The sequence below is a fragment of the Falco rusticolus genome, chromosome 3, assembly GCF_015220075.1.
Source record: "Falco rusticolus isolate bFalRus1 chromosome 3, bFalRus1.pri, whole genome shotgun sequence".
In the NCBI taxonomy this organism is placed as follows: Eukaryota; Metazoa; Chordata; class Aves; order Falconiformes; family Falconidae; genus Falco; species Falco rusticolus.
This window is the reverse complement of record NC_051189.1, coordinates 115175246-115316093: the sequence shown is the minus strand read 5'-3', so window position 1 is coordinate 115316093 and position 140848 is coordinate 115175246. Positions and strand designations below refer to the sequence as shown.

At 48.7% G+C, this 140848-nt stretch overlaps 5 protein-coding genes and 1 long non-coding RNA gene across 7 annotated transcripts; 4 read left to right on the top strand and 2 right to left on the bottom strand.

Moving 5' to 3' along the window:
* The first annotated feature begins 55897 nt into the window (after positions 1–55897).
* SYF2 (SYF2 pre-mRNA splicing factor) lies at positions 55898–58710 on the top strand. Its single transcript, XM_037380290.1, has 7 exons — positions 55898–56212; positions 56313–56432; positions 56854–56979; positions 57208–57325; positions 57446–57536; positions 58127–58225; positions 58322–58710. The coding sequence occupies exons 1-7, from the start codon at positions 55913–55915 to the stop codon at positions 58485–58487; spliced, it is 1020 nt and encodes a 339-aa protein (XP_037236187.1). The 5' UTR covers positions 55898–55912; the 3' UTR covers positions 58488–58710.
* Positions 58711–59422: 712 nt separating this feature from the next.
* Positions 59423–64333, bottom strand: RSRP1 (arginine and serine rich protein 1). Its single transcript, XM_037380289.1, has 6 exons — positions 64129–64333; positions 63975–64030; positions 62180–62809; positions 61702–61856; positions 60404–60487; positions 59423–59953 (listed from the first exon to the last, which is right to left on the bottom strand). Exons 1-6 carry the CDS (start codon positions 64215–64217, stop codon positions 59771–59773), a joined length of 1197 nt encoding a protein of 398 aa, XP_037236186.1. The 5' UTR covers positions 64218–64333; the 3' UTR covers positions 59423–59770.
* A 202-nt stretch (positions 64334–64535) lies between these two features.
* Positions 64536–68057, top strand: TMEM50A (transmembrane protein 50A). Of its 2 annotated transcripts, none has more exons than XM_037380015.1 (7): positions 64536–64625; positions 65008–65120; positions 65525–65637; positions 66034–66101; positions 66308–66400; positions 67242–67302; positions 67575–68057. In XM_037380015.1, exons 2-7 carry the CDS (start codon positions 65028–65030, stop codon positions 67618–67620), a joined length of 474 nt encoding a protein of 157 aa, XP_037235912.1. In that variant the 5' UTR covers positions 64536–64625; positions 65008–65027; the 3' UTR covers positions 67621–68057. The 2 variants fall into 2 exon arrangements, with proteins under 2 accessions (XP_037235912.1, XP_037235911.1); XM_037380014.1 differs by having other exon boundaries at positions 64541–64625; positions 65016–65120.
* Positions 68058–69602: 1545 nt separating this feature from the next.
* LOC119144515 (RH-like protein) lies at positions 69603–78611 on the bottom strand. The gene is made up of 10 exons (XM_037380013.1): positions 78378–78611; positions 76933–77107; positions 76564–76715; positions 75755–75895; positions 73316–73476; positions 72866–73003; positions 72519–72649; positions 71833–71912; positions 70644–70717; positions 69603–70007 (listed from the first exon to the last, which is right to left on the bottom strand). Exons 1-10 carry the CDS (start codon positions 78505–78507, stop codon positions 69981–69983), a joined length of 1209 nt encoding a protein of 402 aa, XP_037235910.1. The 5' UTR covers positions 78508–78611; the 3' UTR covers positions 69603–69980.
* Positions 78612–82515: 3904 nt separating this feature from the next.
* On the top strand, positions 82516–111631 carry MACO1 (macoilin 1). Its single transcript, XM_037379274.1, has 11 exons — positions 82516–82828; positions 91819–91962; positions 92670–92796; positions 94869–94992; positions 97206–97384; positions 97843–98341; positions 106169–106327; positions 106523–106705; positions 107534–107654; positions 109134–109308; positions 110443–111631. The coding sequence occupies exons 1-11, from the start codon at positions 82751–82753 to the stop codon at positions 110643–110645; spliced, it is 1992 nt and encodes a 663-aa protein (XP_037235171.1). The 5' UTR covers positions 82516–82750; the 3' UTR covers positions 110646–111631.
* Positions 111632–115436: 3805 nt separating this feature from the next.
* On the top strand, positions 115437–138236 carry LOC119144237. Its single transcript, XR_005103016.1, has 8 exons — positions 115437–116504; positions 117347–117473; positions 117614–120744; positions 124359–124517; positions 125972–126133; positions 127958–128122; positions 136597–136757; positions 136861–138236. It is a non-coding gene; the product is annotated as an uncharacterized LOC119144237 (long non-coding RNA).
* The last annotated feature ends 2612 nt before the right edge of the window (positions 138237–140848 follow it).

Here is a 140848-nt window from a genome sequence, read left to right as displayed (position 1 = left end):
CAAAGCAACAAAAGGAAGACACAGAAATGGGTGGAAATGGAGAGAAATTTTCCCAGACAAGGCACAGAGCAGCAGCAGGTCTGGACAGTGGAGGAGGGTTTGTGTTTGCAACCAAAAAGGCTGAAACATCCGTGGTTTTAGTCAGTGCTGGGGATGCTGCCCCGTGCTGCAGCAAATGTCCATCACTGGCGTATAACCGGGGACCACACCAGATCTGTGGCTGGTCTTCACTCATTTCTCCTTCCCACCCTGCACCACCACCGTTGGCACCCACCAGCCGGGTGCACTCAAAGACCCTCACAACACAGGCACATCCCCCCCAAAAAGCAGCTCTTCCTCCACCTCCCGCTCCCTGCAGCTTCCCCTGCAGCCGCGCATCACGAATCCGTCTCCAGCAGGACACTCAGCCGCAGTTTTGGAGCGGTGTCAGCAGAAGCCGACCGGTGGCATGGGCTCTCGCCTTGCCCATGGTCACCGGGGGGGGTGTCCACAGAGCCCCCACAGCTGCTCACCGTGGATCACTCCTTTTGCCAGGGCAAGGGTGACGGGTTTTTTTGGCCAAGAATTGAAGCTAAAGGCTGCCAGGATCTCCGGGATGAAAGGGCTGGGAGTGCGGGTTCAGCCCCAGCCGTTGCACCGGCTCGGTCCCTGGCACGTCAGGGATAAAGCACCAGAGCTGAGGAAAAGGAGGGAGCGATGGGAAGCCCTGGGGGAGAGCTCAGCCCTCAGCACCCTGCGCCACTCGCCCAGCCGGTGGCCATCACCCCTGCATCAGCAGTTTCTTCACACCCTGGCCATACCCACGAGAAAACCCAGGTGCAAACGCACCGTGCAGCAGGAGGGAGGGGACACGTGCACCCGTGGGGCTGAGCCCCAAGCCCCCCGCCCCCCCCCCAGCGCTGCTGGAGCCCTCCTGGCAGGTTGCTCACTGTTCTCCCCTCCACCGCTCAGCCTTGCTCAGGGAGTATTTACGGTGCAGCCCGTGGTTCGGGCTCATCCCTTTGGATGCGAAATCACATTCTTGCTCCTAATGCCAACCATGTGCGGATCGGAGCCGGCAAACATACAGCTCATTGTTTGTTTCGCAAACCGTACGCGGCCAAAACAGTGGACCACAAACACTGACGACATATCGGAGGAGATCAAGTCTAAGAAATCATCATGAATTAAAGTGCTCAGCAAAGGGGAATGCCACTGTCTCTCTGCCCCTATTAGATCATAACAAGGTGATGAGAGACAATGGATTTATACTCGTTCACACAGACACACACACACACAAATATTTAAAAAAAAAAAAAAAAAAAAAAAAAAAAAGACATGCCACCAGTCAGCAGGGTTTCCTTGGAAAAGGCAAAGCCACTGACAGTCAATCAGGAGCCGATGAGCTCCGAGTGCACAAGCCTTCCCCGGGAGGGGAGGATGAATGGAGGAAAACCAGATTTTGTGGCCATGTGGTGCTGTGCACCAGGGCCCCGGCACGTGGGCAAGTGCGTGGGCTGGGGCGGCACTGGGGCTCCCCATGGCCTCCACCCCCAGGGAGCTGGGGGGGCGGGCAGAGGGTTTGCACAAGGGTAGGGGGGTGAAGGGACAGGGGCTGCTGGGTGGAAGTAGGGTCTGGTTGCGTGGCTATAGGGGAGCTCCTGGGTATGCAGTGCTCAGGGGTGTACAATGCTCAGGGGTATGCAAACATCTGCAGGCATTGCAACGCTCATAGGCGTGCAAACATCTGCAGGCATTGCAACGCTCATAGGCGTGCAAACATCTGCAGGCATTGCAATGCTCATGGGCATGCAAACATCTGCAGGCATTGCAACGCTCATAGGTGTGCAAACATCTGAAGGCATTGCAACGCTCATGGGCATGCAAACACCTGCAGGCATTGCAGTGCTCACAGGTGTGCAAACATCCATTGGGAGTGCAATGCTGATGGGTGGGTAAAGCAACCATGGGGACTGCAGTGCTCATAAGCACGCAAACACCTGCAGGTATTGCAGTGCTCACAGGTGTGCAAACATCTGTGGGTATCACAATGCTCATGGGCATGCAGGCATCCTTAGGGAGCGCAATGCTCATCCCTCCTCTCCCCAGCATGCAGACTCTGCCTTGCTTTTCCCTGCAGACACAGGTAACGTATCTGGCCATGGGCAGGCATGGTCCGTACGCTTGTCTCTCCCACCTCAGCACCCAATCACAGCAGACCCCTGGTGTGATGCACTGTCACCATGCCGGTGGGGGGCTTAGCTATCCATATGTTAAAACAAAACCACAAAAATCCCCAAAATAAATTACATAAGACAAAACACTTCAGGGAAACACGATGGCAAAGCTCGGTGATGCCGTTACACGTGCATAGTGTTACCCAGTGGTGGCTCACCCAGCCTCAGCTTGCCGTGGTTAGGAAGAAACACAGAAATCCATTAAAAGGAAGTTTGCTGAGCAGGAGTCCTGTGGTGGCCAGTTATGGGAAGGGTGGAAAAAGAAAGCTCTGCTTGGGGTGAGCCGAAGCCATCACCTGCACCCCACAGGTAGGAGAAGTCACTGGTGACTTGGGGATGCAGCGAGGAGAGGCAGGGTGCCAGCTTCCCTGCACCCCAGGATGTGCCAGCCCCAGAGCACAGCCCCCGGCGCAGGAACCGTGCAACTCTGACGAATGTGGCAAGCGGGGAGAGGCGCGGGTGCAGCGACCTTCCAGAGAAGAAGTGGTAGCCACTCACCACACCAGGGCAGTCAGCATCACCCGCTTTCAGCGGCCAAAGGCCACTGGCACCACAGGGTTTCATCCTGATCTTTCTCGAGCATCTGCTGGGGCAGGTCCAGGGCCAGGACAAGCCAGTTTGTCCATCCAAACTGCCATGTTTCGGGGATGTGGTGGGTTCCCCATGGGATGATGGCTCAGGGGGATTTCAGATCCCCCAGCAAGGCTGCCCGGCGCAGACCCCACTGCCTTTCCTGGGGGCAAAACAGCTCCGCAGGGACCCTCCAAGCCCTGACGCCTTCCCCTTTAGGCAGAATGCTTGTTCATTAGGCTAATGAGGCCATGGGGGACCCCCAGGCTCCCCACACCCTCATGGACTGCCTGCTCCCTTTAGCAAACCAGAGAAGAAGGTGCAAAGACAGGAGGAAATTTGCCACCATCACCTGGCGGTGAGGACTGGAGAGCCCAGGAGAAGCCACAAATGGGGGCTAAACCCCAGGCTCAGTCCCAGCAAATCTAGCACAGCACCGAGCACTGTGTCACGGCCAGACAGGGCTGAAAGCCTGCCTACACCCCTGCGACTGCAAAAGAAACAGTAAAATTCCCTCCTTGGGTGCCAGGGCCGAGCCTCAGTGCCCTTTGCCTCCCGTGCAAGGACATGAAGCCACCTGGGGAAGGCAGGGGAGGGGGGGTGAAGGCAGCTGCCCATGAGGACACCAACAGGATGGAGAAAGGCAAACCCAGTGATACAGCAGCATTTCATTTTCACCGGGGAGCATGGATGGACAGTGAGTTTATGAACAGTTCCTGCATGTTTTCAGATTTATGGAAACCAAGGAAAAAATGTTGAACACCAGCAACCTGAGCTTGGAAGAGGCAAAGAAGCCCAGCATGGACACCCCGCACAGAGGAGCCAGCTGGTGCCACCAGCCCACCTTTGCAGGGCTCCCCCTGAGGCAAAATAACTCCCAACCCTCAGCCAAAAAAATCTGAGAGCATCTGAGCTGCCAACATCTTGCTCCTCCCTCGGTGGACCCACGGAGCATCACACCTCACAGAGCATCACACCCCACATCTGTCCCCATGGAGCATCACACCCCAAGTCTGTCCCCACGGAGCATCACAACTCTTGGCTGTCTCCATAGAGCATCACACCCCATAGCCATCCTCATAGAGCATCACCCCCCGTGGCCGTCCCTGTGGATTTCCACTGAAGACACAGCGGTGGCTGTTGAGAAACCAGCCCCGTGGCTGACGCCTTCCCGTCCTGATAGCCATCGGTAATGAAGAACTGACTCACGGATGTGACATTTGTGGTTTGATGATTTAGAGGCAACCAGCTGCCACCAGGATGGTGGCTCCAGAGGTCCCAGGAGAGCATGGCCAGACCCAGGAGCCAAGCCACAAGGTGCTCGAATGGAGCAGAAAAAGATGCAGTTATTTTTTTTCCTTGCAAAAAGGGGATAGAAAGTGTTCGGCAGCCCCACAGAGGAGCGTGGCCATGGCTCGGACCAGTCCCATGTGCTGTGCTGGGCACTGGGGACGTGGGGTTGGGCCATGGGGAGCAGCAGTGGAGAGTCTCCCTTAGCTCAGCCCAGTTTATCCTACAACTTCTGGCTAGGCTCTGGGAGAAGCCAGGAGACACAAAGACAGCCCCCAGGCTGCGCCAGCGCTGGGCACCAAAACTGGGGTTTATACCCCCAAACCCATTGACTGGAAGCAAATTTATTTCAGCCCCCACCAGACATTTTACTCTGATATGAATCCGACGGGCGAGCAGGGATTGGTGCCATTCTCCCACGTGGGGTTCCTTTGCCTGCCCCATTGGAAAGCTGAAAAATCCCTTTTCCATTTAAAAAAAACCAAAAAAACCCAAAAAAACCCCAAACATCTCCAGATTAACTAGTGAATACCTTCGGGATTTTTTGTTTCATTCCTTAAATATTTGTGCAAACAAACACCCATTTTCATGGATGTGCCCAGAAAAGCAAACAAAAACTATAAATGCCGTTGAAGCCCCCAAAGCCATGAGGAATTTAAATGAACGTTCGTGAATATTTTGCAGCGCTCACCCAAATCTAGCCGGGCAGGAGAAGACACACTGAGCTCCTTAAAGAAAAACAAGGATTTCTTGTCCTAACACTAAACAAATGTTTCACCATTTGGCCATATTCCATCCTTGGTGCAATCATTTAATTCTCCCCCATTTAATAAAAAATTATGTCTGAAACAAAGATGTTTATTGCTTTTATGAGTTCCTATTTGTATGGAAATTGCATACAAGACGTGATATTTCTGTTGCTCGTTCTCTTTTTATTTTTAAATGAGCAAGCCCAGTTAAAGCCCAACATTTCTTCATCTGGCTTGTGGAGGGAGAAGTATAGATTAAAAAGAACTGTGCAAATGTTTTTTATAGACTTCTCCCATTTCTTTGCCATGGGACTGCCTTTAATTAGCTGCACGGAGTACAAAGGACACATTTATCATGCCACCCTCTCTGAGCGGAGGGCATTAAGATGAACGTGGCTATTCTGCCCCTTTGCCCTGGATGTATCCGTGATGGGGCTGGGGTAAGCCAGTCTGGATTTACCCCCCATCCCATCTCCATCCCATCCCCATCCCTTTCTGCTGCCTCTCCCACACCCTCTGCTCAGAAGACAACTCAAAGCCACGGTGGTGTCGTGATGCAGGGTGACAGAACTGACCTGCCTCAAAAGGACACGTAACCTTCTGTGTTCTCAAACCCAGGCCAAACCCTGGTCTGCAGCGGTGTGTTTCGGGATGACCCACTGCATTTTGCCCCTTGGGTTGAGGCTTTGGGTTCCCTTCCCTGATTCGCTCACGTTCACAGCCACATGCCGAGCCATCGCGCAGGACCGGGCTCCTCACGGCCGCGATCAGCTCAAGCTTTTGCTCCTGAACTGCACCAGGAAGGGGAAAGGCAGGGGTCTGCAGAGCTCTGCCCGACGCCTTAGCCAGCACCCAGCTCCTTCCCAAAAAGATCTCAGCACACGCCTGGGATCCATGGTCCCAGCAGCTCCAGCCTGCCCAGCTCACCCCCAGCAGCCTGGCTGCAGAGGAATTCCGACGAGCAGACGGCAGTCGTGAAACGAAGGTGGGTTCAATTCTGGGGACACAAGACCCTGCTGGGAGCTGGGAGCGAGCGCAGGAGAAATTTGGGGAGACACGACCCCTTCTGAGGGGCAGTTTGCCCATCCCAAGGCAGCCGGGTGGGATGGGAGCGGCGTGTCCCGGGGTGTGCAGAGAGGCCGGGAAGAGCAGGTTGAACAAATTCATCACCCAACGGAGTTATATATTTAGCCAAGCACTATATAAAGTCACTGCATTTTCATATTTAGAGTATTAAATATAAGTAAACATATACAATGGTAAACTTTCAAGCAGCCCTTATCTCCCCCAGCTCTTCTCCCCTTGCAGACCAGTTTCTCTTCAGAAATAATTTACATTTCTGCAGATTTTTTGCTCCCTCCACGAGGCATCTCCAGCTGCACCCACCCAGCACCCAGCTAATGACGAGGACAAACACATCAATTAATCCCAGCATCACCATTGCACGGGAAAAAGGAAAAAAAAATCCCTGGGAGCAAATGTGCCACCAGAGCTGGCAAACACCGTTGCAGGGCTGGCAGCAGCGAGGAGCGAGGTGCCAGAAAAACTGTATCCCAGCCTGCTGCTGCTTTGCAAAAATAAATAAATAAATAAATAAAATAAACACAAACCCCAATGACGTTTCCTGCTGCCAAGGAACAAAAAAGCTTGGTCTGTACTCACCACGCAGGAAAGCAGAGGAGTAGGTGGTGAAGGAGTCAAAGATGCTGTTGGATGCCATCCCCCTCATCCCGTATCCCGGCTCCCGGCAGGAGGAGGAAGAGGAGGGATGGGAGAAGTGGCAGCGAGGGGGAGGAAGAGGAAAACCCCGCCGGTGGCACAGGTAGCCTCGGGCTGGCTGGTGGTTCTGTGGTTGGCATGGCAGAGCCGCCGGCTCGGCATCCGCTGGGTGGGAGAGCGGCGTCACCTGATCCATGGCGTCAACGGGCCGGTGACGGCGCTGCGGCTTTGGGGTGCTGGGGTTGGTGTGGGTATGGGTTTCCCCTCTGTATTTTTGTTTGTTTAACTTGTAATTTTATGGTTTGTAGTTGGTGGTTCATGGAAGGCTCGCTCGGACTTGCGGCTTAGTGACAGACAGGAGCAGGGGAGATATTTCTCTTTAATTAATTATATTGTTGCCTTAGAAGAAAACGAAGGCGAGAGCCCATAGATCCCTAATTGGGTGAAGGAAGTCATAACCCATTTACATGCCGTGGTTTTCTCCTTTTAACTGCCTTTTCTCCCACATTCACCACTTGTCTGTATCCCAATTCTGGGCTGTACGCAGCTTTCCAACCCCCAGCCGGCTACAGGACTGCGTGCCGAGACTGCTTCCATGTGTGTAGATGGGTGGTTCTTCTTCACGAGGATTTTATGTGAATTAGTATTAAGCAAAAATATGAAGCACATGGGGCTGAATAAACAGTGCTGGCTGTGGAGGGGGGACTGGGAAGGCGGAGAGGGCTGGCAAGTAGGAGGAAGGCAATGGGTACGGCTGACCTCCTGCTTTGCTAAATTGATAGCAGATTAAAAAAAATAATAAATTTAAGCAATAAAGCCAATCCAGAGATACAGGCACAGCAAATTTCCAGGAGCACCTAAAGATGCAGTTTCTGCTGGGCTAGGGAAATGCCGGCACCCAACGGGTACTCGCGCCTGGAATGGGAGCCACCATCAGACCCTGCCTCGCCTGGGGCTGATGGGTTTTCTCATAGAAAATTGCTATTATCACCCTGGGAAACGAATTTTCCCTAAATGGGAAAAAATGTAGAAATGAAACATGAGATGATATTTGTCCTTTTTTCTTTTTTCCTCCTTGTAAGAAAAAGCAAGAGGAGCTCTCTGATGGAGTAAAGCAAATACAAACTAAGCCTAAGCGACCAAAACCCACCGGTGAATGGGACCCCAGGCAGCAGACACCAGCCATCGGGGCACACGGGCACCATTCCAAGGCGTTCAGCGAGGTGGGCATTCATCGTGCCTTGCTGTCATCCTCCGTTGAGTTTTTCATCCCATGGATGTTATCGGCGGAGATGCTACAGATTCCTGCAGCATTATTAGAGACTGGAAAAAAAAGAGCTGCTTGTGTTTTACTGCAGCTGCAAATGGCTTGTTTGCTGCTTTTAAGCAAAGAGGAGGGGGGGGAAAAGTGGCTTCAGAGCAGCGAAAGGGGCAGAGGTTGTGAAAATGCTGGCACAAAAGGAAAGGGAAAAGCAGCCCAGCCTAGAAAACACCCACTGCTGCCCGGAGCGGGGTCTGTGGCACCCACCAGCATCGCCTCGGCTCGCTTGCCAGACACCCACCGCAACCACAGCCCCAACACAGGACGTGAGGCCACAGGCACTGAGGTGGCTTCTACCAGAAGAGTGGCATCACTCCCCTCCGGCTCCCCAGCAGTGGGGGGATGTGGTCCCCTGGCCCCGCCATGGTCCTGAGGGGAGCGGGGTGGCTCAGCATGGCAGCATCCCACATGCCACCCCTGCCCACTTCAGCCTTACAAACCTCTCGGGCAATATTCAGGTTTTTCAGGCTATTTTTAGAGTTCGTGATGCCTTCTCTGCAGAAACAGGGGGAAAATCTCAGCCCTCACCTGGCTTAGGTCCTGCTGGGGTTGGTAAGGAGAAAAGTCAGGATGAAGAAGAGAAGGAAGAGAAGGGGAAGGTGCTTTTAAGGCGTCTTCCCACTCCCTACATTGTTAGTGCCAGGTGGGAGCTCTGGTTCAGCTGCCCTGATTTACACACTGACCACATCCTTCAGCAGCACTAATCAGAGGAGGCTTGGGGTGGGGCTTTTCTTCTCCATCACCCTCCCACCACCCCTTTTCCCTAAATCAGGGCTGTACCACCCCACAGACGTGGTCCTGAGCCCCTTTGGCACAGCCATGGCTTCTCATCCTGGTCATCATCCTCGTGTGATCCACACAAATCAACCTTTACCACAAAATTTTTTCCTCCTGCCCCTTTAAATCCTGGTTTTTTTCCTCAGGTGGAGCTTTACATTGAAATGTTCCCAATTGCTCCTGCAGCCAGATGTAAGGGGCCTTATGGGGCTACAACCTGCTGGGCATTCCATACGTTATCTGGGCACCTATGGGGTGCTGGCACTGCTTGTCAGGGAGCTTTAATGACCAGCACGGATGTCGTACTTAATTACAGACATTTATCTGCATCTAGGTAAGAGTCACAGGCATCCCCAATGATAGTGTTTGCTGATGCTCGTGGAGATGCAAAATTCTTCCCCAAAGCACCAAGAGTGATTTGAGGACCAAATCCACGTTAAATTCTTGCCCTTTTGCACCCATTTCCAAACCTGGGTCCTTTTCAGCAGCGGTGTCACCGCAGGGGCTGCAAAACGGAGCCAGGATGTGGCGAGACACCTACCCTGCAGAAAGCACAGGGGAATAGAAACTGCTCGAGGGAGCTCCTGGGATTAAAGACGCTGTTCTATTTGTGCTTGCAAACCATGGCTGGGGAGTGGGTACATTTGAAAAATAACTGATTAACAGCTCTCGTGCAATTAATCTGCTTGTGAGATGATCCCCCTTGCTCAGAGCCTGGTGCACAGTTCTCCCCCCGCAGCTGCAGTGTGGGGTCTGCTTTTGGGTGGGTTTGTTCCCTGCGTGTCCAGGGAGAGCTCCGTGACAGCTAGAGGCATGTTGCAGGGGATGAATATTTCCTGCCAATAATTATATTGTTAGGAAAAAAAATTAAAATATTAAAGACCCTAGGGTGACCCCAAATCTTCCGCCTTGCTCTCACCACCCTGAAGCTCTGGGTTCATTTTGTGGGTGTTGCTGCGAGTGAGGGGTAAACCTAAAAATCCCCCGAGCCTTAATGTTACCCTGCAAGCAGAGCCCCAGCCTGGAGCTGCAGCTGCACGCTCCCAACCAAAGCACAGGTACGGCAACCAGCGCCTGCACCCCACTGCCTGCACCCCACCGCCTGCACCCCGTGCGAGCCGCAGACCCACCCAGGCAATTCTGGTTTTAGCAAACCCACCAGTTTTACCCCCAGCAAAGAGCTGCTTCTAAGAAAGATGTACCAGTGCCTGCAGCTCGTGGGTGGCTGTACGTGCAGCCGGCGCAACGCTGCCATGGCAGGGGGGCTTCACACTTCAGCCGCTTCCTCCATGGCTCAGCCGAAACTACAGCTTGGTGCAACCTCCTGTCTCACCCCACGCCGACAGCTCTCACCGCTGGGAATGGGGTGGCCAAATTCAGCTCCTGAAGGTGCAGGCAGCAGGGCCGGCAGTGCCATGCACACACACACGTGCACCCACCCCGTGCAGCCCAAGCGTCAGCACCCAGACACGGAGAAATGCAAAAATAAGGGGCTTCAGCACCCACAGGGCTGCTCTGCAGGGAGAGCGGCTGCAGCGCTCAGTGCTTCCCAGACAGCTTGGCTATGTGCAAGGCAGGGAGGCGAGATGGGGACTCCCATCACTTGAGAGATGGGAATCAGAGGCATGGGGCGGTGGGGACTAAACCGTCCATTCATCTGGGGAGATGACTGAGCGCAGATAAGCCATGCCCTTCGTGGCACACAGCCTGTCAGGGCTGCACCACACGGGATAGTTTCAGCACGCAGCATGTTAGCCAGCCCAGCCGTCAGCATCTCACCCAGCCACCCCAAAACAGCGGGGCTGCTTGTGACCCTCATGACCACCCTGGGCTGATGGCAGTGCCCAGCCGAGCCTGGCTGGGGCAGGACTCACTTGCCTGAGCTGTTAGGCCACCACGGCACATCCTTGCTCCACCATTAACCCCAGCACCCAGTCCCACGCTGCCTCTGCCCGAAGCCATGGGAAAGGAGGCATGTGATCAGCTCCATAAAAACTGTTGTGACCCAGGAACAACTCAGGGTTGTGTCCGAACTTCACCCTGACCCTTCCTCGCTGGCGCCAGGATGCTCTGGGAATGCCCACGGTCAGTGCACAGCACCCGGCTGTGCGGAGCCACGCGGGCACACATGCGTGGCGAGCGGCACAATGCCAGCGTTGTAACCCCAACGCCGGTGGAGCCATGCCTCCCGACCCCGGAGCAGGGACCGGCCACGGGATCTTTCCTATCACGGCTGCCTTGTTTTCCCTGTGCATCCCAGGGATGCCAGCCTGGGAGCTGTGTGTGCCTCTGTGGTGGTCCAGGGCGCTGGTGCTGAGCTGCTGGCGGTGCTGGAGCTGGAGGTGGGGGAGCAGGTGAAGCTGATGCGGTGGAGCTGGTGGTCTGGTGGAGCTGGTGGTCTGGTGGAGCTGGTGGTCTGATGGAGCTGGTGGTCTGGCGGAGCTGGTGGTCTGGTGGAGCTGCCGACTAGTGCCCGCAGGAGCAGGGGAGGCAGTCTGCAGCGGGTCTGGGTGGTTGCTCACAGAGGTGACCACAGCCCTGGGTCAAGGCAAAAAAACCCCAGAGAAATGAAAAAACAAATTTAGGAGGGGACCAAGTGTCCGAGGCAACTCAGTGGTGCCCTTGGGCACAAACCCCAGCGCCAGCCTGGACACCAGAGCCTGGAGGGGCTTTGGGGACAGAGGTGTTGGCAGGGCAAGAGGGTCAGGACAGGCTGACTGTGCTCCTCCCCGCTCCCCCAGGCCCCCCAGACTGCCGGGGAGGGGGGGCAATGCCAGCAGCCCCGTGGGACGATGAGCAGCACCTTGAATCAGTTTGCAACACCCATCGGCGCCCCAGCCGAGCCGTGGGTGACCCTCTGCCCCCACAGCGCAGGGACCTGCCGGGTCCAGGGGCGCTTGGTGGGGCAAGGGACATGCAGCCCTTGGAGACCTCAGCCAAGCAGAGACATTTCTGCACGAAGGAACCCAAAGGGAAAACCCTGCAAGGGTTGCACCACGCCGGCTCACACAGCAGTCACACGCTGGTCACACCAGCACCTTGGTCTGACCCTGGTGACAGCCCTGTCCTCATGCAGGCACTCACAGCCAGCCCCGCAGGGGGAGAGAAGGTCCGAAAATCCCCCAGACCTCAATTTTTCCCTGGAAGACAAGGAAATCCACTTTCTTTTTTGGGGTTTAAATACATCTGCCCGTTCTGAAACACCTCGGGGACCGTACGGTGATCGCCTGCCCATTTTAACCCACCGCTCTTGCAAACAGCAAGGCAAAACCAAACAATTTGTGGCAAAGAATGTGGATTTTTGTGTCTGGTCTGTGGTCTTGGAGCATACGTTCTCCAAGAGTTTCCTGCAGAAGCCGATGAAGCCAGGATGGTCGCTGGTGGGTTCTCACTTGACACGTCTCCCACCAGGGATGACCCCGTCAGGAGTCACTCCAGATCTGCCAGCACAGAGGAGCCCAGGAGCAGCCTGAGGGTCGTTCCCATCGTGCTCGGTGCTGCGGTCCCACCACGACCCCACCGCACTCAGCGCTGTGGTCCCACCACAACCCCACCGTGCTTGGCGCTGCGGTCCCACCATGACCCCACCATGCTCAGTGCTGCAATCCCACCATGACCCCACTGCGCTCAGTGCTGCAGTCCCACCATGACCCCACCACACTCAGCGCTGTGGTCCCACCATGACCCCACCACACTCAGCGCTGCGGTCCCACCACGACCCCACCGTGCTCAGTGCTGCGGTCCCACCACGACTTGCACCAAGAGCAGGGTGGTCCTTGGAGCCCGTGGAGGGAGGCCCCAGGTGTTTCTCTTTAAGAACGTATTTTGCAAGATCGGGCATCAATAAGGAAAACCCACCAATTCACAGAGGCTGGGAGGAACTGCCGTCACCCTGCAGCTTCCCCACCTCCCCTCCCAGGAGACAGGGTTGGATTTACTTCGTTAAACAGAAGCGATAATTCACATTTCAAGGGGCACCTGAAGCAACTGGGTTGTGAGCAGGTGGGGGAGGCTGGGGCTCGTTCTGGGGCAGCGATGAGGATGGGGGTTCCCAGGAGGGTCAGGAACCCACTTTGCCCCCCATGAAGGACCCTCTGCCCTTCGTGGGATGCGCTAGGTTTGCATTTCGCGGCCGGCTGCTGCATCTCTCCCTGCTGGCGAGCAGGCAGCGCGAGGGCACGCGTGGGCTGCAGCTCGTTATCAGGGAGCTTTTGAAGTGGTTAGAAAAATGAGTATTATCTCCACAGCCTGTGGGCAGAAGTGGATTTGGAGATGGTTTCCACCTTGAAAAAAAAATAAAGAAAAAGAAAGACAAGACAAGAAAAGACAAGAAAAGACAAGACAAGAAAAGAAAAGAAAAGAAAAGAAAAGAAAAGAAAAGAAAAGAAAAGAAAAGAAAAGAAAAGAAAAGAAAAGAAAAGAAGAAAAGAAAATAAATAAAGAAAAAATAATAGAAAAGAAAAAAATAAACCCAAATCAAGATGCAGGGACTTTGCCACCCACAGGGGAGCTTGACAGAGCTGCTGGGCTGACACGGCCTCGGTGGGTACCGAGCATCCGTCCATAGGTGATAGAAACTGCCCTGCACGTCCCGCACTGCCTGGAGAGAGGAGGATCGTGTAAAATACTGAAATAATTAGTCTGGACTTCAGGGAAAAGGTGGAAATTGCAATCCCTGAACACTCAGTAAATCAAGGAGACAGAGGAAGGGGGACCCCTAAACATGCACATATAGATACACACACACACACACGTGTATATATATACATATATATGTTTGTCCCAGTGCCCCCCATGCTCCTGCTGTAAGGATCAGATCTATCAGGCTTGTTCTTTCCAGTTTTAAGGTCCACGACTAAATCATAAGGCAAAGATGTGCTGGGAAAATTTTTGATGGATGGTCGCAAAATAGTAGAAAATACTGGGATATTGATGTAGGCATGGAATCGTGGAAAAGGGGACCTTGGGGAGTCACCCAGCTCCTTCTGATAGTGTGTATTTATATATATATGTATATATATGTACACACACACGTGCATATGCATGTGCACATATCCATCTATCTATGTATAGGGTTGTTTTTTTTTTAATTTCCACAGATTATATAAGTAAGCCAATTGGAATTATTACCTGGCTTTTATAGAGTGTTTCATAACGAAGGGTATCTCCATAAATAAGATTCCCATCTTTCTTCATTACAAACTTTTAGCTGAAAATGGCTCATTTTTTTTTTTTTTAAAAAAAAAGCACAAGTTGTAGTTTGGCTGAGATTTGGGTTTTTTTACAAAAACCTCACCACCACCACCACCACCACCACCACTCCCTTTTTTTTTCGCTTTTAAGTAGAAAGTTTCACCTCTGTAAACTGAAAACTGAAGTTATTTTTCGTTGGTCTGAGAAAGCCAATTAGCTATCCCTCAAGTCATTAAGGAAACCAAGCCCCCCCGCAGGAGGACACCCACCCCCCCCCGGGGGTGCTGCCTCCTGCATTTGCAAGCCCAGCCCAAGGCAGAGGGGCTGCAGAGCCCCCAGATCACCAAGCTGGGGAGGGGGGGGGGACGGGATAGATACAAATCTGGCTTTATGGGTAAACCTAACAGAGAAACCTGCCCACGACCAAGGTGCTTTGGAGGGGGGGCACAGGTCTGCTCCCCCTAACTGCCCAGGGAAATCCACCGGCGCTTGCAGGAGTCCCCCGGGGTTTGGGCAAAACATTGCTCCTGCTTTTTGTGGTGGGAACAACCTGGAGCGGAGACATCCCAGTGTGCAGAAGAGGCGCAGCTGGGAGGAACCCCAGGTTTTCCTGTTCCGTGGGGTGATGCCTCCCCGGGCAGGGTGTGCAGAAGGGCTGGAACAACCCGACTCTGCTCCTGACAACAGGAATCACGGTCAGGCTGGATCCCCATCCCAAATCCAGGCACGCCACAAGTACTGGTACAGCACCGCGGGGAATGCAGCCCCCTGAGATACCCAGTGCGGTGGACTTGGTGTCACCTCAGTTTTACTATCTCCAGGTTTCTGGGTACTCCAGTAAAACCAGTACAGGAGGCAAGCACGCTGGTAGAAGTGCCCGGGCTAAGCCACGAGGATCCTTTGGGATCCTACATTGCACATCACGCTTTTGGCTCACCAAAGGGGCTGTCCACCAGACAGTGCTGTTATTTTGCCTTCCAAAATACGGCTCAGCCCAGTGATGCCAAGGGAGGAGAGCGCGGTGGGGCAGGGAGGTCCTCAGCTGCCCTTCGCCGTTGGAGTGCAGGGGTCTCTGCTTTTAAGCTTAAATTGGGGAGTTTGGGAGGTTTTCTCCTGGCCTGCTTCAAAAGCAAACCAGGGTGAGCTGTTATCAGGGTGGTGGGCAGGGATTCAAGAAACTGGGGTCTGACACCCAGCCGTGACCTCGGGCATCTGCTCACAGAAATAAGATCCTCTTCCAACCCAGCCTGCAGAAAGCAACAGTGGACGGGGACCGGGATGGGGTCAAAGCCCTGAGTCTCAGGGAGGGTTGACCATGACCAGCTCCGAAATCCCAGTATGAGCCTCCACCACAGCAACTGGCTGTGCCGGGGGTAGGAAAAGACCCCGACCCCTCCTGGGTGGGGGTAAAAGCTACTGCAATGCCAATAACACATGTAATTTATTACCAGCTGGTCACCGATTCTCTCCTGCCATCCATATTGCAAGTACTGTGTTTTATTTTAGAGACAAAAATCTTTATTAGGATTACTACTGAGTTACTTACTTTCCTCCAGAGAGAAGAGATTCAAACCAGAAGAGCTAATGGCTTAAAGACCAGGGATGAATTTAAATGGCTTCGTTGTGCTCTGTTCCCATTCACGCGACACCCCTTTTGCTAAACAAAATAACATTGCCTCTGTTTCTTACTTTTTTTTTCCTTTTCTTGTCCTTTTGCTTCCCCCCCCACCCCGAGGCAGCTGTTTCTCTTGATTACATCTGTAGCAAATCTGCACTTAATCTCCCACTGACAGTGCAGATGGAAAAATTGAGGGGCTGATCCCAGCGCCCGGGATGTGGCAGGGAGGGAGGGAAGGGCCGTAACAGGAGCAGGAGGCTCCAGCCGGGATGGGTTCCCAGGAGCGATCCCCACTCCGGACCCCGTCTCCCCCCACTCCATCCTGCCCTGACTCCCAGTCTGCAGAGCAGTGGGATCCAGCTCCCCCTGCCTCAGGGAGCCCCGGGGCCCCAGCTGGATGCTCGGAGAGATGCAGCTCGAGGTATTTACTCACTGCTTTCATTTTATTTTCCTTTATTCCACCTTTGGAATGGTTTTCCACTGGGCCATGCCAAACACAGGTGGGCAAGAGGTCCCCCTGCACCTCTTCGCCACGGTGGGAGGTGACGTCCTGGAGGTGATGGAGAGCCACCACTGCCCAGAGGAGGCACCCTGGGGTGACCCACGCTGCACCCCAGCCCGCAGCCCTCTGGGGCACCCCCACATCCCACCGCTCCGTGGTGATCGCTGCATCACCTCGGGCAGGGTTGGGTGGGAATGTGGTGCCTGGGGCTGGTGACCCAGCGGTGGTGGTGGGGGTCCTGGGTGCTCTTTGCTGGGTGGCTTCTGCAGAGACCTGTTTGCTTGGCACCGGGAAAGCATCGGTCAAAGCTGCCTTTCCCTTGCGCCAGTGCAAAGTGGCCGTAACGGTGCTGGAGGTGACAGGGACCTGCTGGCACGGGCAAAGGTGACTCCAACCCAAAAAGCATCTTTTGACCACAGAAAATAAAAATCAAGGACTGAGTCTGTCTGCTTAGAGGACGCCAAAGCGTGCACGGCCAGGGTAAGGAGCTACAGCGGGGGCAGCCCCCGGGGGGTGCAGAGATGGCGGATTTCACTGGCTCCTGCCAGCCCCCAGGGATCTGCCCGGAGCACGGAGCATCCCTGCCAGGGAGCAGCCAGGACGCAGTGACACCAGGAGCGGAGACCTGTTTGCAGCGGGACTCTGGCACTTCATCACTGTCTGCCCAGTTCTGCAAAATTTCTCCCTCTGTAAATACATGTAAAGTAGTTTGTGGCCCAAGTTGTGATTTTTATTATTGTTATTGTTGGCATCTCGCTGTAGCCAGCGCACGGAAGGTTTAACACTTCAGCTGCAGCATCCCAAGATGTGGGCACAGGTAACACCCCAAGACCCCCCAGTCCTTCCCCCACGATATGGGGGATTTTGCATCCACACCACGGCACGTGGGGCAAAGGGCCTTGGAAGGGGCCGGGGTACCCAGGGAGGGCTGGGAGTCCCCACGAAGGGCTGAGGCCCCTGGGAAGGGCTGGGGGTCCCTGTGGAGGACTGAGAGTCCCCATGAAGGGCTCTGGGGTCCCCAAAAAGATCTGAGGTCCCTGGGAAGGGCTGGGGGTCCCTGTGGAGGACTGAGGGTCCCCACAAAGATCTGAGGTCCCTAGGAAGACCTGGGGGTTCCCATGAAGGGCTGAGGGTCCCCATGAAGGGCTGGGGGTCCCCACAGAGATTTGAGGTCCCTGGGAAGGGCTGGGGGTCCCCATGAAGGGCTGAGGGTCCCTGGGAAGCACTGGGGGTCCCCAGCACCCACTGGGGGAACATCCGAATTTTACCTTTCATGCCCAAAGAGCTTCAGAAGAAGAAACGGTGATGTCGGGGGGGCTGTTCACTGGCAGGAGGGGGCACAGCCACCCCCACCTCCCATCACTTGATTTCCCCACCGGCAGCTGCTTTCACAGAAACCCTCCAGCCCCCGGGTGCCCCCTCCACCTCCCCCAGCACCACGGGCTTCTCAGAAGGGCCCATCGCCCCCCTTTGCTCACCGCTCTTGCTTACTGGAAAGAGGTGCGGAGAGGGCCCCTGGCACGCTCTTTCCTTTCTCACCACTTTTTTTTTTTTTTTTTTTTATGGCTTGCTTTTTTTTTTTCTTTTTTTTTTTTTCTTAACTTTTCGAGCAAGAGCTCAGCGGTGTCATGAGCGAGCCCCTGGCGGAAGCAGCACCGCAGGGTGCTTGTCACGAAGGCAGTGGCAGGTGATGGGGATGCAGGCAGCACTGCAGGCAGGATTTGGCCGGGGATGGCTGCTGAGCACCGGGGCTCGGCCACCAACTTGGGCTGGAAACCTCTGGGCAGCACCGCCTGGTCCCCAGGGGGCTTCAGGGCACCCCGAGGGTTTGGGGATGAGGCAGTGGTGGGTTTGCACCAGGAAAAATTCCCCCATGGGGTGTTTTGGGGGTGATGGGGAGAAAGGGGAAGGCATGTGGGAGAGGAAGAGGATGGGGGAAGCGATGCTCGAGCACCGTCGTGGTCCAGCCACGGCTTGCGGCAGATATTTCAAGAGCAGACCGTGGGAAACTTCTTCAGACGTGTGGTTTCTCTAAATGGAGGGACTTGTGTCTTCAGTGCCGCTGGGTGAGTCACAGTCAGAGCAAGAGAGAAGCAGGGGGGGAAGAAGCAAAAAAAAAAAAAAAGAAAAAGAAAAAGAAAAAAAGACCAACCCCAGCCCCCAGCAGTGGCAATTAGTGCCGCTGCCTTGGAGGACTGGCAGCACCATTATCTCCCAAGCAGCAGATCAAGGTCAGATCTTTTAAGAAAAGGAAGCTCCAAAAAGGTTTTTTTTTCCCCCCTCTTCAAACAGGAAAACTGTCCCTGCCTCAAAAAAACAAAAAAAAGAAACCCCAAACTCCTTATCTGAAAATGTATCACAAGGGGGGGGGGGGTGCGGGCAGGAGGGATGCTAAGGGCACCTCTGGCCTGGAGGGAACCCCTGGGGGGACCCTGGATGTTTCTGGCACCCTGGGCAGCTGCAGAGGTCGAGCATCCCCATCACCAACCACCCCCTCCACCCCCATCCCCATCCCCAGGGAGGTTCCCTGGAGGTCCTGGCCACCAGTGTGGGGCTGCATCAACTCCCTGAGCCGGGAGGCTCCCAGGTGTCCCTGGAGAAGCCCCAGACCCTCCGGGAGCCGAGCAGGGGCAGGGGGGATGTGCACCCAGATTCATAAGGGCCTTTTGCTCTTTCCTTCAGAAGTTGTACACTTCCCCGCAGAGGGTTTCAACTGCCGGCTTATAATAAGGGAAACCGAGGCATGACCCAACTCACGTTCCCAGTTCATCACAGATTAGCAGCAGCTTTAGAAACCCGGGGTGACTCTAAGCCGGGGTGATCCGGGCATTTTTCTGGGTGAAAAATACACATTTCTGGCTCCCTTGATGCCATCCCATGTGTAATGTGAGATGTCTGGAGCTCTGGAGCCTGGGAGCAGGATCAAGCAGGTGGCTTTGACCAGCGAGGAGCCACGGCAGGAGCTGGGAGGTGGCTTTTCCTGGGGACAATGTCAGCACAGAGACACACACAGCATCCCCGGGGCTTCAGCAGATGCTGCTGACACACAGAGGCGGGGGGCACAGGCAATGCTGGGGGGGCTCCCACCTCCCCCCAGGCATCGCCAAGTCCCCTCCTGAAACCACAGGGCGCTGAGATTGAAGTTTTGAATTCTTGTAATTTGAATCATTTTGGAACGGCCTCTGCAGGTGACTCAACCTGGGGGGGAAAAACCTAAAATCAATCACAAAGTCACATTCATCCACGTTTGGGAGGTGCCAAGGGAAGAAGGTCAGGGCACAGGCGGTGGCAGCAACGGGTGACGGTCACCCCAGCGTTGCGCCAGGGCAGCAAACCGGCGCTGGCTTTTCCCCAGCCGCTCTAGGTACAAGAATCCACCCAAAAAACGTTCTTTTTTTCCCAGTTCCTGAGCAATTTTAGGAACTGCAGAAAATATTGAGGGTCCAAAACCAACAAAGCAGATCAGAAAGGGAGAAAAAAAAAAGACAGCAAGGTTTGCATTTGGGTTGGGGAGGAAATGCTGCATTTCAGGCACCAATTTTTCTAAGGTTTTAATTTAGAAAGTAACAAGTTTTAGTGTTAAAGCTACTTCTCCAGACTGTCCCACCAGGCTAAAGGGAAATCCAGCCCCTCGCTGCAAGCCCATGGGGCTCGACCTGCGCATCCCACTTGGCACCGGCAGCCGAGCCACCCCAAGGTGCCACAGGGCGCTGGGGGGACGACACTGGGGACAGTGGCACGGCAAAGAGCAGGCGTTGTGTGGGGACAGGGACGGTGGCTCCAGCTCTGCGCTGCTTGGACAGATTCAAAACCCAGTGGCCGCAGACGCTGCTGAACTTTGCAGGAACCCTGCGGTGACACAAAGTCATGGGCCAAGAGTCACCGTAGCCGTGACCCAGATAACTGATGTGAAACCAGCCTGGTGCAGGGGCCGTGCAGCCATGCAGCCCCCCGCAGCCATGCAGCCCCCCCACAGCCATGCAGCCCCCCACCAGCCATGCAGCCCCCCGCAACCATGCAGCCCCCCCACAGCCATGCAGCCCCCCACCAGCCATGCAGCCCCCCAGCTGTGCAGCCCCTCTGCAGCTGTGCAGCCCCCCTGCAGCCATGCAGCCCCCCCGGCTGCAGGCACACTCCCTGCAATAGAAAAGGGTTGTGGGAACCCCAGCCCTCACCCAGGGTGTCCCTCTGGGGTGACACAGGTGCCACAGAACCAGTGAGGAGATGGCTTTGCACCATTTCTGCCCCAAAACCACCAGGGGTTTTGCTCTGGGGACCACAGAGAGGAGGTGAAGGGGATGGGGGAGCACCCCAGAACGGCGGCATGCAGGACCCCAAGGCTGAGCATCACCCCCCGCCCCAAGTGACCTGTCACCCGCTGTCCCCACGGACGGGAGGGAAGCAGAGGAGGGTGTCTCCCACCCCCCTCCAGCAGACAGAGCTGCTACATGAAATCATGAAATGGCCTTTTTTTCTCAGCCGTGCAGCAGACACAACACGCAGCAGCTTCCGGCAGCGGGGGGGCCATGGCGCAGCAGCTCATGCACCCCGGCTGCCCGCCGCACTCCCCAAGCAGAAGTCTGCTCCACGCTGGGGAAGTGGCCGGTGGCCAGTGGCCCAGGGTGGTTTGCAGCCCCCCAACGTGTCGGGGCAGCCGCGTGGGAGAGGATGCTGCTGGGGTGGTGGTGGTGGGGGGGTGGTGGGAGGGAAGGAGACGTGGCTTCCAGTGACCCCCGCTGCCACCTGCAGCTCTCTGGGGCTTGAAGAAAAAGCCAGCGTTGCAACCCCCACGGGGGATTTTTCTTTCTAGCGAGGATTTGTGCTGAATTACCGGCTTTCAGCACTTTGCTTCTCTCTTCCCCAGCGCGTGGTGGGGGCCAGTGGTTGCGGTGTGTGTGGGGGGATGCCAGCCCACTGCCCTTGCTGGCCAGGTGGATGCGGTGTCGTAGCCCCATGGCACTTGGGGTGGCCCTTCCCAACCACTGCAGGTCCAGAGCTTTGGGCTGGCTGAGAAGTAGGGAGGGAGGAACAAAACCCCGTGCAGCATTGGCTTTGCAGGAAAAAGCAAAAGGAAAAAAAAATATCACAAAATAACCCCCACCACCACTAAAACCAACAAAACAACAATAAAAAGAAGCCCAAACAAAGTGAAATAACAGTTTCTGACGGTTTCCAAACCCAAGAAACACAGCAAGCCTGGGCGTTCTGCTCCTCCTGTGCTACCCAGGAGCATCCTGGCGCTGCATCCCCATCACCAGAGATGGCAGGAGCCAGGGTCCTCGGGGTGGGCGCTGGGGCTGGCTCCGCTGTGGCAGTGAGGACAAACCCACAGCTTTTTTAGCCCAAAGCACAACCGATCCCAGTCAGCTCCAGTCCCCGTGTCCTCTCTTCAGACAGATCCCCAGTCAGGTGACACGGATCGTGGGTGAGGAGTTTTTCCGCCTCGGCACAAGCATCCAGCCCAGCCCGCCCCTGCACCACAGCTGCAGCCACAGCAGCACGCCAACACCGTAGCAGTAATTCACTGAGAACCTCATCAACGTTTGCAACCATGGCCAGTGCATTTCCTTGGTTACCAGCCCCAAACTTTTCATTAGAAATTACTTATTAAACAGGGATCTAACCTTTCTCCCGGCTGGCAGGGGATAATGAGTGTTTTATTAAGTCGTCAAGAGCAAGCGGCAGCTAATGCAAGTTGCATCCGCTGCATCCGCAGGCCTCTGTACTTCATTAGCCATAGATTATTATGCCATTTATAATTAAACGTTCAATGCTTTAAATTACGGTGTAGCAAACAGTGGCGGTAGCCACCGATCAGGTGGAAGGGTTGGGGAAGGCTCCTGTAAATGGCGTGTGCCGCGCTGCCGAAAACACCTTCCCGTGGCTTTGGCTGCTGGGCAATGTGACTGATTCTCCAGTTTTTCCAGCTCTTCCTCAGCAGCCAGGGAGTCTCTGGAGATGCAAGGCCCACGGGCTTCTCCAAAGACCATGGCCGTGAACTCAGCGGCCAAATCCCTGCCGGCTGCTGCGGCAGCGGGCGGTGGGACGACACGGAGCGAAGCCCCAGCCTTCCTCGCCCGCTGCACCAAGGGCTTCGCCCCCAAACCCATGGAGCAGCCGCTCTCCGGCAGCACCATTCCCACCACGCAGCCGTTCCACAGCAGCAACCCCCTCCAGAGCAGCCTGATGGTTTCGCTTGATTTTAGCCCCAAAGAAATGTCTCACGGCTGACATAACTGGAAGCACGTTTCCCAGGGCAAGAGCAGCCTTCTCTGCCCCACCACAAAAAGACAAACTGCCTGGACAAGCTGATGGCTCATCCCACTCCAGATTTTGTCAAGCCCTCGGTGCTGTTATTTTGACCTAGAAGTAGCTCGGTGCTCGTGCCCAGGGAACTGCCAAGGGTGAGGACAGCCCAAGGCCAAACCCAACCTTTCCCTTGATGTGGGTCCTCACTGTCCTGGCAGCTGGCTTCAGATTTGGGGCTGAAAGTTGCATCTGGACCAGCATTTGCGGACGGACACCAGACCCTTCCCAAGCAGTGGGCAGAGCAGCAGCGGCCACAGGGACAGTCCCGGCACGTTTGAGAGCAGCAGCAGCTTAAGAAGAAACAATGAGGAAGGGGAACTGGGGTAGGCAACAGGCTGAGTTTTTCTCTTGCCTGGGAGTAATCCCAGAAATTTCAGCTGGGTGGATTAAGTGCAAATTGATGCTCAACTTGTTACCCAGCTCCAGTGTTTCAGTCTTGTGAAGAAAGACGGTATGTGAGAACAGAGGAGGGATTTCATGATTTTAAGGCAGGGAAGGGAACGAACGCTTCCCTGGTGGAAGCTGAGCTGCAACACGTCAGCACTTACCACGGCACAGAAACGAACCCAAACCAAACCCAGACTCATCCTGGTGCATCCCAGACCGGGGCAAAACCTCTCGGAGCAGCCGCTCACCCCGAAGGAAGAAACCTCTAATGAAAAGCCCAATTAACAGAAGACTTTATCCCTACGCCAGTAATTTAAACCTGACGAGCAAGGAAAGAAAAACCACACTCCCATTATTTCAGCCTCGCTAAGTTTGGTCAGTTGTGTTGTGCTTTTTCATTAGGCGCTCTCTTGCAATAAGTAATTTTCCTTAATGCCTCGAATCACTCTTGATACCGCTGTGGTGTGCCTGTGGCCAGCGTGAAGTATGAGGAGGTCACAGCTGATGTGTCTTCGTTGGGATGGGGTTTCATTAAATGTGAGTGACCACAGAATTTAACGGTGGAGCCCGGCAACACTGCCCACTAATTGCTTTAGTGTGCTTCTGGTACCACCACAATTTCCCCTCCTCGGTATTGGGATTTGTCTACTTAATCCAATGCCCTTCGCCAGGATTATAGGGAGATGTGGCCTAATTATGTAAATATGGCTTTTCCTGAGTCTCCCATATTTCTTTGGTGTTGGGAAGAGGGAGACAGCCCTGCGCAGGGAACGTCTTGGTGCCAGAGGAGCATCAGTGCCTGGAGGACCTCCAGTACTTTGAAGTAACCTGCCGGTGATGCCGCTCGAAAGCGTAACCCATCGCCAAGTGTCACTGAGCCCATTTCACAGATGGGGAAACTGAGGCACTTGGCAGGGAATCACCCGAGGTCACCGCACAGCCCGAGGGGTGTCTGGGAAAAGGCAAAAGCCAAGGAAGCACACCAAAAATTGGGGCATCTCCTGGGTGCTGGCAGCACTTGCAGAAAAGCAAACGCCTTGCAGGTGAGCGGAGCTGAACACCCCGCAGCATCCCCCCGAAGCAGCAGGGACACCAAGCAAAGCCCCATCGCAGCCAGGAAAGGGGCGACCGAATTGGGGAGCGAACACACCCCCCTGTCCCGCATCTCCAGCGGCTTCAGCCCCGCTAGCGGCTGCTTGGAGTCGTCTCTATTGAGCGGCGTTACGGCTTGTTTTGCTTTAACTAAGTAAAATCCATCTGCTCTATTGTGCTATTTCTATTCCTAAACCTTGCATTACATTGAAAGTCTTTTAAACCGTCTGCACAAGAGACTCTATGCGGTTTCTAGGGCATTTTCTGTTTAACTTGCATTAAAGTGTACCAAAGAGTTACAAGTGCATTAGCTGTCCTGCTCCCAAATTGCTGTTATAACCTTTGCCCCCAGCCAATCAATCTTGCTGACACCCATTAAAATGAGCTCATGGTGCCGTTTTTATGGCCGGATTAAGTGGTATATCTGTAGCTCAGGCGGTTCGGTAAGGGCGTCACACTGCTAATGATTTCTTTATTGATCTTTAATGATTTCCTACATTAGTACAAGCAACATTAGCCTCAACAACATGCTCCAGGACAGATTGACTAAATAATTCACTGCAGCAAACTGTGATCACATAACTGCAGCTTCCTCCTTTGTGTTAAGGAACAGGGGGTGGAAAGCACATAATTATATTCTCTGAGATAAGACAGAAAGCCGTTGCCTCCTCCCAGATTTATCCCAGCCACCCCCTGTGGTGCTGACCCACAAGGAGAAGAAACTTTCCCATCAGGGGCCAGTGATTTGCCCCAAATCACTTACCAGGAGAAGAAACATCAGGGTGGTCGAGGCTTCCTTGAGCTTCTGCCCGAGGAAACGCTGCACCTGGGGGGCTCTGGTGGGTCTCGGCATCAGGGCTTAAGGAGCTGCCACTTCTCTGGCCGTACCCTTCCCCACAGGACACCCCACGGTGGGTGTTTAATGGGCAACTAGTGTTGAATCTTAAATATTAAGATCCCAAACCCCAGGGCTTGGTTTGCATCCCATGCGGGTACTCAGCAGCTGGGAGAACATCACGCCGTGGCTGCCTGCCAGGGCAGGACCTGCCAGACCCTGTGGAGGCAGAGCTGTCCCTGCCTGCTCCGCTTCACCTCCGAGCATGCCTGGAACAGCAAATGGGACAAGAGATCCTCAGTTTTAAAATCTCTGGGATGAGTCTGATGTCCATCATTACCTGGAGGATGGATGGGTGGATGAATGGATGGATGGATGGATGGATGGAGGTCTACCTGTGCCACCAGCACACACAGGGTGGATGGGATGGTTTGAAGGAAACCTCTCATGGAGCCCAGCCATGGAGGAAAGCCTGGGGCCATGGCCAGCACGGGCATCACCTCAGGCAGAGCACTCTGCCCTGCGGCCAGGAGCAAGAGCAGTGCCAGGGCCGTGGCAGAGCCCTGGCACTGGAGGATGTGTGGAGCTGCCACGGGGCTGGGAGCTGCGCAGCACCAGCCACACTCCTCTCCATCCACCTCCCAGCTGCTAAACCCCAGGGAAGCCCTTCAAAAGCTGATTTTGCAGCATCACTTCATTATTTCCTTGGTTCATCCTAGCCGGGAGCTCCTCCCTTTAACGGCACACAGAGGACAGAGGCCAGGACGGGGACGGCTGCTCCCTGCCAGCCACCGGCCACGAAACCAGCCTGCGTGGCTCAGGATGCATCGGAGGTCTCAGGTGCCGCAAGAAACTTGTCTGCAGCCTACAGCCTCTTCCAGCTGGGAGGGAACGGGGAAGCGCCGGTCCCGCTGCCGCACTGTTTAATTGGGGAAAGCACTCAGTGGCGTGGGTCAAATTCTCCACGGGTGCTGGCATGGAGCCAGATGAGGCTGGGCATGCCACAGTCTTCATTAGCGTAACTGGTTGCAAACCACAGCTCTTGACCTGCAAATAGAAATGATTTCTTCATTAATGGAGATGTCAACAGTGGGGAGAACCTGTGGTTTCTAATGACACAGCCATTCTCATCAAGTGTACAAACAAACTGTGAAGAAAAGAGAAAACCAGAGCCTTCTCCCCTCTCCCCCAACTCCGCATGGGAATTTTTTCCTTGAAATGCGAGGTGATGCTGCCGAGGTCCCGCAGCGCAGGAGCTCTCTCCTACAGAGAGGCTGAGCTGAGCATCACCATGACCGACTGGAGTCAGCTGGAAAACCCCTCCCTGTTATCACCAGCATGTCAGCAACAGGGAAGACTTCTGGGTGGCACCTGCAGATGTCACAGCTTGGCAGTCCCGTAGAACAAGAGCAGAGGGGCACGAGGACATGGCATGGTCAATTTGGGCTGCTTTGGGGGACCTTGGGCTGTGACTAATGAAGTGTCTTAATGATGCTCCTAGCCCCACTGCCCCAGAGAGGTGCTGGGGGAACCACCTGTGTGTGCTGCAGGGACCTGGGGCTCTCATGAGGCTTTTCTAAGTGCCCGAAAATCTCACAGCTGGCAGCAAGTGCTGGGGTACCGGTGCTGGAGCAGCCACCACAGCCTGTGTCCTCCCCAGCCGGCACTTGCCTGGCACTGAGCCCACAGGAGCTGATGGCTTCGCTGGGTGATCTCAGCGCCTAGGAAAAACGTCCCAGAAAAAAGATTTTTTTTTCAAGCCTTGGTACAGATGGGCCGTCTAAACAAATGAGGCTGCTCATACGAGTCCAAATTAGAAGCCAGAAAAAGACAGACTGTGGCTCTAAACAAATAAACAAACTAAAGCAAGAGCTCGTTTGCATCCCTCAGCCCTCAAACAAACCGCAGAGGATATTCTCGGCTGAAACGCAGAGAACAGCATCCAACACCTGGACCGAACCCTGCCATCAGGGTGCCCCACGCTCCCACACCCACCACCCCAAAAATCTTGCTGAGGGCCATTTCCACCTCTCCTGCCTGGATGCCGTGGCATGGAGGACGTGCTCGTTGCTCTAATTATTATTTTCAGGAGTGAAGCCACATCAGCAGTGCTTGGTTTCCGTCGTGCCAAGCAGAGCCTCTGCGACCTGGTGCTGCAGGCGGTGGAGCAGGATTTTGCTGTGGACCCAGAGCAGAGCATCACCTGAGCATCTTAACAGCAGTTCAGAAATAAGAGCCGGATTCTGGCTTTGTGGTCATGGGCAAAGAGTGGAAAAAGGAAGGGAAAAGCCTCAGCTGTGCTAAGGAGAACAGCCTCTGCTTGTTTCATTTATTCTGTTTTTTCTGGGTGATTTTTTTTTCTTTTAAGGCCAGCCTGGGTGGCTGGGCGTGCAGAGTGGCAATGCTGCGGCCTCAGGAAGAGAAAGTGGGTTTTCTAAGGAGCAGAAATAGAGCAAAAGGCAAGAAAACAAAGTGACCCCAGTGAAACAGAGTACTCGGGCATGGGACGGGCTCAACCCGAATCCAATGCTACCAGCCCTCAACCCCAAAGAGATTCACATGGAGAGCTCAGAACAAAGACATGACCCTGATTTCACGGGGTGCAGCTCCAGACATCCCTGGTCCCTCCGGGAGCCTTTTCCTGATGGTATCCTGCCCCCCCCCCCCCCCCCAATCAGAAAATGGGCTCTCGGGAGCTGGCTCTGCTCCTTCCCAGCCCAAAACACATGTGGAGCTGAGCCCTGCCCGTGGCTTCTGGCAGTGGATGTCCCCGCAGACACGATTCACGCCTTGGACCTGCCGTAAAATGGGCTGCCGGCACGCACCACCCGGTGAGCTCATCAGCAGGAAGATGTAAAGGATCTCGTTAAAGGATCCAGCCGGCAGCCAAGGCCTCCGCTGGGAGGAATCAGCATCCCCCCCGCCTTGAAGTCAAAGCAAGCGATGTCCAGTGTGACTCACTGAAGCTCTGGATTTACATGCATGCTTAGGGGGGGCCAGGAGCGCTGCGGTTGGGAATGCCACCTCCTTGAGGAATTCCAGATCAGGCTTTGGAGTTGTTGGGGGTTTTTTTGTGGGGGGAGACACACAGAGTACAGAAATAATGACAATTGTATTTAATCGCATGATCTACACACAAGCAAACCAAGCGCCGGGTAGGTGGGCAGCCTCGCTGCGCCGGGGGGAGGTGATGGGTGGAGATGGAGTACAGCAAAAAATCAAATATTTTTGTTCTCGCCCATAGCCATTGCATTTATTCGGAATAAAATATACTCTGGAAGAAGAGCATCCCCTTGGCAGAGCAGTCATAAACCATCACTAGGGGACAACCTGCTGCCAAGGGACTGTCCCGTGGGCTGAGCAGAAACCCAATGCTGTGTGTTTTCAGCCCTGTAGATCCCAGGAGAACCTCACTGGTGTGCGGGCAGGACGGGCAGGGTGGGCAGGCAGGGATCTGTGCCCTGGGGGAGCAAGGATGGCTCTGGTGGCTGTGGGAGCCCCAACCACGCTTCCCATGTGGCTTCAGAGCCCTGAGCCACTGCCGGCCACAGCCAGCGTCTCCCATGGCGAAGCCACCAATGGCCCCATCTCCCAGCCCCTAAAGCCTATTGACTGGGGGCCCTGTGAGGTGCCACCGTGGTTGGGGACATCAATCGCCATTGCAGCAGAGCAGCAGTCAATGCCATGCAGGGCAGTACGGGGAGCACAGCACAGCCCAGCACCAGCACCGCAGTCTGGGCACCAGCACCACAGCCCAGCACCACAGCCCAGGCACCAGCACCGCAGCCCAGTACCAGCACCACAGCCCAGGCACCAGCACCGCAGCCCAGCACCAGCACCACAGCCCGGCACCAGCACCACAGCCCGGCACCAGCACTGCAGCCTGGGCACCAGCACTGCAGCCCGGCACCAGCACTGCAGCCCAGTACCAGCACCACAGTCCAGGCACCAGCACCGCAGCCCAGTACCAGCACCACAGCCCGGCACCAGCACCGCAGCCTGGCACCAGCACTGCAGCCTGGGCACCAGCACCACAGCCCGGCACCAGCACCGCAGCCTGGGCACCAGCACTGCAGCCTGGGCACCAGCACTGCAGCCCAGTACCAGCACCACAGCCCGGCACCAGCACCGCAGCCCGGCACCAGCACTGCAGCCTGGGCACCAGCACCACAGCCCGGCACCAGCACTGCAGCCTGGGCACCAGCACCACAGCCCAGGCACCAGCACCGCAGCCCAGTACCAGCACCACAGCCCGGCACCAGCACCGCAGCCCGGCACCAGCACTGCAGCCTGGGCACCAGCACCACAGCCCGGCACCAGCACTGCAGCCTGGGCACCAGCACTGCAGCCCAGTACCAGCACCGCAGCCCGGCATCAGCACCACAGCCTGGCACCAGCACCACAGCCCGGCACCAGCACCACAGCCTGGCACCAGCACCACAGCCTGGCACCAGCACCGCAGCCCGGCACCAGCACCGCAGCCTGGGCACCAGCACCGTGGGGTAAAGCTGCGTGCCATCACGAGTCCTGCCAGGGGACCATGGCGGCGGGTGCTACACCGTCCCTGTCCCCAAAGGTGTGAAGAGGCCAGGCCCAGCTCACCCACAAATCCAGACCCGAGTCCTTGAGGAGCTCCTGGCCCCAGGCAGGAGCATCCTCGGTGTATCCATCACCAGGTGTTTCATTACTGGCGTAAGCCCCAGCAGCGCTCGCCATGTGTCTGCGGCAGCAGGACTGGGGGTCCCACCCCATGGGGCACCCCGTCCCCGCACACCCACCAGCGGAGCGTGGGGCTTTGTCTCCCTCTAGTGCACATCGCTCCGGAGCAGCTCAGCAATGGGACACGATGGCCAGTGCACCCCTGGATGTGACCAGTGCCCCAGGGCCAAGGCTTGCCCACCGGCTGGCCACTGCACCCATGCTGGTTGCATCCCGCGGCACCAGCCGGCAACGCCACTTCCCCAGAGCGGCGCTTGCAGCAGCGTAACAGCAGCATTCATGGGCCACCCGGTGTGTCCCGCTGGTCCTGACGCAGGGCAATGCGTCCCAGCAGTGGCTGCCATCCTCTCAGGGCACAGCTTGGACACAGGACCCCAAGAAATCGCCCGCCTGAAGCAGCAGCTGGGGTTTGTTGCCTAGAGCAACGCAACCGGGAGAGTTTTATCATGTCCCCACGCACCTTCTGCATTGACTTTCCCAGTTTGTTCAGTTAAACAAATAATCTGGCGGGGTACAGGGTGACTTACTATCCCTGCATTGCAATATCTAATCCACTGATATATCTATTATTCATTTATTTTTCTATTATTCATTTATTCACTGGGAATTTAGAGGCAATCAAAAAGGCACTCTTGGTCATTTTGCTATAAAAGCATTTTTGATCCTCCTCTCTGCCAACGCAAACTTGTCTCTCTCACTTAAAATACATTAATGACCCATTACAGGGATGGGATCTGATGCCCTGCTTATATATAGGAACGTCTTCGGAGATTTTGAAATTGATATAAATAAACAGGGGCTTGTTGTTAATGCGTTCATTAAGCAAGGGGTGGGCTGGGATGAGGAACACAATATTTTCCACTCCGAGCTCCCCGGGGGCTCTGCGATAGTAGATGTTAATGTCTAAACCCAAGCGACAAGCCAGGCTTTGCTGCCCTGACCAGATCAGTGCTGGGGAACACCACGATCCCTTCAAACCCCCAGGAATCACTCACCAGGTGCTGGGGTCCATATCCAGCATGCCTGGAGGATGAAGTGATCACCCAAGTGAGCAGAAAGGTCCAATCCTGCTGCTGTCCTGTCCATCTGGGACCGGCAGCCATGGTGGTGCTGCAGCTCAACTTTCAAGTGCATAATTACAATGACACAGGTAACTAGCAAGGGTTTCTCGCCAGAGAGTCCAAACTTTACTTACAAAAAAAAAAAAAAAAAAAAAAAAAAAAAGCCAAAATTCACAAGGTAACATTAACAACCACTGATGATCTAGCCAGTGTAGCTCTGCCCCAAGTGCTGAGCGCTGCTCCATGCTGGAACCCTGCCTGGTTGTACTGGGACCAGTACCTTATGGTGGGTTGTCTGCCAGGGCAGATGTGCCGGCTGGCACCGTCCCCGCCACAGGTAAGCAGGGGATCTCGCCATGGGGGAGCCTGTCTTCAGCACCTGGGGAAGCTGCAGCCACGTGGGAAGGTAGAGAAGCACCTTATGAAGAACCAGCCTCAATATTATTCTAATTACAGAGCGAAATTGTGTGCAACAGCATGAAGTACGAGTGCCAGCCTGTTTGTACCAGCTGAGAATCATCTTTATTCACCGGCACGGAGAGCAGGCAGAGCCCATCCTCTTCTGAAAGCCATGCACGGCCATGGCCACCGCTTTCTGCCCCCCCTTCAAGGATCACACATCCCTCCCGGGTCCACATCGTGCCCTTTTCCCAGGAGCTGGAGGCCCTTTTGGATAATTAGGGGTCGGATGTGAAATGGCATCACCTGCTGCTGCACGGATGCCCATCTGCAGAGGGCAGGGCTGGGTGCACATTGTCACCAGGTTTGGAGTCGTAGGGACTTGTAGGGGAAACATCAGCCAGGAAAAGCCAACGGCAATGGGAGAGTGAAGAGGAAGAACCAAACTAAACAAGGACTGTCTCTGCTTCTGTGCCACTGCTCCTATTGCCTGTCCCCAGCGGTGCAGGGTTCCTTCCCCAGGGCTGGGAGAAGTCACCAGGATCACCGAGCTGGACCAAAGGCTGCCCTCAGCCCTGGGAAACTATGGGAAAGCGCGTCAGTGCCCACCTGGCACCAACCCAGCCTTGCCACCACACTGCTCCTGGGAAGGGCTAGCCACAGCCATGGCCACTGAGCTGTCCCAAACCCCATGCCCCGTTTGCTGGAGCAGGGAAAGCACCGGCACGGGGACTGGGTCCCAGCAACCCTCACAGCCATGCGATGGCCCCTCACTTCTGTTTTCCTGTTCCCAGTAGTGGTCACCCCATGGGGTGGCTTCTCCCCACTTCCACCTTCACTCCTGGCCTGAGATGATGCCGGTCCCTGGCTCCACAGGTGCCATGACCTGATGGCTTCCCTGCTCCCAGCAGCTCCTTCCACACAGGCGAAGGGTGAGCGCCGATGGCAGGGCACCCTCTGCAAAGGGCTTGTCTCCTCCCTTTGCAGAGCTCCCTCCTCGGAGCTGGCCCTGAGCATCACCCAAGGCAGCTCAGCAGGGCAAGGGCACAACGGGGCCACTGCAAACCCAAAACCTGTCCTTGACTACCAGTGCGACTTCCCTCGGCTCCGCGGCTGAGCACACGGCGTAGAGGGTCACCATCACCCACTGCACAGCCATCCCTTGGGGCCGCGCTGTGAGATGAAGCCAGACGAGGTGGTTTGCCAGCATCCTACTTCTTCTTTAGTGTCTCAGCTCTTCTCCCACTTCCATAAGCAGCATCCTCTCTGCTCACAAGGAGAAGAGGCTCGGTGAGTGCCTCGACCCACCATCTGGTCCATCTTCTGGGAGAGCAGCAGGTCACATCTGAACATCCCTGTGTCTGGGAGGAGCCCCCCTCCCAGGAGGAAAAATAGAAGCAGGGAACAGGTTGAAAATGAGAGCTTGACCCAAGCCCCTGACATCAGCTGGAGGTTTTCCATCTCTTCCAAAGGGTGCCGGATCAGGTGTCCCCACGCCGTTGCCATCACCCGGTCACAAGCTCTGGCAGTACCAAGCCAGGGTGGAGCTGAGAGCAGCTGAGCACCATGCCGGGGGACAGCCCAGGTTGCGCACCCTCCTGTGAGCCCGCGGGATTTTGAGATTAAAAGAAGCAATAAAACCCCAAAGAGAGAAAAAGCGGCCGGGTGAGAGCCAGGACAGGCGGCTCCCTCTCATCCCAGCTATTAAACGGATGCAGAGCCCTTGCAAAGGGCAAGTCCTCCGTGGCACAAAGGGCCCAGTATGGATCAGGGACAGGGACAGCTTGATCCTGCAGGCTTCCCAGGGACACCGAGCTTTCCCCAGGTACTGCATGCTGACCCCAGCAAGCCCAAACCTGTTCTGCCCACAGCGCCGTGCCACGCTGCAGGCGATGCTGCTGCAGAGCACCCCAGGGGGCTACCCGCGGTGTAGCTGGCGGCACAACATCCCCACCAGCATTTCGATGGCAGCTCCCAGCAACTGCAAACCCCAAAACACCTGACGTCTTGTCTTTACTCTTTTCCATATAATCATTTATCACCCTCCTCTGAAGCCGATGAAGGGCACAAAGGCTACAGCAGCAAATCCCTGCTGCAGGCACAAAGCCTCTGGGCCACAGGCAGGGCCAGGCAGAAGATGTTAATTACAACATTAGTGAAACACATTTAAAACAAAATCACCACCAACAAAAAAACAGACCATCACCAAAACCCCTCAACCAAAAATGAAAACAAGCCCAAACCCCCACCAAACAAGTGGCACTGGCATTATGGAAAAAATAAAGTTATTACTGGCTGCAAACGTTCAGGCTCCTAAGCAAGGTCTTTCATAGGTAATTTCTGTTCTAATTAAAATCTCTGGGGTTAATGGATCTGAGTTTCAGGGGATAAAGAGCCGCATTGTTAACAGTCTGTGCTCCTGGCTGCGTCCATCCAGGCTGGGGCTGGACCGACCAGGAAATCTCTCCTTTCATCTGCCATTAGCATCAACCCAGCTGTTATACCCAGGAAATTAAAACTATTCACTGCAGTAAAGTTTTAACGTCCGTGGTTTTATTTGACATCCCATGACTTATGGGCTGGACTGGATCCCCCTGCTCTGATCTCTTGGATTTACGAGTCTGAAAAAAGCACCAAGCGATGGCCCCCGGCACTGAGCCACCAGGCAGGGAGTGACACGCGGCCCTGAGGTGCTCCATGGCTCCTGGCTCTGCAAACGTGGGGCCGGAGGCCGCTCGGTTTGCAGCTCAGCTGCTCGGTGCTGTCTCTGTCCTCAGGAAACCTCCCCGCTGCTGGCCACGCACCGGCTGGGGCGATGCTCGGCTGCAATCGTCTTTCACATCCATCAGCCCTTCTGTGCAGGGCAGCTGACTCAGAGCAGAGCATCGTGGGGACACATGGGAGAGGGGACAGGGATGCCTGGGGAGAAAGGATGGGGATGCCCTGGGGACAAGGGACAGGTTGGGGACAGCCCACTGCCAGAGAGAGGAAACCCCATGATGGAGCTCATCCCTGTCTCCAACTGTCCCGTGTGTTTTGCAGCCTCCTGGTCACAGGTACCTCCCTGCAAATTTCCCTGCTGCTCCATCCATCAGCAATTTGCACGTTTGGGAATAGAGGAAACAGGCAGGACCCTGCACCAGCCTCCACCGACCAGCGTTTTCACTGCCAGCAAATCAATACTGCATCCGAAACCTGGGGGAGGATTACACTCAGTACCCGCTCTCCTCCCACAGGGACAAGGAGCTTCAAGCTGCCGGCGGGGAACATGCGGTTCGGGAGAGCCGGAGCAGCTGCTCGGTGCTGCTGGCCACGCCGTGAGAGCCGCTGCAACGGGAGGCTGGAGCTACTGCAGCAGCATCCTGGATTTCAGCAGGCAAAGAAATGCTTAACGGATGGATTTTGCATCCATCCTTGTGGCTCCTAGAATACCTTCATAAGCCACAATGTGCCCTTAATCCCACAACAAAATCAAGTCAAAGAGCAATTAATATTCTGATACCTGTGGCTAGCTGAAGTGATATAGAGCTGAAGATTTCTTTTTCCATTTCACTCCAACTGTGGTTTTGTTTTTTTCCAGCCATTCTCTGGTCAGTGGTTTTAGGGGCACCAAGGTTCACTTTTGTGGGTAACCTCCACTGTTAGCTGTTGATTTAATTAACTCAGGCTCCTCTGCCTTCTTGACCATACCAACCCCAGCAGGCTGGATTTCAAATACAAGTCCTGAGTATTTCTCAAGGCTTAAAAAAAAAAGCCCTGAGAAATTAAAAAAGGCGACTGAACGACTGGGCTCTGCAGTTCCAGGGTAGTAATGTTGGTTGCTTAGTCCTAAACCCAATTAGCAACAAGCATTTGTGACTTGTTTAGCTTAAACTTGAACCAAGAGTTAATGAAAATGTTCAGCAGCTAAAAGTCAAGGCACAACCACGGGGATGCTCGCGGCATCTCCTGAAGGCAGCACTGAAGGGCAGCTCTGGCTGCTGTGCAGAGACCTCTGATTACACTCAAAAAAAATAAATAAAATGAGGAAGATAAGAGTTTCTGGGCAGGTCAGGCAAAGAGACAACCCCAGAGCCTGGGGAGGGACCCGTATTGCCCCAGCACAACCCCACATCTGCAGGTCCAAGCCCAGGTGAGGTCTGCAGGAGGAGAAGCTTCTGAGACCTCTGGGTTTGGAGCAACGGGATTTTTTTTTTTTTTTTATGTAGTTATTATAAAATTACTACAACAGTATTTATCAAAGTCACCAATCTGGATGCCAGTGAGAAACCTGGTCCCCAGCCTCCGGGGAGGGGTCAGCACCAAGAAACCACCAGCAAGACCCAGGGATGTCCTGCATCCCTTGCTGAGCCTCCCCGACCTTCGCCAGCAGCTGAAACCCCGGCTGAGCGATTGGCCCAGGCAGGTGCTGCCTTGTTTTTAGCAACCTTGTTGAAATTTAAATTGATTTGTTATTTATCCAACTGACAACAAAGAGAGAAAAAAAAAGTCCTAACTCTGTGCGCGGGGGAGATTGGATTCCTGTATCACTGTCAGCTGCATTAACTTACTTCCTGGACCTAAATTCAATTAGGGCAGCATTCCCTAGCATTAATAAATCAATACCAATGCCATTTTGATATATTTTGAATGTCTTTCATTATATATTTCAGGGCAGGGATTAGTGCTGAATTCGAAGTTAATGGGACGTGACAAGGCAAATCGAGTTGGGGAGGTAAAGCCTTCGAGCCGTTAGCTGTAATTGCTTTCTGTTGCAAAAGATTGTGACGGTGAAACAAAGAGCTGCTCAACTTTTCTTGCCGGGGAGTGATCCCAGCCCGGGACTGTCTCTCCCTGCAAGGGGGAAGAGGAGTTAAACACCAGCAGAAAGTCCCTGGTGGGGTTTGTGCTGAGCATTAGGGCTCATTTAATAACATGTATCATATAATAATGTGTATTGCATTAGGGGTACGGCATCGCATCCCTCCCGCAGCAGCTTTTGGGATGGATTTGCACCTCGTGCCTCTGCCTGGAGCTCCGGCTGCAGCACCCCCGGCTACAGCACCCTAGGCTGGGTTTTAATTGAGAGGGTTGTGGGCAAATCGAACTGGTTTCAAAGGCTCAGTTAAGAAGGGTGAGACAATGGTGCCGCAGTAAAGAACGTGTCCCCCAGCCCCTCTGAAGCAGTCCTTCGAAAATCAACATGAAAATCCAGCGCCCGGGCATGAGCCCAGCCCTTGGGTCTGTGCGTGCACCCCAGCCCGCTCACCCCAGCATTTTTCATGGCAACAGGGCACTGAAAATGCACGTAGTGGCTACCACAGAGACTCGTTGTAAAGCAAAGCGGAGATTGTAGAGGCGATGGAAAAGCCTTTACCTGGGGCAGGGAGAGCTGACGGGCAGCAGGAAGAGCACAAGCAACAGGTAAGCACAGCGGCGCTGCTGGCGCGGCTAAAGACATAGCAGAGCATCCTTAAGCTTAAAGATAAAAGGCAAAAATCCAGCTCCTCAGCTGGGATTAACCTCACCGACTCCCGCAGACAACCTGGCCCTGGTTTTGGCAGCTCCGGGCAATAATCCCTCCGTAGCTGCTGCAGCGATGGTAAATACCCACATCTCCTTCTTGCTGCACATGAACCCACTGCCTCTCAAATTGATCAGGACAGTCCTGATTGCAGATTAAGTGACTGCCTATCAGTGACTTGAATCCTGTCCATCAATCACTCAGTTCAGTCCCTTGCAAAACATTAGTGAAGTAATTTCTCAGAGCGACTCTTTCAGACAATAAACCAGGCACCTTGCAAAATGGAGTTTGCGACTGTTAAAGGTCTTAAAAGCATTTGCCAATTATGAATGGCCTGAAGGGAGCCATTCTTGCTGTATCTGGGGATGAATAAAGATGGAAAATAATAGTATATCAATGGTATTGCAACTTTGCTGTATTAATCTTTTAAGAATTAAAGTTGCTTGGCCCTTCAAAACAGGAATGGCTCGGGATACCTCTGGATTTTGGTGCATCGAAAGTGGGAAAATGCGTAGTCTGAGATGACTTCTGACCTGTCCCCACTGAGATTGTTGCGGTTGTGTCCCTGAAAAGATGCTGCAGCTTGTACAGGGGACAGAGACATGCAGGGAAGGGCCCTGGCTCCTCCACCAAAAACTTCCCTAACTCAGACTTCAAAGCATCAGAAAAGCCCAGCGTTTCCTTTGCCAAGCAAGCAAGCCCCCAAGTTGCATTACCCTGTCCATAAAATCAAAATATGCTATTAAGAGAAATTAAGAGTCAGGATTGCCCTTTGAAACCAGGTGTTTCCACTTTCAGGGGCACCATAAGCTGCAAGAATAGGGGATTTATATAGATTTTCCATAGCTGACTTGGAAAATAAAATAAAAATGGAAGGAGCCCACTAAAGTGCAGTCCTGAGAAGGCAGGTACAGTCGCATCCTTTTGCAATTCATTAGACCCTTCATCCTCCGGAGGCAGGTGCTGATCTCCCCTGCGGGTCGGCCGAGGAAAGGAGGTATAAAAAAATGCCGTGTTGTTGATCAAAACCATTTAGCCCCAACAAAAACCAAGGAGCTCTTTTGCTAAGTGGGCTCCAAAGCCTCATAAAAAGGCACTGAAAGTGTAATGACCTTATAAACCTCAACCCCAAGTGCAGTTTGGCTTGGACTGTGTCATCCGAGGTGGTACCCGAAATGGCTTTACCCCTCAAAATCAGCAAATGCCACCCTCCAGGTGATGCAAAAACCCAGATCAGGCTTGACCTCAGCAGGGGATCCAGGTCCAGAGGCAGGATCCAGCCAGGGTGGTTTCCCAAATGCCTCTGACAGGGCTGGGCTGCCCCGAGGTGCTTTCGGCTGGTGGGGGCTGGCTTGGTGGAAAGCCGAATGGAGACGTTTTGGCCACATCTGCGGCTTGCCAAATTAAACAGGGCAGTTTCTGCCCACTTCTGAGCAACTGTAACGTGGGTTTATAACTCCTGCAGGGCGTGGAAAGTCAGCTATCGCAGGCTTTTATTTAACTTGGCCATGGAAACTAAAAATACCAAAATAGATGTTCAGTTAACAGAAGGATCAGTGAGGATTTTTCCACGTTGGTCACAGGCAGCACACCCTCCTGGACGGGCTCCACTTGTCAATTTGACGGTAGTAACTAAATCTAGACAACACGGATCCAAAACAAGATGCAGACGTTTCTAGCATGGCCCCCCCGGCTCCCCAGCAAGGAAAGCTGAGCAGGTGGCGGGTGACGTGCCACCCTCGCCCACCCTGCAAGGATTTATTCTCCCACTCCAGCCTTCAACTCTTTTTTTCAGGCTCCAAACCTTTCGCAGCCACGTACCAAGCAGCCCGCAGCACTCGCAGCCAGCGCTGCCTCTCTCCGTACAGCCCCGTCCTGGCTCTACCTGCCTCCCCCATCTTCGTGCCAGGTGAGACCCCAAAAGCCACCACCAGCTGGGCTGGTTTCCCCCGACTTCCTCATCCCACCCCAGTGTTTAACCCACTCCAGGGAGAAGAAGAAGAAGCATCAAGAATGGCTTTGCCCAGATGCATTGCACAACCTTTCAAAAAGCAGAAGCCTCACTTGCAAAGAAAACTGCTTTGAGCAGCCCAGACAAGCCCCAAACCTCTCTGCCCACAATCTTGAGCAATAATTTATCCCAGCCACGATGGGGATCTTCTCTCCCTACGCTGCAGCCAGCCGAGCACAGCCCGGCCCCGGGGATGGCTCCCGGTTTGCTGGTGCATCCCACTGCTACCGTCTTGTTAAGGAAGCCTTCATCCTGCAAACAGGGCGTGATGCTGCCGGCTTGCTCCTGACCCAGGGGAAGGGAGGAAGGGATACAAAATGGGGGTTGGAAATCTGGAAGAGCCCCACATCTGCCTTAGAGATGTTTGATTTTTCCTATTTTTCATCAATTAAACATGTAAAGTGAACAGCAAAGAGAGCCGGGGCTGCCAACACCCAGCACAAGTGCAAAAGCCCACGTAGGAATGTGAAAATTAGACAAGGTGTTTGATGACCTAAGGGGGGAGGGAAATAAAAATTATATACGTATATATATAAAAAAATACATATTTCAAACATTCCAGAAATAACACGGGCAGTTCCTGAATTACCACCGCGTTAATGGAGACTGCTCTGCTGGCAAGCCACCGAAATCTGCCGTAATCCCACAAAAATCAATGCAGCGAGAACGCTGCCAGCCTGCCATCACGGCCGCATCTCCTGGGACTCCCGAGCAGCGTTCCTTCGAGGATGCCGGTGCCGAGGGGGCTCTGCGTGCTCACCTCTCAGCCCACCCCTCCGGCCGCCACCACCAGCAGATGCTTAAAATCAAGCTAAGAGCGTTAACTGCATCAAGAACCATGGGATCCAGGACGGAATCCAGCAGGAAGAATCTGGCAACCTGCAATCCAACCGCTAACTCTCCCTTTTCTCCCAAAGAAAGCTCTTATTTCCCTCCCTGGAGAAATTTTGGAGCCTCCCTTTCAGCAGGGTTCGAGCCCGGCAGGACGACGGCAGGACTCATTTCACGGACAAGCCCATCTCCCTCTACTTCTTGCCTTTACTTCAGACATGACCTTTTGATTTCTCGGGTAGAGTGTAAATTACATGTCGCCAGCATAAAATATTAAATCCAATTTATATTTAATTATTGATGTTATTATGTATTCCATAGTAATGGCAGCAGGGAAAAAAAAAAAAATCCACCCCACCATTAAATAGCTTGGTTGCATTAGCAGCTTCTTGAGGTTAGATATCTTCCTCCGTTCCTTCTTAACAGTAAGATTGATGGGTATGGGGGATTTTGTAAATAGTCTTCCAGAAATATTTTATCTGATTATTGTACCTATAAAAGGGAGCGGGGAGGGGGAGAAAGGGCCTTTTTAAACCGCTACTAATTATTTGTTCAGCTAAAGGGCAAACAGCTCGGTGAGCTGCGTGCGTCTAATGCTCTCCAGCAACCCCGCTGGAGGTCGGCAGCTCCAATAGCCCCTGTAGGCAGAGACGAGGCCATGGAAACCAGCCTGGGTTTAAGAAAAAAAAGCCGGTGGAGAACCACAGTGGTTTTTTCCAGCTGAGATTTAACCAGTATGTTAAACTTGAGTTTGACGTTTTGACTAAAATATTAATCAATTCTGTTTTGACTTGATTAAGCCAATTTTCTCCCCATATATATATTTCATGCCAAAGCCACCCAAGGTGTGCATGGCTTCGTTGGGTTGGGTTTGCTGCTGTGGTCCTCACATGGGATGAAAGGGATTTATGGACATCCAGCACGGTCCAGGCTCCCAGCAGGGAAAAGCTCATCCCACCACCCCAAAGCGCCCCAAGGCTGAACCACCCCAATCACCTTCACCCCCCGCCACAGCAGCTTCACGTTCCCCATTACACAATAATAATTCAATTTATTTCTGCAGCGCCCGCGCCCCCCACCAGCGTCCTCAGCTCCCTGCTCAGCACAATAAAAACAACATTATCCCCCTCACTTTAAAATTCAAATCAATAGACCAAATGGAGAGAATCCGACTCAAGAAAACTAAAGAGAAGTAATTCATCTGGGGACTGACGGCAGGCCACTAAGTGCTCGAGTGTCACCGCGCTGGGTGACAACCTTTGGGACCGGCCAAGCTTGAAGGCAAGGGGGAAAGTTTCTCTAGCCCAAGTAAATCACGGAGCTGCTCCCTTAAAAGAGCCTCATTCAAACAGATAAGGGGGTTCCTTGATATTCAGCCCCTCCTCAGCTGGAGGTTTGGCAGAGCCAGGGATGCTGCTCCGCACAGCCCTGCACGCCGGCTACGGGTGCTGCTCTGACAGGAGCTGCTGGGCTGAACCTGGCATTTGGTGGCATCCCAGCACTCTGAGGTTCTCTCCATCTCCTGAGCTACTGTCTTAAAAGTCATCAGGCATGTTATGTCAGCATCGCAAACTAAAATGCTCCCAGTTTTTGATGGAAAAGGCTTTTTTTTTTTTTTGCTTAGAAACACTCCTCATCAGCCTCATAAAGCAGCACAGAAACCTTCTCCACCCAGCCCAAAAGAAAACTTTTTTTCTTTCGGTTGGCTGAAGAGCTTTGCAGGTGCTTCCAGGGAGCCAAACATGAGGTTAGCTGCTGGCCACCCCCTCCAGCATTGTGCAGAGACCCCCGAAAGCTGCTGGAGCAGAGACCACAGAGAGGGACCCGATCCTTCCCCTGGTCCCAGCACCCAGCCCGGGCCAGGGCAGCCCAGACGTCACCTCTTGCCGCCATCCAGCCCTCGCTTTTCTCAGGGCTTCCACACACAGGGACCCCGAGTGTACCACCAGGTATTTCAGCATCACGAAAGCTCCAAGGAACAGCAACAGCTTTTCAAGACTCACGTGTGCCAAAGCAGCTCCCACGGTTTGCAGCACAGGAGCAGGTGAAAGCCCCTCCACCAGCTCCCTGGAGAGATGCTGGTGTGCAGCACAGCCAGGATCCTCAGCAGCCATCACCTCCCCTCCTTCCCTCCCACCGGCTGCAGCTGATTAATCCTTAATTGCCTCCACCCCGTCCCGCTGCAGCTGCCTTACAGGGCAGCTCAGGTGCCAGGCGTTGGACCCTGCCTCTTGTCACCCCCTAGACTGTGCCAGCTCCAAACTGCAGGTTGGTTTAGGCTTCATTTCTGAACGCACAGGACCCCAGGGGGGGTGTAAGAAGGGGCCAGACTGCAGGACACTGCTGGCTTTACACCCTTCCTACCCTGCCGTGATGCATGAGAAAGGAAAATTTACCCCAAAGGAATCAAAGGCTTGAAGCTGCCTCGTGCAAGCCCAGGGATGTGGTGGCTCCTGGAGCACTGGAGCATCCACCCATGCCAGGTGGCTCTGCAGGGGCTGCAGGGTCCCAGTGCTGTGGTGGGGCTAGAACCAAGGGAGAAAACAAGAATGTTGCCTCTTTACATTTATTTAAATGCTCATAACTGGGCTTTTCCCAGGTTTTCATCAGCATGGAGCAGCTGGGAATTTCAGGGTTGTGTGTCCCAGCATCCAGATGCTCCCACCAGCGGCCCCTTCCCTTCAGCGGCTCCTTGTTTCGAACACAGGTTATCCCCCTCTCCCGGGGAGCCCAGCCGAGCCCCCCACCGGGGGATGCAGCTCTGCCTGCCCCGGGCCGAGCCGCCAGCGATGTGCCCGTCTGCGGGAAGGCGACCGATCAAGCATCGTCCTCCTGCCCTGCACCATCGGCAGGGCCTGCCCAGCTCCTTGCACAGCGCATCCTGGATCCAACCCCTTCGTGCTGCTCATCACAAGCATCCACTCGTTGTGCTTTTACTTTCCCCACCCACCCCCCCTTTTTTTTTTTTTTTTTTTGCTATTTTTTCTCCCCTTCGGGGCCCAGCAGCAGCAAATCCTCCACTACCCCATGACCCAGCCCCACTTTGGTACCTCCAGTGCCGAAACCCTCCTGTCCTGCTCGGCCAAGCGGTTGGTTATGTTATTAATTAAAACAAGCTGTCACACCCAGATTTATTTTCTTGGCCATATCTTTAGCAGTAAATGCCACTCAGAGAGCTCAGAAGATCATGTCAGATGGAATCAGCTTCTGAACAGGCTTGGTTTGTTCCTTGTCCCCCTCGATTCTGATCCATCCCTCTTTTCCATTCCCAGGAAGGAAGCAAGCGCTGTGCTCTGCCCGCACCGCTCCTGCTCCCACCACCACCCCTGCACCCTCAGCACCACGATGCCCCCCAGGCACCAGCCTGGGCACCATGTGCCTTTAATTACCACCACCCTGCTAACAAGCACGGGCTTTTTATCCTATTCAGTTACTCCCTGTGATGCCTAAACCAGTTCCAGTAGAGTTCTCTGCCCGGACCTCTGATCTGGCAGCATCGATTTCCTAATCGTGCTTGTCCATGTCCTAATTTCTATATTTACTTTAATGGACATTTATACATATAAATAACAGCACAGCCCATGATGTTTCTCAGAAATACTCGGAGACCCCCACAGCAAATGCCGCACACTGGCAACAGGGACCAGCACAGCCCCACGTTGGGGACCCGCAGGGATTTCTACACCTGAAAATATACAGCCTGGATTATTTTTTTCATTTCATTTTTTTCCTGAAGGCCCAAATCCAAGCTGCGTCCATACGTGTCACAGGCACACACAGACCAACCTCTGCTCACTTGTTGCCCAGGGACGGCCAGCCGCCTGCGGGGATGCAGGGGGGTGCCCACTGCCGATGGCACGGCGGAGCAGCAGGCACAAGCGCGGTAACAAATGCTGGCTGAACCGACTGACGCTTCCTGCCAAGAGGCCGTTTGTAAACAGCAAGTGAAATAACTGCCCCGGGGGGCTGAGCCCTCCCTGGCATCCCTGTCGTCCCCCTCCCCACCCCCGCATGGGCTCTCCCCACCCCAGGAACACAGGGGTCCAGGAGAGGTGGATGTGGACGCATGGCTCCTTCCAGGAGCATCCATCAACGAAGGGATCAAGCTCGGGGGGAGCAGCCAGGGAACTGCCACAGCTCCGAGGGGAGCAGAAGACAACCAGCCCTGCTTGGGCTCTGAAGGGAGGGAGCTGGCGAAGGAAACAGATGTAACGAGCAGAGCTAAACGCTCAGAAGGGACTCGTAGATCATGCTGGGGCTTGGCTCGGCCCTGCTGCAAGGGGCGAGTGCAGTCTGCATCCCGCTCGCTCCGTACAAACCCATCTGGGCTCCGGAGGCTTCCCGGGATGAAGATGTTTCCCCCTCTCCCGCCTCCTCAGCTAATTTTACTCTGTCTGGCCGGAGCTTGCAGCCCCTGGTTCTCGTTACGCCCCCCGCCGCGCACCAGCGCAGGCACGCAGCATTTTTGCAAAGTTACAGGGTAGCAGAAATATCCTTGTTTTGTTTTTCCTTTGGCCACTCTGTCGTGCTTCCAAAGTTGGGAAAAAATTACGAAGTAGCAAGAGGGGAAAAAAAAAACCCAACCAACCCCAAACACAACCAATACAGATTAGACAAATGCATAAATAACCTCTGTTCTTTGGGGGTTGATCGTGCTCCAGAGCGGAAGAAGGGGGAGGACAGAAAGAGGGAAGAAATTAAAAATCTAAAAAATTGGAGTTTGTTTGTTAAAAAACCCTCCCAAATCCACACATGCAGTGACGCCAGCCCCAGCCAGCCCGTCGCGCTCCATCCCTGTGGAGACGACCTGTTGGCTGTGGCTCCCCATCACCAGCCCCAACTGGGGGTCCCTGCCCTGCAGCGGGGGCCTGCTTGGGGCGAAAACCCCCACATTTCCTTCTCCTTGCCATTCCTGGCAGATCCACCCCGGCACTCGCTTGGATGGGGCACGAGAGCACATCCCCAGCTCATGCCACTGCGCTGAGCCCTGGAGCGGGCAGCACAAGGGAGGGAGGTGGGGATGAGCTGAATGTGACTAAGGGCATCTGGGAGAGACGGGAAACATCCGTACGAGGGAGAGCAGCGAGGTCAAGGAAAAGGGAAGGCGCTGGCATGAGTCCGGCCCCGAAAGAAGGGCAAATGGCACTGGTCAGAATGGCTAAATACGTGCTTGGAGCAGTATTTAGCCCAATATACGGTGCAAGGGCGGGCGTGGCAGCAGCACCGAGTAGGACCAGGAGCTGGTACTGGCCCTGGGTAAGAGTGTGGGCTCTGTGGAGCTGCTGGGGCCACGGCAGCGCACATCTCTATGCAAACCATGTCCAAAAACCCTCGCCCCCAAGGCCCAAGCGGGACCCCGAAACCGAGCTGTAGCAGAGGTAACCAGGGGCAATGCTCCAGCCCTTGAGATCTTCACCGCAGCCTTTTCCCTAAAGGAGAAACGTATGGAACAGAGGGTCTAGAGCACAAACCACCACGTTTTCCCCCAAAACCTAAGCGCTGAAGCTGTCACACCCCTGGCTGCCGGGCGGACGGGTGCAAGGTGGGCGCCGGGAGGAAATCGTCCCAGCGGCGGGTGAGGAAGCTGCGGGGCTGGGGCTGGATCCGGCACACAGTCCTGGTTAACACATGTCGCAAAACTGAAAGCCAAATGCAGAAGGAAACAGAAGGTGACAGTAAAGATACCGTGACTAACGGGATCTTCCAGGGCCGGTTAGAGGAACTGGCTTTGCCTTGAGGTGGTCGGGGATGTGCTCGAGAGCTCTGCACGGCGCCGCGGATACCAGCGAAATGCCACCCAGGTGGTTACGAGAATGACAGATAAAGGCGGCCGAGCAGGAACAGATTTGCAGAAGTGACACCCGCTGGGGCTCAGCACCAGTTTTCAGCCAGGCCTGGTGGTTTCTCTGTTTACTCGCCCAGCAAACAGCTACACTCCAGCTCCCACACAGCCAGAGAACCCTTCCCAAATCCAGCCCTGGACTAGCACACACCGAGAGCGTCCTAACCCTGACCAAGGTTTCGAGGCAGAGCACGGGTGCATGGGATCAGCACGCCTCTGAGGTCTCCTGTTGCCAAAAAAACCCAGCAAACACCTTTCGGTTCTGCAGTTAGATGCCTTTTTCCTACACTTGAACACTCAAATGCTTTTGCATCAGCACGTTTTTTGCTTTGGTGCTTTTATCACCTTGCACAAAGGAGGAGGCAACCGCTCAAGGTGCCTCCCAAACAAGGGGGAAAGCGTTCGCACCCCCCAGCAGGGACCAGCATCACCAACCCTCCCAGCCCCTATGGGCATCCCTGGGTGAAGGATGCTCTGGGCGGCTCTTGTGGGAGCATCTCCCCCGGGGTGACTGCAGAGGACTGAGACGGGCCACGGCTCGGGGGGACTCACAGCCGGAGGGGAGCGGACCTGGCATCTCCCCACAGGACCCAGCGTACCCACGCACGAGCATCCACTCCTGGGTTTGATCCTCCACAAGAGCTGAGCAAACCCAGCTTGCTCACAGCCCCTCTCTGCTCCTTTCACCAAAGTTTCACCATATTAAGCAGCTGAACTGCATCATCCAAGGAGTGTCAAATTGGTTTTAAATGGTTCTAATTATAACCAGGAAGTTTTAAAGTGTGTGGGTGGAAAGGAATGCAGCAGATTAATTTAATAGCAGTTACCACGGCACAATAGTCCTTCAATTAAGAGTTCTTTCTGGCTGGGTTTTGGGTTTTTTTCTTTTCCCTGTTAATAATAAATGTCACAAATGAGAATAGACATATTACTTCATCAGATGCTTTGGCATATCTTGTCGCCGAAAGCCTTTTGTGCAGAAATAGTAGCTGAAAGGGTAATTTTATAGGGCTTAGCACTCACTTAACACTTTAGGGGCCAAAATCAGGCCACAGAAGAAACCCAATAAGCTGCACCTGTTTACATCCCAGCAGAATCCGACTCCACAACCACAAAAAAAACCAAAACAAAACTAAACAAAAATCCTTGTGTAGTAGCAGGGCTTCACTCTGGTGTGTCAGACACAAGCCTGGCTGGGGAGGATCCTGCTGCCAGTGGCTGGAAAGAGCAGGGGGCTGGGGAGCGTAGGGAGCTCTGCACCCCCAAAATGCTCCCACTCAGCTCCTTTTGGTTTTCCAGCCCTGTGAACCCAAATCCTGCGCCAGCTGTGGGGCGGCTTGGCAGGGCACGGAGGGAGCAGGACCCCGCTCCGGCTCCCCACGGTCAGGGAAGGGGCCGGCTTCTTCCCCTCTCCGGCTTTGAACAGCGTGAGGGTTCCTGAAATCCGGGTGTCGAGATGGGAAACGACACATTTCCTAGCACTGCTCTGCAAAGAGAGTGGCCGTGTGCAGGACTCGGGGGTTGCAGGGCTTGGGGTGTCCCATGGGAACCAGCCTGCACCCCAGCTCCCTCCCAGTGCTGGGTAGCCAGCACGGCGTGCGACGATGCCCGTGAGCGATGCACCCCTGTGTACCGCATCACCCACCACTCCCTGCTCTGCCACCAGCAGTTGCGCATCTCACATCTCCCTGGAAAAGAGACACTGTGGCCCTGTTGCTCCTCTTTGAACCCCTCCCGTTAAAGCCAGCAAACCCCAACCCTTCCAACTGCTTCACACCTAAAATGCAGACTGCCCTTCCAGCATCTCTCCCCGAAGCCACGCAGTGTGCCAGAGCAAGCTCCCGCGCCCCCGGCCATCCTCCCCTGCTTTTGCAATCTGCTTTTTCCTCCCAGTCTTGGCTGTGGTTTCTCTTTGCAACTGGAAGTTTTCCCCAGATCTGGCTCCCAGTGCTGTGGAAGGGAACACACCGGCCCTGGCCCTGCCTGTAATAGCCTTTACCATTCTTTTTTGCTTCTTTGAAAGGTTTATTCTGGTGGGTAATGAGGGGAGAGACCACTGGGATGGGGGAAAACCACGGAGCAACCCAAGCAGGCAGTTAATGATGAAGGAGGATGCAGCGGCTGTGGCCAGGAGACAGAAATACTGGGATGAGCGACCAGAAGCATCTTTAAAAAGAAAACCTGTGGCCGGCAGGAGGGGAAGGGAGGCTGGGGGGTCAGAAGACACCCCGACAACTCTAGGCTGCCTGGGGTATGGGGCAGAGGGTGGGAGGGAGGGAGGCACAGCCCCTCTGCTGCTATGGATGCCCCACAGACCCCCAGCACCTCTGGGTTTGCACCCAGAGGCAGTGTACTGGGAGAACTGGGAGCCCTGCAGGGAGCTGGCCCCTTTTCCCCCCAGCACTGCTGAGGAACCACAGCTTGTGGGTGAGGTGCCTGCTGCTTACCAGCACCGGCTGTCCTTTAATATTTAATGATGGCTAAAGTGTGCTTCCCACGCAGGGGGGCTCGCCGCGGGGTTACAAGAACACGATGATCAGACTGGGAGAGCCCAACCTCTGCAGCGGCAAAAATGCAGGGGTGAGGGGACAGCAGAGCAGGGGTGAGAGGCATCCAAAATGTTTGATGGGGAACACACAGGACAGGGACACGTCCCCAGGAGCCACAGCAGCATCACCCTCACCCAGCACTGCCCCAGCCCCGCTCAGCGCTGGCCCTCCTGTGCTCGCCACTTGGTCATGGTGCCCGGCAAGCGCACAGAGGCTTCCCTGCCCACCACCAACTACTGGAAAACAGCAAAGATTGACTAATATTCCCCAAAATCCAGCTTTGTCTTTGTGATTTGTGTTTGCATTTGGCCGATGCAGTATTGAACAGATGCCTGGAGGGACTTTGGTACTTAAAAACAACACACAGGAGGTAAACAGGGAGATTTATTATTTTACTTTTGTGGTTTTCAGATAGTTTATGACACCGGGCTAATAACTCACAAACCAAAATCTTCATTGATCGGGGGAAATGTTACGTTATCCTCCCTCTGCGCCCGGAGAGGCTGCTCCCCTGCAGTCACCCCCTGCCCCGCTGCCCACTGGGGATGGGTCCATCCTGGCACATCCCTGGGGTTCAGCCGGTGGGATGGCCATGCCCGATCCCCGTGTCCCACAGCAGGGAGGGAAACAGCAGGATCCCGCAAAGTCCAGGGCAGCCTCTTGGGACCCCCGTGGTGTTGTGGACTCAATATTGCTCATGCTGGGACCGACAGCAGGAGTGTCCCCCACCATGCTGCCCAGCTCACAGCATCCCTCCCTCCAGCCTCCTTCTCCCTCCTAATTGCAACAGCGGGACCACAGGTCCCATCCTTCCCCTTTATTGACAGCTAATTAATTGCCACTTGTCACATTCCACCCCCAGGGAAGCGTCCACCCCCAGCGATCGATCCCTACTACTGCTGGGTTTTGGGAGCCTCGAAGGCATCCCCATCCCGCAGGGGCCGGTGGAGAACCAGCCCCGCACCTCCTGACATGGTGAGCACAGCGTGCGGCCCTGGGCGGTGGCACCGGGGTGGCTGTGCCGGCGGGTGATGCTCGAGGGTGGCACATCAGCCGGGTCACTTCCCAGCCAGATCCCAGCGAGGGGAGAAACACAGAGGCAAGTGCCCCGGGCCACTCTCCCGCTGTCTCGCACCAGTATATTTCTGTGATATATACTGTAAATCTGCTTCATTTGAAATTCACGGTTAATGACTGAGGTGCTCTCATCCAGGAAACTCCGCGAGGTTCCGGCTTTTAAGGGAAAAGATGCAACCAGGCAGGAGTTGACAAGCGCTGCGGAGAGCTGCCCCGCTCTCCAGGCACTTAAGAAGTCTCCAAAAGAAACATCAACCTCCCTGGGAAGGCTGTGATTTATCAGTCCTTAGGGCTGCAACTCCCAAACCATCCCACACTACATCCCGCAGCCCATTGTCCCCAATTCAAGCTATGATCCCGGACTGGTGGGTTGTAACGTGGACAGGGACAGCTTGGGCGAAACTTGCCCACAGCCCCTCATTCGGCTGGCACCGGGGACACCCAGCGGGACCCTCCATGTGGTCCCGGGAGGAAAACGGGGTGGATTTTCCATTTCGCCCACACGCTCGCTGCTAGCATTAGAGGCAAACCATTGCCATCATTTGAACTATATGATCAGGAGCCTAATTCAATACAATCAGGCTCATTGTTTGAGGGTTGAGCATTTAGCTTGAAACCCTAAGCCAGCCCTGCAGTAATTTGGCTGGGGAGGAATTGATTTTGACCATCAGCACTTTCTCATTTTCAATAGAGTACGAACGTAACCAGGTTAATTTCTGTTAAGCACATTACCCAGGTACTTTTTGCTCTCCAGCCCAATGATTATGTGTCTGATCTGAAAGATTATAATTGCAACCCAACAGGACACAAACAGTAGTCTATGATTGAAAGGAACCGGACTGTAAGAAAACCAGCTTCTATTCTTACCTAAAAACCAAACAATCTTCATGTTCCCCCTCTCTCCAAATTTCTCCATGGTCAATGACTACAGGCAATAAAGCAGTATGTTAGACCTGTTCCATAAAGTAAATATGCTGTGATGAATCTTATCTTCCAAAGCACATCACCCATCTCGCTAGATTAATGCAGTTATTGCAAGTTTGATGTGGTCCTGTCCAAGTTTTAGGTCCACTTTTCCTTTTCTTTACTCAAACCAGCACTTCTGTTTGCTCCGGGCTGCCCAGCATGGTCAATCCCAGCACCCTGCCGGTCCCAGCCCTGAGGGTCCCAACCACAGCGGCATCCCCGGCGCTGCCTCTTTCCCTGTCCCCTGTTTCCACCCCGGTGACAAAGGAGATGTGGCCATGTGTCTGAGATTCCCAGATGTCAGCACGCTACTGGGATGGCCACCCGGCAAACCAACCTGTACATGCCACCCATGCTCACCCCTGTAGTTTCCCCCAAAATCAGAGGTGGGGAAGCGTCCCCACGCCGCTGCCTGGCTGATGGTGTCCATCCCCCCGCCACCACCACCCATCCCAAGGGCTGGGACCGGGATGAGCGCAGGCTTGCCTTGTCTCCAGCCCTGCCTGTACATTATTTCTCCTGATCATCATAACTTTCTTCCGCTTCTAAAGCACCTTTCATCACGAAACAGGATGGAGCGCGGCAGCTGTTGAACAGCATGGAGCTGCGCTGCACAGGCAGGGACGGGCAGGAAGTGGAAGCGGCTCCTGCAGCTGCTGGGACCGCGCAGGAGAGCTGTACTCACGCCACCGCATGCTGGGGCCTTATCACATCCCCCAGCACGCTCACGGCTCCCTTCTGACACGCAAGAGGCCCATGTGGCAGGTTGCACGTGATGGCACCGATGTGACACGTGGCGGCTGGGGAGGGGTGAGTTCCCTTGGGGGACCGAGGGGAGAAGAGCTGTCCTCGGGCACAGCCCAGCATCGCGCCTGCCCGCTCCAGCAGCACCTACACCCGGCGCAGGGACCCGCGGCGCTGCAGGTCCAAGTTGTGGCATTGCACACCCAAGCCGTGGCATTGCACGTCCAAACAACGGCATTGCACACCAAACCACAGCACTGCACCCACAGCATTGCACACCCAAACCACAGCACTGCACACCCAAACCACAGCACTGCACACCCAAACAATGGCACTGCACACCCAAACCACAGCACTGCACACCAAACCACAGCATTGCACACCCAAACCACAGCATTGCACACCCAAACAATGGCACTGCACACCCAAACCACAGCACTGCACACCCAAACCACAGCATTGCACACCCAAACAATGGCACTGCACACCCAGACCACAGCACTGCACACCCAAACCACAGCATTGCACACCCAAACCACAGCATTGCACACCCAAACAATGGCATTGTACACCCAAACCACAGCACTGCACACCCAAACCACAGCACTGCACACCCAAACCACAGCATTGCACACCCAAACAATGGCACTGCACACCCAAACCACAGCACTGCACACCCAAACCACAGCATTGCACACCCAAACAATGGCATTGCACACCAAACCACAGCATTGCACACCCAAACCACAGCATTGCACACCCAAACAATGGCATTGTACACCCAAACCACAGCACTGCACACCCAAACCACAGCACTGCACACCCAAGCCATGGCATTGCACACCCAAACCATGGCTCTGCAGACCCAAACCATGGCACTGCACACTCAAACCATGGCATTGCACATCCAACGATGGCACTGCACACCCAAACCATGGCACTGCACACCCAAGCCACAGCATTGCACACCCAAATGATGGCACTGCACATTCGAACTGCAGCACTGCACATCCAGACCATGGCCTTGAACACCCAAACCACAGCACTGCACACCCAAACCACAGCACTGCACACCCAAACCACAGCATTGCACACCCAAACAATGGCACTGCACACCCAAACCACAGCACTGCACACCAAACCACAGCATTGCACACCCAAACCACAGCATTGCACACCCAAACAATGGCACTGCACACCCAAACCACAGCACTGCACACCAAACCACAGCATTGCACACCCAAACCACAGCATTGCACACCCAAACAATGGCATTGTACACCCAAACCACAGCACTGCACACCCAAACCACAGCACTGCACACCCAAACAATGGCACTGCACACCCAAACCACAGCACTGCACACCCAAACCACAGCATTGCACACCCAAACAATGGCATTGCACACCAAACCACAGCATTGCACACCCAAACCACAGCATTGCACACCCAAACAATGGCATTGTACACCCAAACCACAGCACTGCACACCCAAGCCACAGCATTGCACACCCAAGGCATGATACTGCCCGTTCAAATCACAGCACTGCACGCCCACACCATGGCATTGCACATCCAATGATGGCATTGCACATCCAAACCATGGCACTGCACATTCAAACTGAAGCATTGCACATCCAAACAACGGCTTTGCACACCCAAACCACAGCACTGCACATTCAAACCATAGCATTGCACACACAAGCCATGGCATTGCACATCCAAACCATGGTATTGCACACCCAAACCATGGCTCTACAGACCCAAACCACAGCATTGCACACCCAAACCATGGCACTGCATGTTCATACCACAGCATCACACACTCAAGCCATGGTATTGCACACCCAAACCACGGTACTACACACCCAAACCACAGCATGCACATCCAAACCACGGCATTGCACACGCAAGGCATGGCACTACGTGTTCAAAGCACCGCGCTGCACACCCAAGCCACGGCATTGCACACCCAAACCACAGCACTGCACACCCACACTTTGGTGTCGCAGGTCCAGCCCCAGCACTGCACGCCCAGCTCAGGCTGCTGCTGCCCCCAAGCCAGGCGCTTCAGTGGATCAGCCCCAGCGGGTGGAAGATGGAGGCCACAGAGCAGAGGCAGCGAGGGTGGATGTTTAGAGAAGACACACTGATGGATGCCCCAGCTCAGGGCAAAGGACCAGCCATCCCAGTGTCCCGGCTGTTGTGTTTAAGCGCTACCCATGCAGAACAAGCTGGGCACGCTGCAGCACCTCGCTTCAGCTCCAGCTGGGGTTGTCCTCCCTACTGACCCTCCCTCATGGGTGGGAAATATCCCCAGGGCTGAGGCTCGCTACCTGTGGGGGCTTGGCTCACGTCCTGGGGAGCATGCTGTGGCCTCTGTCACGCTGGAGCCACAATTATTTTTCTGAGAAATGACACAAACCCCTCCCTTCCTTGCTGCCCCGACTGTCTGAGCAGCCCAAGGAGCTTCACACTGCAGGGACACCCAGCTGCCATCACAGGGGCACTCAGCCGTGCGTCCTGCAGACCCCTGGATAAAATCATCACCTTTGCTGCGGTGGATGGGAGATAACCGGAGCTGTTCCCCCACCACTCCTCGACCAGGATCTTCCCCTTTGAAAAGGACAAATATAACTGAGATGAGTCAGTTCCTCCAAGCTCCCAACCCCTGTACAATATGTAACTGGAATTTTTCATTTCGGCACTGCAGGGGAGGCATAACTGGAGAAGACAATGGAGTCAGCTACGACCCAAAAAAGCAGTGCCAATTCTGTGTGCATGAGAAATAAAAACATTTTTTAATCTAAAAATAAATTAACTGTAAGTGACAGCAAGAGCAGATCTGCATGTACTCACTGTCAGCCCGCGCAGGACCAGTCCCTGCTCCTTGGCACAAAGTGGGTTTGGGAGATTTCCGTGCTCTTTCAGGCCAGGTTGGGATTCACAGTTGTACCACTGAGCTGGGGAGACCCTCAGCACCTGCACCAGGAACGGGCTTCCTGAGCTGGCATCGGACCCAGAAGCAAATCCACAGAAGCCAGGGAAACCTCTCGGGTTTATTTTCTAACTGCATTACGGCAGTGAGGAGGGAAAAGAGGCTCCACCAAGCTCAGGGCTTGGCTGGGCCAAGGCTCTGCACAAACCCATAAAAACCATCCAGCTTCCCGTGATTAAACAAAAGGGTAGTGAGTATGCAAGCGGCTGATGGCCCCACTCTGCAGCTGAGCTGTGGCCACCACCATGTCCTGGAGCAGAGCAGATATGTGGGGCAACCTCTGCCCAGAGCCCACCCTCCTTCCCTCCACTTGCCCCTCTGCTTGCTCCTAACTCGTCTGTGGAGGAGACCAGGAGTGACTGAGCGCTCAAGCACTCAAGTGTCACAGGAGATTGTCTGGAGGCTCCAGAAAATAAAAAGCTGGTCGAAGGACCGCAGGCAGGAGCTGCAGAGGGGCGCAGCTGATGCAGCGTTTCAGGCATCTGAGAGCCAGGCTGGCATCCCTGTCTGCTCCCGGAACTTCTCTGATCCCAAGTGTGGTGACCAGCTCCCACATGAGGGACATGGAGACAGCCCCTGAAGCAAAGCACTATCTTAGGGCACACGAGCAGGGCTGCATCCTGCTACTCTTCTTTACAAGCACCAAGACTTTAGGATTGCTGCTGCAGTGGCAGCAAGATGTTTCTCAGCTTTCCTTTGCTCCTGTCACGCACTGATCACCTTTGCTAACAAACATTTCCATGGGGCCACCTACGCAGACGGTGGGACACCCCTTACTGCAAAGGGCTCAGAGCCAGTGAGGACAGGACCTAAGGGACAACCTCGTGGCAGAGGGGCCAGTAGCTCCACATGGAGCAGAGATATTGATAAAGCAGCAGCCCAGGCACGAAACTCAGATTTTGACAGCGCACTGCACAACACCACCAACCACTGCGTTTTTCAGAACCCCCCCTCTCCCAGCACCCATGGTCCCTGTCCCCAGTGTGGTGGCAGCCCACTCCATGTGCATGGAAATCCGACAACTCCCAGCCAAGCAGCGAGTTTGTGGAGGAGGCAGGTGAGGGGAGATACCCAAAACCCAAACCATGTCAGGACAATCCTCTCCTTTTTCTTAAGATACTGTCAACAGAGCTATGTAAAAGCCTTCTGCCTCCCATTCTTTGCCCCAGTCTGCTCTGTTTGACAGCACTGGCTTCACTAGGTTGGGTTTCTGGATTTTTTTCCCTCTGACTTGACTCCTTGCTGGGTAACACTGTATTTGATATTTTTAATCACTCAGCATGCATCAGAGTTTGGCAGCAGAAGAAAGTGGAGTTAAAAGAGAACAGAGATAGTTCCCGTTTGCCAGGGCTGCCTGCCATTGCCACAACCCCTCATCGCTTGTGCTGCGTTTCCCTCTGCTGGAAAGTCACGAGCCGCAGCTGACAAGATCGATTTAATAAACTTATTGTCGGCTGGCAGTTAGTAACCTTACAGGGTTTGGATCATTCCTTCAGAGGAAAACAAAATTTCTGAACCCTTCTACCGTTACTGTATAAAGACATTAGAAATGCATACGCATGGATGCATTTGTACGTGCGTGTCAGTGTTGTTGATAAACCCTTACAATAAATCTACATTTGGCTTTGTAAGTCTGGAAGATCCAGGCCACGGCAGCAATATGGTGGAAATTTTTACTTTCTTTGCTCAGTGGTTGAAGCAAAACTTTCCCTTTTCTGTAAGAACTGCAGCTTTCTCCCTGAGCAAACCTGTTGCAGGTACCCCGAGTGGCGCTGGCAGGGCCGAGCGGGCAGGCAGCGCAGGCAGGGATGCCGTGGCTGGATTCCCACCCTACTCCAGGCCCGGGCGGCGCAGGCAGGGATGCCGTGGCTGGATTCCCACCCTACTCCAGGCCCGGGCGGCGCAGGCAGGGATGCCGTGGCTGGATTCCCACCCTACTCCAGGCCCGGGCGGCGCAGGCAGGGATGCCGTGGCTGGATTCCCACCCTACTCCAGGCCCGGGCGGCGCAGGCAGGGATGCCGTGGCTGGATTCCCACCCTACTCCAGGCCCGGGCGGCGCAGGCAGGGATGCTGTGGCTGGATTCCCACCCTACTCCAGGCCCTACCCTGGATCCCGCTGGTGCTTCCAGGTGAGCCCCGGCACAGCAGAGCTCAGCTGGTTCAGCTGCTTTCTTGCTTTGCCTGTAGAGTGCGCATCACCCCATCGATTCCTCAGAAGGAGAAAAAAAGGTTGATTAACAGTGTTTATTAAAGCATGGAGGCACTTCCAGCCCGCAGGAGGCTGCCGGCCCGGCCATTGGCATCCGGAATACCGGGGTAATGTAAAGACTGCTTTCCAAAGGGCTCCAAGATGCAGCGACAAGGCTTTAAATCTGCCTCCATAGGTTAAAAACCAGGAGAGTCAGTGTTTTTCATCTTCTAATCCTTGGCAGAGAGGAATGCGGCCCGCAAAGCCCGGTGCGGAAGGCCGGGCCCGGCCGCCTCAGCGCGGCCCTTAGTGACGGCGCGCCGGGTTCCCTTCCGGCCCAGACCCGTTGACGAGGGCGGCCATCGCCCCGGCGGGAGCGCAGCCCCGGGCCTCTGCGGCTCCCAGGGGGCACAAAGCCCGGCGAAGCGCTGAGCGGCCCGGCTCGATGGGAGGCGAGCCCTTCGGCACGCTGCCGGCCCTGCGGGAGGCCCGCGGCCCGTGGCAGCCCCAGGCGCTGTGCGTGCCCCAGGCGCTGTGCGTGCCCCAGGCGCTGTGCGTGCCCCAGGCGGTGCGGGGAAGGCGGCGGCAAGGGGCAGCGGCTCCTCCCGCCCGCAAGGTGGCGCCCAAGCGCGGCGGCCGCTCCCCGGCAGGAGGCGAGTGCGGCCCCAAGCGGAAGCGTCTCTCGCCCGTGATGGCGGCGGCGGCGGCGCTGGGCGGGTTGGAGGCCCCCGCGCCCGAGGGCGAGGTGAGACGGCGGCGAGGGAGGGGGAGGGAGGGAGGGGGGGGAGGGGGGGGGCGGCCTGACTCCTGTCCGGGGACCGGTGGCTGAGTGTGGGTTGTTTCAGGGCTCCTCGGGCTCGGAGGACGAGGCGAGGCCCACAACAGCGGCGGCGGCGGCGGCAGCGGCGGCAGAGCAGAAGCGGGAGGAGCGGCTGCGCAAGTTCCGCGAGCTCCACATGATGCGGGTGCGGGAGCGGGGCCGGGATCAGGACCGGGAGTGGAGCCGGTTCCTGCCTGCGGTGCCGCAGGTCCCGGGGAGGCAGAGCCGAAGGGGCGGCTGGGGTGGCCCGGCCCGGGCGGCGCTCCCGGGGGGAGGTTGTGGCGCCGGTTTGCTGCTCCCGGCGCATAAGCGCACCCTGCCCGGCCCCGGCCCCGTCCGGCATGAACGGGCCCTGGTTGCTTCACCCCTTCGCCAAATGCAGCGTTTTGCCTGGCCTGGCCCCCTCTGGGACCGGCCCCCCGGGGCTCCCCTGTCCGTGCGGGGGTTGCCAGGGGGTCCCGTGTCCGTACCGGGGGTGCCAGGGGGTCCCTGTCCGTGCGGGGGTTGCCAGGGGGGTTCCCTGTCCGTGCCGGGGGTGCCAGGGATAACGAACCGTTCATTCCCAGAACGAGGCCCGCAAGCGGAATCACCAGGAAGTGGTGGAAGAAGATAAAAGACTGAAATTGCCAGCAAACTGGGAAGCCAAAAGAGCCCGGCTGGAGTGGGAGCTGAAGGTGGAGGAGAAGAAGAAGGTAACCAGACTGTTACAGCTCCCTGCACTGACACCGAGCCCCCCTCACAGTGGCTGGACAGGCTTGGGAGCTTATATGGGTGTTATCCCCCCAAAAAATCCATTTCTTAGACTTGTGATTATCTAAATGACTGTCCTATGCTGGAGGTTGACTGGACCGATCTAGGTAGGTTAAGTTTGATGCTTGGCCGTTATCGTTAAAACTGAACCGTTTTTTGTGCTGGGTTAGGAATGTGCAGCGAGAGGAGAAGACTATGAGCGAGTGAAACTGCTCGAGATCAGCGCTGAGGATGCCGAGAGGTGGGAAAGGAAGAAGAAAAGGAAGAATCCAGATCTAGGATTTTCAGGTAATGGCTTACCTATGGAATGGTCTGTGTTCATAGTGACAACCTTTGTTAGTCTTTAGCTGCAAACCGAACTATGAAATAAAAACCTTCACCTTGACACCAATTTATTTTCTTCCCAAGATTACGCAGCTGCTCAGCTGCGCCAGTACCAGAGGTTAACCCGGCAGATCAAACCTGACCTGGAGCAGTACGAGAAGCTCAAAGAGCAGTAGTAAGTAATTTATTTCAGTCATCCGGTGCAGTCTGTGGTATTTCTAAGTTAATTAGCAAACACTGAAGACTTAACTAATCGTTTCAGCACGTGTATATTCTCACATATACTGTAACATTAAGTCTTTAAGATAATCATAAAACGCATGGCCTGGTACATCTACTCAGCAACCCCTGCTTCAGCAGTTGTGAGCAGTAGTGGTGTCATCAGTGGGAAGAAATACTTTGTCAATTAGATTATACTTAAATGCATGAGTAGATTACTCGTTTCTCTGAGCGGGTTTGGGGGGGTTTTAAGCAGCCTGGCATGATTTAAGAACAGACTGACTCGGATGAGAACTCACAAAGTTTGCATTCAGATGGATTTAGCATTTCAGTGGGTTTCTGGATCTTTTGTAGACACGTGCTAGTGTCAAAATAACAAAAAGAGGTTGAGTTTAGTATCAGCATGTTCTCACCTGAACCTTGGATTCCCACAGTTCAGTATGAGTTAAGTGCCTTGAAGGGTTACGTTAAAAATCAGACAGAAGCAGTGAGCTCTCAAAGTGATCAATACAGCTGTGTACAGTGCCGCCCCTCTCTCTTGTCCAGTGGTGAAGCACTTTATCCCACATCTGACAGTCTCCTCCACGGAACTCATGTGCCGTCTAAGGAAGGCATCGATAGAATGGTGGCAGATCTTGAAAAACAGTAAGTAAATTCCAAGATGTGTGACACAGCAGCTTTGTGTAATCAAATCCACAGGATTCACCCCCAGCTCTTCAAACACTGCCCTTTGTCTTACAGAATCGAAAAGCGTGAAAAATACAGTCGACGACGTCCCTACAATGACGATGCAGACATCGACTACATTAACGAGAGGAACGCCAAGTTCAACAAGAAGGCAGAGAGGTTCTATGGGAAGTACACGGCCGAGATTAAACAGAACTTGGAGAGAGGAACAGCCGTGTGAACCCATGCCTCAGGCAGAGCACATACAACTTAACATTGCTTGGGGGATGCAGTATCAAAAAACCCACTTTGTAGTCCTTATTAAGCCATTTTTAAAACTAGTAAGTATATTTAATGTAACACAAGTAGTTTGCATAACAACTTCAGCTGTATACAGCTTTTACTTGCTCTAACCACCTTTTCATCTGCAATTTCATGTTCTCAATAAAGTTCTCTGTTTAGAATAAACCTTGTCTTCATTCTGCAGTAGCTCAAAGTCCCCAGGAACACTTTTTTTAGTGAGAAGCAGCACGTGGCCTTTGTGAAGCAGCAGCTGGCTGTGCCCGAGGTGGGAGGTCAGCACGGAGCAGTGTGTGCACAGCACAGCCACCCCGTTACCGGCAGCAGAACGGCCCATCCTTCCTTACCAAGAGGGCAAGGGACTCTCAAGCAACCAACTTGCTGCAGAACTCCTTTAATTCTTACATGCATTTGCCAGCCTCATCTTAGCAATTTCATAATTTTAAGTTTCCAGACTGGAGCAGTGAAATTCCATTTTAATAGCTATTTCTAGGAAAAAAATCCTTTAAGCGATTGCTCCAAACGCATGCAGCAGCCCCTTTACATGCCTGCATGTTTTTCTCCATAGACCAGAGGTCACAGGCAAGGCACAGAGCCCAGTACGCTGGGCCACTAAATTCGGGTGCTCTGAAGCTACCAGCATCGTAACTTGTGTGCTGATGTCACATGAAGCCTCTGCCCATGTCACAACTGGCTTCCTGCCTTACACAGCCAGCCTGGGCAGGAACCGTTCCAGTGTAAGGGCCCACTTTCAGAAAGACATAAAAATTACCTTCTGTTGCACTTGGTGGTAACCACGTGGTAAGTGAAAGCTACGCCTGGACACAAGCACACTGGGGACAGTCCGTACTGAGCACAGATCCAACACTCGACACGTTGAGAAGCCAGTGCAAAAACTAAACTTTATTCACTTAGAGTAAACAGTTACACAATGTAAATCAAGAGTTCAAAATAACAGCTACCGAAACTATTGTTTAGAAAAAGTTACCCACCTGTAAGTTCTAGTCCTTTAAAGCAATACAAAATATTTACAAATATACACAAGATTCCCACCTGTGGCTTCTGGATCATTGTGCTCTATATCTGAAAGAGAAACCTAAGATTCCAGAATTAAGATCTCAAAATAAATACTCGGTATGAACAAGTTTTTAACCTGATAAGAAAATTTTGTATCACTACTGAAGTGTGCATAATGCTGCAGTCAAAGACAGTGAGAAAGACAGGCTAGCGTGCCCGGAACAGTGCACTTTTAGGTGAGAAGTTTAGAAATGTTTTCTTCTCTTCCTTCTTGACAGGAACCCACTGCCCATAGGGACTTCCCTTTCTGTCATCTTCTCTGCCTGGAGAAATGGCTGGTTCTTTAACATGGCTCACTGGTTTCTGTAGTACTGGCTTTGCCATTGTATTCTGGAAAAAGAAATTTCCTTTAAAAATCCCAGAACAAGGAGGAGTGTACTAAAATCTGTCAACTTCAAGAGGTTTATCTGTACTGGTAAAACATGTTTTCTTTCCAGTTCATGGGAGACTTGATGCCTACTGAGTATCAACTAATAGACACAAGATTTGGGGAAGTTGCTTTTTCCTTAGTCTGCGTTACTAAAACGTGTAACTTAAGTTCTGGTGTAAACTAGTTCTGCATGAGTCTGTAGCACAGTGCAGATGTTCAACATTATTAGGTGCTGAAAGGTCAACATTTTAAACACACTACAGCAGTGTGTTTACAGTGCTCTATCTAACCCCTCCAGGAAAGTCATTACAAAATCATTTAAGATCTTTATTTTGGCAACCAATGCTGGGAAAAGGCTAACACAGGAAGGATGAAGCACTGAACTTCCATCTTGGGAAAATCACACTTACATTAGGACTGAAAGAAATGCTTCTCGGTATGGTTGCTCTCTCCATTCCACTCTTGGTCATGTCTTCTGCTAGTCTTCGGGGTTGCTAGAGAAGAGCATGCACAGCTTAAGTGGGAGGATAGATCATTCCATGCAAGTTAAGGCAGTTACTAGAGAGTATGATCTTTCTAGTAGAGTTGTTTCAGAAATTTACATCAAAAGTAGCTGGTAAGCTACTAAATACGCAATCCGATCGATGTTGAACTCAATTCAAAAAGCATTCAGTATTTTTACTAATGGCATCGACCAATTCACATGTGACCTGACACCCATGCCCCAGTTACAGTTTTAAAAAGGATTTAAATGATTCAAAGCATGGAGTGCCATACAGCACAGTCGTGGCAGAGCAAGCTGCATTAAGTTCTGCATATCCATCCTGCAGAGCCTGGGATAACAACAACAAACTTATCTGCAAGTGATGCAGGCCTCTTCTTCTGTACTCTCTCAACATCTGGAATATATTGCATATATTATGAAAGGGATGCCTGTACCATTTGTCTAAAACCCTTAGTTAAATTTACTTCCATTTGAAATAGCAGTATGCAACTGGTACAAGTTATTGCAGTTTTGTACTAACCATGAATCAGATTAACGCACTGTAACAACACAGCCAAACTAAAATTCAGGTTTAAGCTGCTCAGGTTTCTCCCTCCCTTAAAATTCACAGCAGCTACAGCCCACAAGTCCCTTAATTACCAACAGATTTTCTTCATCATGTCTGGAACCATAGTCATGATTTCTATAAGACAGAAATAAAGTATGTAAAATGCATTGTGTGCTTGGGTATGTAATTTCTGGGAAACAGTTTGTTGCACATGAAAAGCTTTTAACAGTTAAAAAGGGAAAAAAAAAATTTAACCTTTAAGAAAAACTCCACACTAAGTCTGGTAAGAAGACTCCTTGTTTTAGGTCAGAAACACATGAACTAGTGTAATTAATGGCCAATATCCTATTAGAAGAACAACTCAAAAAAACAAACTACATTCACCTCTCCTTTCCAACCTGTCAGGACTGGAAAGCCTGCACGTACTCAGTGGATTAACCACTTCTTAAAAAGAGTTGATAGTATTTTCAGCTTATTGCAAAGTCTACAGTGGTTTCTAGAGCAGATTCAGCGTTCTGGTAAATCTGCAGGTTTTGTTCAAGGGTTTGCATTCATAACCACAAACCCAACAGTTAAAAGCTATAACACATCCATGCAGATGACAAGTTTTAAGAAGTGTTTACCTTTTCATTGAGAATACTCCTGTTCATACTTACCTCAGCTGACTCTCCAGGGTCTTCATGATCTTGTTTTTCATTTTTTATCTCTTTGGTAGGAGAAACAATCCTCAAGCTTGCTGGCAAGACTATGTTATCAGTTCCCAGAGCTTTTGCAGCATTAGCTTTCGCAATTTCCAGGAGTTCCCTCTTGTCTGCAGAGGGGAGGAAAAAAAAAAGCATCTTCTGTTTAAATCAGTATGTGCCTACTCATACAAGCCTAAAAACTGCAGGTTTACTATCACTACACCTACATAAGCATCAGCTGTGATGAAATTTCCTAACAACTTGGGAGATTCAGCTTCAGTTGAAACACAAAGAATATGCTCTGAACTATTTTTTTTAGACAGATAACCACACAGATATTTTGTTCCACATCACCATTACCAGTTATGCTTTATAAAGCAAGTAAACAGATGAGAATCTGACAGGTTAAATTGTATGTTCTGAGGTTCTCACACAAGAGTCAAGAAAGTACCTTTTTCACTCAAATGGAGAGGTGACCTACTCCGAGATCTTGTTCTTGACCTGCTTCTCCAGCTCCTGTAAGCTTCAAGATATATTGTTCGCCCAAACCCGTAGTATCTTCGGCCTCTTGATCGTGATCTGCTTCTCGAATAGGACCTTCTGTAATACGATCTTCCACGGGACCACGACCTACTGCGTGATCTATATCTTGGAGGAGAGCGGCGGTACCACCTGTAGTGCCTGGCATGGTGCCTTCCTCGGTACCTCATAGAGCCGCGTGATCTCGACCAGCTTCTGGAATATGAACGTGAGTATCTTCTGTACCTTCGGGAACCACTTCTTCTAGCCCATGACCTTGATCTGGATCTGGACCGGCTCCAGCTCCTTGAGGAAGCTGAAGAGGAACTACTTGAACTGGACCGTGAACTGCAAGAGGATCTGCTAGATGACCTTGTCGATGACCTGTCACAGCTCCTCTTGGATCTCAGAGACGACTCTCTTTTCTTTGGTGAGCTGAGGGTTAAGTCATCCATGCAGCCTGTCATGTCATCAGTTTTCCTAACCACCGTTTTCTGCACGCCAGTACTTTCAGAAGCTGGTTCCGTTTTTATTGTTGTTCTGCAACACCCGGTCTCTGTTCCTGTTGTGGGTGGGGAGGAGGAAGTTCATCATTTATATGCATCAAGTCATTTATACAGCAACAACATACATTGTGACACGCAGGCAAAAAGGTCAAGGATAATTAAACACACCAACAATTGTCATCCAGTTTATCAGCATTTTTTGCGCGTGACAGTTAAGTTTCCTCATTTCCTCTCCTGTAGCCAGTCTTCTATAGGAGATTTAAAAAACGCTTCACTTTAAACCATGGGTAGTTCTGTGCAGAGTTTTGAAGAGAGGTTTGTTTGTGATACCCTTCATTTGCTAGGTGAGCACACACCTTTTGTAAAAGGCGTATAAGACAGTATCTTTCCTCCTCCGGACAGAATTTTCAAGGAATTTTATCTTCCATCTATTCTAAATGCAGCCTGTTGCATCTACAATGCAATGTAACCATTTGCCTTCCAGACCAGTATAAATTTGACAGTTTTCATCTGCAGTTGTACGTAAGTTTTTTCCCCCCAACAGGGAGGAAAAAGAAAAAAATAGTACCTTCGAGGTACAAAGCAGCCACTTCCAAATCTCGAGTGTATCACATTACAAAACTATCTGCACAACGCTGCACACCTCCCAGCAGCGCATAGAGCAAGCTGCTATTAAAAACATTCTACGTAGCCACTGAAAAACACAGCTAATGGATTCACTGGACATGACCTGTACAGAATCTAAGACTTGTTAAGGTTATATATTAATAAATAAAATGGCTGTCCCCCTAGCGGCAGCCATTTTATAATTACAAAGGTTACTGTAATCTAGGGCGTAATTATCTGATCATCAGGACTTAAACCCTGCGCTACGTCACCACTTTACAGTTTAAGGAAGCTTGCTCTGTCACAAAATGTGTATTTAGCGTTCACTGTAAACCTAAGTTACCAAATCATTCTTAATGCCTTACTGAAATCTGTAACTAGGTCCCACAGACGTTTGCAACAAGCATTCCCCTTACTGAAGGGAAAGTTTCACCGCTTCACCTCCACAAGGGCCAAGGTCACGCAGAGGGCACAGGTAAAACAAGACAATGTGGCCTCCAACACCCCCAACAGGTTTCCAAGCCCGGGAATACCTGGCACCCCAGCGCACCCTCACACCCCCGGCCGACCCACCGGGCCGGCACCGGCCGTCAGAGGCGGTTTGCGGGCACTTACCGCTGGGAGCCGCCGGGCACCCCCGGTGCTGGTTGCCGTGAGGCGTCTGCGCGCTTCTGTAATAAAAAAAAAAACCAGCGTGAATAATGTGTCCCCTCAGCGCGGCCAGCGGAACCTGCCCCCCTCCCAGCACCCCGAATAACCGCCAGCTCACCGGCCGCAGCCCGCCGGGCTCCCCCCGCACGGGTCCTGCTCCAGCGGCGACGCCTGAGGAGACAGCCCCGCTTCGTGAGTCACCCCCATAGCGAGCGGCCAGACCCCTCCGCAACCGCGATACAGCCACAACAAGACGCAGCCCTGACAGAACCACCGCCCGCTCCCGCCACCCAGCAGCGACTGAGAGCGGCCGAGAAACTTCCAGAAACGTAACCACCCCCCCGCCCCCCACCCCCCGGTTACGCAACGGGCTCAGGGCGCACGCGCAGCGCCTCAGCCCCCGCCCCGCCCGCCCCCCTCCCCAGCGCTGCGGCGCATGCGCACCACGAGCCGCACGGAGCGGGGGGGAGGGGGTGCGCACCCGGCGCGCCTGCGCGGGCGGCCGCGCGGTCTCGTGACTGCGCCGGGGGGCGGCGCATGCGCGGTGCGCGGCTGGCGGCGGGGCGGGGGGGCCGGTGCGCGCGCCGGGAGCCGCCGGTTGTTCGCCGCCCTGAGGTAAGCGCGGAGGCGGTGTGGGGAGCCGGCCCCGGGCGCGGCGGGACGCTTGGCCGCCGCCTTCTCCTCTTTCGGAGTGGTCGCGGCCCCGCTGGATACCCCCGGCCTGGGGTGCGGGAGGGCGGTGGGGCCCCGTCCGAGGGCTGGGCGGCGGTGCCTCCGCCTCCGCTCTGAGGCTGCCGCTTCTCCAGCGATTTGGTGGTGGGTGCTGCTGGCCACGCTGTCAGCTGCTCCCTTCCCTAGGGAAGGGGCCTTGGCTGTGGGATTTTCAGGTGGCGTTGAGCAGTTCTGACCTGCTTTGCGAACTGCGCGTTGTTGCGTGCCAGCTCTTGATGTGTGATGAGTTTCCCCTTCGAAATAAACGTCTCTTTTTCTTCTGTAGTTCTTCAGAGCCCAGAAAAAATGTCAGGTTTTCTTGAGAGCTTGAGGTGCTCGGAGTGTGTTGACTGGGGAGAGAAAAGAAACACGATCGCTTCTGTTGCTGCAGGAGTGCTGGTGCGTACGGCTTCTCTTACATTGCTTTTGGGCTTTTTTAGATGTTGTCAGCTGTCGATGAGCTAAAAATTATTAGCTGTTTGAAGGTAAAAGGAAGAACAGGGATACGTTATCCTTGTGTGTAGCAGCAGGGTTAAGGATGAAATGTGTTCTGGGTGTTTGCATCTGTGTATTCCTTAAGTTTTGTAGCTCCAACCCATGTAATAACTGTTGGAGCAGGTAAATCTCTGGCTTTGCATTTAACCTCATTCCTAAGTTGATAGCAAAGTTAGGTATGCTATCAGTTGACACTGGGCTGGAGACTGTAAGAATGATTTTATAAATATTTTTTTCTAGAGCAGTCTTATACGTTGTTAAAAGCCCGTATTTTAAGCTATTGTGCTCTTTTTTTTCCTTTCTAATAGTTTTTTACAGGTTGGTGGATAATCATAGATGCAGCTGTGAAGTACCCTAAAGTGGAAGACTTCAACCATTCATACCATGCTTGTGGGGTTATAGCCACTATTGCATTCCTAATGTAAGTGTAATTTCTTGATCAGAGCTGCATACCCCTAGAACTTATTTTGCGCAATTAATAAAAGAACGTATAGTCTTTAAGTGGAGAGGTAACCAAGAATAACAAATCAAGCTACTATCAGAGTATCTCTAATATTTGTCTTACACTTACTGATACAGTAAGGAACCTTTTTAAAAAATCAAGCGTGTTGTAGAAGTCCAAGTCTTATTAGCCTCTGGAGAAATGCTTTTTTAAGTTTTAGTCTTGTCCCTTTTTAAAAAAAAAATACCAAAAAATACAACATCATCCTTTTTAGGTAGGTTTTTGAGAAGTCTCATATTCTTCCTGTTGTTTTATAAACATTTACTTCTGGCTTTACCTGTGTTTACCCAGTTTTATCCTGGTTTGCTTGTACAGGATCAACGCGGTGTCTAATGGACAGGTACGGGGTGACAGTTATAGTGAAGGCTGTCTGGGACAAACAGGTACGGTGCTCTACGCTGTTGTGTAGCAATAGATCTGTGAAGCCATTCAGTCTTGGAAGAGGGGTAGGAGCTGTACCAGCGCACGCGTTGCGTGTCTGCATGTAGCTCTGTGTGTCATGGAAGGTGCTCTGAAACAAAAGCATGCTGAAAGTCACAAGCATCCGTACTGGGGCAGAGGCACAGAACATCCATGTGTCTTTTTTAAGGTGCTCGGATCTGGCTGTTCATTGGGTTTATGATGGCTTTTGGATCTCTGATTGCTTCCATGTGGATCCTTTTTGGAGGCTATGTTGTTAAAGGTAAGATACAGTGTAGAATGTGACCTGATTCATTTTTGGAAGTTCTAAGTATTTTAAATTACTAGTGAATTTTAGAACTTATTTTTAGATCATTTCTAGGCAGGCCCAGTTTTAACATTTTCATTGCATGTGCACCACTATTCTATACTATCTGCTATTACGTGGACTGATTTTACCTACTACTAAGTCACAACTAGCCTTGCTACAAACACCGGTCTTGGTCAACTGGGAACCGTACTGATATAATTAAACTGCTGCAGTTACATGGGAATAACTCCCTGGGTGAACACTAATTCCCAGAACAAAAATTACTGATTTTGTGCAAATTACTCCCAAAGCCTGTACGCCAAATTAGCAAAAAGGAAAAAAATAAATTTAAATTAATACTTCAACACGTACCATGGTAACAGTTTTGAGAAAGACATGAAAAATGCAGTGTATTATCTTTGTTTTTCAAAAGGAAGTTAGGTCGCTTAAGTAAATGTAAAAATATTACTTGTACCTGGAGCTGAAGTGAATTTCAGACTAGTCAGGCCACACCGGTAGTTTTGTTTAATTTACATTCTCATCAGCTTTGGCCTTACTCAATTCACAGGGAATTTTCAAGGAAACCTGGGTGTGTTAGTTGCATTGCAGTGCTAATGCGCAAATATCCGTACGTAAATTAAACCGCCCACAGCAGGGGGGCTGGAACTGGATGATCTTTAAGGGCCCTTCTGACCCAGACTATACTGTGATCTTTGATAACATGGTGCGGTTTAGTGCTTCTGAAATGTTGGAGATGGGCTATGCTTGAAAATTACTTCAAAAAAATTTATGGCGATTTTTTTTCTTTTGTTAGAAAAACCAATAGTATACCCAGGAATAGCTGTGTTTTTCCAGAATGCGTTCATCTTTTTTGGGTAAGGCTATCTTCCTTTGTTCATTTCTTATCTGAAACTTGCTGTAATCTGCTTTGGTTTTTTTTCTTAATGCCTGTTTTATAATTAGACATGTGTGAATAAACTGCTAGTAAAGGCAGTAGATCTCGGGGATCTGTCTGCATAGGTTTTGTTGCAGGACCAGGAACTGGCTACAGACACTACAGCTCGCTCCCTGAAATCATGTATTGAAACTACTGGGCATTTGATTTGCTCCATGATGTACTCATGTCCCTTTATTCTGTTTTAAACAGAGGACTGGTCTTCAAATTTGGTCGCACGGAAGATTTGTGGCAATGAACACGCCTGTGGAAGTGCGTTGGCCATCCTGGTTTTTTTAACTGCACGCTCCCAGAATTTTGTAAAACCATTTTGTAAACGGTGACCTTCAATTATGTCTAAAGCTAAACCAAGGAAACCTAAATCACAGCACTAGAAATTCTGGTTCTTCTATGTTCAGGTTTTTTTTTTTAAACTCTTGTATGTTGATTTAAATGTTGTAATGTTTTTGACAAATGTAAAATTGCTACAGCAATGGAAGTCACTTTTATGATACCATGTTTGCTACAGGTAAATAGTATAGTGGAAAATGGATGTATTTAACCAGCTGTTTCTATGACATTATTTACAAACCTTACAAGACTTACTAAAAATGCTCTAAAACAACTTTTTAACATATATTTATTAAATACTTCCTGTATCTGGACAATATAACCATTTCTTCAATTTAAAATTTACTGGTGTGTGGCTTTTCTTGCATAATATGGAACTATGCTGCTTTGAGATTTATTTTTTTTTTGCTCCTCTCCCTGAATATTTAATTTATCCTATGGCGATAATGAAGGAGTCTCTGGTGAGTAACAACGTACTGTTGCTGTGGATAGTGCAGAGGCACGAGTACAAATGACATAGTGGCTCTAGATGGAAGTAGCTCGTCCACAAAGCTTGCTGTCAACTATTGTCTAACTCCTGTTAAAAAAAAAAAAAAAAAAAAAGGAAGAGTGCTTTTCAGATCAGACTTCTCTCTTTGCCGAAGAGTACTCCTCAGACCAGGCACGGTCACTTCCAGGGAGAATTTTGATCCTGTATTTGCCCCTTCCTCTGCATTCACCTGGGCTAGTTGCTCAAGAAATCAGTGATGAGAGAGATGGGGCGGGGGGAAGGGAGGGAGTAAAATACGATTCCTTAAAAGCAGTCCTGCTAGAAAGCAGCCATTTCTGTTGCAGAAGTTGTGTTTGGGTGGTTGCTGGGAAGTTAAGGAGCACAAACTGAGCCTGGATTACACCGCTACACAGGTCGCAGCGTGTTAATGGTGAGGTAAGGTAACTGCGGAGGTGTGTGTCCAGGCTGAGCGTCACCGCCAGCCCGTGGGAGCCGTGGGCAGCTGATAGATCAGGCAGATCACCGGCTGGTTTGTGTCTGGGAATCAGAACAACTGTCCGTTCCCCTGCAAGTCATTTTTGGTTACATGAAACGTGTCTCACACTTCTTGAACTGTTCTAACTTTGCTGAATCCCTAACGAATGAACGGCGGTCAGCATGCCTTGCTGCAGTGAGTGGCAGGGAACTCACGCCTTGTCTTCAACACCGTGTTTTTCCTCATTATTTTTAAGCCAAGTGTGCTGAATAAATAAAAACAATCAAATTTTGACTTTTTTATTAGGTAAGCATTTTGGAAAGAGATTTTTTATGTCAACTATTTTCAAACAAAGAAACACAGAGGACCACAATCCGTTTAGAAACAAGGGTTCGCTTGCCGATTGGGCCCTAGCTCATGCACCAAAGGCACTGCTCATCTCTGAGTAAAACATTTCCATGTACAACACTTAGAAACTGGGTCTTAGCACCGGCATGGAGCAGCACCGAGGTCCCTCCTTCACCTCTGGCCGACCGCACCGTAGGGGCAGCCAGAGCCTTTTGGGCAGCTGACCCACGGCAGCGCAACCCAGCACTGCACGGACAGGCTGCTCTGAGGTCTGCTGCCAAATCTTAAATACGAGTAAATGTTGATTTCAGGGGCGCTGTCGGCAAGAAAAACAATTTTAACTTCTTGCCATTTGAACTTCCAAATTGCCAGCCTGAGCCAAGTAATTACAGATTTTTCTTTACGCAGTCAGATAACTCTTAAGTTCAGCCTGGCAAGATGCAGAATTCTGGCCCTGATCCAGCTCACTCATCAAATTCTTGCTTAACAAGGCCCTCAACAGAATTAATTCAGCTTAAAAACAACTACTTGAATGCTTCACAAGATAAGAAGTATGTACTCCTTGAAAAATTAATACTTTACATATTTTGGCTTTTAAACTTGGAAGCTAAAAATAGTTAAAAGTTCCCAAGCATTTCGATCAATAAGCCATTACAGCAGTGATGCAGCCAGCTTTTTTTTACATATCCTACAAAAATATACTTAAGGTAAGATAAACAAAGCAGAAAAACTAAATCCATGGTAAAGGTGTATCTGTAAATTTACACCCTGTATTTTTCAAGAAGAACTGGAATAGTTTATTATTCATTTTTTGTGTGTCCATTGGAATGGCTTTTTTGAGCCTGAGAATTGATGCTTAAGTGCTCTCTCTCTACCCATCACAGCTATTCATTTCCTCTAGTGACAAACAGGAAAATCTTAATCTGGGTCAAATCTGTCACCTGGGTTCCTCTGTTCAAAATCCGACAGCCAAATGGGGAAACTGTGAAAACAAACATTCTTGTATCAGAACATTTTATGCAGCAAATCATCATGCAAAAAAAAAAGGCAATGGAAAGCCTTATTAGAAGCTTCTTTGCATCCGTTTCTTTTTTCTGTAGTTCAGAGCATCACATAGAGCACCTAAAGGTGCCCAAGGCCTGTGTTTGTGCATTGGACTGAATAGCCACTCTGCACCCACGAAGGCCAGGAGGCTTGGTCTGTTTTCATCAAAAGCACCCTTCAGTCCGTTCACTGGCTTCTAAAAATCCCCCTCAGGCGCTGCTCAAGCCTCCTCAGGGGCTGTGTACGCAGCACGGTGGCCAGGGCTGTCAGTCCCAGAGGATTTTGGAACCCCTGAGGTGATGTGCTACAACACGATCGTCTCAGACTTCGCCCTGTGCCCACCAACGGCTCTGCCAATCCTTGCTAAAGATTAGGATTTATCACTGATTTATAACGTTCAGGCTGTGAATCAGCTGCGGGAACAGTTCATCCATTTCAAACACGCCATCCAAAATGTAGAGTGAAATAGAATGAGCTCCCTTTGGTTTTTTAATTCAAATACCTACAGTTCTTCATGCAGGTCGAGAAGGTGCTACGTACACTCCCACACATGTAATTTTACGTTGAAACTTACCTCCCAATAAAACTGGTCATCAAAGTACTTTGATACAGGGATGGTCTTAAACAGTTTGAGGCTTAAGATTGATCCTGTTTGTAAAAAGACATATATCCAACATAAATACAGACATCAGGGGAAAGGTAAGGTTGTGTGTAACTGGAGGTTTCTTAGTAACACGCACCCAAATGTAACAGATTAAAATACAAATTCAGAACTAAATGCTTCAGCAGAGCCCCTTGACTCAAGCTGACCTTAAATACAAAGCGAGAAGCTTGCCAGGATCAAGGCTTGTGTTATTAAAAATTAATTACTCTAGGTAAAAATGCATTAAACAGCCTGCCAGATTCTAAAAATACATCCAAAACTATTAACTTCTGGCATGAAAAATGCTTGTGTATTTAAAGCAATCGGGCTTATCAGCACGGTTAGTTTGGGATTTCAGATGGATACACCTAGATTTTTAAACAACTGGTTAAACGCTTTATGAATCTTTTAGCTGAATCTTTTTTAAAAACCTGCTTGATTAGCTCAACTTCTTAATTACGCTTAGGGTAATGCAAAGCTTTCAGATCAATTAAAGCACCAAAAAAAAAAAAAAATCATTTTAGAGTGTATCGCACAGCAATTTTCATTTGCCATTTTTCTTTTATTCAAGACAAAATTAACTACAGAAAACCAGCATCTGCCATAAACCAGAACGTCACATGGGAAACACATGAGCCCTGACGATCCCAACCCACAGCGATCAAAGGCCCGAGGCTGAGGCCAGCGAGCTACTGTTGTTAGTGAAACAGATTCATACCAACTGGCCTAAAAAGCGACAAGCTTTAGATAGTGTTTTTCTGTCACTAAGACGAGACCCAAATGTAAAAATATTTTCATCCTCACACATCTCCTGTCTGAAATTTGAAGGCAGCCGTTAAACATCTGTTAAACTTCACCAATGAAAGAATGGTGCTACTAGGTTATTCATGTTGAATACATCTCTTCTTCAAACAGGCTTTGAAGAGTTCCTGGCACTCATGTTTCCCATGGCTGCTTCTACGAATAATTTACCCATAGAAACACACTTCAGAGCCCCAGTTAAACCAGCTTCTTTCTGCCAAGGGCTGCACTGACACGCTACCAGGTGCCATAAGGTGACATCCCCCTTGTCCCCAGGAAAAGAGGAAGATAGCACTGAAACATGGTTTTCAATACCGACCTGTAATAAAACCCGCGATCAAGGCAACACTGATGGTCAGGCAGAAGGCAGCAATGTGCACCACAACAGCATAACCCAGTCTGAAAAGCAAAACAAGTGTTTAACCTTTTACAGTTGCTGATTTTAGCATTAAGACTGTGAATGTATCTGTATTTACATAGCATTTTACATCAAAAGCTGTCATAAAAATTCTGTTATTCTCAAATCTCGCTGCAGCTGCAGTTAGATGTTTTAAGAGATCCTTATCAGAATCCTAATACAGACATCACAGGACATATTTTGCCCTTAGAAACCATCATTGTGGTACTAAAACTTAATTATGTGTCTGTTTCAGTAAGAACATGATGAGAAGTGTAAGGCCCTTAATGCTGTACTGTGATTCATTCCTCTGTAAACTGAAAAAATAAGAGAACTTCCTCTATCACACAACACTGCTGTATTTAATATGAAACAAAAAGGGAGACAGAAAGCAGGACCAAAACCTAATATTAAAGTTTTGATCCAAAGTCTGCTCAACTATGAGAGTCTGGTTTAGTGACTCTTGGACATCAGAGATTATTTAGGTGATCTGGTATAAAATGATTTATCTGTGATGATGTTCAGGTTTTCTGCATGTATGAGGACTTTTCTCAGAGCACACTACAATAATGATTAGCTAAACTACTTAAGAGCAAGAATTTATGTACCTTGGTGAATTAGTCCCATTGTTTACTATGAAGAGAACTTCCTGGACAAAAGCTCCAAGCACACTAGGCAAACCAAAAGTGAAATGAACTCCAGAGGCATCATGAATCTTGAAAGCAGGATTCAAGCATCTCTGGGAAGAAGGAAAGGTTTAATTGATACACAGAAACGCCAGTTGATAACAGCGTACTGTCTATGGCAGACCTAGAAAATGAACTTCAGTCTTGCAAGCTGCAATCCTGCACTCTGCTTTAATCTCTTTGAAAGAGAAGTTTCGCTTGAGGTATCCTACATTGGAAAAGAGGTTTATATAGCTTATACAAAAACAATTTCAGGTTGCGAGTACTACCTGTAAACAGTAAGATCCCAATACGGTTATCACACTGGCAAGCTGACCCAAAATCATGGCAATCCAAGGATACTCGATACTCTGTGCTGTATAAGCAACAGCGACCCCGCCAGCTAGCACTGCACTGCGGATATGAGTCTGTAAAATAACACAACAAAAACCTGGAGTGAGAATTCATTCATCACTTATAGCAGCCAAATATCACAGACTGCTATTCTCGTGCAAGTGTGATCTCTGCAGAGCAAATCTGGGCCTCTGAATACTGTGATTTACAATCTGAGAACATAATTTCTAAGTTACAGCTTCAGCATTCTGCTTGGGAGGCTAATGATGGCCGTCAGGCTGAAAACCTGGACTTGTTTTTACTTAACAGCTATTATACTTTCAGTGTATTACTGACAGTAACAAGAAAATACCTTCTCCACGCAGTCATTTTCCCTCATGTCTTACCATTCTGAATCTCCCATCCTTTGTGGTCAGAGCAGATAACGCAAAGGCAGTTACAGTACTCGCTGCCAGGGCGAAGTAGGTGTTGCAGATTGCTCTCTCGTTGTGGTTCACAACTAGTATGGAATTGAAGCTTGGCCAGAACACCCAAAGAAAGAGAGTCCCTTGGAGACAAAGACAAGCAACTATCATTACTGGCTCTAAAACACCGTGAATCCATCACCGGCTGTCTCAGGCAGGCTCCCACCCACATTTTGCATTCACTATCGTTCCCACGCTGTAAACAGCTCACATGGTACAAGTCACTAAAGAAACCCAAAGTGCACTTTGGAATGTCTTTTACCTTGGCTGCCAGCATGACTGGTACTGATTGTCTGTCCTCCTGGCAGCGTTTGGAGAGACAAATAGGATGGGCTGGATCATAAGAAAGGAATCCTCTCTACCTCTGCAAGGGTTACTCCAGAGGAGGGCTCAAGGCCTGAGCTGAGGTGATCGTGCTTCACCAACTCAGCTCTACACAGCTTAACTTTCTTGTTATTTGTAAAAGAGTTATCCACCAAAAAGTGACTCTCTCGCATACGGGTCCAAAAGAACAATTCCCTTTCCTCCTGTAAGGTCACTGCACAGTGTCCCACTCACGGCCACACAGCCTTCACCACCAACAGGAATGAAAACAGATTCTTCTGCTTCTGTGACCTAACTGTCGGCGTTTAGGAATCTCAGACTCCACAAAACAAGTTCACTGCTTAGCAGGATAAATCTTTTTGTATGTGCATATGGGTACGCGTGCACAGATCAACTTCCAGCCAGCAGAGGGAAGTAGGTGGCCTCATGCTCAGTCAAGTTGGACCACACATGCCCATCTGTGCCGCTGGCCCCTGAGCTGTGCATAGCTCTAACTGCACAGACGACGCGAACAAGCAGAAGTTCATTTTGCCTTGTCCAGTCATTATTTTCGCTGCCCAGCCAGCTTCCATAGCTAATCTTCTGTTCTCCATGCCACAGAGATACCAGACCCTTGTGTAATTCACCTGACAGTAAAATTTGTAGTGTTCTAGTTCAAGTCAAGTCTAGTTCAAGTGACACAGCCATTGTCACTATAAAGCACAATGGTTAAATCCAGCTTCTAGAAACCCTGACAGCTATTGATTTTGTACAAGCTTATCTTGGCTCCTTGCAATCCAATTTCCATTGCTAATTTTCACCCTTTCAGTGCGCTAGGGTGGTGATAACCACGCTTCTCAGACAGGAGAGGCCATTTTGGCAATTCAAAACCTACGGCAGCAGTGAGGACTGGTGGAATGAGCTGTACTATGACAATCTTATTCCACTGACTAGGTAGCTAGTCAGTCATTAAAAAGAAAATTCTACTAATTCCACTGAAGCGTTCTTATGAGTATTTGCTCAGCTACAGAAATAAAACAGTCACAATGTGAGTCCAAATATGGGTGAAGACCTCAGCACCCTTCACACAACCCTCAGAAGCAGGATACAAAAAGGGACTACAAGGAATCTGCCTGTTCAGTTGCTCCTTTCTACCCACACTACCTCAGGAACTGTTAAAGATGTGGCAATATAATCAACTCCAAATTGCAAGCACTTGGTTATAGCAAGCTGCACTGAAATTATAATGAAGGCGTAAAAGTGTCTCTATGACTTAGATTAAAATATGGATCTCCTTGAATTCTCCAGCAAAGCAAGAACTCCAAGAACTCAAAAGAGCAGCATTTAAACATCTCTTTCCTTCAACTGGGCAAAGACTGTCCAAGAATTAGACTCTGTAGGCCTCTGCAGAAAGATCTTAGTTCAGACAGTGGCCGTTACGTAACAGGAGCCATGATAACAAAGAAACCAACCTGCTTCTTTAGGAAAATGGACAGAACTCCTATACATTCAGCCTATCATCACTCGGTTCCTTTCTTGCATGCCTGTCTGTACCATATTCCCCACCCTTCATCAGGCTTTTATCTTTTCATTTACGTTACTAGGCAGGGACTGCCTCTTTATATCTCTGTACAGCACCTTGCAAAACAAAACTGAGCCTTGGCCCCAGCTGGGAACTGTAAGCTCTACTGCAATACCAGTAACGACTTGGTGCAGAGGTCCCCTACCATCATGCCTACAGAAACCCAAAGGGGACAACTTAGCTGAGAGAGGGAACGGTTAACCGGGCATAGCCTTTATGCTGAGACTGACAAAGCAAACTAAGCCACAGCCGTTGCAGGAGTGGCTTATATGCCTGGTAGGAAACCTGCTGAGACTCACCAACTCATTGTCAGGAAACCACGAACCACAGCAGCAGCAGCTTTCTATGCGTTGGCTGCATTCAGACCTGCATTTTGGACGCAAAAGCTTCAGCATGCTGTGGCCACCCCCAAAACCTTCCTTATGTTCTCACAGCAATCTCTTCTTCCAACTGAGACATTTAAAGCAGATGCCTACCCAACATTGACAACAAATCCGACTTTGGGGTACTCGCATTCTTCTCAGACCTCGGTGATGGCTCAGAGAAACGTGAGGAGATTGCCAGACCAAAGTAGGCTCCAAACAGGGGAGCATGCATCACGCTGATTTTGTCCGGAAACCTATATCAATAGAATAACCCAATTTGTGGTTTATTTTCAGGCCACAGGAAGCTTTTGATGTAGCTCCCGATATAGTTGCTCACGTAACCTCCCTATAAACAATTTATTTTCACAGTCCCTCAGTTTATGCACAAATTATTTATGCGAGATAACTTTGAATTCAACACATTTCATAAACACACAATTCATATACAGAGTTTAGGGTATGTTTACATTGTACATAAAAAGCAGGTCTGACTCTGCTGTCCAGACTGGGCTGGTACACCATTCACACTGGAAATCTTCCAGACTGAATTGACACAGGGAGGGGTAAAATTTGAAGGCAATTAGTGCCTTAGCATAGGTCAAGGCTTCCATTCATGTGTTGGGGATAGTCAGGCCACGGTCAGGCCAAATGCTCTACATCCAAATCCATCAGATCAGATCAGCTTTTAAGGCCAAGTATATAGATATAGGCACAGAGTACGGAGGCTTTGGAGTTCCATGTGCTTAAGCATAGCCCCATAGTCTGACTTAATCTCTTAATGAACAACATAGCCACAATCTACTGACATGAGATAAAACCACTGATGTTCCTGTCAGCAGAGCACTAACAAAACACCAAAAGGCAACATTCCGAAGTCCCAGAGAAATTTCCCCCATGTGCCTGGAAATCATGCTACAGTACCTGCAGAAATGTGCTGTTGATCCATCTGCTCATATGGAAAACTATCATCTCCACAACTGTCATCAGAATTAATTGCACAGGATTGGTCTTCCCAAGAACAGTTCCAGCAGAGATGACCACAGCAGTCACACTCACAGTGGCCTCTGCTACTCTGCAATAAAAGGAAGGAAAAAAAATAACTGTATCAGGACGCCAGGGCCAATAAAGGAAGAATGACAGACAGCAAAAGTATTTAAAACTGAAAGCCTTCTAAGAAGTCTGCAAATGACTATGCTAATTCACAAATAGGTCCATGTAACAAGGCATTATCCTCCACAAAGAGCAATCAGCAGTTCTAGATTATTCCAGTTCTAACATGAACTAATTACCTGTCCAGAACATTTTTGTATGGAAGACGGAAAAATAAATCTATCAGCATGGAGCACTGGACACCAAGTACAATGATCAGGAGGTTGAATCCAGTGCTGCTAAACTCATAACGTTTCAGAAATGCCAGGAAAAAGCCAAATCCAAAAATCACCATCTGGTTGACATCTTGAAAAGCTGCATGACAGAAAAGACCAAGAGAGCAGTGAAGTTATTAATGCAGGCTGGTTAACAGGCATTCTGGTTAAAAAAAATTAATAAAAAATCACAATTAACTGAGAAACCTTCAGATAAAAAATTCAGGTGCTGTTATTATTTAGTACTTGTAAAGAATTCCAGAGCTTTCCTTCCAATCCATAAGTAATCAGAAAAACAATACCCTTGACCCTGAATTTAATTTTAGAAAATGATCAGAATGGATGCCATAGGATGGGGGTTGAGGGGTCAAAAAGCACAATAGAAATGAAGCATATTTAGCAATGAAATTTGGACATTCCTTTTTACCTGAGGTGAGTATAAAGAGCTTAAGTGGACTTTTTAGGGAGAGTTACTGTGAATTAGTGCTGACGCTTTCCTTGAGGGCATTGGGAAAGAAACGAGTTACAAAGAGAAACCCGTATGATCTTCTCATCTGGGTACAAGGACCAGAAATAGCAGTAGGAAGAGTTTAATATGGAAACCAGCACCATTGTATGAAAGGTAGAGGCTGTCCAAGACACAACCTCTTGGATCTGCAGGCCGGGAAGCCTCCCCCGGGACATGCTAACAGTCATATTCTCATATGGTTGTGCTGGCCTGCACCTACAGCAAAATATCAAACTGCTAGTAAGTAGATGTCATTTTTTGAGCTGTAAAACAGGGAGGGTAACACAAGAATGTCATGAGGATCAATCAGCTCATATTCACACAACACTAAATACGTTACACACTATGGCTGTAACATAATCTGCTAATACATTCCTTTGATCATGCCCCAAATACATCTCCAGAATATAGTTAAACCCCTAATTCCATGTATTAACGTCATACTATTTACATCAAGCTTTCAAATGGAAAATATTGCCATCATACTGAAATTTTACTTTGTAGGACAACCAACGCCGTTGCACCAAGACCTCACAGAGGCAGATGCTTAACGCAGAGCAGTGCCTGCCCTCAGAGATTTGTTACATTCATAGCAGTCAAGATTACCACAAACCCCACGGCAGACTGAAAAACGATGAACAATGCCACTTAGCATCACTTAGTCTTTGTTTCACTGTTTTTTGCTTTGATACAATAAAGACACACTATACACAGCAAGGTATGTAAGAGTACTTAAAGGGCAAGTAAAAACATTCTACTTCTCACTAACAGATCCACAAACCCACTGAACCCCATCTCTATCGCACTGTAAAATAAAAGCAGGCATTAACCCCTACTTTCACAGCAAGGCTGCTGATCTTACCTGGGTAGATTTCTGACTCGTCTGGTATCTCCCCTGAGAAGAAAAGGAAAAAGAGGATGATGAAAAAAGCTTCCAGAAAAAGGAGCAGCCACGGCACATTGATTCGGAAGTTGCGGTAATTAGAAGGCATTGTGCACTAGACTACATTAAGCACAAACACATTAATATTTTTTTCTATAAAAACAGCCCAGTAACCTCAAACCAATAGAAAAGGAGGTACGGGGAGAGGGAGGCCAGGAATAAAAACTCAAGAGAGATAAAAAGCCCAAAGAGGCGTCAACAAGGAACAGTTTCTTATCTGTGGCATGTCAGGAGCCCCAACTTACACAACTGACATGGACTGAACTCAACAAGTACTGATGAACACAGACACATCAAGCTGTCAAGACTGTAATGCTCCAGGATTCCACACATCCAGTACTTCAGCTACTGTTCAGCCTTACGTATCAGCTAAGTGGCAAGAAGAACACGGACTCAGAAGAGTAGGACGTTGAAGATTATGCAAAACCATTATTTATTTCCATTGCTTCTATCCATCCTAGACTCAAGTGCCTTCAAATTAAAGGTCGCGGGAAAGTCCTGTTGAGATTCTCAGTGATGCTCAGGTGGTTGGACTATAGCTCTACACCATGACCCATGACAAATGTTCTCGTACACGAGCAATCCAAACCAATGCCAGAGAATCGAGAACCTCTGGACAGGTAAAGGAGATGTACTGTTTCCTGGGTCTGTTGGTTACAGTCTGGCTATGGAAACAGCTACAGCAAAAACTCTGAACGCCCTTTGGAATCCCCAGCCCGGGAGGTTGCAGGCAGATAGCACTGTTCACAGCGCTGCAGGCTTTTAATTGAGAACCAAATCGCAGACCCTACACCCTCCCAATTCTTTAATTCAGACTTAGCCTTCATCCAAAGGCATATCAACTTCTATTACCGCATTGTGGCTACAAGCTACCTGTTGCCTTATGGGTTCTGAGCCTTTGGGTAAGCACAGGCTTTTTTTTTTTATTTGTTGTTGTTTTTTGAACCAGGAGCCACTTAGAGCGAGCATTTTGGGCATGTGGAATTCATGGTGGAAGCTAACTATGCTCAGTATACCCCTGTGCACAGACATCATGAGTTGTTAGATAAACGATTATTTGGTTGTTGAGGACAACTTCTGGAATCATCATATGGACATTATTATCTACTCTGTATTCACCGTGCTTTTGGTAAACCGAACCGCCTTTGTTCAGGTAGTCCAGGAGATTCAAGTACTGTAATTACGCCTCAGACTTTCTGCTCTTGAGGCCATTTCAAACCGAGCACTGTGCTCACATGCTGGGGTTTGAGATAGTAACAGTGCATAGAAATGGGTAGAAAGACCACCTGCTGGTGACAGAAATATGTATCAGACAAAAAACATATGCAGAAAAATTCCAGTTCACTGACATTTCAGGACATTCCTCCTGCAAACGCAGGCTTTATGGGCAGAATAAGTTTTCAAGCCATCTACGAAAGGTCTGCGTCTGTGGTGATAACCTTCTTCACGTGCAGTATCAAATTGCTCTACCAGCTTTCATTTAGGCCTAGTGAAACCATAACTTAAATATCCTTACGTCATTTCAGAACCTAAACAACATCCAAAGGACTTCCCCCAGCCAGCACTGCTCTGACTTCAGAAAAGTCCCGCTGCAAGAAAGATCGATGTCTATCTCCTTTTTTATGGGAATTCTGTGATCACGTGCATAACTCAGAAGAAACAGTAACACCTGTGTAACTTTTTTTTAGTCAAAGAAAGGTAGAGCTGAAACAGCAGTTTATAAATTGGTGTAGCTAAATGGTGCAGCATCTTTGCATAGTTTATAAACGCAAGTATCTGATTAGCTTTCTGTTTCCTGCAAGCAAACCCCTAGGACACATACCCAGGTATAAGAGTCGGTCTAAAGAGAACAATATGTTTCAACATTGCCGACAGAGACCTGGAGATGGAATGTGGTCTTAATGGACACCAAGACACAGAGACCCTGGGAAAGAGAACTGCACGGTAACGAGGAGTACTATGCCGCTCCCTGCAACTTGGGATTGACTAAGGCCACATAACAGCGTCCAGAAGAGGATCACAACTGTGGTCATACAACGAACCCAGAAAACAATACAAGAATAGGCCTCTCTGGTCTGAAGCTACCACCTCTGGAGCAAGATAACTGGCTCGAGAGGGTGGAGAGCTGGCGGCAGTCCATGGACCAGAGGAGGAGCAAGGTGTGTTGCTGGCATAAAAAGATGCCTTCTTAGCAAACTGAACTTTGGAGATCTTCCCCACCAAGGATCACAATTGGAAGGACTGGCAGGACGCTGCTGAGACTTGGACCATAGGGACACCTTGGGCCCTTGGTGGTAGCTATAATCCTCTTTTCTTTTCTTTTTTACTTACTTTTTATTCACTTTCTGTCTTTCTACCTATCGCACGCCGCTTACGGGCAAACAATAAAATTGTGCTGTTTGATTTGAAGCATAAACCCCTTGGCGTGGTCGCCTTGATTTTTGCGCTTCGAGATCACAGTTACGAACCACACGAGTCCACTGAGTGGACGCGCGACAACCAGGGTAGAAATGACCCAGAACTCCTTCCACCATTTTGCCATGGTCAAACGAGCACAATTAGCTCTTCTGGCACTTGTCAAGTGTTAACGCTCAGGGAAAACACACCAAGAGCTAGGAATTTACCCGGGTTTACCCTCAGGATGACGTGCCACACTGTAAATGCTGATGCTCGGCTTTCCAGCTTAAAACTCCCTCCCAAACAGAAGGACCTAAGCTCCATGATCTCAGACAGAGTGAAGTACAAAGTAACGTTCAAAATGAGAGCTCGGCCACCAGCAAGCCGTGCCCATGGCCCCAGTGCGCTCCTCCATGCCACTTTAGCGCCAAACTGGCCCCACGCTCCTCAGCCTGCCAGCACCGAGTGACCCCTGTTCAGGGATGCCCGTTATCCCCCAGGGAGGCCGGGCAGGCTCACGGCAACACAGCCCACGCTCCGGGCGAGGCCGGAGAAGGCGAGGAAGTGATTAGAGGCGCGGGGTGCGCCGGGCACCACTACCCCCGAGTCAGCCAACGGGCGGGCGGGGGGCCCAGGCGGGCCTGGCGGCCTTCCTCAGGCTCAGGCGCCGCCATCCACAGTCCAAGGCGGGCCGCAGGCCTTGCGGCGGGAGTTCTGCTGAGCGGCCCCGGCGTGCGGTGGCCCGAAACCCCAGCCCCGGCCCGGCGGGGCTGCCCAACCGTGACTAGGCAGCCCGCGGGCGGCGGCCGCAGAACAGCCCCGCCCCCCGCCTCCCATTGGCTGAACACCGGCCCCTCACCAGCAGTCCTCCCTTAGGGGACTAGCCTTCCATTGGCTGAGGGCTCGCTTCCCTCATGGCTTCTGATTGGCCCATCCCCAGCCACCGTCCGTCTTTGGGCCGATCGGGGAAAGAGAGGCCAAGTCGCCCCGCCCCCTCCCATTTCCTGCCTCGCAATTGGGCCGGCCGCTTGCCACTCTGTTGTATGTGTCCTTTATTGGCTGGAGGAGTCCGTCAGTCAGTCGGGGGGGTTTACCCTCCGGTGAGTTGTTAGCACAGGGGCGTGTTGTGGGGGAAGTACTTGGCGCGACGAGATGCGTTCACCTACCTTTGTATTTAGACTAAGCTTTCCCAACAGCCCATTTGCTAGCAAGGCTGTCAATCTAAGGTGATGGGCGGTACTTCAGTATTACGGTGACAGAGGAAATTGAGCCCTCCTTTTTCCGTTTCCGAATGGATAGCTGAGCTGTCCTTTTATTTTTATTTGTCTCTTCTATTGGGCAGTTTCTGTGTCGATCACAAGACAGGGCGGGCAGTAGCCCAGAAGAGCAGCAGGCGGGAGGAGAACAAAACCCGCTTGGGGATTGGCCCACAAGCCATCAATTCACAAGTCCTTCTCTTTGACGGGCTCTCCCGACCGTCAATCAAAGGAGTAGGCGGGCCACCCAACCAGGGGGGCGGGACCGATTTTCTGATGCCGCGATGGGCCTCCTCGGCCGCCCGTCTGCCTTTCCTCGCTGCCGATTGGCCGAGCACGCCGTCATTCAGGCGGGGTCAAGCGTTTGATTGGGCAGTCCTGGTGGAGGCGGGGCGCTACGCGGCGGCTGCGCAGGGGGACGCGGCGGGGAGGGACGGACCAGGAATATTTTTATTTCTTTGTTTCCCGGGGAAAAAAAAAAAAAAGAAAAGGGAAAAAAAAAAAAAAGGCCCGCGCGAAGGAACCCCCTGCGGGGGCGGATGGTGCTGCCGTGAGCGGGGCGGGCCGGGGCAGCGCGGGGCCGGGCAGCGCGGCGGGGCGGCCGGGCCGGGCTGGGCCGGGCCGGAGGCGGCCGGGAGGATGAAGCGGCGGAGCGCGGACTGCAGCAAGCTGCGGCGGCCGCTCAAGCGGAACCGCATCACCGAGGGCATCTACGGCAGTACCGAGCGGCCGCCGTGGCGGGGTAGTGGGGTAGTGGCTGGTGGGGGACGCGCCGGCCAGGTCCCCTCGCACCCCCGGTCCCTTCGCACCCCGTTTCCCTCACGGCGCCCCCGCCCCCCGGCCCTGTCAGCTGGGGCCGCGCGCGACATGGCGCCCCCGTCTCCCCTCAGGCGCTGCCCCCGCCCCGCGGCTGGTCCCGCCGCCGCTAGGCCGCTCCGCCGCCGGCTGCGCCCGGGGCCCCGGGGCCGGGGGGGAGCGCGGGGGGGCGGGGGCAGCTGCTGGCCAAGGTCCTGTCGGCGCCGCTCGCAGGGAGCGGCGAGGAGCCGGCGGGAGCACCCACCCCGCCGGGCTTATCCACCCCGCCGGGCTTCGCCGCCGCCCCGGCTCCCGGGGGAGGTGTCCCCAGCGGCTCCTCACGTCTGGGTTCCCCCCGAGGCGCTGAGCGGCGGTGCGGCAGCGCAGGCCGGCACCGGGCCTGCGGCGGGCGGGCGGCAGCCCCTCACGCTCGGGCTGAGAAACTGCGGCTTCAGGTGGCGGTGAAGGGCCCTGAGTCGTGGCCTTTGCAGTGGGAGCGTGTGGGAGCGATAGGTGCAGGGGGGTAACGGCTGGAGCAGGACGGAGGGTGGGGGAAACGCGGCCGGTGTCTGGCTCGCCTCTGACCTGCGGAATGTCATGAAGTGGGATCCACGTTCCCAGGCACGGGACGTACCTCATCGGTGTCTTGGAATAAAGGCATGCTTCCACACGCAGGACGCACCGGAACACAGATTCCGAAATGTTCTGCTTGTTGGGAGCATATTTCAAAGAGTATTTTAGAGCTCTGCCCTCCTGAGTAACTAAGTATACCAAATTTTATATGAAATACAATAATTATATATTTCTGAATAAAGAGGAGTTCTGTTTTAGTAGGGGCTGGGAAGCTGGCTTTTGAAAGTTGTAGTAAGTGTAGCATCCCATCTCCGTTTCTAGTTCATTTGAGGTTTATAGATGCAGTGGCTGGAATCGAGCAAGCTCATATAATGCAGATGTTAACCTTTGCTAAGGGAAACAGTTGGTAAGTGAGGTCTGACTGTAACAAAATTGTCACAATATAGTGCTTATTCTAGTTGTAGTGAATCTGCGCGAGAGTGGAGAATATCTTGTTGCTGTAGAGACTTGGGTTTTGAGAAAATAGTGCTTGGAATGTTAAAGAAAAAAACATCCCTGCTTAGAAGTTCTATTTAAGATGACTAGTCTTAGGAAAAGAATCAAAATATAAGCAAATCCTTATATAACTACTTAGTTTTCAAAAGTAATTCAAAATCACGTGCTCTCAATTATCTTTGAGGTGACTGGCTGGAAACATGGGGTGAGAGAAGTAGGGGAGACCAGAAAAAGATGATAAGATCACCAGATGATGAGTGCGTTCAGCATGTAGAGCTGTTGTAGTTGTGTGAACAGCTGAGACAGACATCTGGCTTCTTGTACTAACTTCTCCTGGAATGCTTTAGTTCAGAAGTAGGATTTTTAGCCGTTGTTTCACATGACATTTTGATAAACAGTAGTCGGTGGCTTCAAAGTATTGTCCCACAGAAAGAAAAGAGAAGATAGTGTGAAGGCTTGCCTCTTGGGAAATTTAACCAGCAAGAGGTACTTCTACACGGATTGTGGCTCATTTCTTTTGCTCTCCTTCCTTTTTTTTCTCTGCCTCCCATAATTCAAACAGGTAGCTTCTCATATAACTTTAGAATTCTAAATTCTTGTAATTACTACAGTTATTTACTCAACTTATCTTAATTGTTACCATCAGCTTACACAAACCCAGTAAATACAGTTATCAGTAGGCAGCATCATAGTTCTATAAGCAAAGCAGCTAGGCTGAACAAACAGTATGATTGAGTTACTCAACTCCTGTAGGATTTTTGTTTGCTTTTTAAATTAAGACCAATCTTCCCATCCTTGTTCCCTCTCCTCTTTCAATGCTGAGCTAGACACAGCTGTTCACTAATAAGACACATGTGAGTGTAGTTGAGAGCTGCAAAGCTGCAGCGTTTTGGAGCAGGTAAAGCAATGAAGGAATTATCCTGCAGTAAAACTCTGGTGGCAGGGTTCATGACATGTAAATCTGAAGTGTGTTATAAGAAGTGATAGAAAAATAATTTCTAGTCACAGAACAGAGTTAGAAATGTAAAATCCTGGTTGCATTGAAAAAATGTGTATATCCTGTCTCCCTGAATGTTAATTTTTTTGCCAACTTCTGCAGCATCTTTTTTAACAAGTTGATCTAAGGGTTCACAGCCTTTCTTATTTGAAATTTTACATCTGTAGCTCTTTACTTTCCCCAACATTCACTACCTGAATTAAATGGACTCTTTGGCCGCAGCCCTTCACAAATGCTTTCAAAGTTATTCCTGACGAATCTTCTCCCCTACCCCTTCCCCACCAAATTTTTAACAGTTGTCCTCCCTGTTCTTCTTTAGACTGCTTTTTTCCATTCTGCTGTTTTTCCTTTGTTCCGCTTCCTGCCTTTTTTACTCCTTTTTTCCTTCCAGTTTAGTTTTACTCACCACCTACAGCTCTAAGGTACTTCAGGCTGTGTGTGAGTGCCATGTAACACGGCATGCCAGCGCTGCCGTTAGCAGCTTTGCTCCTGTGTACTGTGACTGAAGCCTTGAATGCCAGTGGTGCAGTGTCACAGTTTCAAGTGAATATTGCTACTTGTACTCCGAAAAACCTGATGAATCCCAATCTAATATTATGTGCAAGCATAATGAAGACTTGTGCTATTTAGAAGTATTACAGTGTCTGGGGAGAGTACGTTATTATAGTTAAAACATAACTGTGCTTTCAGTAGATCTCTAAACCCAACAAACTAATGGTAGGAATCGTGAAATCTCTTGGTTTTTTCCACAATGTCCGTTTAAAACTTGGCCTCTTCACATTTTAAGCTATCAGTTGCCATTGTTTTACAATGCTGGAGTGATTAACATCTTATACCTTTGACACTGTGCAACGTTAATTGTTAATTGAAGTATTCATTGCAGCTTGTCATCAGTTAAGCAATTAAAGTTTACTTGTTACTGCTTGTTTCTAAGTCTTGCTAGTCCTCATCCTTGATCTATTTAGAATCCTTCAGCTTTACTGCTGATACTGCTTGTTTTGGCTCTCCTGAGTCATATTGGCACTTGGTACCAATCTTGTAGCTGGTTAAGTTTCAGGATGAATTCCTTATGTTACTGGCTTAACTCAGGCGGTCACACCAGCCGACTTACACTGTGTATCATGGATTTCCTGACAATAGACCTCAAACACTGCATATTCCTATAGAATAAGAATTTTTTTAGCCCTCTATATATGTTGCCCTTTATCACAGGCATTACCTGGGCTGGCAGCCAAGCAAATGCCTGGGAGGATGTGTATGTGTCGGTAATCTCCAAGTGGTTACTGAGATACCCAGTGATGGCATAAAGGCACTCGGTGCCCCTGGGCATCTCGTGCTGGGCAGCGTTTCTCGATACCGTGATCCCTTTGTTGAGGTACTCATGTGGTTCTGCATGCCACCCAACTTCTGATATGGCTGATTTCCAAGGACTTGGGTTTTGACTCTGCTGACAGCCAAATAAACTTTAAGGAAGAACAGTTCATTACTAACTCCAGGAATGTGGCCTTCTTTTTTTCTTTTGCCTTTTTTTTTAGGCTTTTTCTTTTTTTTTTCTTTTTTTTTTTTTTTTTTTAAATAAATCCATAATGATTCTTCCTACTGACTTACTCTGGCACTTTTTTTATAAGCTTCCTATATGGGGAAAAACACTTTATTCTCAGCCTGCCCTGGAGGTCTGCAGCAAAACAGCAGTCCTACCTTTTATGAGTTTAACTTAAATTCAGGTCTCAAATCTAATCTAGCTTACATTTAAACATGTTCTACTGTGTCAGCCCCAATGGTACATGTAATATTGCTTCCCCTTGCCAGTGACTTTCATTCCCTGCACACTACAATTCCTCTACCTTTATTTGATGTGTTCTGGTCTCTGGTGTTTTCAGCTGAGTTACCACAGTGGTCTAACAGTTTCTCTTGTTTCAGTACTACAATACTGATTGCTGATTATATGCCTGTGGTTCAGTGATCTATTATGCTTGCTTCTGGAATTACTGTAAGAGTTTTCTATTTTGTCTTCCTTTACTTACATTTCTATAGTTCAGTGATTGATATATTCTATGCCATATCAAGACACTGAATAAGTAGTCAGGGAGGTTTCCTGGGATTCTTTACACTTCTTTTCAAAAATTTAGTTGGTGATTATTTTACATAATAGTGTCCAATATGCGTACCACATCCCAGCAGTCATGTTTTCGCTCTTGTGTGCCTGCTGTGTTCATTCTGTATTACTTTTTTGCCCCCTGGTAGTAGTAATCTTACATACATGTTTGTGTGCTTACATAGATAAAGCTTTTTTTATTTGAAAATCTCTGGTGATGCTCAGTTGGCATCTCCAGTGTTCTGTCTGGCATTGGATGAGTAACCTTGAGATGGTGGTTGGTGACTATTTGGTAGTTTCATGCACATGCTAAACTTCACCTTTCTAAAGCCTACCTCTGCATTTGGTGCCCTGCCATCCTCAAGATGCCTTCCACTCCATTGTGTGAGTCAGGCTGCAAAACAAAGCATGGCATCAGTTCTGTTACGATTCACTTTCCAGCCTTTGGGACTTGCTGATAATAGTGGGACAGAATAGAGGCTTAATTTTCTACCAGTTTGGATTTTGGGTACATAATTGGGTTTTTTTCTAGTGATTTTTCAAATCTATTTTTTACCTTACAGCAGGCACAGTATCTGTTTCTGTGGGGCAGTAAAAAGAGAACAAAGAACAAGGGAGGGGGGGAAAGGAGGATAAAAAAAAGAAAAAAGAAATGGAATCTGGCACTTGCCGGGGGGGAGGGAAGAATATGGAGGAAAATTATTTGTTTGAAAATTCGGAGGGGGAGTGCAGTCGCTGATGGGTTATGAATAAATCTTTATATTCAGTATGCATTAGCAGTCAATTGACCTTTCACAGAATTTGCAGCACTGTAATCACTGCTTCTTTCCTTTCAGTACCCTGCTCTTCTCATGAATGTGTCCATCCTTCCCCCTTGTCTTGTATTACCCTACAAGATTAGATGCCATATGCTAGTTTTATAGGGAAAGCCCTGTCCTCTTTAAACCTCTGTCAGCTCAGTGAAGTCAGATTTCTTGACATGTGTCAGAAAATTGGATAACCCAGATTTTAGGTATTTTATCTGCAACAATCTTCCCCTGTGTTGAGAACAACCTTGGAATTATAATTGGCATCGTGGAGTATATTTGAGCCTTTCTAATATAAGGGCTACAGAGGTTAGAAGGCACTTCTACCAAGCGAATATTATCTGTAAGTGAGGATACTGATGCAGCAGCTATCAACATTGGAGAGATGTGTGGATGTGCCCAGAAAGATCAATGACTATCAGAGCTTCGCAGGCACCAAATGGCTGGTGCTGGATTCCGAAGGAGCGCCGGCTGTCTTAGTCGTAGGATGAGTGTATCGGAGGGGAGGCGCAGTGGGGACAGAGACTAGGTAACAATAGAAGCGCACTGAAGGGAAGAACAGTGTCTGGGAGGAATAGAGGGATTGAAGAGCAAAGATGAAGTAGAAGTGGCTGGTACAAAACAGAGAAAGGGAAGAGGGTTACTGCTAAATGTTGTTAGTCATTTCATTCATGTGATCTTATTTGAATGATCTGTCCTATGAAACAAAAGAGCAGAAGAGTGATTAGCCTGTCCAAATAGGAGGTCCGTTAGCCTCGTTTTCTTTGGGTTTAATTCTTGCTGGACGTTTTTCAGCTATCGCTAATTTAAGTGTTCAGTCACTGAAGAGGTGTCTGTTCGCTAAGCAGTTGTAAATTAACTGATGAGCTGTGTGCTCGCCAGGAACAGCAGCTCTTGGTGTGCAGCATACCTCTGTGGAAGAAGGGAAGCCGAGATTTTTGTTCCTTTCTTCTTCCTACAAAGAGTCATTGCCATCCACAGACTGCAGTGTGCGGCAACGACACCCGAGCTGGTTGTAGCCCAGCTGTGTGCGTACCTGTGGCAGCGTGGAAGCTCAGCAGTTTGTAAAACCAGCCTGTTTAGAGGAGAGAGCTGATGTCTGTAAGCTGCTACCGATACCGATTTGTATAGCTGGAACAGAGAGTTTAGTTATGGATTGCAGTCTCTGACTTTGCAGTCCTGCATGCTTTAATTGCGTGCGTCAGGGGGTCCTGATGTTCAAAAAAAAAAAAATCCAATTGATGGAGTATAGAACCTTTAAAACATTTTCTAGGAGTGTGTGTATGCACAGGGACTCATGCAGTTAGGTATGTATGTAGAGTACGTTGCACATCAGTGAACTTGATGCTGAGGCCAACATAAGTGGATGAAGTCTTTTATAAAAGGAAATAACTTTCTTGTGTCTTAGTCTTGTACTCATTTAATTCTTAATTGCTTTTCAGTCCTTCAGATGACTTAGGTTTTCCCAACAATATTCAAGAGCCTACTTCTTATTACAAATGTTATATTGTTACAATTCCACTTTAAAAGGTGGTAAATGTCACCATGGCCTTCGGATTGATATGAATTTAATATTAGAAATCACTTTAATGGCAGTATTACAGAACTCTTATTCAACAAATGCTTTAACTTGGAGTGGCACTTAACAGTTCAAAAGCATTAGTTCTGACAACCCTAATTTGCTAGGAAAAAATGTAGTCTCTTTATGGATTTCAGCAGCAGAAAAATAAACAATAGCCATAATGTTAACCCAGGAGAAAGTGCCTACACAACACAACTGCTTTTCCAGCGAAACAGGCAGAATCATGTTTGCCTGCATGTGGTGCCTTTATGTATTTTTCTGGATCTTAAGAGCGGCACATGTGTAATTCAGCAGCGTGGTCAAAATGAACACAGTGGTGACCGCATACCCCAATGTCTGTCACCTTTTATGTCTGAGTATTCTCTGAATGCAGTTGCTTTTTACAAATTTCTGTTGAAGATCAAAACTTTAAATAGAGAACAGCAGCATATGCAAGCATAGTCTACCAGGGCAAGCATGATCATTTAAGGCTTTTTTGTGGGGTTTATTTTGTTGTGGGTTGGTTTGGTTGGTTGTTTTTTTTAAATATTTATACTGTACTTTCATTCTCAAGGAGTAATTTTTGACTAAGTGGCGATGGTTCTGTAAAAACTGAAAAAAGCAGTACCTCAACTCTTCTAAGTGTATGCGTTATTAATTTTGTTTCCATTAAAGCGCTTCTGTAGCCTCTTTATTTGCATTTTTTTTCAGTCTCATTAATCTCCAGATACAGAACATTTAAAAAGGTGGGCGGGGGCTGAGGTTGGTTAAATATAGGAATAGTTGCTTATTTGTCTCAGACTTCAAAAATGTATTTTCTATGAAGTCTTTCTTTAGTTTGTGTGAATTTAGAGCAGGTACTCATGTTAGTACATGGGAGAGCATTTATGTCAGGATTTCCACTGAAGCAATTCCCTTCAGGGGGTCTAGTGACAGTGAAAACCTTAGCATTGGGCTTTTAAGGGAGAGCCTGTTAGCATACAGTAAGTGAGAAAACTAAGCAAAAACTCCTCCACTGGGGGAAGCTATAGGGCCAGGCCAGTTGATAAGCGACAACTTTCAGGCACATGCAATTAAATTGCGATTTGGAAGAACTCAACGTGTTTTCCAAGTCATGAGGTTTGGAAGTTGACCTCATGTGACAAGTAATGTGAGTGGTAATTGAACAAGTAGTTCATTGGCCTCTACGTACTCTTGTTGGTACTTCAGACTTTTCATAGAAGTTTTCTGTTTCGTATCTTCTCTGAAGCTCTGAACAACTTCCTAAAAAAGCCGTGTGTCCATGAAGGGTGCAGAAACTTGACCCTACCTGGCACTGTGCATGCAAACTGTTGGCAGCCTACCAGTAAACATTCCAGGGCAAAGTTCTACTGGTTTTGTTGGCAGTATGATAGGGAAGGAAAAATAAGTTACTAAAAGGGAAAACTGCCCCTTGACTTTAAAAAATAAAATCCTATTAAAAAACCCCACCTTTGTTATAACCCAATACCGTGCAACCAGGTAGTTGTGTTCTGGGGAGCTGGAGTAGCATACTAGATCCCTGGGTGCTGGGTCTGGGGAGAAAAGGGATTTTACTTCCTCCTTTTCCACAGGATGGATTGGGCTCATCCTTCAAGTGCTCCTGTGTTAGTTAGATATGATCTCAAAATATTTTGAGTTCTGTAGCCAAGAAGGATCATCAATGGTCAAAATGCAGGGCTAATAATAAGGGAATGTGGCTTTGAAATAATTTTTTAAAAAGTAGAAGTTACGACTGCCTGGTCTCAAGCCTCATGTGCTTCTGTTTCTGTTGGTGGTTGTTATTGGTTGGGGTTTTCTATGGATGCATTTACTTTAATATGGATGTTTTCAAATAAAACACTGACAACTCAGTATCAAAACAGTCCTCCTAATATCTATAGTTATAGGCTTAAAAGATATCTCAGTTTATTGCTGTTGTAGTTTGTCTGTGTTAAATGTGGAAAATAAGTGAACATGAGGAAAGGGAACACAGAAATTTCTGAGCTCCGAGTACAAGAGTGCAAACTAGGAGAGAAACGTTTCAGCTATGACAGCATACCTGTTGGCAAGACTTCACTTTGTAAAAATGTGCTGGAAAGCTAAAGGGGGATTGTTGCTGAATGCCATGCAAGAGCAGCGAGCCTTCGGTTTCTTTGCCACTTCAAAAGCAAATGCAGTTAAATATCATTAATTTCATTAGACCAGGTCTGATTTTAATGTAGTAATAAACCAACTTATTTTGTACAATTATTTTGCATGAAGTTTTCTTATCTGTGTTATAATGGTCTATAGTTTTTATTCCTGAATTTTTAATTAAAAAAAAAAAAAAAGAAGAAATTATCTCTATTGGAAATACTGACCTGAAGTTACCTTTTTTATTTCAATAGTACTTTCCTGTATCTGAAGTTCCTGGTAGTGTGGGCCCTCGTACTGTTGGCAGATTTTGTCCTGGAGTTCAGATTTGAGTATCTGTGGCCATTCTGGCTCTTCATCAGGAGTGTTTACGATTCCTTCAGATACCAAGGTTTGGTAAGTATAGCACAAAATTACTGTCCCTTTGTAGGGAAATCCCGCAAAGCTTCAGGACCTGTTCCATGTTATACAACTATAATCTAACGGCACTGATGTTAATCTTCCAAAGAGGAGGAATTTTTAAGTGACGGGGTGACCTGGGCTTAAGTCTCTTTTCTCTGACTGCCTATTTTTATCTCTGGCAAGTGGAAGTGAAATGTACAACTATCAATTTTTCACCATAGGAAAATATTGTTTGAATTCCTGAGATTAGTGAATTGGTGTAGATCCCTATATAACAGTTTTCTTTAAAATAAAACAGAAGCACTTGCCTGTTTAGATGTTTACTAGTCTTTTAGAGAGTAAATGACACTGCTGGTTGGTTGGGGTTTTTTTTCCAGAAGGAGAATATAGTAATGATAATACTACATCAACAGTGTAAATGAAATGAAAGTCTGCAAACAAAATAATAAGGAATAAATACAGCTGTTTGGAGACTTGTTGGAAGAGTGGATGGGCACAAATTCTCAAGTTGTGCCTGTTCTCTCTTAATTGGCGAAGTTTCTACTTTCGTTGGCTAGACTGCTCCATTTCTTGGCATTTCTATAAACAACACTAGTGTTTCTGTGTTGAAATCATTGTGATGTCACCATTAATAAACTGGTAATATTTGCTGAAATAAACCAATACACTTTTCTTTTTCCCTCACCCCTCCTTTCTTTTAGGCCTTTTCAGTGTTTTTTGTTTGTGTAGCATTCACATCAAATATAATATGTCTGCTCTTCATACCAATACAATGGCTGTTTTTTGCTGCCAGCACGTATGTTTGGGTACAGTATGTCTGGCACACAGGTAGGTTGCTATTCTTTATTTACAATTTACTGATTTGAATATATATCTTACAGCTTTTAGTAATACACAGAAACCCTCTTCTATTTGTTACCACATTTGTTTTAATGCAGTTTTGTTACAGTTACAAAAATGTTCTTTTGCTTTCATGAGTATGCTGATTTGCACTGGGTACATGTCTGCGTGCACCTTGCAGTAATCACTAAAGCTTGACCAGTGGAACTGAAGGTGTATAAACAGGAATTCCAAAGCAGTAAAAATATATATATATATTTTTCTGACTCCAAAACAGTTCTGCAGGAATTCAATAAATACAAAGCTCATATAAAAAGTTTGTGAAAGTGTTACATTCTTCCTACCAGTCGATTAGTGTGCTGTTAATTTTTGATATTATCATAGTTTAAGTTTGTATTATTCAAATCTTTGTGTCAGCTGGATTTAGTTTCTGAGCAAAAAGGCTAATAATATCAATGGCTGCCCCAACAGTTTGAGACATGTATGGAGAAATCTCCCTGCTCCCAGCCTTTTTTTTTAATCTTTGTTTGAGTTTGTTTTAATAAATCCCAGTGTTCTGGGGCAGCAGTTGGACTCGGGGGAGGTGGTTTAGTTTACGTGAGCACTAATACTTGATATAGGTTACATATATGTGTTTCCCTCAATCAAAAAATTTTAGAAATAAAACTTTATTTTTTAGAGGTAACTTTTCACCGCCCGAGTCTTGGGATTTGGGTCTTTTCTAATATTTTGTGTTAGAGTTGCCATCAGATCACGAGAATTTGCAGGATAGCTTGGATCATTTCTCAGCTTACTGGTGAAAGCAGTCATCTTTCTGATGAGTTAGTCATTTGTAATAATGACAATGTGGGAGCTAATGGAAGATACATCAAATCAGTTGTTGCCCAATTTAAAATCTGGAGTTATTTTTAGGATTGTATTAATATGTTAAAGTGTTATCTGAAGCTGCTCTCAGGGTTGATGTTTAGAAACCCTAACAGAAAAACCTCATGGGCCTGTTTTAACTATAACTATTGAGCTTGTTTAATATTTTAATTCACTGCAAACTTAGAGATTCTTCTTTTTAAATGCTTATCTAAGTTGATGGAAACTTGTTTGGGTTGTTGGTTGTTGGGGGTTTTTTGGAAGTTATGATCTTTTTAGGTGTTATGTCTACCTAACTGAAATGTTGAGCCCCTTTTAGCTGACGGTTTCTGCTGTAGGTTTCTCATTTACGCCGAGTGCAGCTATTCAAGAGAGACCAAATTAGAGACCACAGTAAATAACATCACGGTCTCAGAGTAATTATCTTTCTAGTTTCAAATTTGAGACCTGTTTCCAAACCACCACACAATATGTTGATGTCAGTATGTAATCAAGAACTTTGTTTATTTTTATGAAACTTGTGTAACTTGTAACTGGAATTGATTTGTGGAAACGTACGGTGGCTATATTGCAAGCAAGAGTGGTGTTTTCTGTTGGCCAAGAGGTTTAAGACCTTAGTTTTGCTTGGCTACTATTTTACATTCTCACCAGTAGTGCTGGAGTGAGAAATCAATACAGTATCCTCGGTGTGCCCCTGATGTCGAGTTTGGAGTCGCAGGCTGTGGTCTGCATTACTGTATATGGAGTAACTAGTACTGTGCTTACTGTTTTCTCAGCTGATCTTTTCACTGCTGCTACCAAGATATACCTAACTTGGAGTGAAAAAGTAGTCCAAGCTTACCACTTCTGACTCAAAGATCATAAGCTGTAACATTACCTCATCTTCTGCAATTTCTTCCATTTGTGTTCCCTCTCTGTATACGTTTTGTGCCAAGCTATTTCATTAGCTGTGCATCTGTTATTTTTCACTGATGCCTTATAAAAGTAATTAAGCAAGATAAGGAGACAAAAGTTAAGAGTTGGTTTAAAATAAAGACATCCTAGATATCTTATTCTGACAAAACCCTCTTACAACTCTCTATATGTCTTGTCTGAAAATTTCCCTTGACTTCTGGGATGTTTTAAAAATAATGTTAAAATATTTGCTGCTTGTAATATGTTACTAAGGTGTTTATCTTTTTCTCTTCTCTCAATAGAGAGGGGTGTGTGCTTACCAACAGTATCACTGTGGATACTTTTCGTTTATATTGAAGCAGCCATTAGATTTAAAGATTTAAAAAACTTCCATGTAGATCTGTGTCGTCCATTTGCAGCACACTGGTAAGTGTTTGGGTTTGGGTCCCATCCTCCCCCCCTTTTCTTATTAACCTTTATTTCACCGGGGAATTTAATATTCAGGGCTTTTTATTTTGGTTCAGGGTTTGGCTCTGCAGTTCTCCCCTCGCATGTCTGTCATTAAATATTCCATGAACAACGTATGCTAAACATTGACCAAGTGCAACTTTTCTGAAGATTCAGGGCTTGTGAGCTGTAGGGAATTTGTAGCATGGATATTCCTAGCATTTCTTGACGGTTCTTGTCATCAGTTTACAAATTTTGTATTCATGTGATGAATAGATGGTAAAAGTAGCAAAAAAACAGTTTCACTAATAATTTATGTATCCCGTTATGAAAACTCTTCTTCTGTAACAAAGCACTCCTCTTTTTTTCCCCTCCAACAAGCAGAGTTCTCATGAGCATCTGATTTCATTATTCACCAGAGTAAGTGAATAAGCTTCAGGTTGAAAATTGTGACAAAAAATAAAAAACACTACTTATTACACCACTTCTTTGGAAGTGGTAAGAGTGGCTTCAGGCAAAAGACTTAACTACAGAGTATCCATATCTGGAAGAAATGCACTTTTATTCCACAAGTTTTTGGTGTAGTATGCATTGACCAGGCTATGTTTAAAATGTGTCCTGTTTCTCCTGGAGACATTTGGTCCAGTTCCCTGTGATACAGCCTCCAATAAATTAGACATCTGTCATTTTAATTTATATTGCCTACATTGTGCAATAAACCCCTTAAACACTAATTGAATTCTATAATAGGTTACAAAAGCACTTTAGGAGCTGTGAAGAAAGGTCTTTCTGCCGCTGAATTGGATGCAAACATTTCAGCTTGTCATCAGAGTGTTAGAACTGTAGCTACAGCTGGCTTTACACAGTATTACAAAAGAAGCATTGGCAGAGATAATGTCAGATGCATATGCAAATGATGCTTGCATTCTGGCAGCTTGCTTAGAAATGCAATCTGCACAGTGCTATTACTGATCAAAGAATGAGAAGATTTTAATGGTTAATAGTCACCTGCGTTGTGAGTTTTCCCCTGATCTAGGATACTTTCAGTGTTTAAAATGCAACTTCACTGTGCTTTGTTAAAATTGTCAAAGATATATTTATTTTTATCCAGGGTTGCTTGCTCTTTTGGTTATTGTTGTTAATAAATACAGAATGCTAACAAATCATGCTAGTTTATTGGTGCAGTTGTCATAGACTAATAAGAATACTTAAATTCTGTGTGATGAAGGCGATACGCAAAAAAATAATTCCGAAGTTCTGTTACGCTTCTGTCATCCCCATCAACAAATGGAACAGCAAAGTCGGGCTGAAAGTGAAATTCTTCGTATCTTATCTGTCAGTAAGATAAGTGGAAGAACTAAGTTTAGAGATTAGATGTTTTTCACTTACAGCTCAAGGTCAGTCTCCTAAACAAGGGATTTCCAAAGGCAGTTTGTTGCCCACAGATGAGATGGCCATCATTGAGTGGCAGATGGCTATTGAGGCTTTACCTCCAGGGTCACTTCTCGTTGTACCAGGTGCGGGTGGTGGCACTTTGGCTCGCAGCCGTGATCCCCCCCTCCCTGTAATGTAGTAGCCCCAACGCTGTATGTTCCAGCGCCTTCTCAAGCTCCTGTTTCTCAGCCTGTGGTGCAGTGAGAAGGTATCGCAGTGGCGGTGTTTTGGAGAACCACTGTTTGTCTCAGCTTTAAAGAGTGGTGGAAAAGGGATCTGCTCTTAATTTCTGAGTGTGAAAGGATGGGGCTAAGGACTGCTTTCACCTTTCACTGAGTTCTGGGTGAATGTTGTTAACACGTTTCCCGGTTTAATGTCTTAATATATTACATGGCCCTTTTGTAACAAAAACTTGGGAGTTTCTGCTACATTTGGCTGTTATCTTCTTAAAAGATGCATAATTCCTAGTCTGGTGCCTATCTAAAAGCTGTCTTCGCTATGCATAGTGCAATTGTATTGTCATAATCCTTTAATCTATGCTACAGTTAATTGTTGTCTATAAGGAACTGTAATTTTATCTTGATAAAGAGGTGCTTATGTTTCTGAACTGTAGCTTTACTGTAGTACAGCAAAAAATGTTTTATATATAATTTTCTACAAGAAGTTGTAACCCAGATACTTTCACAGCCATATAATTTATTATAATGTATTAATTCGGTATTATTAAATTTGGATAATAATGTTGGTTTTTTTCTTAGTATTGGGTACCCTGTTGTGACTTTGGGCTTTGGCTTTAAAAGTTACGTCAGCTACAAAATGCGTTTAAGAAAACAAAAAGAAGTGCAGAAAGAGAACGAGTTCTACATGCAGCTTCTCCAGCAAGCTCTGCCCCCAGAGCAGCAGATGCTACAGAGGCAAGAGAGGGAGGCAGAGGAAGGCAAGTTATACTCATTACTTAATGTGTTTGCTATTAGCTGCTATTTAAAAAGGAAAAAAATAAAAGCCTGCTAAGGAAGAGCTTCTTTAGTCCATGTTGTTCTGATGAAAGTACAGTGAACTCAGAAACAGAGGAGCCAGAAATAAAATTATTTTGGCAGTGGTTAGTATGACAGTAGAAATGAATTATGTTCTCACTGTTTAGTTCTTTATTAGCAACTGCATCAATCTAGTCAGTCTGTGCTCTATGAAGCACTAGTATTTATTATTAAATCCCTTGGTTACTGTTTCCTGCCTATAATGTGAAAAAAGTCTTACAATACCATGTCACTTCTTATTTTCTTTGCTAGATAGACTCTAATAATGACTGGTTTCTGCAGAAACACTTGATGTGTATTGTATGTCACGGTATTGATTGATTTAATGAACTAAGTATTTTTTTTTATTTTGGTATTGCAGCAGCCAAAGGATTATCTGATATGGATTCCTCAATACTTTTGCAGCACAATGGAGGCATTCCAGCCAATAAAAAAATATCTGCAACATTGCCAGAGCTAGAATATAGAGAAAAAGGGAAAGAAAAGGACAAGGATGCGAAGAAACACAACCTTGGAATAAATAACAATATTTTGCAACCTGTAGACTCTAAAATACAAGAAATTGAATATATGGAAAACCATATCAATAGTAAAAGATTAAATAATGATCTTGTAGGAAGTACAGAAAACCTCTTAAAAGAGGACTCATGCACTGCCTCATCCAAAAATTACAAAAACGTCAGTGGAGTTGTGAACTCCTCGCCTCGCAGTCACAGTGCAACTAATGGGAGCATCCCTTCCTCATCTACTAAAAATGAGAAAAAACAGAAGTGTGCTAGCAAGAGCCCAAGCACACATAAGGACTTAATGGAAAATTGTATTCCTAATAACCAGCTAAGCAAACCAGATGCACTGGTAAGGTAAGTTTGATCTGAGCATTGTGTAACTATCCTCCTTTTGTTCCAGTACATAAGATCTCTTTTTCTTAGGAAAATGTAACTTTACGATCCCATAAAGAAGACAGAATTGTCTAGCAATGGAATAAGATAACTAGAAACTGGGTCTTTTGGGTTCTGTTCCTGATTTTTGCCTCTGATTTGCTATGCCGCCTTGAACAAATTGCTTCCTTTCTACCTCAGTATACGCTACTTACCTACCTCACAGGGGTGTTGTGAGGCATAATAAATAGCTTTGACTATCATTCGATAGGGAGCATGAGAGAAATGTGGAGAATCACTATTACAGAGCTCAGTGGATGTGTTCTTAACAAACCTTCCATGGAGTGACCTTCACATCTCCAGGGAATTTAGTGGTGTTTGATGGTGCCTGAACAGGTGTTTTGTCTTAATTTTTGTTTTGTTTTTCCCTTGAAATGTTTGGCTTTTGTTTTAATCTTGTATTCACAAGTATAAATGCAAAGTGTCAGCTACTATATAACTCCTAAAAGTGGTAAGTTCAGACTCTTGCTTGCATGCCTGCTGCCTTACTCGTTTAAGTACAGGTCATGATTAGATTTAGCTGCCTTTTACTGTAGAGTGAGGAAAGTCACATCTTTACATATGCTTATCAGACATTTAAATGAAGATGTATTTATGAAATACGGCTAAATAATAACGGCGTGTGAGTCCTGAGACGTACGGTGTTGTCGTATGTTACCAGAACAAAAAAGAGATAGTGTGGTACTGTTCAGAATGGGGATAGATGTACGTCTAGAACAAACTGTTGCATAATTATGCACTTTCCTACCATTCCTGGCTTATATATCTCTTTTTCCTTTTCTCATGTGCTGAACACTCTTTGGCTAACAAATCCTTGTTGGCTAATTTAATTGGCAGATCAGGTTCACTTTCCCTGCAGGTACCTTTTGATAATTGGACTTTTGACTCTGGTCCGCCTCTGAGGATTTGTGCTATGTGAATACAGTTACTTCAGTGAAAATACTATTTTTCTCCTCTGATATTCACTCTGCCACTGATTGGTGTACCTCTGCCAATTAAATATCTAGATTAATTGATACCTAATGTCTGTAGAGAACTTGTATGAAGCAAATAAGAAACTAGATAATCAATCTGATCTGTGAATCAAATTCAGCTAAGATTAACGGGATGCAGATGGCTCTGTCTTCAGCAAAGCTGTGTCTAAATACACATATACGGGACTGCAGCGTTTGTATGTTGCCAGTTTCAGACGGGCATCTCTACACTCCTTATGTGGCTTATCCGCTCACTGAAGAAGAGAACAGATCAGTTTTGCAGTGGTTCGATGTATCATTCATAAGTCATGAATGATGGCTTCTCATCATGAGAAAAGAGAAGGGAAGGGCTTTATGGAATCACCTGCCAGACTAAGAATTTTGTCCCATGTAGCTATGGCAAGGAATGAGATTTAAACCTTGTATGTTTTAAGTTTGAAATTACGCCTTGAAATTTTTATATGCTGTGGTGTGAGCTCAGACCAGGTGGTCACTGTAATTGTCCAAAGCAAGTTTTCTAATGCAGCAGTGAGTAAACAATAAACTAGACTGTGTCCTTGCAGAATTCTAGCTCCTCTAATTCTCTGGGTAGGGATGGAGTACACAATTAGTGTACTCTGAAAGTGCCTTTATGCAGTGTAGCCTTACTCTGCCCTGAAAGTGAATTACGCTGCTTCAGTCTTTTGTTTGTCAAGTGTTTCTGTGTGATGCGTGGGTGTGATGTGGCTGTTGTGCTCCATATTCATGTAGCTGCTTATTGTACACTGATTTCCCCGTGCAGGCAAACCAAGAGCACTTAAAACACCAACATCCTGTGTGTTGCTGCTCACAGCTTCTTACAAACACAGATGACTGAAATCATTCATGAAATCTTGTTTCTATTCAGGTTGAGTATGTAACTCCTACAGTAATGGAAGCATAAACGTACCTGACAAATTGGATGGGATGGAATGCACTTAAATTTAAAAATTCATGTTTATTTTTTTCTTAACTTGTCAGTTATCCTGGCCCTGGAGTGTAAGGCATTTGTTCATCATCTTTTCCACTTCCAGTAGTATTACTCATTCCCATTATGAAACTTTTAGTCTGCATCAGTGCTGTACCCTGAAAAGGGCTGTGTGAAGCCCTGTATTTGTGTCTGACTTTCAGATCAGGTCTATTCAGCTTCCAAATAAAGATACTTTTTATAACTTCTTGTCCAGCAGACTCACAGCAGGATGTCAAAACCAAGCTGCTTTCCTTTTGTGTTCACGAATGATTTCCCTGAGCTGACTAACCAGTATTAAATGTAAACTATGCCTTATGACTGCTAGGGACTCGGGATTAACAGGGGTTATTTGAGAGAGTAAAAATTAGGGGGTTTTGAGAACAAGACGGTCTTGTACGCTTGTTAATTTTTCTGTTAAGTACTTGATGTGACATATCAGAAAGCATACTGCTAATTAAGTTTATGTTTTATGTATACAATATGATTCTTACTTGAAACAGTAGGGTTTTATTTTTTATTTAGTGCATGTGTGTTTAGCTTTCTGGAGAGGAAGTTACTGATCCCCATCTCTAGGTATTTCAGTGACTATTATGTTATGTTATTGTCATCTTGATAGCTGGAGCAGAGGGATTCGAGAGGCTCTGTCCCTGCTGATCAGCCTTGAAAGTAATCTCTGTCTTAGTTTTTTTGTGTTCCTGCAGTTGAAATGACTATCTACTTCTAATGGATGCTGAAATCTGCTGTGTGTTTGTCAGGCACTTAATAATTGAATCTCTGATTTTGAGCTGCTTATTTCCCAACACCATGGTAGCTGGGCCAGTGGAGGGATACATCTGGTATCCAGTGGAGGGATAAGCATGGTATCCCTTTAGACTTAATATTGTTTGTCAGTAGGTACAGAGCAAGTTGACTTCTTTTTACCGTTTCACTGTCACTTTTGAGGTGCAACAGGTTTTGTTCATGGTTTAGGGGCTCGAACAAGTCTAAGCTGTAATTGCTGAAGAATTGTGTGTGTTGCATATTACACAGTAATAATCATGTCCTGCCTCTAGCTATTTGTACCCTTAGAAAAAACAAAACCAAAAAAACCCTGGCACTGCAGCTTGGCAAAACTGTTTGTATCCATAGAGGTCTTGCCTTTGGCACAGAAGGTGTTGAAACAAGCTGTCTTATGTACTAATTATTCTCAGAGATAACGATGACATCTTCTGGTAATTGGACAGAGAAAAATATTTGTGAAGGAAGGGCTGGTCTACCACGTATTATTTTGCTTTCCTAAAATGTAATGTTACCTGCAGAGGCAGGCTTCAAGGTTTTAATGTAAATTTATGTCCCTTTGATGCTAATCTGTGGCAGTGTTGATGTCCTGAAAGTGATTGCTGCTTCTTCCTTATCCCCCCTGCCTGAAATGGCATTGGTATACCAGAAGGCTTTCTGCTGTCAGCTGCAGAGGGGGAGGTGGTCAGTGTTCCGTGCAATATGATGGGAATGAAGGAAAGCATTGAATAGAAAAGCAAAGCAATTGGGAATGTAAATTAGAAATCTGGGAGACGATTCTTCTAGCAGACTGTTTTCAAGCCACCGTCAACATGGTGTTTGGACCGTTCAGAAACAGAATAACCTTTCAAAATGCCAGCTACTTAGATCAATTCTGTGTAGGAGAAAAAGAAGTAACTCTGCTTTCTCTGTGTGGATTACTGTCTTTTTGGTAATGAAAAATGCTCTGAGGAAATGCTAGTAACACTGTATTAGTTACAGCAAGAGAACCTCAATGCTGCAGGATCAGGTTGGCTACTTTAAAGTAGTAGGTTCCCTGCAGGGGTTGCTTATGCCAACAAGATTGGGCCAGAGCAAAACAAAGGAAAAAATGGGTCTCTTAGAAAGCACCCGAGTGCCTTTTGGGTCTTTAATTTTTACATAAATTGTGTGTACTTTGTGTGCAATTGCCAGGTGATTATGGAATTGAATTAATTGAATGAGCAAACTAAGCAACAAAGATACGTTATTCACCAGTTATCGATACTTCGGAGGATTTAGCTGAATTGGGTTGGTTTTAAGTTGATCCATCAATCTTCCCTGGAGCATTTGGAAAAATACTTAAGTCTTGGAGGTGATTACTGATTAATTCTCATCGTCAGTGAGATCAGGAATGATACGAGGTAGTGCTGGGGAAAAAAATGGGTAAATCTGCATTTATAATAATGACAAACCTAAAGAAATTGGCCTTGGCTGTATAAACAGCACAATGTAATAACCTGCAGCTAAACCCTCATTTTAAAAATAGTTGAGTGTCAAAATGACTTGTAGTTTGTGCAGCAATACAGAAAAGCATCTTTGAGAAGTCATGTTTTCTTCACTACCCTTTGTAAATAACTTTTCCAATAAGCCTGGAAATAAGAGACTTAAGCAGAAAATGAAATGGTAGAAAGAATAATTTAAAAAACACCGTCTTATTGGGTCATCTATCATTGTAACAGTAGTGCAGACTGTTATGGAAGGGGGGAGGGAAAACTCCATGAGCTAGTCGGTGCTTGTAGCAGCAGAGCTTTCTTTTATGACATTATATTGGTTTACCTTGATGATGTACTTTCCTTTTAGAAAGGGGGCAACAGAAAGGGTGTTTTTATCTCCTTGTCTCTCTGTGAAACTGATGGGTGCCTCTCTGCCTAAATACAGAGAAGTGACTTGCTGTTCCACAAGATGAAATTTTTAGGCTGAAAATGTTTGGCCGGACTTTGTAAGATGGGTAAGAGCATGGTTACACACCAGAGGATGCAAGGAATACATGTGGTTTTGAGGGAGAGCGAACTTCATGTCTATTTTTGTTTTGTTTTAAAATGAAGTTGTATCTCTAGCTAATTGTGGCAGGTCTGGGAGAGAAACCATATGGGAAACATTTGATCCTTGCAGTATGATGGATTATTAGTTCCTAACTCGTTTTAGATGGTGAGGAGCACTTATGCGCTCTATGGATTGCTGAGAACTGGTAAGCTATTTAAAGCTACAGCAAAAACTACAGTATAATGGACAGGAGTAATTAAAATCTGGTAAAATCTTACTTTAAAACTTATTTCTGAACAAGTCCATTGACAGATAAATTTCCAATGGTTTTGTCTGCCATTGACTTGCAAGAGATTAGTTTTCTCTGTATTAATTCTCTTCTGCCCCTTCGGAATTGCACTGCAATGGTTGATTGTTCGCTGTATGTAGATTGATCATGTTTTACATATATTATTCTGTCTTTTGCCTGTTTAAGTTGGGTCATCTGTACTGATAGGAGCGATGGTTTCACAACAGAATAAAACCTCTTAACTACATGGTGGTTTGAAAAATTCAGATGTGTGGCATACTGGAATCCTGTGATTAGAGTAAGTCAAACTGGTTAAGTTGCCACTCTGTCACTCCTGAGCCTACTCTGAGCTCATTTGTGGTAGCTAGTAAATTGGAGAGTTCTTGTGCTTTAATGGACACACAAGGTATATAGTTCCCACTTCACAGCTGCTAGCAGATTCTAAGAAAAAGAAACTCCTCGCTGCAGCGTTTAGTGAATTAAGAATTAAGCACCAGCCGCTCAAAGGCAGTGATGTTCTCTTGGTACGTGGTCTGCCTGGATGCGTTCAGTGGTGTGGCTACTGGTTTTTCATAAACAATGGAAGCAGCGAGAGTTTGATCAATTCTTGTTGAGTTTAATCCTGACTTTTTTGTGATTTACAGTGAAAGTCATAATGAATGGCAGGTCGGTCTCATTTTACTGTAAAAGTTACCCGAAGTCCCCTGTGGTCCTTCAGAGTAAAAGGATGAATATTTGACACTTGGAGCATGCTTGGAAAGTTAAGGCGGAAAGGACATCCATGAGGCTTTGGCTGTGTTCAGGCAGGATTTGAGTGATGTGTCATGAGTGTGCAACACTTCCTGATCCCAATTCTCACAAATTTCATGTACGCAGCTCTGGTTGGACTCTCTTACCTATGCTGAGTAAAAAAGGAAGGCTGTGGCTTGTGGCCTCTTATATTTCCTCCTGGTTTGGAAAGTAGGCATCTTTTCTGCTCACGTTTGTGTGCGCTCTGTGGATCATGCGGGTTTCGACTTTCTTTACAGCGCAGCCTGGACCAGCCCCATGAGCACTGCAGGTACAGAGCCCTCTTTGAAACCGGCAGGAATGCCATGAACCAGATGGCTTAAGAAGTTGGAACTAATGTCAGTACGCTGTTGCCAAAAATATAAATTCAGCTTGTCCTGTGCCAGCGTCTCTGATTTATTCGGGCTTTACCTGATCAGTGCTGCTTTTCCTGGAATGCTAAATACCCAAAATAAATCCTGGTATATCTTATTTGAGCAAGTTTGACATTACCTTAGATATAGGGAAAAGTATGTTTACAGCTGGTTTATTTTCATAGTAATCCTTTTATCGTAGACATGTATGTTGAAATAATTTATGGATACTTGTCAATGTAAAGAGTGCGTATGTGCGTTCCTTTACATTGTCCTACCAACTGTTTGTTCGCCTATTTATGAAAACGGGTATTAAAACCAGTCAGCTGTTGGCATACAGCAGTCTGTTAACGCTTCCTACAGCATCTTGCTTCCTTCAATTAATGTTCGCTTCTTCTAAAACACTTCTTATTGGAAGATGAAATTGAACTCTTTTATCATTGCCCAACCAACTGTCCAGCTCTATCACTTCACATAGTGAACGCGGTGAAAATACACACCTAGTAACGTCCGCTGATGGGTTTTCCATTTTTTTTGTTTGTGTACTATGGTTACATGGTTGAGTGAATATTTGGTTAGGTTTGCAAATTCTTTTCCTCCTACAACAGAGTACAAGGTGTTGAAAATATTTGTGGTCTTCAATATGAAATGTGTATTTGCTTTGTACTATTACTATTTGCCTTCTAACTGTAAGTTGGGTTTTTTTTTTCTTTTAAAGGTACATTTGACCACAATTTATACTATATTAAAAAGAATTCATCTTACCAATAGGGCAGTTCAGGTATAACTAGTAAAACATAGTGCTCATAAAAAGTGGTTGATTATTCACCTGTGATGCGTTTTTATTCTAAGAATCAATAATCTTATTCTGGAAATGTGGGGAAAAAATTAGGTGAGCTGGGTGCCTCGCTTTAGAAACTTGTGTTTTATTTAACCAGTTTTGATTGAAAATACTTTAATTAATAAGCTTGCATAGGTCTTCAAGAACTTTCTAAAGCTACAATTAAGTGTATAGCAGATGGTTTCTGTTCAGGAGCAATTAAAACTAAATATACTGATTCCTGAACTGTGGATGACTTAACACGTACTCGTTATTCAACATGCACATCATCATGTGCTTCCAGGAAAAAAACCCACGTTTAGGTGAGAATTCATCGGCATGCTCCATAGCTCAGCTATAACTAACAAATGAAACTCATATTTTGTTGAGAAAAGTAAAAATTGTTTATATGTGCACCTGTCCTTGTTTACGAGTTCTTGGACTTAGAGAAAAAATATAATTCCATAGGATTTGTTTTAACAACTGTGCAGTGCATTGGAGGGAAAAAAATTCCTGTGGGCGGTTATGAAGTGTGTGTATAGCTACATAGAGCTATATATGTACAGTTATATAAAACTTTATTATGTAGCAAGGACAGGCGTAATTTCTGAGAGCTGATTATTTTAACAGTGATGGGGTTGGGGGGGGTGGCAGGTGGTGTGGTGTTTACTCTGCTAACTTTTATATAACGTGCTTGAACCTTTGGGTAACTGGGAAGTGAAGTTGAAATTGTCTTTTAAAATTGTCTTTCTTAGGTTGGAACAAGATATTAAAAAGTTAAAGGCTGACCTGCAAGCGAGCAGGCAGATCGAACAGGAGCTACGTAGTCAGATCAGTTCTCTGACTAACACAGAGCGGGGAATTCGATCTGAAATCGGACAGCTCCGGCAAGAAAATGAACTGCTTCAGAACAAGTATGTGTTTCTACACAGCTGTGTAAATTAGCTGCTGCTGACTGTAGCCTGGTAAAGGGGAAGGATTATGTTAAAGTTCTACAAAATTTGAGGCATTTGTCTGCAAATCCAGCAAGACTCATTCGGGACCTTTGACAGTCATTTATTTGTAGAAAGTAAAATTCTCCGTTAAATCTCATACCTGTTACCTTCCAGATTACACAATGCTGTACAAATGAAACAAAAAGACAAACAAATGATCAGCCAGTTGGAGAAGAAACTAAAAGCAGAGCAGGAGGCACGGGCCTTTGTAGAAAAACAATTAATGGAAGAAAAGAAAAGAAAGAAGTTGGAAGAAGCAACTGCTGCACGTGCTGTTGCATTTGCTGCTGCTACAAGGTACTTGCTTCTAGGGTAGAACAAAGCTCAGCTCCAGAAAATTGCTAAAATGTAGCTGTGGCTACTGAAATGTGTTTGGGGGGGATTTGGGTAGACAGTTTTCATTCTTCTGTACATAAAGGAGTAGTCTGTATTTGATTACTTTAAAAAAAAAAAAAAAAAGAAAAGAAAGCTTTATTTTTCTTAAGAGGTTTATTTGTGTTAAGACAGTGGAAGGACTGGAGAACTCCTTCCATGAAGCTGAGTCTCAGTACTCATATACATTACATTTACAGGATATAAAGAATGAATATGGTCTAAATGACCTGCTGTACTAGAGTGTGCTAACAGAGAGATGTGGTACTGTGTGTGGGTCAGTCTGCTTTAAAAAAAAAGGAACATCACCTTTCATGTGTGGATTGTGAATCAAGGATTCATGCAACAACACTGGCCAAAATACTGTCCCGGTCTCACATCTGGAATGTTTCCTGCTCTAGCCAGTGGTGGTTCAGTAGTAACATAGGTGTATAGACAGGAAGTTTTTCAAGATGAAAGCATGGCACAAGTGTGGGTGACTTTAATGTGCAGTGCTCCAAATGTCTAAAAAGAATTATTTCTGCTTTTGTTCTCCATATTTCGTAAATATTCCAAATTTCCTAATACTTGAGGCGTAACATTGAATCACTTTTTGCATTGTTGCCTTAAGGGAAATTACCTTGCTGAAAAGAACAAAGTTAACTTCCTCTTTTTATCCTTCAATATTCACATTGATTTTCATGTTATAAACAGTTTGGGAATGACAGCTTCTTTCTTATTTCATCATCTTCTCTTTTAATGTTTTTTCTGCAGAGGAGAATGTACTGAAACTTTACGAAATCGTATCCGAGAGCTGGAGACAGAGTGCAAGAAGCTAACAATTGACATAAAGCTGAAAGAAGATCAGATACGAGAACTAGAAATGAAAGTTCAGGTAATGAGAAAGCACCAGGGGCTTAGATCAGCATCACAATGAGTGCTTTCAGCCCTCTGAAACTGGTGGATCTACATAAAAGGCAATCAACACCTTCAAGAATTATGCTTTTCAGATGTCTGTCTTGCATGTCTTGCACCAGGCTTTGGAAGAGCATGGGTATGAGAAAGGTTAATAGTCTCAGCTCCACACCATTCAGTCGTTTAATTTATTAGAATTTTTTTCCCCAAACCAATGATCTGGGTAGACTGAGAAGATAATCCCCTCAACAACATCTACTATGAGAGGCTTGTTGCCAGTCTGTATTGTTATAAATTTCACTGCGAGCAAGTAAGTTTGCTTACTCTGTGCAGTCCTAATCACTAGCCAGATGGGTTTTTTGTGACAGTGCTTGAATATTGAAAGTACATTGTGGCAGACTTGTAGCAGACATGTTGTCTGGCATGTTAGTGTTTTAAGAGCTCAAATGTGTGAGTTGATGTTGACCTTATTCCTTTAAAATATCTGTTCCTAAAGATGTACTCGGACTGTCAACTGACAATTTGCATGAATGTGTATTTTTAACATCTTGTGGTTTTTTAGACACTCTTCAAAATCCACCTGGTGTTATTGTGAACTTGTTTCCAAATAACATATGCAGCCTTGTTGTTCCTGGGTTTACCAAACCCTTGAAAACAAGTGTGGCTTATCCATGGAGAGTATGAGCATGGCTTTCAAATAATTAAAACCAGCTATAATCAAGCTTTTAAGTTTTATTAGCATCTTCAAACTGTTAGAGAAGCTTTTTGTTGCAGCCATGAATATTTCCCCCATTGTATTACTGTTTCTTCATTTAAAAGTATAGAACTTATTTTGTATATAATATTTTTTTCCATAGTCAGAATGTTAATGCATACTTCCCAGCCACAAGGTGCCCATCATGTGCAGAATACTTGCTCCCTTCATTTCTCTTTTCTAAATTTCTGGGTTTGCAGCACAATTAGGTTCAACATGGGAATTATTTGAGATAAAGAAATCCCTCTCATCGGCCTACTGAAATGGCTTAAAATGCTTATGTAGGATCACTTTAAACTGTCTAGCAAGAGATCAGTCTCCACTGTAGCTGTTTTTGGGAAGTGTTTCATATTCCACAGCTTGGCTAAGAGCACTGTGTGGCTGCTCAGCTGGCACTTGGCCATGGTGAGGAGGGTTTCTGGGTGGAGGGTCTCGATATGGATGATAAGAGGGCTGAGAAGCAGAGTAAATGGTACTTGCTCACCGCACTGTAATTATGCGTTGTACAATATGGCTTTAATCACTTGTGTGGTGGTCATGTATAATTACTGGAGGTAATATTACAGTGTCCTTAATTAACCATCATTTTAATTTTACAGTATTAATACCAGGCCCAGTGGTGTGCTGTGGGGAAGGGAGAGACTTCGCAGTATATCTCATGTGTAAAGTCGATGAGAATAACATTTGTCCTAATTACTCCTACAGGAACTGCGGAAGTATAAGGAAAATGAGAAGGATACAGAGGTGTTAATGTCAGCACTTTCAGCCATGCAGGATAAAACACAGCACTTAGAGAACAGCCTGAGTGCAGAGACAAGAATCAAGCTGGATCTGTTCTCTGCATTAGGAGATGCAAAACGGCAGCTTGAGATTGCCCAAGGTAATGTGGGGATAGTTCAATTCAACACGTAGTGCTGACTGAAATCATGAAAATGTAACAGAAAGACTATCCTACGTCTTTATTTAGGGGTGTGCTACAGCCCGTACTCAGCATTTCAGTTTTCAGTTGGTGTTTGTCTTTTACAACTTTGTGAACGTGAGCCTAAGCCGTGCAGCTGATCAGCTGACCTAATTTCCCCAGGCTATTAAACTGAAGACGATAAATGTCAGGATGGGCATTAATTTAATTTATGAATATTTTCTACATTTTTATAAAACATTACCTTAAAGCTGGAGAACTTCTTTTAAGGAGCTAGAAGATAAAATAATAGCTGCTATCTATTAAGCCCCTGTCCTTGAATCCTAATGGTATTTTATACTCCTGAATAAATACAACCAAAGTGTGGCACGGGGGGGAAATAACCCAACCTGCTTTAAACTGCACACTGGTGGGGTAAGCGTGGACACTGGTGTCTGTGTTGGGCTGGTGTCACTGCCACCAGAGGGAGTGTGACGCCAGTATAAAACCCTGCCCAGCCTGTCCTTTGTTCAGCTGTGCAAACCATGAAGCGAAGTTTAAATAACCTTTTGATTTAGTACCCGTTTAATTTCCTTGCAGAAGTTTGCGTGGTTGCAGGAAAATTTGGTTAGAGCGAGAAATATTCTTTTGTTTCGTTTCTTTTTACTGAGTTTCATAAATTGCTGTAGTGACATTGTGAGTGTGCACAAAGGGGGGTTAGAAAAATGGTGAGAATAGGACAGTTTTGAAAATAAAGTAAATAACACATTTAATAAGCAAATGCTTGTGCTCCTGTGGGGTGGTTGTAAAACGTGAACAGCAAAATGCAGAAAAAAGTTGAGCCGTAGAAATAATCTGGTATTCGGCAGCCGTGAATCCAAACAATGCAAAATCGCATGGGAGTGCTGTGTCTAGGTGTGTTACCTGGTAACTAGAGGTAATTAAACATCGTTCCTCAACACCAGCCCGAGTTAAGTGAGTTGTGGTTTTACTGGTGTCGTGTTAGAGTGCTAATTGTCTTCTGGGCATTCAGCTTCAACAGCTCTGATTGTTGAACAGTTGGTGGAGGGTGAAAACACGCTGCTGGTTCTAAGTGATGTTATTTGCTGTTTTCAGGGCAAATCATTCAAAAAGATCAGGAAATCAAGGACCTAAAACAGAAGATTGCAGAAGTTATGGCAGTAATGCCCAGCATAACATACACTGCAGCCACCAGCACTCTGAGTCCCGTTTCCCCACATTACTCTTCCAAATTTGTGGAGACCAGCCCTTCTGGACTTGATCCCAATGCCTCTGTTTATCAGCCCTTGAAGAAATGAATGCCAATTTTCTTTTTGCCCAGTAATTTTGTCATGCTGAAGGCATCACACAGGAGTGTCTCTTGCAGTCAAGATGAAATTGTATTGTGAGACTGTATTCGTTGTCATTTAAAACAGGATAAAAGAACATCTGGATTGACTAGAACTACCCATCAGTTTTTCTTGTAAATTTTTAGAAAACCTCACAGAACTTTGCAATTTATTTTCCTTGGCCAATGCATTAAAAACAATTCTTGGTTTTCAAGTAGCCAATTTTGCCTTTTTATGTACTCTTGCATGGTTTCCTCTTGAAAAATACAGGGCTTTGCTTGATTTTGAACCCTTTCTTTTTTTTTTTTTTTTTTTTTTCCCAATAATCTAATTGAATTTGCAGATTCATTCAGAAATAGTGAGGAAAAACCTTTAATTTTTACAGTGAAAGGGTTAAATAATCTAACAAAGCTTTGATTTATAGATGTATTAAATACAAATATGTGATGTTGCAGAAGATAATTTGATTACCCCTCAAAGGACCAAACAAATTTCAGGGGTGTTGTTTAAGGGAAAGAATATGAGAATAGATGATGACGTGACGGTGGTTGTTGTGTGAAATATTTATATTCCCATTGGTGTTTTTAGTCATTGAGAATTGCTAACAGTCTTGTTCACAGTGCCTTGGGAAAAGACATTTCAAGAGGAAACTTGATAGTTTAAACTATTTTTTCCCCCTTCACTGTCATCTAGCTTATATATCAAGCTCATTACAGAGTCTACTGCAAATTGTACATGGTAATTTGGATGTTCATTATAAACCAAGGTTACATCTTCTGTTTATTTTGATATAAACTCAGCAGTGTTCTGTAACTTGCCTTGATTATACTGCATCGTGGAAGGCACAATATTAATACAGGAAGCGTTATTGTGAAGGCGGAACTGTGCAATGTACTGTATACAAGAGACTGTAAAGCTGGCTAATAAAAGCTGCAGTTCTGGGTTTTTTTATTTTATTCAGCTGTGACTTACACTTTATATCACCTTGTGTTTGACAGTTTAAGTGGAGCTGAATATTTTTCAGCTGTTGTGCCAAGGAGTTTTTAAAGAGTTTTAAAGGAAACTCATAAATTGCACAAAGGTGTAAGTTAAAATGTATATTATACATTGATAGAAAATGTTTGCACTGGCAACTTCTGAAGTCTTTCAGACTTTTTGAGGGGGAGAATTGGCGGGGTGGGAAACAAAATTGTACTGGAAACTAGCAGAATTACAAACCCAACGTTATGATTTTGCAAACGTGCAGTGGACTCTGAAAGGACAAAGTTCTTAAAAGAAAAGGATTTATTTTTTTTTAAGTTTCATGTTAATTGGCATGTACGCCTCATTTAAAAAAAAAAAAAAGGTAGGACATGCAAGTCAATAGAAGTATTAAAGTTTCATCATTTTAATCACAGATATTATTTTGGGATAAAACTAGCTTTAGCCAGGTGTGCATGTTGCTGTCATTTGCATTTTTGAATCATCTTGTGTAATTGTCACCATAAAAGTGTTACTCAGAAATGTCATAGGTTTTTCATCTTTGTGCAAAACATGAAATATTGTCACTGAGGTTTTGTGTTGAAGTTCCCCCATTTTGCTGCCTACTTTGGCACGATTTTTGTTCAATACTTGGTCTTGGCTGCATTCTTTTTTTCTGTGGGGTTTACAAAGAATAAACATTTTCTTGCAGATAAAAAAAAATAAATTTTTTTTCGCCTTTTTAACTGACCTGATTTAGCCTGGTATAAAGAATACATTTTGTTAGAAGAGCACTCTGTTATTCCGGGTAAGTCTTCTCTTTTGCAACAGAGCTTCTGTGAAACAGAAGGAAGAACAGATGTTTTTTGTACTCTGTGTATAAACTTAGCAAGTTACCCTGTCTGTGGGCTCTAAAAAAGAAAAGGAAAAAAAAAAAAAACCCGAACCCAAACAGGTAAATTTCTCCAGAATTGCAAAAGTATGTCTGTTAGTTTAGCCTTTGTTCCTTTCCAGCTATTCTCCTTACTACAAAAGAAAAGCCAAGAGGATGATTTGGAGGTTTAAGCATTGTCCTTATCTAGACCAAAAGAAAGAGCAACTTGTTCCTGGTTAATTCTCTTAGCAGCCACAGTTCCTGTTGTAAAATTTTTTACTGGGAATCCTGCAGTTGTATTCAGGGTAAGTGAGCTGTCTTTTACATCTTCGCTTTGGTTGTTGCTGCCGCTGGTCCTGGCATGGGTGGTGTTCTCTGCCTGCGTTAAGCCTCCAGGTAAATTTTTTCAGGTACCAAAAAAATCCAACCTCAATTATTCTGTGATTCTGCTGCAAGCACTGCCAGAACATCCCAGTTCCTTGAGGACACACATTTATTTTTTTTTTTCTTCTTCTCGAGGCACTACTAGCCTGACATACACATAGATCATTTCCTAATCAAAATACATTATAGATAAGTTTGCAATTTTAACAGATCACATTGCAGTGCAGCAGAAGTTGTGTTCTCTAGTCCCCTCCTCAGTTCAAATGGAAATGTTCCTTTAGGAAATGGGAAAGTATCTGCGGGCAGCAGTCTGCTGTGCAGGATAAGTGGAGTGAGTGCAAATAGATAATTTAAGCACTTGGATCTTTAAATATTTAAATGTCTGAAATGGAAAATATCTTAATGACTCATCATAAATTGTACTTGCAACATTAATGTATGGGGAATTTAAGAACATAAGACTGCAGAAGGGTCACCTAGGATATTTTGTTTTTTCTACAATCAATTTTGAAGTAATACTGTGGAATAAATAGAGAGATCTGCCAAAGAAAAACTGAAGTATCCACAACTTTCTCCAGCTAGCATAAGTCTAGGAAGAAAAGGTAATGGAAAGACAGGACCTCTTTGTAATGGTTTTAAGCACCTCGGGGTTTATCCTTACTAAAATTTTAAGTAGAGCGGAAAGCAGTATGTAATTTTATTTTTAATATTTAACGACAAGTTCCTTTATTCATAGAATCTATTCTTTAACTGTGCTAAGATGAACTGGCTTCCCTATCTTAGCGTATTTCATGATGATGGGGAAGGGAAGGCTTAAATGCCTGTATTGAACTCAGTCTTGCATCATCAAATAACTCCCAGAAGGTAAGAAAATTGCTGCTTTGACTGAAACGTCCTTGATGGCCAGGTGGGAATGAAGTGGGAGATACCGACGTTGGTGCGGGAAAGCAGACTGGAATCTGCCTTAAAGGAGCTATTTCCTCTGAAGGGTTTAAGCGGAAAAACCTTGTGGTTTGTTTTTCATTTTCTCTTCCGTAATTGCTAAATCAGATTTGGAAGTTGTTTGCTTACCCCAGCATTGCCCTAAGCGCGCTGGAATCGCACACTGGAGTAACTGGCTCCAAAACAGTTTCTTAGACCAAAAAAACCAACGTACCTTGTGGCATTACCCGATCCTGCTGTTACTGTGTCCAGGAGCTGGCTGCTCCAAATAATGCTGTTATTGATGACGTTTGTATGCAACAGATGGATATTTTTTTTTTTTTTTGCAGTTCAAAATAAAAATCAGGCTCCTTCCAATAGCATTTGATAGAAAATGCGCTATTAAAAAGTTTAACACTTTTCTTTTATCGATAGTGCCTGCTTTTGAGAATAAGATTGTTCCCAAGATTAGCATCCGAGAGTGGGAGAGCCTAACCCAGAGCCTGCTTTTGACCTTATCCGAAGGGCTTTGTGCACCACTGGCACTGAGCACCACTGTGCTGTAGCAATCCATCATCTGCAGCAGTAAGTTGCTGGGGTTTTTTAGTTTTGTTGGGTTTTGGGGTTTTTTTAAAACTTTTAGTCTGTTATTAAATACTTACGTAGGAGTTAGTGTGCGGTGGGGGATGTGTTCCTTTACTGCTGGACACTTTTCTTGTATTGCACTTTGGAAGTCAAGGTCAGAAATAGACCTTCAGCAAGCTAATACATAATAGATTATAAAAATGAAATCTGAGATGCCACGGTATCTTAATTGAATCAGCTTCTATGATGTACTAAAATAATACACAAGCATTTGACTAAAGCATTTCTAATAAAGGAGAATAGGCAGAAAAAGGGGCAAGAATCCATTTCAATCAAGTTCAGATGTAAGGGGCTCATTTACCTATAATCTCTGAGTGGTAATTATGCTGTTCTAGAGCATGTTGTCAGATTCAGAAAATACTAGTTTTTACTGCTGACAATGAAAATCTTTAAACTATATGTCTTACATAATTAACAAGAAATTCTTTCCCATCAAAATTTAGCTGGTATGAACAATAACAGTTTGATTATAAAAAAAATAATCGTGACAGTTAGTGAAAGTGTAGCCTGCTCTCTTTACATTTCTGGAAATGCTCCAGGAGTAGTATATTTTTTGTGGGGAAATGCAGCTTTTTCTCACTCTACCCCAGAGCATGAGCTTAACATCCTTTTCCAAACACACACAGCTGTAACGCCATGCCCTGGTCATAAACCGAGTGTCAGCTTCAGGTGAGTTTTCTTATCCTTGGCTTTCAAGCCATTCCATTCAAAGTCTGATTGAAACATTCCTTATGCAAAATGCATGAGAAGCATTTTAAAGACGATTTAAGATGGTGCTAAAACCAAGGGATTCTTACAAGATTGAAATAACCACCATTTTACAATCTTTATCTCCATAATTGCTCGCTTAATCTGGTGTTTCCTCGTGCGTTTGCTGCTATATCCTAACTTTCATTAACCTTGACTAAACAATTTGGTCTCTTGATGATCTTTTCAGGCAGTCGCTCTATTTTTTTGTAACCTCTTCAGGTCTCTTGTCACTTAAAGCCATCTGTTTATCTGTAATATTATTATTTTTTTTTTAAATAGGCTTAGGTGTTTGGGTTTTTTTCTAAGGCCTCTCTGTGAATTAACTGCCATATAGAATAATTGCAAGCAGTTTTTATCATGAGAAGATTTATGCTTCATCTGCATTTAGTCCCGTGTATCAAAAGCAAACTGAAGCGATTATATAGGGGGTATCCATTCGTTACCCATGGGAATGCATTTCTGTCTGCAAAGTCCCTGGGACTCTGGAGGGCCCCACAGCTGTAAAGAAAATGGATCATATGCCATCCTTGGAGACTTAAGTTTTAAAATATTGAACTGTTTTGATGGGAAAAAAGATTAGAAGTCTTTTTCCTTTTTTCCTTTTCTTTTTTCTTTGGTGATTAGCTTAAAGGAAAAAAAGTATCAAACTACCCCTAAGTCCCAAGTAAATTTGGTTCTGAAACTAAATGTTGTGGTTCGGAGCAGTTTTCCATGAAAATACTTGAGATCTGAAGAGCCCGAAGAGAACAAACACATCTTGGAGTTTTCTGAAGGTGAGAACTTAACGAAAGGGAAAGTACTTCGTGTCCTTTCCCAAACAACCACGAGAGGGCTCAAGATGCTCGGGATGCTCAGGACGCCTGGCGTGAGCTAAGGGAGCAAATCGTGACCATTAGTCACCAACATACTGAAAAAAAAATGCCGTTTCTTTTTAAACAGACATCAAGATGTTATTTCATATTCTTTGCTATGTGAAAGAATAGGAAATTCATCTTGGGAAGCCCGGAGAGCTCAGAAATAGATGGATTTGTGTGATAATAAAAATATAATTAATATGCAAACATTCTTTCCGTGTAGGACTACGTAGATTCAAAGAAAGGGAAGAAAGAAGGCTTTGCTTTAATTCTCCATATCCAGAAGCCTTTCTGTTGCAGAAACCGAAGCAATATAGAACCTTGGCTGAAGTTTGATGCGAAGACTTTCCACACCTATAGCATTTCATCCATGTTCTGGCCATGGGGACAGTTCTGAGCTGCCTTGGCCGGGTGTCTGCCTGCTTCAGCTGCAGCTTCCCGGTAACTCTTTTCCCTCGGGATCACTAATATTACAGCTTAAATGTTTTTCAAAGGCTGGTGGCTATTCGTGATACCCTGCAAGCCATGATGTGTTTGCTATCCCAACGTGTGGGATTGTGACCTCCCATAAAAGAAAGGTAGTATTTAGAAATGCAGGTGAAAAACATTTACGTCCTGGACCAAAGTCTGCTTTGTGACCCAGTAGGTGATTTCTTAGGGCTAAGAACAAGTTGCTGAAATTCCCAATTTGCAAATGGGTACGGCATGTATCCTGACTCAGGTGGCGGAGGTGCTTTAGATTTCTGTTGAGAATAATTATTCTTTTTAAAGTTCAATTTCTAGCAAAAGATGCCCAGCGTCAAAAGTCACTACACTAAAAATACTCTCTGTTTACAAATACTTTTTTTGTAAAAAAAATCTTAGACAAATTAACACTTCATACCAAATTTTAACATGGGGCAGGGAGAAACCACGCCGGTGCTGTAAGATGTCCTGTTAACACCCTGTTGAACCCTGACCTTCGTTCGCTCATTCCTTTGGCTTCCTAATTCAAACGCAATTCTCTGCACCGGTTCCTTCGAACTCTGTGCTGCCTCGTTGCCCGATGTGTGCAGCAATTGCCACGCAGCTGTGCAGCAGGGCTGAGCGAGCCCATGGGTGGGAGGTTATTCTTTTCAGATGAGGAGGAGGCTTACGGAATGAATTTGCTTCCCTCTTTCCCACCTCCCCCTTCCGTTTCGTTATTTTTAGGTTTTGTATTACTTACGTTAGTAGTCTATAAGTAGCGCTTACAAGCCTGGACTAAGCTTGAAGCGGTTGTGCCTTGTGTTCTATGCACACAGACAACGAGGGGGCTTTTTGCCCTGAAGTGCTCAGAGCTTGACTGGACTTGCAAAAGAAGAGGGAGAAATCAATCAAACAAGACGCACAGCAGCATTCCTGTTTTACAACTTGGCCAGCAAAATGCAAGTAAGCGGGGTTTGCTCCCCCTCCTCCACTACATCACAGCCCCTCTGCCGGGGCCAGGTTTGCAGAGGAGCTCAGTGCACACGCTGGTGCCCAGATGGATGCTGAGCTCTTTGCAAAACTCACCATGTGAATTTCGGCAGGTCCGAGCCCTTGGCAACAGTTGGAAACTTGACTAAGACCCAGCAATGCAGCCTTAAACTGCTGCTGCATCCAAAGATTCATGTCCGCCGCTCCGAGGAGTCAGTGTATCAATGTGAGTGCAGAGTATAAAAATGGACCTGCCCTTTCGTAATGGCATTTTTACATATCATTAGCACAACTTTCCAAAACCCACTTGCAGCAAAGCGAGACCTTAAGGCTCTTTCCATCAGTGGACAGCTGGCTTACCAGGTATAAATGATCCCTTTAATGTTTCGCAAAGACACGTCTTTTCCAGATGCCTGTTTGAATTTGCTGGATTTGGTTGAGTATCATTCACCTTTTTTTTTTTTTTTTTTGTCACTGCACTAAAAAAAAACCTGTACAGTGCAGGTCACTTTTTTAACATGTATTTCTGAGTGCCAGTAACTGTGCCTTATGGGTGCAGGTTGATGCAGCTTGATACTCTTGATTTCGTGGCTCTAATAGTGACATTTTAAAGGGTATTTCCTACTTTCTTTTACTTGGTCTTCATATGGCAATAAAAGTGAATGGCTGGGTGTCTGTCTGCTGCGGCTTCATTTTTAAATCACTCTGCAAATTTGAATTGAATTGGCAGCAAATCAGTAATGCTAACGATATACAAGCTCCTACAATCTTTGAGAAAACAGGCGGTTGAGTAGAGGAGGGGGAGACCATCAGCTGCTGCAGGAAGAGCTCTGTGTAGAGCTTGAGTCTTCTCCACCTTTACAGTTAATCAGGAGACCCGTATCCACAGGACTGCAGGTCCTACGAGTTAGTGTGTTTGTCCAGCTGCTTCGTGGTGAAGCCTATTTAAAACAAACCCAGTTGTACTTGTTAAAACAAAAAGGCTTGGCTGACAGCAAAGGAAGGTTATTCCTTCTCGGGCAGTAGCCTTGCCATTCCTGGTTTGCTTTTCAAGCATCTAATTTGCTCTGATTTGCTGCAAAAACTTTATATTGGGCTGTGGAGGGTCACGGCCAATTTTGAAGGATGCCGAGGAATTAGGATCATTTTAACTTTAGTACCATCTCCCTCATGATGAGTATGTATCCTGGAGGAAATCGTTTAACTTCTTCTCTACTTGCTTACCCATCTGTAAAATGAGGTTTTGTTTCTTGGCTTCTCAGGGAAATATTTTAAAGCTCGCTCCATGTTTATTGCTTCTTTAAAAGTTTAGAGCATTGTTAAAACGCTCAGTATTTCTGAGGGGGACTTCACTGGGCTCAGACAGACAGGAATGCAGAGGGTGCATGGAATACTTTACAGGTAGGAATTGCTCTGGCAGATATTTTGTAAAATATTTGGCTTCCTCCCATGTCTTACCTTGCCCGTAGCAGCAAAACTTCAGTAACAAGAAAAGGAAAACTTAAATATAGGCATATTTTTAACAAAAGAGTTTGATATCTTCTGGTCCCTCTCTTTTTAATTTGTTTCTGATTTACCATAGCTGAAGAAAAAAGGAGGGAAATGCAGTAACGCGATGGAGAACAGCAGGACCCCCACTTAGGCATTGACAGGGAAGAAGCTGGAGGAACTGAAACCGTGAGTTTTACTACATATTATGCCACAAAGTAATGCTTTAACAGTCTGATTCTCACGCTGTGTTTCTAAATGGCAGCAATACTTAGAAAGTCAAAACGCTCCTCAAGTATTCAAACAGAAAGGCAAGAGTTACTCACTGCAGAGAGAGCCTGTTCAATTATCCCACGTGTATCAAACCACTCAAAATGATGGTGCATTATGGTGTTTCAAGCAGAACTTCGCAAAGCCCTGAGCAAGACTAGATTCTGCTCTCAGCCCTGTCGCTGTGACTTGCTGCAAAAAGGGGTTTTTAAACTGAAAATAGGTAAGGCAGCTCCTTGGCTCATAGCAACTGATCTGGGGAGACGTAAGAGGGAGAGGAATTAAACAGGAGAATTTTCTCAGCACTTCTTCCATATTTTTTTCAGTATTGCGTGTTTAATAGTAGTTACATTAACTAACACTTACCGATTCCCTTCTGCCCTTAGCTGGGTTTGCTTTGCAATTTCTTCGTATTTCAGTTGCGCCGGCTGTGTGCCTGCCTGCCCTGCTCTTAAATAGATGGTGATCCCAGGCAGCAAAAAAGTAAGGGTAAGAAACCCTGGTGAGTTCTTCCCAGCTCGTGTACGTGATCTGGTTGACTCTCTAGTGAGCATGTGAAACAGCATGTTTATTTGTTCTGTATCACCTAAAAGAGATGTTGGGATTCAAAATCATCCCTAGCAACTGAGCAATGGCATGCTTTGCGGTTCCTCTTGATTTGTTTGGGGGTGTTGGGTGGTTTTTTTATCTTTAAAATTCCTGGGCCTCTCGGCACAACTGCAAAGTCCCACGAGCCAAAGCAACCGCGGAGCTGGGATATCTTGCCTGACAGGTAGGAGTTATTCCCTTCCAGCTGGGCTTTCTGTGCAGCACAGCTCTTCGTTCATTACTTGGCTCTTTAGAGAAGCAGGTGCCTCATTCTAAAGGAGTTAATTTGCTTAGCTGGACCTCTTTCTTCATCTCCTTTGCCTTTTGCAGCCAATAAGCACTTGACAGAGTTTCAGCCCGTTGAAAGTTTGTGGTCAGTCTTGATTGGATTTTGGATTGCACGGCTGCCAGTAATACTATTTCTCAAAGCCCAGGCTTTGAAAATTACTTAGCCTTATGTTTGGCAGTTCAGTTAATAAGTTGCATAATTACAGTTCTAGGAGCAGATCCAGTACCTTTAGAAAGTGCAGTGGAATCTAAATACCTTCTTCCTTCTCTGCCTTGAAATGGTATTAATTTCTTTCTCCTCTAAATGGCAACAGAATTAATTTTGGAGAGACCTGTTGCTTGAAGTGGAGTCAGTGGATTAATAAAAGCGTTAATTATTAAAGCCTGCAAACGGTCCCTAATGATTGTTTGCTGCAAAGTTAATGTTTGATTGGAGAAGGTCATCTGCAAGCCTGAGTAGAAAACCTGCCTCTCTTAATAGCAGGGGAAAGCACAATTACCTTCCCTTCATGATACGCACTGGTGCTCTGTACTACACTCCATCCGATCATCCTAAACAATGAGCTTGGAGGAAGAACTGTTTTGCCATTGGACAGCTGCAACCCAAAAGGTCACACTTTTTAATTAAGTGGGAGCAATTACATCTGTTACTGTGCTTCCTAGAAGGAGGCAGGGGCACCTCATTCTGTATCCCTGCCTGAAAACCACCCTCAGGCTGAGTGAGGGTGGTGGCTCGTGTTTTGCAGCCCAAATAGCTGCACTGCACCATTTCCTGAGAGCTCAATTAACATGTGGCAGATATGCAAAGGAAACGAGTGGATGCTGTGGTTTTGCACCCCTGCTCTGTGCTGAAATGATGCGCAATCAGAAGTGTCTAGCAATGACCGGTGCGCCAAAAACTCAGCCTGCTGCGTGGCTGGGGTGGAGGGGGTCATCCTGAAACCTCTGTGTGCAGTTGCCTCTATACGAGCTTCAGGTGTAATAGAACTGACTGGCACCAGCAGGTACCTTCCCCAAAAGAGATGGGCATCCCATTGCTCCAGCTGAAGAACGAGCTTCTCAATTAATCCTGGGTCTAAGGCATGCTGCTGAGCCTTTCTGCTCTGATCTCACAGGGCAAGGTAACTGCCCGCTTGCCAGAGCCGGTGACGGCGCTTCGGCACTGCATCCTGCACTCCGACTGTTTTCCTCTACGGGAAGTTAATTGGAAAGGACATCAAGAATCTGGCTTAACATTCTGATTCTCCTGAAACGATGGTTGGTGGTATGAAGGGTACTTACTAAGGGTGGGGAGAGACCTCAGTTGTTGCCAGCCCTGCCGCTCACTTTCTTTGCGGTTTTGGGCAAAGCGTTTAACCCCTCTGTGCTTTGAACTCTTTTTTTGAACTCTTTTTTTTTTTTTTTCCCCTGTTTAAAATGATGATAATGTGCAACCTTAAGAAAAACCCTCGAGAGCCTTGAGGGAAGGGCGTTGTCACAGTGCTGCCAAGTTCTGTAGTTGTTAGGAGAACGGATGTTTAACTTTACAATTTCAAACAAAACAAACCCCTCTTTGAATAAAGCATTGCATGTAGCTGCTGGGGTTTAGGCATTAATAATGTTTCAAGTCCTTGCAGACACTCCCTAGTTCATTGCGTTGTCAGAGGGATGAAACTGGTGTGTTTTGCAAAAGGAAGAGTAGTAAGAGGGGGAGTATCAAGAGGTGAGCCTCTGCCAGAGGTGAACAGTCAGAAACAAAAAGGAAGGGAGCAGCCAGATGCTCTTTGGTGCAGCTACACCTCAAGTGAGCAAGAGACGCAGCGTAAGAACTTTCTTTGTAGTAAACAATGCAGTCGGCATGTAAAAGCAGAGTCGGAAAGGGTGGTTGCTGACATGAAGAAATACGAGCTGCTGCTTTATCTTTCAGAACTAACAAGGGCTTTGGAAGTGTCTGTTATGAAAGCACTGTTCCCCAGGAGAAAGACAATGAGGATTTCCGAGATGTGTCCTGTGACACGTAGCACCAGGAGAAGCCCTGTCAGTCTGATAAGGGATTGTGAGAGATCATCAGGTGGGAGAGAACTGAAATAATTCTGACCTTTTGGTATAGGAAAGCTCTTGCCCTTCATGGACTGTCCATGCAATTGTTGCAGCTTTGAGGATCTCTTCATTAACCTCTCAGATGTCCAAGCAGGCTAAAGGAACAGCTTCTGTCTCCTGGGATTTTGGCTCTTTGCTTTGCAGCTTCAAATTAGCTGATGAAAGGGGATTGAACAGTATCCAGGCTGCACGTGCTCCCATCGTAGTGAAATACAGAGAGAAATCTCCTGACAGATCCTGACAACAGGAGCCAGAGCAGCGAGAAAACAAGGAGCCACAGCAGCGAGAAAACAAACACACACTGTCTGGGGCTTTCAGGGGGTTTGTGTCTTCAGCCAACTGCAAGTTATCAGCCCCCTTTTCACCGTAATTCACAGGGACATGGGAATGTTTCGGTTACAGCAGCACTGCCAGGCAGTGCATGGCTGTGTGGCTCCGGGAGCTGGGGCAGTTCCTGCTCATAGCTGTGACTACACCAGCACGGGGTGAAGCAGCCCGTCTGCACTCTGCCAGAGCCTACAATTAAGCCTCTCAAGCCTGTTTAAATGATACTGAGGCACAGCTCCAGCGAGCAGGCTCTGCCTTCCGCTACCCTCATTTACGCTTGCTGCTGATCACTCAGTATCCCCTATTCGAGCGTTTCCCTCTGCAGAAGAAAGGTCAACGAGGAAGAGCAGAGTTCTTGGCTCGCACGTCTGCGACGCCGGGCTCTCCAGAGCGTGCGGTACTTGTGGGTCTTTACGACGTCTGCTGAAGGATGTCGGTGTCTGAGCCGCGGAGCAGGTCAGCGTCGGTAAGCTGTCTGTGGCAGAGCCTCTTGCTCACGGGAGGATGGGAACAGCAAGTGACAGAGGGACCCAGAGTTCACATATGAGTGCCTTTCAGCACCTGTGAATATCACCAGTTCCTTCCCAGACTGATGCTGGCAGGGTACAGGCCAGGCTTCCCGCAAAAGGTTGGTGGGGGTTTGCGCTGGGTTTTTTGTTTTAAGAGTCTAGTCAGCAGGAAAAAGGGCTAGAAATACATCTGAGCAGAGAGAAGCCTCCGAATCTCATAGCTAACTGAAGCTGAAGGCGCGAAGGTTGGCAGAACATAATTACCTAAACTGGAGTTCAGCCAGGACACTGGGGCTCACCCTCCTCCTCCAGCGAAAATGCCGTTGGATATTTGATCACTATGGTGGGTCCCACCACTTGGTTTTACGTATCTCCTGAAAGATGGAGTTGCTGGAGCAGGAACCTCACCCCCCCCGGCTTCTTCCTGGAGCTAAGACCATGTAGTAGCATCCACCGAACCTTTCCTAGCCACAGCTTGCAGCACCTGAATTTTCTCTGGCAATCCCTCTCCAGGTTTTGCCAGCTGAGAACCTGCTCCTCCACATGTGGGATGTGGCAGAACCACAGCCCAGAGGCAGCACGTCTGCAGGCTCTGCTCGCCGCTTTGTCCTTATCGCTGCTGTGGCAGGTGACCGCATCCTTGATCCGCTTCTCCCCTGCACGTTCCCGCATCCAGCCGAACCCCCTCGGAGCCTGCAGCGGGGAGGGAACGTGAGGCATGCAAGTCACCCCGTGCCTAAGGATTTTGCTGGTGCAGTTCTGCAAATTCCCTCTGTTTTGGCCACATCTAGACATGCCGGCACGGCGTGGCGAGGGAGGACAGCTTGTGTTTGGCAGTGCACGAAGAGGAAAGGCCTGGATTCATTGCTGTGACTGCGTAACAAGCCCTGCCTTGTTAGCTTCTGGGGTGATCAACAGGATTGGGGCTTCTCCGGCTGCCCTGCCGTCGCGTGGGGGGGTGTCATTGCCACCTCTGTCAGCAAATGTGCCCCCGCTAGCTGGGCTGGCAGAGGGGGCATCCCATGGCTGTGTGCCCCTGCTTTGTCCCCATGGCCGGAACGCACCAGAAAAGTTCTTCCTTCTGATTCTTTGGCATAAATATTTCATGCGACCCAGGAACGTCCCAGCGGGGGCCGTGCTGTGCACTCTGAACGTGGGCCACGTGCGTGGAAGCGGTGTATTAATTATTATGAAACAGCTCAGAGAAACAAATGCAGGTTGCCATGGAAGCACCAGCAGCGACAATGTCACCTCATTTTTAAGATGCTTTCAATGTTCCAAACACAGTTTCCCTTCTTTTTCCAAACAGACGATGACAAAATAGCCTGGTGGAGGGGAGATGAGGCTGCGGCCGTCGGCTCTGTAAAACTTGACTCCCCGTTATTACAGCCGAGGGATCAACTTCGTGCTGAAGCCCCAGGGAAGGGAGGAAGGAAGGGAGCAGGAGGTGGAGATGCTGACCCAGGAGGTGAAGGACAGCGCAGGCTGGAGATGGGGGGAGTAGGTTGTTCCTTCCCCATCCCCGGCTGTAGGGGCTGGGGGTCCGCAGGGCAGCCGGTCTGGTGTCTCCTGCTCCTTGGGAGGGTTGGGATGTGCCAGGAAAAGTTAAACATTCACAAGGGTTACAACAGGGACACAGGAATCTGTCTCTGAGGATTTGGATGGAATAAATTGAAACCTTGCATGAGAGAGGAAATGAGGCAAGTGGTAATGTTAAGAATTGATAATGCTGATTTAATGAATGCGAAAATTCAAATCATTGGAGAGGAATGAAAAAAAATACGATAGTAAATGCCTGGAAGCTGGGTTCTTCTTGCCCCTTTCAGTCATCTATGCAAAGCAAAACTGTGACCTTTTAACCCCCATCATTTTAACGAACCTTTTGTTTCCTGACTTGCCCCAGGAGCTTGTAGTTTTAGTGGATGTAGCCAGCACCGGCAAATCTAAAGGAATAATCAGTCGTGGCCAAGCCCTGCCCTCGGCTAGGCCCACCTGCGGGCTCCGCGCGGGCACTCGAAGGCAGCAGCGTTTCACTGTGCTGTGGTGCCCCCCGAGCGACGGCAGGTGGGCTCTGCCCCCTTGTCCCCCCCGCCTGAGCGTGTCACCTCGCAGAGGGGTCCCGGCGAGCTCAGGCAGCTGCAGTGGCACCGCTGCTGGGCACCAGCTGGTGGATGTACTGAGCCCTGAAATGGGGTGACCTACGCACCGGTGTCCTGCGCCCTTGGGGGTGTTGGTAGCAGAGATGCCACGTTTGTCCTGTTCTGGCTGCGCTTCTTCTGTGACAGCGTCTGCCTTTGGTTAGTCTCTCGCTTCACGTTTGTTCTCTTGCAATTACCCATTTCTTAATTCCGTCTCCCCTGCCTGGGTTTTTGGGGTTGTCTTTGCTGAAGTGCATGCTTAAAAACCTGCGCTGTTAGCCACCCAGGCAAGGCAAGAGCCTTGTGGATATTTCTGCAGTGCTCAGGGCATAAGTAGAAACAGATTTACCGGACACGTGCTGTTCAAAACTGGTGGAGAAAAAAAACCAAACACACATTAAAATTTCATAGATTCCTAATACCCGATATCCCTGCTCTGTGAAACCTTTCAGTGCGTGGATATCTGCTGCCTTAGAGGATCTCTACAGAGATCCCGATTGTTGATGCTGAGGGCAGCAAGGTACATTCAGGAGGGGTGGAATCGTGGCTGGGGAGCTGGGGTCTGGCTCTCAGCCACCTCGTGCTCACACAAATGGGGTTGTGTCCCTGCATTTTTCACCCGGACCTGGAGAGGGGCTACGCCACCATTCATGCTTGGCCTTAAAATCTTTCTTGGATTAAAAAGGAACGCTGCAACTCACTGTGTGTTTGGAAAACTCACATATACTCAAATAGAGTTACAAAAAAATGCATTTTAACCAAGTAACCTCGTAATGTTTTTCAGCGACCTCGGATGACTACTTGCAGAAGGAAGACTGCAATATTCCAGCTGTTAAATCAAGTGATTGTGGATTTTGATTCTTTGTGGAAAGGCAGTGATATTTCCCTGCAGTAATAGCGTGAGCCAGAGCCAAGCCAGCGGGCAGCAGGCGGGCACAGATGAAAAGTAAGTACTCTCCTTAGATTCATTTTAATTCCCCCTGTTATCTTATGATAACTGCTAAATCATCAGCATCAAGAATAGCATTTGTGGTTATTAAAAGCATCCGTCAGTCCACTTAGCCACTGTAGCTGGTACTAACCCCAATCTGTCTGTTTTATGCTCCTGCTGTGTTGACTCTGCACCTCTGCGATGATAACAGGGATGGCTGATTTAAAGGGGAGGATGGAAGGCAGCAGCGGCTGTGCCAGAAAGCAGCGGAAGATGCGCAGAGACTTAGAAATCCTCTTTGTAAAGGAAAAAAAAAAAAAAAAAAAGAATAGAAAATGGATTTCTCAAACGTTTAGCCCTGCCAGGCCTCTGCCCTCATCCAAAAGCGAGCTGTGATGCTGCTGGCTGGACTTCAGCTGCAAGCGCGTTGCATTCGCATCGGCGGCTGGCCCGTTTGCAGGGTGGTTTCGAGGAGTCCCTGGCCCGTCGGCTGGCGTATGTGGGAAGTGGGCTTCACAGCTGAGGTTTTGGTTGCCTGGTCTCTGCCTGGCAAACATGAGGCAGTGGGACCACAGCAGATTGTACACGAGTGAGGGAATATTGCCGGAGCTGTGCTCGTAGGAATCTGCTTCAAAAGATGATGGCCAGATGTCTGATACCTAAACCAGCCATGGGACTCTGGAGAAATCACCTGAAACCTGCTTGGCTCCAGCTCCACAGACCCAGCCCTTGACCATCACCCTTCCCTCGGGCCTTCCTCTCCCATCCACTCAGCTTCCCTCCCCAGGGAAGCTGCATTTCTGCTTCACTCCCAAATCCAATACCCAGTTTAGCACTGGTCCCATTCCTGAGGTGGGAGATGCTTCACCCCAGGCTCCTTGCAGGGAACAGCAGAGCAGGAGGAAGCCAGCAATGGTTTCATATGGCCTCCTCCAGTAGAGGTGTAGAGCATCCTCACATCTCACCAGCTGCAGTGAGACCTAAAAGCTCCCAGCATCCCTTCGCAAGCAATTTTGATGCTTTGGCAGCTGGGCTTGGAGGTTTTGGGGTGAAATCCCTCCTCCCAGAGTGATGAAGATGGCAACCTCCTAGAGAGCAAATGTCAGCCTGAAGCTCAGGAAAGGGAGAAAACCACCCCCCGATGCATCAAAGGGGACACAGATGGTCAAAAATTGATGGAGAGCACAACTCGCTGGCAGTGCGCCTGTGGGCATTAATATGAAAGCAATTGTTCCACAGATGCACAGTTCTTCTGATGAACCAAGCTCTAGCAGCTAATGACAAGACAGGAGCCATTTAACAAAACAACAGGCAATACAGATTTGCCACTATATTTTTGATGGATTTTTTTTTTTTTTTAATAATGAGGTTTGTGGGTTTTGTGTGTGTTTGGGTTTTTTTTTTTTATTTTTGTCTTTTTAAAAAAGCCTCCTTTCATGTGAGTTGATGAAAAGTCCCTGTGTTTCCTGTCCCTTCCATTCCAATCTTGCTGTCCGGCAGCTGCTGAGAAGTCCAGCTCAACGATGCCGTACACGTTTGCAGCACCAGCAGCGAGCTGTTCCTACCAGCCTGAGCAGTCAGTGCCTTTTCTGTCTGGTCCTCGGTCACTGGCAGTGCCCGTGATGCTGTAATCCTGCCTGCTGCCCACGCCAAGCTGGACGCGGAGCAATGATCCGTGTGGGATCCGTGTGGGAAGCCAGCTCAGCACCGAGCTGCCGGCAGGGAGAGGCTTTGGGCTCACCCCAGCCAGGGGGGTGCTGTGGGCTGAGGGAAAACGGCCTGGAAGTCTGTACCCTGAACTCTTGCCGTTGTTAATTAACCGTGTAACCTCTCTCTTAGGCAGCCCTCTTCGTCGGTTCGTTTGTCTTGCTCCTCATTTGGCAGATGGAGAAGCTGAAGCGCGGAGGACCAACGTTCTGGCCAATTGTCATCCATCGAGTCCATCTGTAGAAGCCAAAACAAACCAAAGTTCCCCAAGCGCTGGACCAGCGCGCTGACCATGAGGTAACGCTGCTTCCATACTGTTCTCCCGATAAAGTTTGATTAAATCAAATTTCTCCCTTTGATTCCTCTTGAAGTGCTGGAGTGCTCCACTCAACTGATTCCTAAATGATTCCCCAACCCACCTCAAAACTCTGTGCCTCTTGCTCTGTGGCAGAGCAAAACATCTGATGTCCACGCAGTAATGTGACGCTGGCAGAGCTCCAGCGAGCCTACCTGGAGAGTGGGGTGGGGGATTTGACGCTCCTCCACCAAGAATGGGCAGCTGGGGCCGTACCGGTGGATCCCTGTGTCAGGCTAACTGGTGCTGAGAGCATCCTTGTGGAGGAAGGGCTGTTCTGGCCACAGCAACGCTCTAAATTTCTGCTTGCTCATACCAGACAGGGACCAAACATGGATTTCTCACTGGGCTGACGGTGGGCTTGAGGAGAAGCAAAATATCCCTTCTTGTGCCCTGCACAGCAGCTGAGGGTGTTTCTTCTAGCCTGGCACCCTTCACCCGCCTCCTGGAAACTGCGTACAGAGCGCTGTTCCTGAAACGCGCCGTGATGCAGAAGGAGACCAGGCTTCTCCGCACAATCCCTCTTCAGCAACTGGAGAAAATGAACAATGACAAAAGGTGCCCTTAAGGGTATTTGCTTCCCAGTGGAATGCACTTAAGGGCTCTGTGAAGCACACTGATGTTATTAAAAGGATGTGCGCGGGGGAGCGCTTGTCAGCCCTAAGTGAAATTGATAAAAAGATGTTTTATGCAACAGGCTGTATTTAAATCTAAGGGACAATTTAAGCTGCTTTGTGGGTAATAGCATCTCTTTGATTGAGAAGCCGTGTTTTAAATATGGAATTAGTGATAGTGAGCGTGTTGGTGACCCTGTTTTCAGGGAAGGCACTGTTACGTGTGTTGCAGTGAGCAATAGGACTTGAGGCACAGTGGAGTGATGTTAACCCTTCAGTGGCTTCATCCAATTAAGTACAAGCCCCTCTGCCCTTTCCTGGCACGTCAGAGGTCTGCGTTCGCTCCCTGACCGCTGTGTGGTGACTGCGCTCGGTCGGGAGCACCAGATTTGAGAGGAGAAGTACCAACGTCCAGCCACGGGCTTTGCAAGGGCTGGCAGTGGAGAGGCATCTACGCCAGCCTCATCTGAAACCCTCTCCTGGTTAATTGCCTTCTGCCGGTGCAAGATCAGCCTCTGTTGCAGACAGCTATCACATTCGTTATCGTTCCCTTTCCGAGCTGTCATCCAGCGTTACTGTTCCCCACCGCACTCACCCCAGACCTTGGTTGCTTTTCAGTGCTCCCTTGATGCAGTTTGGCATCTCTCTGGGCGAGGAGCGCTATCGCTGCCACCTTCCCCTATCGATATCCCTTTCGTGTGGTGCCCTCCTGCCTCGGAGCTCAACACCACCAAGCCAGTAATTAGCGTCACATTATAACTGAATTGTCAAAAGGAGCTTGTGTCAGAGCTGAGCGAGTCAGCAGGATTCCTCCTGTCTCCTTTGGTCTTTCGTCATCTTTTGAACATCTTTTCTTCATCGCTTTATCATTTATTAGTCATGATGGCACGTAAGGATTAGCTTGGGAGCCTTTTGCGGCAGGCACTGTATTTCCGTGCTCCTGCAGCACTGCGGGCAGCTACAAACCCGTACCGAGGGCTGCCGCTCGCTCGCTGCCCCAGCCCTGCTTGCAGCCTCTCTCCTCCTTCGGGCTGTGCGCTGGATCTCCAGCGGGACCCAGGGGATGTTTCCAGAGGAGCTTCAAGTGGCAGCAGACGTGTGTGCGTGTGGAGGGGGCTGTCCAGCCCAGCCAGGTAAGAACCAGCCGCTAAACCCACAGCGGGTACGTGGTGGCAAGCAGCTGAAGCGGTGCTAAAGGGGGTTTGAACAAGCTCTTGCTCCTCCCTGCTGCTGCCCCTCGGAGCTGCCCCGTCCTCCTCCGCCAGTCGCGTTTGTCCTGGGCTGTGCTGTGCGCCCCGGTCCTGCTTTCAGCACTGACCCTCAGCACCTGCCAGGAGGGTGCTGGGTGGTAGGAACCTCTGCACCTCTGCCAGGACAGCGCGGCCGCTCCTTCAGGCAGACAGCAGCGTGTACCAGCCTCTGGTGCAGCAGGAGGATGCTCAGAGCCTGGCGCAGCTGCTCAGCGCAGGAAAATGCAAACCACCTTCTCTGCCACTGCAACTCAACCTCTTGGCCGTGAATTTTGGGTTTCCCTTTTGGCAGCTTCACTAGAGAAATTGCAGATGAAGAGCTGCGTGGGGCTGGAGCAGGAGGAAAGGCCACGCTGCAGATCACCAGATCCTACTGAACACGGAATTAATGCAGAGAGCACGTAGAAAACGCCTTGGCAGAAATAAACATGTTTTCCATTCATCTGGGAATCCCAGCAATCTCTGTTGATGCTCCTGCTCATAGCCAAGCCACGAGCTTTCAAAACACCATTAGGACTCATTTTACAGTAGCATTTCCAAATAAAGGCGGCAGCTCTTACACAGCAGTTTGCAGGGCTGAGAGAGGAGGAAAAGCCGTGTGTTGTCTCGTTTGCAGGTGCGTTGACCTGTGGTGTTTTTTGTTTTCCCTGAGCCTGTTTTGCAGCAATGCTTCCATTCTCCTCTCCATCTCCCCACTCGGGGATGCTCTGCAATTCCCCGGAGAGATACTGTTGCTGTTCACCAGTAGCAGGATTGCAGGATGTGGAGGAGAAGAGCACCAGGACCCGTAAGGCAGGGAGACTTGGGCATCTGGCTGCAAAGATGGCTTGGGCACGGCTGCTTTGTGGGCCAGCAAAGTTTTCCACAAAGCAAGGCTCTTCCAGAAGTAAATGGACCAGGAAGCCAGCCTCATCCATGCTGACTGAGGGTGGATCTGTGGAAAGCAGCTGGGGAGGTTGAGATGCCCAAGGGCCAGAGCAAGAGTTGGGATCCAGGAGCTGCTTCCTGGGCCGGTGGCTGCCAGGCCAGGACAAGTCCCTTCAGTTCTCCTGCCTGCACAGGCGGGTGCTGAGTGCCCTGGGGGACCTGCGAGGAGGGGGACACAGTCACTCCTAACGCAGCAGGAGAGGCTGGAGAAGCAGAGCTCCAGGAACCCGCCTACGCACCGCACATCGGCGGGGACCCCTCTGCTCAGTCCGGGGCTGGCTCTGGCAGGACAGGTCTGCACGGCCCCTTCCCTCGCCGTTGCTTGCTGAGAATTTGAAGAAGTCCTCTTGGAGCTAGGATGGGCGCAGGGCTGTGGGAGCCTGTGGCACCCATGGGCCCCCTCCGCACAGCCCCCCCTTCGCGCACGGAGCAGCAATTCGGCAGTCGGTGACAGCAGCGTCACCCCAAAGGCCATGCGGGCAGGGGTTGGTGCGCAGAGGTGGTGGCATTTCTTCTGGTCCCACTCGCAAGCAGACAAGGCACTTCGCCCTGGCGATCGTGCATTCCCCCTGCCCACACATCCATCACCCGGTGCCCCTGCAAGCTTCCCAGTGGCTGTATTTCTTTCCCCGTTAAAATTAAACCTCCCAGCTGGATGTGCTTCAAAGCCATTCCTGTTCCCATGTTCACGGAGCTGCCTGTCCCCGCGCTCCCGTCCACCCAGCAAGGATTTGCTCGGGAGCAAGGGCCTCCCCTTGGCTGCCGCCTGCCGGAGGGGTGAGCTCTAACTATCTGGAGGACAGGAGTGTGCGAAGAAGAATCAATATTTTATGAAGCCTTCCCAGCTGGCGGGTGGTCACAGCCTGGAGGGAGACACGCTGCCTGCCCCTCGGCTCCCTGGGGAGATGCTGTGACCCTCAGCAAGCGGAGCTGCCGCATTCGGAAACAACAGAGCGCTGCGTGACGTAGGCAGAAGGGAGCCAAGCGCCCCCGTCACCCCCAGCTGTCTCCGAGAGCGTGGACTGAACGGGAGAGACGTTTTTCTCCGAGATAGCGGGGAGCTGCTTGGATTTCCATCCAGCACCGGTAAAAGGAGCTCCCTCCTCCTGGATACAAAACCCACCAGGCCCCGGCCAGCCAGCCCCGTGCTCCCTCCCCGGGGTCGCTGGGGGAATGTCCCGGCGTGGCTCGGGGGGTCCCCACTGCTGGGGCCACCAGGGCATGGCTCAGGCTCAGCGCTTGTGCCGCTGCCGCTCGTGCCCTGGTTCCCCAGGGCTTGTGCCCCGCTGGCTCCAGCTAGTGCCGGGCCAGAGCCGACGTCCTGCTCTGGACCAGCTGGGCTCAGCCGCGCTGGTGAGCACAGGGAGCCGGGGGGGCGAGGGGATTTGGGGTCTCACTGCTCTGCCGGGCAGGGGTGGCACCAGCTGCTGGATCCAGACATGCCGGCACAGGCAGCGGCTCTGCACATCTTCCTCAGAACAACCCCCTCATCCCTGAGGATGCACCGTGCGGGCATTTGTGGTGGTCCTGAGCTCGGGTGCCTCTCGCTGCAGGGACTGTCCCGGCCCTGGTGTAGCCACTTACGCCGGAGCTGCCGGCTGGCCGGTGACCCCCTGCAGCCCAGGGCTGATGGCCAGGGAGAGGAGAGCCAGGGCACAGCTCCCACACCTCTCCCCTCCAGCTGGAGCCTCTGAGCACACAGCTGAGGACCTGCCACCAGCACCGTGCCGAATGTATTTCCCACATTACGCTGCATCCCCATTTACATGTGATTAATTGAAACCTCTTGTTGCTATGGGACTGACATCTCCCTGCCTCACCTTTGCTTTCACTTTTTTTGTTGTTTTTTGTTTGTTTTCCGGGTAATGCTCTTTGTTCTTTTATTTTCTGCTCAAATGTAGTGGAAAAACTAGTGCTGGAGGAGGGGGGTGGGAAGGGGGAGTTGGAGCTTGCAGTAGGAAAGAATGGACTTTTGTAAATACATAGGCAGCTTTTGCATAGGGTTCAGCAGAAATAACCTGCTTTCTGTGGGTCAGAAACCGAGGGGCTTCCCAGAAGAGAGGCAGCAGAGGGGACCTGATGTGCTGGGAGGTGGGTATGGGACTGGGGGGACCCAGAGCGTGCACCAGCCCATCCCTCTTGTGCTCCGCTGCATCCCCAAACCGCCGAGGCAGGCGGCCTGAGCGATGCGGGGAGCCAGCATTTGGCACCCGCCAGCCCCAGATTAAAGCTGCACGTCAAACCCCACGTTTGCTGTTGGGGTGGTCACACGCTTGTCACACGCTGTTGTTAGGAACTGTCCTGGAAGCAGCAGCAGCAGGGTTCAAGGCATGCGTTCGCTGCCCCAAACTGCTTACGGCGGGGCAGACCCTCCCTTCCCCGCAGGAGAGCGTAGGAAGGGACCCGCCGAGGAGAGCCTGTCCCTGGGGAGCTGGGATCTGCAGGACCTGTCCCAGGGCAGCGCATCCCCCAGGGCTGCAGGGAGCTGGGGTGAGCCCTGGGATGGGACTGGTGCAGGGTGGCCGCTGCCTTAGCGTGGTGGCGGAGCTGAAAGCAGCAGGGGGGACCAGTCTGGCTCCCCTGGGCGTTAGTAAAGCTCTTGCTGGTCTCCGTGCTGGAGGGGCGGGCCCGGGGGCTAGCTGTAGCCTTTGCCAGGGCAGAAGCAGAACAGGACCCACTCCCCTGTGCCAGAGATGCTCATGAGGAGCACAGTAATCCCTGCCCCAGGGAGATAGCTGCTATAACATCGTCTGTCTTTGCTCAAGGGGAGTTATCTTTCATTTTTTAAGTTATTAACACAAAATTATCGATACCCATATTCTGGTTTGTTATACCTCCTAGCAGGGTTGAAAGCAGATAGATTTCCGAAGAAACAGAATTGATTCGGTACCGACGAGAGCAGAGCAACATTCAGCAGCGCTTCAGGGCATGAATCGATGCTCTCTGAGGCGCAGGAGGGGAAGGTGATGCAGGTACCGTCAGGAGCAGCTCAGGGGACGGGTGGACGTGTGCTCCTGCGGTACGGCCAGGAGAGCAGCAGCCGCGGGAAAAGGAGGCTGGATTCACCACAAACTGGTTTTGCAGATGCACCCAGCATGAAACAACCCGAAACCCAGTGTGCAGCCAGTTTAGCGAATTAAAGGTCAGAGGGGAGGGCTGGCATTGCCGCTCTGAATTCCTGAACAGTAGAAGCCACAGGACTTAATTCTCCTTTTCAGCCCGGCATCCAGGCTTAGCTTCAGTTTTTCCACTGCTACAGGATCCAACCCAATTCTTGATAAATTGCTCTAAGGGCCAATAATCCGCGTTCTTCAAAAACAAAACCAAAAAAAAGACCAGAACAACAAAAAAAAACCACAATCTATTCTGGGTCAAATTTATCCAGCTTCATCCTTCAGTAACTGGATATGATCTTTGTCTCCCAGGTTGAAGAGCATCTTTTGGTCACGCTGCTGCTCCCTGTAGCGCTGTGCTGCAGGTCCAGGGTGGGTGGATTTATCGCCAGCTGCGTCCACAGGCTGTGCTTGAAGGTGCGAGAAGGGAGAATTGGGAAAATTATTTTGCTTTGCCATAAAAAAAAGAGGCCAGTAAAGGCCAAGACTGTTTCTCAGAAAAGGATTTGGTGACTTTTTAGAGCAGCCAGTGCCTGCCCTTCCCTTTGCGGTCAGCTGAGACCCGAGCAGCCAGCCTTGGGAGGGCCAAGCTCATCAGCCACGTGGCCAGATTCCAGTATTACTATTAAAAGCTCAAAACCCCAGAGTCAGCTTCTCTCCTGGGTCCAAAGATATGTATATGTATTAAAAAAAAAAAAAAAAAAAAAGCCAGATTTCTCTGCTTGCTGTCTGGATTTTTGAATTTCTTCCTATTTTCAACCACAAAAATCTAGAAACCTCACGTTTTAATGGAAGGGAAGACTTGTAATCTGATAACATAACCCCAGGGGCTGCATGTAAAACAGGGCTTGTAAGAACTGGCCGCTCCAAAAGCTACAAAGCACATCCAGAGCAAAACCAGGAATAAAATGTGACCCCTGTTCTCTGGATGTACTCATTGTAAAATGTTTATTTCTTTTTTTGAACTGGCTGGCATTTTCCAAACTGCTACAGCCCTGCCTGCCCCTTCTTCGTGGGAAGTCTTGAAGGATATTTTGTTGGGAAAGAAATTCCTGATGAAGCCTGGGTCTGGATGCTGGGTGCACCTCACCGGAGGCGATGGGCAGCGCATGCCAGCCTGGCAGAGACGTCCTGGCTGCAAGGAACAGTCTCGGCACACAAAGAAAACAACAGTCTGGATCGGAGGGTAAGGAGATTATAAGGATTAAACAAGACGGAGAGGGATGTTTACGATTATTATTAGCTTCAAAATCTGCCCAACCAGAGCGGCAAGGCACTGCCCATCTGTTGTTTGACGTCGACAAGACCTCGATGGGTTTATTCCTGTCTGCACCTTCAGTTTGATATTCTGGTACAACCTGAACGTAAAGCAATGCCAGCAACGGCCAAATGGGACAGCGGTGGTGCAGGGCTGGAGGTATTGAAGCTGGCTGCGGGGAGGCAGCTGGGGAAGAAAGGCCCTGCAAAAACCGCTTGGAGAGAGAGAAATAGCATCTTAACCGCTGCAGTGTAGCAGGAGAGAGGACAGAGACACTGCCGGGCAGAGACAAAAGGCAACACAGAGAGTTTTCTTAAGGAAACGCTGAGAAACGGTTATAATTAAGAACACATTAAATTGAGCTGAGTGGTAATATTACATGAGGCGGCCATGGCTTTTCACACAGTTCAAATTAACTCCCTTGGCATCACTGTTATAAATTCCCTTATCCACGTTTGCTCTAACCTGACAGAGAAATGTTGCTCAGGGCTGCCACACCAGCAAAGGACATGAGATGAGGGGGATGGAGAACCTGCCAGGAGCTTGCTTTAGGGGATGGGAAGCAGATGAAACCTTTTTCAAAGGAAATACATAAAAATCAAGGGATGGATTTTGCAGGCTCTTTCCCAAGAACTCCTCATCTCAACACTGGGGCTATTTCCTAGGTGCAGATTTGCCTCTGAGAGGGAAGGATGCTGAACCCAGAGCAGTTTTGAAGGGTTGTATGTGTGGAGCTGTGCAGAGGGGTGCATGTCTAAACCATTCCTGAGACATGAATTCATCACTGTTCTTCAGCTCGTGATACTCCACTCTTTCAAAACGCGTAAACACATCCACGTGGACGCTGGGTGCGTTCGCCTCCCTGGGGCACGTGGCTGCTTCATCAGGGTGCCAGGCCCTAACAATTAATGCCATGGGGCACAACACCAACGGTGACAGCTGGCCTTTGGGGAGCAGAGCGTGGGCAGCCCAAAATCCCATCCAGTCCGGGAGGTACCTGCAAGCATCCTTCATCCCTGGGGCTGAAGAGGGGGAAAGGTTTCTGCTGGAAAGGATGGGGGACTTTCAGTGCCTGGATGGGTTTTTTGGATGCTTTTGTGGTTTTAAGCAGGGTAGTTCAAAGTGTTGGGTCAAAATAGAAATTTTTTGCTTTGTTTTGTTCCTGGTGAATAATTGGAAAGGTTTGAGGAGCTTAAATAGCCCTAAGAAAAGATGATTCTGAAATGACCGTTGTCTTTTTCTTTCTCCTGAAAGTCACCGAAAACCCGAGTGAACCTGGGTTGCATTTGGGAACTGGTTGGATGTTTTGGCTCAGCCTGACATGGAAACCTGCTCCTGGCGCGTTTGTAACCACAGGCTTGACAGGCAGAAGCGAAACAAGCAGTTCAAGTGACTCAGAAAAGATCACCTTGCAGGTAAGGGACAGAGCTGGAAACGTATCTCCCGTCTTCTCTCTCCCCTCTCTGCCAAGAGCTTTCTGTCTTTAATCAAACAAGTGAAAAGCTGTTTCTGTGGCAGGGCGATCATCAGCCGCGCTGCTGATGGCAGTGAGGTTTCACCACCCAGCAGGACCAGGGAGGAGAGATCCTTTCAGCTGCTGTAAATCGGCACAGCATCCCTTGCCGTGCCAGAGAACCACGCTGATTTACCTTGGCCTCACTGAGGTCCCTGGCAGGCACGTGCCGGGGGGTCACAGTCGGGCGGTCGGTGTCCCCGTCCCGCTGATGGATGTCCCAAGGGGAGGCAGCGGGTTTGCGGTGCCTGGCAGAGGGGCAGGGCTGGGGGTGGTGGCAGCTCCAGGGGCCCAATTTTAACCTGCCACCAGGTGCCGGTGAGAAGCCAAGCGATGTTGTGCAGCCTTTAATGTCGCAAAGCTCCGGTGGGATGGGGAGCAATTGCCTGGGGCTGGGATGCTGCCCTGGGGTCCTCTCCCTGGTGCACTCGGTGCGAGTGTCTTTAGCAGAGGAACAGGCAGAGCTGAACTGTGATCCCAGCGGGCAGAAAGTCTATCGGGGAATGAGAAGTAAACATCCTCCCAGGATAAGAAACAGGCAGCATGATAGTGGGCTCAGATGAGCGGTGGCTGATGGGGTTTGTTGCCCAGGAAAGCCCGGCACCATCCCTTCTCCCTGTTCCTCTGCAAAGCCCCGATCCACTTGTGGAAGAGGTCAGGGTATTGGATGGGGGGCTCAAAACCAGCAGTTCCAGGGGCTCAGGTTGTCAGCACGTGGATGCAAGATCCTGGAAAAAGGGTCTCCGTGTGAACTGAACTCTGGAGCCTTGGCAGGAGCAAGCCAGCTTCCCCCCGCGGGGCGCGGAGCGGTGCAGGGAGCTACCAGGGGGCTTTGAGGAGGGTTTAGGAAGGAGCATCTGTTAGGAGGAGGCATCCTGATATTGCAAAGTCTGTTTATTTTCTCAAATCAAATTGAAAATTCACAGCAACTTCCCCCAAGTTATGGAAGTAAATACTCGGAGCAGTTACACTCAGAAACACGCAACTAGCCAGAGCAAAAAGAAATATTTAGCTAAGGTCGGCCACAACTAATTACACGGGATGTACACATGACATAGTAAACCCTGAAATAAAGTCTCCAGCCCCTTTCCCACATATTGACTGCGCAAGATCCCATTTTGATGCTGAATTGCTTTGAAATTGCTCTGTCAAAAACTTCCTTGACATCAATATGCTCCCGCAAAACGTTTCAATCTCGGTGAAACAGCATTTCCCACTGGAAACCTCTTTAGTTTAAATATTTCCTTGTCGCTGCCGATGCTTCCTGGGTTCATGCCCTGCTTCCAGCTTTGTTCTCTTCTGCGACCAGCCTGTGACAAGGCTTAAATAAGTAATGATTTGTAAAGTGCTTTGATATCCTCTGATAAAAGATGCCCCAGAACACTGTGTATTACAGTACCATGATTTCTCTCCTCGTTTCTTCAGAACGCATTAAATGTGTGGGCACTCTGGTTATTTCCTCTAACGGTTGATATTTTACCCTGATGTATTTTTATCTTCGCTGTATTATATAACTAAGTTGTGTTGGTGTCAATCTGAAAGCTCCAGCGCTGTCAGTAAAACTAATCCAGTTTAACACAAGCCTAAGAGGAGGACTGAATTCCTTGTGAGAAAAAGCAGAATTAACCCAAATGAGTGAGTAAACTCCTCAAAGAGCGCCTGGTCCCGCTGTCCTTACATTGGGAAAATTAATGAGAATCAACACGAGCTAACTTTCACTCTCAGCTACATCCTCGGCATATGCCAGGGGAATTTGGACCCTGCCGTTTGCCTCCTAAAAGCTTTGAAGCTGGAGAAGTTGCACGAGGAATAACTCTTCCTCTCCACCCGTGTTAGAGCCGAGCAATCTTTGTGAAGGATAAATGTATTTTGGTGAAGAATAAATGCAGCATGAAAGAAGCCATTTCCCGGGGAACTAAACTATTTGTGAATTAGATGCTCATTTGGCAAATGGCTTTGGCCAAACAAATCGCCAAGAACAGAAAGCATGTGAGAAGGCGGGGGCGGGGGGGAGTTCCAAGCTGTGCCTCCGGAGCTGGGATGCACCCCTGGAGCTGGGATGCACCCCCAAAGCTGGGATGCACCCCCAAAGCTGGGGTGTGCCCCTGGATCTGGGATGCACCCACAAAGCTGGGATGTGCCCCCAAAGCTGGGATGCGCCTCCAAAGCTGGGATGCACCCCCAAAGCTGGGATGTGCCCCCAAAGCTGGGATGCGCCCCTGGAGCTGGGATGCGCCCCCGGAGCTGGGATGCGCCCCCAAAGCTGGGATGTGCCCCCAAAGCTGGGATGTGCCCCCAAAGCTGGGATGCACCCCCGGAGCTGGGATGCGCCCCCAAAGCTGGGATGTGCCCCCAAAGCTGGGATGCACCCCAAAGCTGGGATGTGCCCCCGGAGCTGGGATGCGCCCCCAAAGCTGGGATGTGCCCCCAAAGCTGGGATGCACCCCAAAGCTGGGATGTGCCCCCAAAGCTGGGATGCACCCCCGGAGCTGGGATGTGCCCCCAGAGCTGGAATGCGCCCCGGCGCTTTGGTCGAGAAGCAAAATGGGATGAAGCTCAGTGCCTGGCCCAGCTGCAAAGTCAACAGGAGAAGACAGAGACCCCTCCAAGGAGTCTCCACCAGGGTCTGGCTCACCCTCTGGAGATACCACTTTCTCCTTCACTACAGAGGGAGAGCAGATAATTAACTCCCACCAGCCTTCTGACTCCAGGCAGCAAAAATGAGCCGAGTCTTTCTGCGGTGGCTACAGACGCTGCTGCCGCTCGGTGTTTTTTGAGCCAAAGCCCTGGAGTGCTCCATGCTCCACGCCAGCTCCGCTCTTCGCAGCAGATCAGCATCTGCAGGGCTCAGATGGGCGACTGCTGGTGCCGGGAGCCGGGCGGCCCCTTCTGCCCCCTGTGCCGGTGGTCCACATGTGTGACAAGGGCTCATCGCAAACGCTGTGATGCCAGAGCAGCCCGCTGTGCCTGGCCGGGGCTGGGGGACAAGCACCCTTGCCCAGCACCCTGCAGGGGCCATGCTCAATCCCCTGGCACTTCAGCTGCCATCTGCTGAAAACTGGGGGAGCTCCCCGGGGGGACGCAGCATGCAGGAGCAGTGACCTGGAGATAAGCCATGTGGATGGGGAGGGACCGCTCCAGCCTCTCCCGAGGTGGCTCTCGGCCATTGAGATGGAGCTGGAAAGGATGCTCAGGACCCCTGTCGCCCCCACCGCTGCCTGCCTGCCCAGATTGCTTCCCAGCGCCCAAGGGCACGCTCGGCTCTCAGGGCTGTGCCGTGCCACCTGAAGGAAGCAGGGGACGAGGCGCTGGGTGTGCAAACACGGGCTTGCGGAGGGAAGACAAGCAAGTCCACAGGGGAACAAACCACAACCACACACTGGGAGCAAGCACGGCTTCCCATTTCCCTGAACAACAGCAGTGCTGATGTGGATTTTCCATCCCTCATCCCTCCCACCGCACTCAGCTCCCCAGCTGGGCTTCCTCCCCATCACGGGGGCCTTTCTTCCCTCCAGAGAAGGGGGACAGTGATGGGGTGTACAAGGCACCTGCTGCCTCCACCAGCGGCGCAGCAGGGTGGGAGGGCGCTTTCCTCCGGAGCTTCTGCCTCATCTACAATTTGCCGTCAGGGCAAAGCCCCAGAGCTCCTTCGGTGTCGGAATTTTTAAGACCGGTGCTGGCCACAGAGACCAGCTGGGCTGTGGGATTTCCAGTGCAAGACATTGTTCAGACCCAAAAGCGTGCAGAGCTCCAAAAAAAGAGTGATATTTACTTCTTGGTACCCAAGAGTCTGCAGAGCCAGGCTAATTATCATATGAAATTTGGTAAGAGGCATTAAGTCTTCTGCTTTCAGGTTTAAGCCAGCCTGTAATTACATGGGATTGGGAGATTTTCTGCACCACCCTCTGCAGTGCCTGGCACTGAGCATCCCTGGAAGCAAGATGCTGCGCAGGTGGTGCGCGTGCTGGAGCCCCGTCTCCGCAGCCCTCTCAA

Coding starts and splice junctions, on each gene's coding strand:
- SYF2 (XM_037380290.1), top strand. CDS start 55,913: ATGGGAGGCGAGCCCTTCGGCACGCTGCCGGCCCTGCGGGAGGCCCGC. Junction 56,213..56,312: donor CCCCCGCGCCCGAGGGCGAG/GTGAGACGGCGG, acceptor GGGTTGTTTCAG/GGCTCCTCGGGCTCGGAGGA. Junction 56,980..57,207: donor AGGTGGAGGAGAAGAAGAAG/GTAACCAGACTG, acceptor GTGCTGGGTTAG/GAATGTGCAGCGAGAGGAGA.
- RSRP1 (XM_037380289.1), bottom strand. CDS start 64,217: ATGGGGGTGACTCACGAAGCGGGGCTGTCTCCTCAGGCGTCGCCGCTG. Junction 64,031..64,128: donor AGCCCGGCGGGCTGCGGCCG/GTGAGCTGGCGG, acceptor TTTTTATTACAG/AAGCGCGCAGACGCCTCACG. Junction 59,954..60,403: donor GCATTTCTTTCAGTCCTAAT/GTAAGTGTGATT, acceptor TTCTTTTTCCAG/AATACAATGGCAAAGCCAGT.
- TMEM50A (XM_037380014.1), top strand. CDS start 64,548: ATGCGCGGTGCGCGGCTGGCGGCGGGGCGGGGGGGCCGGTGCGCGCGC. Junction 64,626..65,015: donor CGGTTGTTCGCCGCCCTGAG/GTAAGCGCGGAG, acceptor GTAGTTCTTCAG/AGCCCAGAAAAAATGTCAGG. Junction 65,121..65,524: donor CTGTTGCTGCAGGAGTGCTG/GTGCGTACGGCT, acceptor CCTTTCTAATAG/TTTTTTACAGGTTGGTGGAT.
- LOC119144515 (XM_037380013.1), bottom strand. CDS start 78,507: ATGCCTTCTAATTACCGCAACTTCCGAATCAATGTGCCGTGGCTGCTC. Junction 77,108..78,377: donor CGAGTCAGAAATCTACCCAG/GTAAGATCAGCA, acceptor TCTGTCATGCAG/CTTTTCAAGATGTCAACCAG. Junction 70,008..70,643: donor ATGACCAGTTTTATTGGGAG/GTAAGTTTCAAC, acceptor TTGTTTTCACAG/TTTCCCCATTTGGCTGTCGG.
- MACO1 (XM_037379274.1), top strand. CDS start 82,751: ATGAAGCGGCGGAGCGCGGACTGCAGCAAGCTGCGGCGGCCGCTCAAG. Junction 97,385..97,842: donor AGAGAGGGAGGCAGAGGAAG/GCAAGTTATACT, acceptor TTGGTATTGCAG/CAGCCAAAGGATTATCTGAT. Junction 106,328..106,522: donor AATGAACTGCTTCAGAACAA/GTATGTGTTTCT, acceptor GTTACCTTCCAG/ATTACACAATGCTGTACAAA.